The sequence below is a fragment of the Ostrinia furnacalis genome, unplaced genomic scaffold (assembly GCF_004193835.3).
Source record: "Ostrinia furnacalis isolate ACB-3 unplaced genomic scaffold, ASM419383v2 OfSCF4952, whole genome shotgun sequence".
In the NCBI taxonomy this organism is placed as follows: Eukaryota; Metazoa; Arthropoda; class Insecta; order Lepidoptera; family Crambidae; genus Ostrinia; species Ostrinia furnacalis.
The window spans coordinates 1-144179 of record NW_021135191.1 but is presented as its reverse complement, the minus strand read 5'-3'; the positions used below and the strand labels follow the sequence as shown (position 1 = coordinate 144179).

Here is a 144179-nt window from a genome sequence, read left to right as displayed (position 1 = left end):
TAGAGTTTGTAATGTTGTATCGTCTATTCTGTAAAAATAAAAAACAAATGCTGATCAATATCTTAATTTTTATGTAGTTAGTGTGCACCTATACTCGGCGCAAAGACTCAGGAAGGCGGTGTCATAATAAAACAGTGCTTATCACGTTTTCTCTTGCACTCACGCTGGTTATGGGTGACGTCACACAGAGGCAGGCATAGCGTTGTTTATAATACGTAAAAAATTATAAAATATTGGTGAGTGTGCATCTCTGTTTTAAAAATTACTTATGGCCCCGCCTGCCACGAGTCTTTGCGTCGAGTATAATAGAAGGTTATTCGCTCTCAAGTCTCATGTCGCATAAAGGCATTGTTAATAATGAATTTAATAAAATATTCAAAATTATTCGGATAACGGAACAAAACACGGCTGAACTATTTAATTACGGCGAATTTCGAAGAAATGTGTTTGTATTGTGATCATAATTAACAATCAGAAATATCGAAGCCTAGGTTCGGTATTTCATTAATTCAGCTATGGCAAATATTTAATTATTATTAACCGGAATCGCTGTATAAGCAATAAAATTGTCTGTTCATTCGAATAACGTAATTAAAATTTGAAGTCGATCCATTGTTTTAGTTTGGGGAACTCGCGTTAAATATATTTGTTTGCCAATTTATGTGTTGTGGTTCAAAATTGGCATCCGCAATTACCTCAGACGTTCGCGAAAGTTTCTCTTTGCTAACAATCGCAGTGTTTAAAGTTCGCTTCTAACTCGCTCGCTTCGAGTGGAAAATATTTGCGACTGCTTGAAGCCACTCTTCTGTGAGAGAAATATTTCATTTGAAACTGACTTTTTGAGATACGAGTAGTTCTGTACGATAGACAATAGCGACTTGTTTTTTGTGATGTTTATTTTGAATGAAAACCAAAATATAATTCGTATGTATGGTTTGATGTTTTGCTTTAATCTATTCGTAAACAGTATATATCTGCGAGTGTAGATTTAATTTAACACATCTTTTTCTTTTAGTTTTGTGATACCAGCTAAAATACGTACACTTTGCTTTACAAATAATGTTATAAACACGAATTCAGAAATATTATTTACAATCTGATGTGTATTATAAAGAAAATAGCTATACCTAGCAGTTTTTTTACAAAAAGAAAAGTTTGTTCCGTTATCAATTAATTATTGATCAATGTCTTATTTAAACCATTTGGCAAAGGTATATAATGAAACAAACATATTTTAATTAATTTTAATTACAAACAAATACCTTATTAATAGCTAGCAATTCAAATCTATTAAAGTAACTTTAGAAACAATGCGAGTACCTAAACTGACTTTGTACAGCATCTAAATCACAAGTACACCTCTAGACTGAGAGCCACAATTAATTCCTGATTGATTCACAAAGCTAGTTGGAATTCCCTCCCCCTCCCCCCACGTGAGGATCAGACAAAGATACGAAGTTAACGTCAGCTAAGGTTTGTTGTACAAAATTTATATGAAACTTTGCTTCAGAACTGTTCGGAGTCCGGTTCAGCTACGGCGAAGTTTGTTCTGAATTGTATTTCAAAGCGCTTGGTGAATAATAGTTATTGTTTTATGTTTGTTTGATTTTTTTTTGTTATGAAATATTTACTTTTATGATTTTATGATACAAATGACATTACATCACATTTTTGTTGTAAAATAGCTTAAATTTTGATTGATCAATGTAATTGAACTTGATTGAAAGACTTTGACAGAAATAAGAATTAATTTTGACTATAGTCGTTGTGTAATGCAGTGTTTCTTTTGACAGACGACACTACAAGAGTCTATCATTTTTGTTGCAAAATCAACCTCAACTACTTACTACCACATATTTTATAAGATGCCGTATTGGCTTGGCGTCGCGTCGCCTGTAACTTTTTCTTTATGTAACTAAAACTAAGTCGAAGAAAGCAAACTTCACATTCGGCGTAGCCAGCCCTCACCTCCCAAGGTGACGTGATAGCAGCGCAACTGCTAAGATATTCCGAGACGCGAACGTTCGCGGCCGCCGCTGTATTATGCACGAGCCGCTCGTCTCCCGTTTTGTTCGACTAGCATCGTTGATATGCTTTCAATTTTAATTAGCGGGAAAATGTTTTTTAAAACTGAATGTGGAAATTTTAATAAATGATGGCTGTGCAGGTATGTGAATAAAAATGATGCGTGTAAACATTCTGTTCAGTGGCATATTTAATAAAAATCGCTTTGAAAAATTTGTGTTATTTAATTATGTCGAATGTATGCAGTCGTATGTTTACCGTTGATATGCGCACTGAATTTTTAACCATTGAATCCAATGTATTTATGTAGAGTTTACCTAAAAACACAACAACAGTGTATCGCCGAATAACGCAACAATTAAATTCTCAAAGCGCAAATTAACGAAATTGCTCCTAATATCACAGCCTGCCTGTGTATCACAGATTGTTTATGAAATTGACGAAAACAATGTTCTTAAGTCAACCGTCTCAGCTTTCAGGCAGGCGGATTAACCCGTTGAGCGCCTTCTGCCGTCAGAATATTTTATCAGCGACGTCAGGTTAACTTCGTTACTGCCACGCGTCGCCGACTTTTTAACATGATCTAATTTTAACAGCTTCCGACAAACTCCTCGTCTTTTTGCATGTGCTGTGCTGTTTATTAATTAAAATTTTGAAACAAGAAGTGACGATCAACGATTTTGATAAGATTATAAAAACTTTAACTACTACCAAAATTTTACTCGATCTCGCTGATCGAGTTCTAGTAACTTTAATATTATTGAGGAGTCGATCATTTTGGCATTTTCAAACCTGATTCTGAGTAAACAATTTTGTATTTGTATTAGCATACCTAAATAAACTCTCCATTCACTGGCAAGTAGTTAGGCACCACAAAACAAGATCACAAAGCGGACAAAAGTACTGCATTTACGACACAGGTGCTTGAAAAACTCGAGTTTTGTGCAAATGAGGCGGGTAGAACGACACGCATATGGCGGGAGGAAGCGCTGGGCATAAATCTGCGACGGTGGCGCCGCGGCCGGAAGCGGAAGCGCCGGCGTCGTTGGCGCATTGTGCTATCGGCCGCCGGGCCGCGCGGACGTCTCTTGTGAATGGCACTTTATGGCGGCCGTTCGGTAGATACGACCGTATCGCACTTTGAACGCTTTTGTCACGCCACCTTTGCTATCTACTTGATGTGCTTTTCGGGTCGTTTGGGTTGCTAACTGAACAGGTAGTTATGTTGGGACTGTGAATGTTTGGAAGGTAAAAGTACAGACGACTACACATCAAGATAAACACCGCGCCATGTTATAATAAGTGCGACTTTACAACAAAAATATAGAGTCAGATGTGCTCGACTATGCATAGGTGAGAAAACGCATATAAACTGTTTTTATAGGTTTCCTTAACGCGCTTAAGGACATAATACTACAGGCGATATAGATAAAATCATCAATCCTAACTGCAGCCATGAATTTTTAATTTTCTCATACATTACAGTTCAACGCAGTTTCTTACATGGCTTTAACATTTATATCCAACCACGGCCAATTGGCCGACGCCCGCAGCCGTGACTGTGGCGCTTCAAAGGGGAATAATCGCCGCGTGCGGTGCGGTTTGCGCTCGCATTAAAACGCATTTTGGAAAAACGAGAAGCGTTATAATTGAAAATGTTTCTGTTTCCATTGCCGACTTTTTTGCAAGAGCGCGTCAACTGCGTGCAGCAATGGAATTGTTAAACTTTTTGTGCCTGGTATACTCCAATTAAAATGGAGTGTTGCGAAAATATAATACTTAAAATACGTTTTACAAGCTGTCAAAAAGCTCCGCAAGAACCAATGACGTCACATGTTAGCCAACTCAATTTATTATTTCCTTCAAAGCAACTGAAACTAAATAGTGACACATTATTACCATGTACCTAGTGAAATCTAAATAATTTATTATTTACATCGTTAGTCCACTATCACTAATTTTAAATCTCTCTTTTCCAAATGAAAAAAATAACAATGCGATAAATGCTTATGCAAATAAACAGCGGGCTGATGCAGATAACGGGTGATAGCGAACGGCCGACAGGCACGATTCTTGGATTAACACTAATAGCTCAAAATAAATAGTGGCAGACGGGACTAATGACGTCATTACACGTTCGTACTGGCTGGCACAGATTAAAAAGAATACAAGGTTTTACCGCGAGGTGGCGCAAGGGAGTCGAAATTGGAAACAAAAGAAAATCAATGATTTAGAACCGTTGATTTTGAGTGTCAAGGTTAACCCTCTATGTTAACAGTCTATAACTATTATTACATGTCGTATATTGGTGACTGTTATTTCGTATTGGCACGTTGGATGACCTAATCTTACTATCATCATAAGGGTGCTGACTGTTATTAAGTAGGTAAGTATGTATGTATAGCCTGACCAGGAACATAAAAACCCTGGCATAGAGGCGCGTCAATTGCATTTGATAGTGCAACACTGAGTACAGTCGTACCTGTGTTAAATTAATAGGCTAACTTTATGTATCAGGATTGAGGATTACGGGCTAATTTGACATTTTCATAAATTAACGAAAAAATATTATTATAGGTAACCTAGTTTAAATAAATGAAATGAAACCATCGATCGAGCTAGTAGGATTTAGGTATTTTATTATTTAACGATAATCAAATTCAGAACTTGAAATTCCACTGCAATGTTTACTCATGAACGCTTCAAACTCGGTACTTCTTTCCCAATTCCATAAAATTCAACACTTAGAAAGTGACATTTTTTTTTAAATATGTAGTTGAAACAAACCACAGCTAATTTTCATAGTGGACTGTACTATGNGTACTTTGTTGATTTGTGCTAAATATACAACAATCATGTTAATTAATACTTATGAAATAGTAAGTTGAATAATGTATCTTTTATTATATACCATGGACATTAGCAAAAACAAAAGAAAACTATTTGTAAAATGGGATTGAAAAAAACTGGTCCAAATTAGCGGACTCTCCCTTATGTCTAAAATCTACCATTCACTTATTATTATCCAGACAAAATAAAAATATGGTAGCCGTGTGAAATGCTAGACTTAGTTACTAGGTGTACTGCCTAAACTGTATATTAAACGTATTTTTTCATGACGTGGCTTTTGTATACTCGTATTAAGTAGGTAGTACTTATACAAAGTTGTAAGAGTATAAGATAAAGTTAGGTTAAGTAATTTTTATATGATCTGAGGAAAAAAAATAAAGTGCTCTACCTAAAATGACGTCAGGTCAAATCTATTCAACTAACAAAATCTTTACAAATAGTTACATACAATGAAAGGCCTTTAATTTTTCTACACTAGTAAGTAATCTTACTCAAGTGTTTTTTTTTACTCTGCGTAGCGCTTTTTTAGGACATTTTTTTTTCACTTGCTCGTCACACTTCACAGCTGTGTGTACCAGCATACTCGATGGAATATGTGAAGTTCGTCATCCTCCCTGTTTGACGTGGGCTCCGTCTCGTTCGGTAATTGTGGGGTGAGATTAGCCCGCTTTTAACTAGTTTGTGTTATTGCATTCGGTATTGTTTTTCACCATTGCGTTATAACCATTTCTTATTTATTNGTTCCTGGTCGGGCTATAAATAGAATTGGTAAAGAGAGCATTTCAATGTACATTTGCAAGTTATAAGAATAGTAAAGCTGCTACATTTTCCTAAGGTTAACCAAACTTTCTCCAGCCGCAAACTATTGCAGCACGGGGCGTCTCAATATTTATGAAGGAAACTTCGCCCGCCATCAATCACCAAGTTATAAATAAAACAATAAAAGGTAAAAACTCACCAAGTTCCCGGAGGGTCGGCACTCGCAATATTGAGAAAACCCACTTATTGGAATAATATGGAGATTACAATGATATTAGAAATATCGCGAGGGACCTGTCGATACTTTATTACGGACCGCAACTCTTTTGGGGTGTGAATGTTGTTGGGATGTTTTGATATTGTTGCATGGGGTGTGTGGAAATACAAAGGCAGCTCATTCATTAATTGATTAACGCCCGTATTCGCAAACAATGCTTGCTTAAGTGAAGCAGCAAATCGAACGCACAGCGTTGAATAGAGCTCAGTGATTGATAAGTATGTCACCCTGTGCGTCCTCGCGCACTGTGGGACCTCATAGTAAAGTTTGTGAATACGGGCGTAAGCTGTGTGTGTAAGAATACTGAAAATATTTTTATGCCATGCTCTTTCTGAAAATATATTTAAAAAATAATATGGACCAAGATTGTAAGCGAGGATAAAAATATTTGTCCTGAAATAGGCTAACTAAGATTTTTTGCTAAAACCTTCTTGTAAATGATCGAAGAAGAAAGAAAGAAAGAATGTAGAGCAACCAGTAACAATTTGTTGATAATTTATGTTTCAAATAAGTTCTGACAATAGCTTTGAAAAAACTTTTTTCGAGTAAAGTTATATCAAAACCACTCTTAAAATATTTAAGATCCATCTAAACGGTGATTCAAAAACGTAATTTCCTCTCCACAATGAAAAGCGTTACAGACACAATAGTTTCGCAAATGGATACGGCATAAGTTATTTATGTGGAACCGTATAAATCATTTCGCAAGCGCCCCGCGATAAAAGAGCAAGTAAAGTTTGCGTGATTCGCGAACTGATACTGGCAACTAACTTTGTGTTGTGGGTGGAAACTTGTGGATGCGCTATAGAGCGTAAGTTGTGGTTACTAGGAAATGTGGGAAATAATTTCCCACCCGAAAAAATGTACGAGTAATAAGGCAATCATGGTACAGTCGCAGAGAGAGATAAATACAATTAATTACTTATTATTTACTGGCAACTTTGTGTTGTAGATGGAAACTTGTGGATGCGCTCTAGAGCGTAAGCGGTGGTATGTATTAAGGGAAATAATTTCCCATTCGAAAAAAATATAATAAGGCGATCATGGTACAGTAGCACAGCAATAAATACAAATTAATTTATTATACTAAGTATCCTAAAAATGTTGAGAAAACCTCTGGTTGTTTGTAGAGTTTCGAATGTTTTATTCTAGTTCGTACAAAATTAGAGAGTTTATATTTATTTGTAAGTCTGACTAGGGCCAAGTTGTAACTCGTATTAGTAGAGGAAGAAATTGGCTTATAATAATAAAAACAATCATCGAAATCTAAACTGTGTACATAATATGTGTTTTAAAGAAAATATTCACAAAAGTCCACACAATTCTAACTGTTTGGCGCAAATGAAACCGTTCGTTTTTTCTTACCTCATCTTCCGCCTATATGCCACTTGTAACGCGTTTAATATTTCATGATACCGCCGCAGGTTCGTCCGTATCTGCCCGCCCATAAATAACGGCAAAAAGCTAGGGGCGAATCAAAGCTATCAATATAATATTAGGTTGCGATGTCTCTTCGCATGCCCATTGTGTGCTGATCACAGTTTATTACGATGAAGTTATACCTACGCAAGTAAATATGTATTATTAAAAGAATAAAAAAAGTATGTTCAGAAAGTCTATATTTCACAGCTGCTTAGTTTTATGTAAGTATGTTGAGCGTGAATAAGTATCTACTTACTAAGAATATAATTTCTAGTTATATGTTTAGTTATCGTATGTAAAAGTTAGGGTTACATGATACTACCAGTAAGCGTGTGCTTTTGTTGGTTCACTATGCAAACTAGTTGGACCTTGCAGCGCTCTAAATCAAATTACAAACGAATTAGCGGACAAAATTTGAAACAGTTCCTCAATAGAAAACAGCGGTAATTGCAGCTAAGTGCGGCCATTCGGCGGCTGTTCACATTCGAATTCAAAAGCGCTAAACGGCGAACGCGAATTTATCGCGTGTTTCCGATTTAAATCGGCAAATTAACGACGTTGCGGCGCGCGCTGTTTACCGGAGCGCCGATTTATTCGCCGTCCGTTGCACGCTGGTAACTTTTACAAAAATTTCAAAAAAAGATCAAATACGCGTGGAATCAAAATAATGTAGGGCTCATAATTTTTGAAATTTCTGTAAAATAATTTCAATGCCATCATTAATTTCTTAATAACCCACACCAGACCATTCATTTTCTTTTGCTACATTTTTTTATTTATTCGGCCAATGAAAAGCACTTTAGGTACCTATTTTATAATCTAGTCATGTTTTGAATTGAAATATAATATTATGGAAATTCTTTTAACATGAGATACGAGTCTAGGATCGTCTGTAATAATTGTCATGTCATTATTAATTTAAAGATATAGTTAGTTTATATGGAAGATATTAGTCCCCGCAAAGGCGATGTAAAAGTTAAAAATTTTAACCAAAGAGCACCTAGTTAATTTAGTTCAGAAATAAAAGCGTTCTATCTTTGTACTCATAGATAGCAAGTCTTTAAACTAAGAGTACCCTCACAAACATCTTTTTATAACAAAGTCCAACGCAAAGGCGATATTACAGTAAACATTTTGGACCGAGGATCACCTAATTTGTACAAAATAGCACAGAAACAAAAGCTTTCTATCTTTGTACTCAAAGCAAGTCTTAGGTAAAGTACATCTACAAGTACCCTCACAAACAGCTAACTTTATCAGCGCCGAGTTATCGCGCCACCAGACTTGAATGTACCTACCGCGAAGTTTGACGACGTTTTGTGCAGAATTACCGCTTATTAAACTTGCAACTTGTGTGTTATTGCATTAAATGAGTACCCTCTTTTCAAGGAAACTTGAGGGCCGCAATTCCAAGATTTAAAACGACGGTAATTAACGTACGTTTTTAACGAGGACACTAATTGCGGGAAATATGCGTAATGTTTAAGTTTCTAGTTTGCGTTTTGAAATAGTTATTTTGCTTTGCGTGTCTTATTTTTAACTGTTTAAACGATGTGATTTTAGTTAAATGCAAATTTACTTTTATTTTGGACATTACGAGTAGATAAGTGCTCAATGGTAGGAGATGAACAGATACAACCACCGAAATACACTTTTCATATTCTACTTAACAAGGTAAACTACCACTTAAACCATTTAATCATCACTTACAAAATCGATATATAAATTATTATCAACTTAGAAAAAGAAACTACCTATCATTTGAAGTTTTTGCTTTTAGTTGCTTAGAAAGTTTTCAGATCCTGAAAAAATGGTGATTGGTAATACTTTGAAAACGTAAAATAAACTAGGCTAATTTTGAGAGATGCGTCATAAGCCCTAAACAAGTAAAACAAAGGCCCATCTGTGGGCGACGGGCGCTCATCTCGATTTACGCGCACAAATCAAACATTTGCCGCGGTAAATCAGGCTATGCTGGATTTATAGCCGTTCGTAGCTTTGCGTACGTGCGCACAAATACGTTGTTTGGCAATATTTTGGGACCATTAGCGGAAGACAGGTGCTTATTATTGTAATTGAATTTATGATAAGGTCCCGAAAAAGAAAACTTCAGGTGTTAGTTTTCACTCCAAATTGAATTAAAACAGCATACTATGTAGTTATTTACACATTTTACTTATCTCCAAAAATTCGAGGTTTGAAATTGCATACGTGAGGAGTCGAGGATTGAGTAAGAGAAAAAACAAAAGAATATCAATGAGTAGTCGTCGAGAAAAAGAGTACATTTTCTTGGTGGCCGGTGTCGCGAGGACAAAGAAGCGGCCGTATGCGACCGTAACTGTACAGCATGTAACTCATCGTTCTGATACAGCACGGACTCAAAAATAGATTAAAACTAGCCTTAGTTTTCACGAATACATTGTATTTGATTAGTAAGTACTAATTGTTGAAATCTGGTTCTTTCAGAACTTGGTAGATTTTAGTTGAATGAAATGCGACAGTACCTACTAACTGCTTGGTGTAGAGACTGGGTATTTAGTATGTAGAGCTTAGAGCCTTAAGTGATTTAAAAAAGTTAAGTTTAAATTTTAACATTGTCACTGACTGAGCTCTCAAAGTGAATTGCAGAAATGACCGCTTTTGCTCTGTCACAAAGATTGTTTTCATGTTAAGTATAATGAAGTTTACTCACTTCTTTTTGAGCAAAGCATGCAAGGTTTTTCTTTAATCGTAAGCCAGCATTGTTTTCCAACTCGTGAACAATTGGAGTAATATATTTAGCGGTGGCCACTCCAACAATCTAGACGGTTATTCCATTACTGTTACCATACTCTTTTTGTATACAAAAGCGTGTACTTAATGGTTTTTTAAATATCGCAGAGAGCACGGCTTCCACAAGTCGGTGAACAATGGAAAGGGAAGGGGAAAATATAATTTATTTTCGAGTAAATCTTTTGTGGAAATAATATGACATTTCTATTTGAAGTCTGGTGATTTATCGGTGCCTTGTTTCGGTGTCGGCGGTCGGATCGCTGTCGCCCGCAATCGGGTTGTCGGCGATCGATGGGGGCGTGTGAAATGTTTTGAAGGTTTTGACAGCAGTTTATTGATTTTAAATTATACAATTGCACCATACTATTGATGAAGTTGTAGATAAGCGTTATTGAAACAAGAAAGTTGTAGCTATTGTTGATACTCAAGAGTTGTTAAAGCAAAACATACTTTAATTCGTTTTTAAATAACAGTCGCACAAAAATCCGAATTAAATCCTAAACTGAAACAAACTCCTCCAAGCTTTTTGTTTCAAAAACTTCATAAAACTGTGCACATAATTCCTGTAGCGCACATAAAAATAACTTAAAAAATCATCAAACGGCGAGCTCTCAAATGGCAACTCATTCGTGCCGTGTGTGACAATGCGTACTCAGAAATGCGAAACATTTTTCAATTTCTGCTAACTCCAGGCGATACGAACATTTTCAATAGAAAGCTGAACGTTAAAAAACTGCATCGAGTACTTACTGCGACGTTAATTCAAAAAGTTGTTTTCATTAAGCGTTCTCGCGGTGCGATGGTCGCGAGCGGGCCGGATGGAACACCGCAAGCGAGCGAAAGAATTCAAAGTGGAGCTGAGCGAGCAAAAAGAGCGACAGTCGCGGGATAAAGCCAGTGCAACAATTGCTACATTCCAACCTCGGAATGGCTGTGACCGTTGTATGTTGTCCTCGTAAGCGGTTTACAATAGCCACAATAGTTAATTCTGTTGTGCTATGTTTGAAGTTAAGAGGATTGCTTAAAAACTTTTTTTATAATAGTTGGGTTTCAGGACAGTGTATTTGAAAATCTAATTAATAAAATTAATGATTCTTAATAATATTACAATGGAATAGTGTTATGAACATAAGTAGGTACCTATACTTATTACATAATTAGTTTTAAAATACATTTACGGGTACTCAAAATATAATTATGTTGTTACATACGAGTAAAAAGCATTTGTGTGAATTGAGATCACTGTAGAACGATTCCTAAAGTTGGCAAAGGGTTGAACAACTTACTCGCTGTTCTTTTTGTCTGAAGAGTACAGTCGCTTTGGGCAAAATCTTTGTACAAAATATTGACTTTTATTCGACTGATATCTAAATGGTTTTGATGTTATTAAAAGTATCAACCTAAAATATTTCTGATTAAATATCAAAGTATTCTTTAAATATTTCGAACGTATTCGAAAGCAGTTCAAACATTTCGTTAAATATGAAACGGTGTGTGAATACTTTTATAAATTTATAAAATTAAAGGTATGAATCGTGTCATTTTTTTCTCAAAGCGACCCAAAACTGCAGGCGGGCGGGCGTCACGCGGCCGCCCGAAAATTAAAGGATTCCGCGTCCAAAACAAATACGGAATATTTTTATATTTTATTTTTGTTAAATAAAACGTTCCCCGGGAAATGGAGCGGGCTCGCAGGTGGGAATTTAAATAATCTGACAGGGATTAAAAGGAGAAATATCAGCTTTGGACCGTCGTGGACAGCCCCTGATTATACACATTATGTTGCGTTACATTTGTATCTGGGGTTTTGTGATTTGAAATGTGCTTTGAAAAAGTTGTAATTTTTATTTTTAATGCTGGAGTTTGTGTTCTGAGAGATTTTTTTATATTATCTACTTTTACGTAGATCGTATTTCATCATGAGTATTTTATTATCATACATTTATAATATTTTGAAATAAAATTAATATTATTAAAACCATCTTTGCTTACTGTCCCTTGGGTCCTATGTGGAGATAACGCAACCCAATCCGTTTAGTATCATTCTAAATTTTGCATAAGATAATTGTCCAACGATGACTATTTGGGGGCGTCTTAACAAAGCTTAGCTTATCTCGGCCGAATTAAACATCCAAGATGTGAACCTCAGACCTCAGCAAACCAATGCATAAATTGCGGCTTGGAGGTTAGTTAGTACACACACCAAATACAACAGCTTGTTCATTTCAGATTGAACATCACTATCATAGTGTAAAGCAATATTTGGATTTATCAAGATTAGTTTGATAGGAGAGAAGTGGACATTTCCTTATCTTGAAGGTACCTAACGTTTTGTTTAGACTGCTTTCAACATTGTACCAACCCTAAACATTATTTTGCAGGTAGGTATGTAGTGTGTAGGTAGTCTAGGTAGGGAATGTGAAATATTTTTGTGAAAGAAATAGAAGTAGGTGAATGAAACGCGAAGAAAATTGAATGACACACGAAGTGAAGTAACGATAAGTATAATAAGTGTATTCAAAATTGCCTGCTTAAAAATACTATAGATTTTTGTACCCAATTTTCAATTTTTCATCAGATCATAACTGAAGGTTAGGGTGAATCAAGCTCTCCGGATGGACTGGTTTCATTTTTTTGCATGTGGTTAGACGTAGCCAGCCGTCAAGTTGATTAATCGCCGCTTCCCCCACGTTATTAACATGGTAATGGGCCGCGAATCTCTTTCTTAGCGATACTTAATGATACGGGATTTGCGGCATGATTGCGCCGGATAAGCGGGGTGTTAAGGGCTATCTTGTGGTACAGGTAGTCTTTTGCATTATTCAAGGGTTAAAAATGCAGGATTTAACGGATTTGAAACTTGAGTCAGATTCAATAGATTTAAGTCGCTGTGGCACGTTCAAATTCTACGTTTTTACAATTACAAGATTTATAATGTTGTTAGGAAACTGCACACATGGAACAGGAAACAGGAAACAAAACAGGCTGCGTGCTTAAAAGAGGCACATGGTATCAAGTCTGGTCTTTTTCTATCTGGATAGATCTGAAGGTAACACACCTAGTAAGTTAATAATAATTAGTCACTACATACTATGAGTTATCCCGACTAGCTAGTTTTGAATTTGAGACCATCAAGTAGGGATAATCAAATTGGATACCCACTAATAACAGTACTCTCCAAATAACAGAGCGTTAATTGCGTCTACTCCACAGCCGGGTAGCGTTTCAAAGGCGTCACTCAAACGCTAAAAGGTGCTCGACTAGCTAAAATATTTGCTCACCTATCCCGCGTCCCGTAGGACTGTTGTTTCTATGAATAAAATAACAATTATAAGTGATCCCGCACCACCCTCCGCGCGTGCTTAATTCCGTTTGAAACAATATTCATCTGGCGATTTACTTGGGACGTATTGAAGGCGAGTGTGGAGAACTTTACTTACCTACTTATGAATTGGGTTGATGAATATTATTTACTCGTATGATAAACAAATGCTACTATTAATTAAACAAGCTGCAAACTGCAGAAATTAAAGAAATAAGTCGGCCGTTTGGTGTAGTAGTTCAGAACGGACTGCTATGCCGAAAGGTCTCGGGTTCGATTCCTGGTTGGGCAGAAATTTATAATTTTATTTTATTTTTTGTGACAGGTATGGGTGTTACTATGTATAATTTATGTAATTTAAGTAGTATCCGTTATGGTATGCACCCATAACACAAGAATATTTGCTTACTTTGGGGCTACTGGCGCTGTATGAAATTATCCAAAGATTTATTTAAGTACCTATTTATTTTATTTATTATTTTAATGTTGGAGGTATTAGATTACGCGAACGTATCTCTATACTTTAAATATTTCACCGAATAAAGTGTTTCGTACATATACTTAACAACAAAATACTTTTTCTCTCAATTCTCAACTCAACTATTAATTTTTTCACTTTTGAAAACGTGCACTTTTCAAACATTTTCAGTTTCACAAAAAAATCCCTTGCTCGCCATACTTCACAGCTGTGTGTATCAGCATACTCGATGGGATATGTGAAGTTCGTCATCCTCCCTGTTTGACGTGGGCTCCGTCTCGTTCGGTAATTGTGGGGTGAGATTAGCCCGCTCTTAACTAGTTTATGTTATTGCATCCGGTATTGTTTTTCACCATTGCGTTATAACCATTTCTTATTTAATAGATCAACGAAAATAAGTGAAACCTCTTCATCAACTTGTAGAAAACGGAGTACCTAATATGGAATAAGAGAAATATACAATAAAGCAGTGTTCAGGAATTTCTGGACAAAAATTTGCATGTTAATGTATTTTAGCAGAATAGAGCACTTTGTATTTACAATACTATCTGTAACCTTACTGGGGACTCCCATTAGTCAAAATAAGTTTTAAAAGCATACGTGAGAAGAACAAGGCAATTTAGATGTCTTACCGTAGTAACTGTCATATTTTAATTTTTCCTGTTTCGGTTACTTAAAAATGTTATGATGAATATAGAAACTACAACCAACAGCGTTCATTTTGCAGTTTAATTTAACAGATTCCCGAATTAAATTAGCGTTAATTTTTAACGCGGTTCTATTAATAAGGCAGATGATTGATAAAACAATTATGACGCGATGAGCGGTAACAGCCGTAAAATTACGCGCGTTATAAAACCGACCGTAAAACGTGTGTTGTAAAGTTGTTTTTGGTTGAAGTCGTTTTTATTGGCTATAACCGTAAAGCGAAGTTGGTCGAACGATAGGCGATAGCTCAGATAGCTCGAATAGCTCAATCCGCCTTTATCTGAGGCGAGTTAACTGCCAATCGGGCAGTCATACAAACTTCGAACTGAAGGGATCTTGCGAAGTTGGGATTGGCGTTTAATTTTTAGTGTAACTGAAAGTAGATATTACGATTGAAATGGTTTCAATCGGGTAGAACTTTTGAAATTAAGTACGGATGATTAAAAGTTTTGATTCTTCTACCAATGCTAAGTACGTCTTAAAATAATATTGTTATGTCTTAATTCTAGAAATAACTGAGCTATTCAATGTTTTACGTTGAGAAGTCATTGAAGAACTAAATTAATTTATCTAACTTTTTATTATTTCGTAGCTTTTACTGTATTTTTTTTTTGCAATTTGTAAAATTCTTAGCGAAAGATTATTGTGTATTAAAGATTTAAGAATGTCCATTTTTATAAGATATCGCAAGGAGGCGCTTATTTACCAACATACAAATATTAGTACCATTCCTACGCCAGATTTAACGATACACCAGACATTTTCAGGAACTGCAACTCAATACCGGTGTAGCCGGCCTTATTGAATCCCACACGCTATCACCCCGATAAGGGCCCATCAGCGCGGTTCATTTCTTTTCGCGCCAATGACGGGCGTTATTATTTGGCGTGTGCGCAAACATTAGCCTTATCTGGGCTATTAAGCGGCTCCATTACTGCACGAATAGACTCGCATTGTGTACGATGCTCAGATGTTTGCGGTTTGCCGTTTGGGTGGCGAAATACGAGGCAAAAGTAGGTAGGCCTATAATGAAGCGACTGAAATGTAAATATGTTTTTAAAAACGTGCACTCACCCTTGTTCATGTGAATTCGTGTAGGTTAAAGCTGATTTATTTTGACTCAGGATTTTGGCGCTCCAAGTTAAGTCCAAGTCTCAAGCAACTGCGCCTGTAACAATATTAAAGTTGTTTTTAGATACATGAATATTAAATCTTTCATTGCTATGACAAGGAAAATTACTGTAACTATCCATTGATAAAGTTAAATGTTAATCTATGGTTTTTATTTTAAGAATCCCATTTCAGTGGCGTGTTTACCTAACAAGAAAACAGAAACATTAGCAAAATGTAAAGCCGGTCAAATGCAAAACTGTGGTAAAGTAGCAGTCAGTAAAACGTTTGTAAGTGAATGCGTCGTTTTATTTCATTATTTATTGTGCTAAACGGCGGTTTTACGTCATTTTTACGTCCCCACACCGCCATTTAGATAAAAGAGCTGACGCTCATTTCCAGGCGGCATCAAACAGTAATGTTTGTCTTTTTTGGCTTCGGAGTTTCTCTGAACGGTTTGAATTGCGATATTTCCTCATTTAAGTCTTGAAAAAAGGTAATAAAAAGGTGTGTTGCGAAAAAAAGACTTCTAATAACGAATTTAAACGTAAGAAAGTTATGAGGAACTGAAAAATGAGGAACCTTTATTTAAATTACATAAGCATAAATCAGCGAGTTGATTATATTCTACTTAGTTCAGTTATTTTAATAATTAATAATTTTTTATTTGTCATATAAATTGCAATTTGACGATTTTCTGCCCGTCTCATACAAAATGTATCTAAAGATTTCTGAATGGATCTACTAAGATGTCTGGATTTATCTAAGAATACAGGTCTACAAGAATAAAAATTAAATGTAATGTGTCCTAGTCCTAGTCTACTCAAAAGTTGATTGATGTGCTTTCAGAGCCGAAAAACAGGGATTTCCTCGTATTACACAAGGATGACCTAAAATAACCCCTTGCAAATTATTTAAAGGTCGCTGATGACGTATTACCCGCACAAATTTAACCGCAGAGCTCGTCGCTAATTCACCCCGTGGATAAAGGAGTGTACATAATATGTGACGTCATGCGTGGGCTCGGCAAATGAGGCGGAATCTTTCAGATAACGCACACATGGAAACATGCCTTTATGTGTCGCGGGTAGAGTAAGGAATAGACATTTCCTATAAAGACTATTATTAAAGTGGCAAGTTATATAATATGGCAATAATTTGAGAGAGTTAACTTTTGTGTGATTTTTTGTGCAATCATACGTTAATTTAAAAAACCTGGCTTCTTCTTATCGTGTCGACAACAAACCTACACAGTGTCAGCCCAAAACTCCGCTACAAGAGTGGCGGACCTGGCTGTTCGATAAATGAATAGTAAAATACTCATACCTACGTCTTACATTATTTTCCATGACTTTATATTATTTTCTGCATTACGAAGGGCTCAAAACATAAACAAATAAAACATTTTTGTACAATACATATTTTTTAATTTAATTTTTATTTGTTATCACTATGATAAAATATTATATATCATATTTGAAATGTTATGATTATAAGAATTTGATAGCGATATGGTTTCTTCAAAGTTACATTTGATTTAATGTCTGAAATCTATCATTTACTGCTACATCAAAACCGCACTAAGGGAGTTGGTAACGTAGGTGACATCGACATCGATATTCTTAACAACAGCCGTGAGTGCTAAATTGAATGTGCGTATCTCGAGGGCGATCATTGCTTCTGACGTGACCCCTGTGCCATTACAGGTACTAATGATGTTTGATATCAATGTTGATAATTATACTGCTTGGATGGTGTTTGATACCATTATTAAAGCAATTGGTATCATGAAAATGATTAATGCAATATACGAGTGTGTACGTCTTAAAAACTTGAATCGACACCGTTTTAAATAACTGGTCAAGTTATGTATTTTTCTGAAAGCTCTTCAAAAGAGTAATTACTTATTTATTTGAATACTTTGAATTTTCCATGTATTCAACTCTACGTTTAAAATATCAACCCAAAAAATAATAATATACATATTAGTGTGCTTTTATGTAAAAAAATACAGGTAAATAAATAAAGTGGCAGCCCTAAATTAAGGGTGCGTCTTCATCAGTGCGATGAGCACAAAAACCGCTCAATTACACCTCAAAGAAAATGTACTGGAATAGTGTGAGGAGAGCTTTATGCTCTTCTGAGCTTGTTAGAAGATTTTTTCACTAGAAAAGTATGAAATGTGATTTTATATCCACTCCAGAGTATTGTATTTCATTTATTCGACTAGTGCAATAAAAGTAATAAACACTACAAAAATATAATCTGGCAACGGAATTTTTTGATAGTTTCAAAATATGTAATCATAATAAATAATCATACTTACGTGTCTAAACATGATTAATAATACTACGGCAAGTAATAATTTTGAACGTTATATTAACGTTAGTTAATAACTTTATTAGCATTGATTTTATATCCAAGGCAGCGATTAAACAAGAAAGCGACTGATATGTTATAATGAAAGAGTGTTAAACCACACGGAAAACTGTTACATCTTAATCCACACTTTTATATTCACTTACCCTCGCGTTTCATCCATCATTCATCAGGCATCAGTTTCTAATGAGCTCTATGTGAGATAAGGCTCGCTCACTCTATTATGAGCATCATCAATCTTGCGGCCAGTTTCAGAGAGGAGATTTTGTATTGATAGTGCGCGGAAAATAATTATCTTTCGGCTTAGTTGGTGGGCAATGATGAAATTTTATAAATAATAAGAATAATCGTAACTTGCATTTTTCAGTTTTACGAAATAATAAAAACTGGGTCGTTAAAAACTCTATCTCCCCTCTTAAATCGAATTGTCTTTATGTTTGATAGGCTTAATTACTTATTGGAAAGAGTTATCTAGATAACAATATTATAATTCTTATTAGAAGTAGGTACTTTCGAGTGTTGATTTTGATTTAATGTCATCATGGAACTGCGAAGATTACTCGTGCCTGAAACATGACAATTATATTGTTGTAATCAGATATTATTTTGTCCTAACAATGAATTAATCGTCTATAATGTTTATAAATTATTCAGATCTCAACGGCTGATATTTACGGTCTGCGAGACACAAACAAACAAAATCACCTAGACAAAAGAAATAAAATATTTTATCTCAAGCAAAACACCCCATAAAACGGAATTGTCTCGAGAACTTTATAAACGCGATAACGACCAAAGTTGTCCTCCGCTTTGTTCCGTCGCTTACATAAACGTGGCCAGGGTTGTTGGTCTACCCCCCTTCTCTGTTAGGAGTTGTTGGGGGTTCTCGGGGTGTATTTGAAGGAAGTGTGAAAGGTCTTCCTTAGCTGGTCGGTGTGTACCTAGAGAAGCGTTGAGGTAAAAAAGAGGAATCTAAGGAGTGTCCGCCGTCAGCCCCGCCCTCCTGAAGGCACGCCCACTGACTTCGCTGAAGCACTTCTTCAGTTTTCGTATACTACAAATGAAGTTGTGAGCGCCGAGCGGCGTGAATCCGAGCGAGAAACGGCCATGGATACTGTACTCACACATACACTATGTACGAAGGTAAACCGAATAAGCGTAGGAAGGAGTGAAATATCAGATGGATCGATAAGGCTAAGTTTCATGTAGATAGTACATATCATGTACATACATATACATGTTTCTCCCTATTCTAGGAATATCAGGCTGGCAAACATGATCGCTAATATTGAAACATCTACGATGGAAGCAATAAATCTTCAAGGTTTAGAAATTATTTTGTTATTTCTCTAATCTACGCTTTCTCTAAGTTGTCGGTATTGTCGGTAAGATTGAGCTATATCAGAAGCCTAATGTTTCATATAGGTACTCCGACAAGAGGACTGTGACTGTAGTTGCTACAAAATGTTACAACCACGGCACAGTTACAACCCACACAATGAAAGTTTGTTATTTTACAATGATGCAATATTAGAGTGTTAAAATTAATTGATAAATAATTGATTATGATTTACCTACACAAAAATAGAGTTGCACACACTATACCTTCACACAATATCAATAAATTGAATTTCCATCAACGCATATTATACAGATCTATTTTAAGTTTTCAATGAGAGCTCTATCTGAAACGAGCCATTTCCAGAATCATCATCCAATTTTCCGCTTTTTACCATCAAAACTTTCTTCAAACGTTTGTTTACAGCACTGAAATAGGCACAGCAAAGCGGTGCCGGAAACGGATCCTCGTTTAATTTTAATCCGCTTGGCTGCGACGCGGCGCTGTCGTCGGCGTCTTCCTGCTCCGCGCTTCCGGTCGCGGCTACTCCTTTTTTTAACGGTGTATTTCCGGTTCAGCATAGAAGCCGTCGGTGCGACTAAACATGCTGTGCAGTAAAATCTACTTTTGTTATTCTAATTTTACCACGTACCATAAATTTGGATAAGGTAGACACAATGGCACAGGAACGGTATAATGTTTTTGCATAAAACGCTTATTTCAGTTTTTTGCTCTGTAACAGCAGAACAGGCATTGAAAAGTAAAATTTTAAATGTTTGCCAAAATTTGAATGAATCTACGACGAATGTGGTAAAAGGGGTTCATAAATTTTAGTCATTAACCCACCCAATTATTTATCCATTACTGTGTTCATACATGATTAGCTAAACTTTAAAGCATCATTTTTTTCCATATTATGGAACTGATATGGAAAGAAAAGAATTAACAAACTTGCATTTTTACATATTTAACAAAACTAGCAAGAATTGAATTTTTCTCAATCATCGATATTCAGGCAAAATTTCCAACTTTTCATACTGACAATGTAAACACTATAATAACCTTAGCAACTCCACAGCTTCCCTGTGCGACCCGCCGTCATAAATGACTAAGGACTTTCCGCGATTATTTTTCCGCGTTTTTTTCACCGGATGAAAAATCCGGATCAACGGGATATTATCATTAATTATGGATCGGTCGGGCCGCCGCCGTCGCCGTTACAAATTGCGGCAGACAGGCGTGAACGACGCTCTATTGACTTTTCTCTATAATTTTCTTGTAGGGAAATTGATGATACAGTTTTAAAACGCAAAAAATGGTCCTTATCATTTAGCTGATTCAGTTGCTTTTAGGATATCGAAGCTTTAAAATGATATGCAAAATCAAATTACTACTTCATCACCATGTTCAATCAGATACATGGAGCATGACTTTCTTTAATATTTTAGAGGCAATTTGAGGATATGGCTTATTTACACTACTCCCCACTTTGGCCATCGCCAAAAAGGAAACTCCAGAAGTAAAAACTTTTTTTTACTGCTAATAGCAATAACATAAATACTTAGGCTGGGTTGCACTATCTTACTTTAACTTTGACAAACGTCAAAAATCTGTCAAACTTCATACAAAAAAAACACCGGTTATCGTTATAGTTACAGTCAAAGTTAGGTGGTGCAACTCAGCCCTAGTTAAGTAAACAAACAAAATGTTTAAATTGTGATAAGTTTGTTATCCTGTTTGGTCAAAAACGACATCATCATTTTCCTTTTAACAATATTACATCGGATTCAATCTTGGACCAAAATAGCCGCCGGCAATGGATCTTCTCTAGTACCCAACAAATCAAAGCAAGGACAAGGGCCGGTTAATACTCAAGGTGGGATATAGTACCACTATCTATAAGATGAATGGTAAAGGCTTTTAAAACACCATAAAATTAAAATCACAAGTTTCTAGAGATTTGTAGTCTAGAATTATGTTTTCTTAGACGAATCATTTACCTATTTATCAATAGATTATTATCAACGACAACAGTATACCTATGAAGCAAGGACAATACGCCTGTTAGAACTAATTTTAAGAAATAGACAACGATTAGTATTCTCATATAGGTATTAATGTACTCATAAATAACTTGAAAAAATCAATGAGAGTAATCAAATGTACTTCTTACGTCAAAAGCAGACCTTAAAATACAAAGTGCAAAAACACTGTTGCATGAAAATGCTAACAAATAACATTAAAATATAAATTGTAACTAAAGTACTCCTTAGAGCTATCGAAGGAAAATCATTGCGACATGTTCCGTATTTTGGTATTTTGAAATTCAACAATTATTCACTGCTTTACCTACCTACTAGAATTCAATATAATGTTGTTCAAACCGGCACGGTAATATTCCCAGGTACATTTAGTTAAACCTGTATTTATAACGGTCCGTCTCAGATTATCCGGGTGGCCCGAAGACGCCGTGATTTGTGTGCGGCGCAGTCCCCCGGGCAACTCAGGTGACCATGATTGCAGAGGGTATCAGGATAAGCATTAACTTAGTGAGATGGACAAATAAAATGCGGATATCTAGGCGCAGGGGGTTACCGATTACAGAATTGTGATATTGGTGAAAAAGTAGATAGGTAACTATAAGTCAAGAAGCATAATTACATCATGAGTTCATTCACACACTATTTTTGCTAAACAAAAATACTAATAATAATTATCATGTTACGTGAATTCCACGTACCGTGACCATTTGCTCGTATGTGACATTCAGAAAATAATAATAATAATAATAAATACACTTTTTTGCACACCAAACAAATAACATAACAGAAGAAAAGGAACACACAAGGTACAATTAGGCGGTTTTAATTAAATAAATGCAATTTTATCTTTGACTTTGATTTTAAGTATTCTAGATGAGTGATGCATATTCTTGGGCTTGGTGAGTAGCCATAGAAATACATAAGAAACTGTTATTATGTTTTTAGTTTACTTTCCGCCTGAAGCATGGGGACCCTACAGAAGACTCCGGCTCGCCAACAGACTTGCGATTTATACCGGGCTTTCGCTGTCCACTTCAAACAAACATCGGGCTATAATATGAACGAGATCAAGTACAAATGGGGATCTATGCGAAGATCAAGCTGGGTCGGAAGTAATATTGGATGAACTACTAGCGCAAGGACAAAGATGAACGTTAAACTGATATTTTAAAATTGCCCGTTGTAATAGGCCAGATGACAAAATTTCAATTATTTGTCCGTCAGACAGATAATTAGAAAAAATTAGACTCATATTTTTTATTTTCTTTCATTTAAATAAAAACAGTGCTACATCGAGTTGAAATGGCGCGTTACGTCACGCTTGAGTAGATTTTTAAAAATCATGTTAGGTAATAATTAGCCGTTTATAAGGCTGAGTTGCACCACCTAATTTTAACCGTAACTATAACGATAACCGGTGTTTTTGTATGGAGTTTGATAGATTTCTAACGTTTGTAAAAATTTAAGTAAGATGGTGCAACTCAACTTAACTCAAGCCTAATAATTATTTAGCTGTTTGACTTTGACGTATTATGCATGATTTTTTTAGCTAAACATTATTTGAAGAATCCACTAATGAAGAATCTATAATTTAAAGGCATACTGTCAGAGTTTTCAGGGGTAGAATTTTGAAAATATAGACCATTTGGTATAACAAAGTGTAAAGTAACTAGGTATTTAATTATGCATGATAATTAATTGTATTGTGGTTAGGTGATTGAAATAATTACTTAACCAAAGGGATATAATATTATTGGATGGCAACCTATTTACACTAATTAATGAGAAGGGAAGGCGTTTAAAAAAAAATAATGAGAATGTGAGTGTGGTAATCATGACCACGAACTATTACTACTATGTATTAACAGTAAAATATCCACAGAAGCAGTCTCGTGAGGGCGATTAATATCCGTGATCAGAGTCATTAGTCGCCTGCGCAAAACTGCGATCGCATAAATCCCTCCGACACTCCTCGGTTCCCATCGATATGATTAATAGATACTTCGCTACAGAAGAAAAAGTTCCTCTTAGATTAAGATGTTTGTATCTTAGTCTTTGTAATAGATAGATAAACATTTTGATATCTAAATGTAGTTGTAATAAGTTCGATTTTTCAACAATAATGCTTAGTATGGTATGCTGCTAAGTAAATTAATGACCATGGGATTAAGACATGATGGAGTCTCAGATGTGTTAACGATATCCTATTATAGGAGTAGTTAAATAGATACCTATTAAAAATGGTAAAAAAATAAATATTTTTAAAATTGGATAAAAATTAGTAATAACGAATATCACGCAACAATTTATTTTGTTTTTTTAACGCTTGGTAGTGATAGGGTAGCCTAAATTGCGCCGTTTCGATTTAGCATTATCTTTTATTGTGTCTGTTTTGTGTACAATAAGTATATTCTATCCATTGAATTATTATAAGTAGTCAGCATTAATAAAATATGTTTTCACNTATATAATTATGAGTGATGCTATTTTACATAAGAAACTTTCCGCCTGAAGCATGGGGACCCTACAGAAGACTCCGGCTCGCCAACAGACTTGCGATTTATACCGGGCTTTCGCTGTCCACTTCAAACCAACATCGGGCTATAATATGAACGAGATCAAGTACAAATGGGGATCTATGCGAAGATCAAGCTGGGTTCGGAGTAATATTGGATGAACTACTACCGCAAGGACAAAGATCAACGTTAAACTGATATTTTTAAATTGTCTGTTTTTATTGTATTTTTTTTATTGTAAAAAAAGGATTTTAATTATATTGGGCCGCTACCAACCAGGCGATGTGGATATCATTGGGGGAGGCCTATATTCAGCAGTGGACGTCCTGTGGCTGACACGATTATATTAATTTTGTTAATAATTTAGCTGTTTCTAGGACTTCCTTACTACAGCAAAATGAAAATTATTTGAAGATTTCATCAGTGTAGAATTTATAATTTAAAGGCACACTGGTAGAATTTTTAGGGGTAGAATTTAGAAAATATTGACGCCTTGGTATAAAAAAAGTGTAAGGCAACTATTTAATAATGCATGACAATTTATTGTATTATTGTGGTTAGGTAATTATTGAGCAAAGACATATTATTTTATTGGATGGCTAGCTATTCAAACTATTTTATGAGTGAGAGAGTGGTAATAATGACCACGAACTATTACTACTATGTATTAACAGTAAAAATATCCACAGTGGCAGTCTCGTGAGAGCGATTAATATCCGTGATCAGAGTCATTAGTCGCCTGCGCAAAACTGCGATCGCATAAATCCCTCCGACACTCCTCGGTTCCCATCGATATGATTAATAGATGCTTCGCTGCAGAAGAAAAAGTTCCTCTTAGATTAAGATGTTTGTATCTTAGTCTTTGTAATGGATAGATAAACATTTTGATATCTAATGTAGTTGTAATAAGTTCAATTTTGCAACAATAAAGCTTACTAGCTAAGTAAATGACCATGGGATTAAGATATGATGGAGTCTCAGATGTGTTAACGATATCCTATTATAGGGCAGTTAGTAAATGATAAAAATAAAATAAAACGTAATATAAACGACATACGCATTACCTATGTGCTGATGCTTTATTTGGCAAATCGTACTAAAAAGGTACCTATTTTTTTTAACAAATTTTTCTTGCTTCCTAGTGATAGTAGGACCGCTTAAATAGTATTGTGTGCCATAAAGTACCTATACTCATTCTATTCTGGTCTATCTAAAATATATTTTCAATCACCACAAACATAAAAATCCCAGCCCTTCCAGCTTCCCACCTAATGAACGATTCGCGCATCGACATTATCGCCGAACGGACTATAAATAAATATGGCGGCAAAAATGGCCGCCGTTTATCAGCTCCGGAAGTGGACGCTGGGGACCGGAAGCCGAGTAATAAATGTTATTAGATAGCCGCTGGGCTTAGTTCACCCGGTTTATGTGTTTTTTCGGACTTCTTTCGTCCACCGGCGGTTTTTGTTAATGCGTCTGGGTGCTAAAATAAATTGCTTGGGACGGTTTTAAATGAGCGCCGCTGAGGGTTAAATCAGTTTTTACAGGGGTCCGGTAATTAAGTGTTACGCGTGTTTGGGTTGTGGTAGAGTGATAGATTGGAAATTTTGGTACTTTTTTGGAAATAAAAATTCAATCAAGTGTATTTTTGAAAAATTGAGTGAAGTATCGATACTACGATAACATAGATAACGATAAGTTGTTCGGCTATGACATGCATGAATCTTCAAAGCAAATAAAATTGTTGTTACAACCCATATAAAAGTAGTAAGGTATTACGTTTGATTTTAAATAATACTACTTAGGTGTAGATTATAATATACTACTAGATTCCAAGATTATACTTATTTTACTTTAACAAACGTCAAAAGTCTGTTAAGCTATACAAAAAACATTGGTTTTTGTTATACTTATGGTTAAAATAATGTGGTGCAACTCAAGCTTTAGTATAAATCCTCAAGAAAATAGATGCGTAGCGGAAATAAAATCATCCCTGTCTTATTTGTATTTGCAAAACCAACAGCTGCCGTAATAAATCCTTATGAAAATATCATCGCAATAGAAAAAGGCGGGGAACATGAAAATAGTTCGGACAAACACTCGGTGTGTTTGCGCGGCGCTACACTCGAGCGCTGTCAAAAGCATAGGTAAACGGTGCTCGTCGGTTATTTACCTGCGACATGGAGTGAGCTACAAATTGGCAGATGCTGCATCCACAACATTACACACAACTACCCAAATATCCCTATTTTATAAACAAATAAAGTCTAAAATCCACGAGCGAGTGCTATCAGAAACGTTGCCGCGTGAACGCTCGATTTGACTGACCATATGATCGGGTTATGAAGCTAGTTGCAGCTGAATATTTTTGTTACAAATATCTAGTAGCGTATTTTTAGTTTATCCATATCGTTGGACGCGAATAAACTGTTCTAAACGGTTGTGCACACACGAAACTGCGAGTTTTTATCTGAAATTTAGGAAAATGTGCTTGAATTTTCCAAAGCAGTACTTTCTGTTTCCAAATTTGTAATATTTTGCCATTCAATACATGCATGATTATTTGAACGAAAGTTAAGAAAAATAGTTAGGTATTTTGTGTAGTTGCAACTTTCGAAATAAAACTAAAATGGAAAATTATTTTACATCATTTTCTAATCTGAAATCTAAGGTCACTTATTCGTTTATGATTTAAAACAGGAGTCAAATTAATTAAATACTACTCTTGTACCTTAATGTAAAGTGGTTGCACTCATCAAATGACAAGCCTGTGATTATTACCTTAATTTATTTTTCCTAATTCCAGCCAATTAAAATAAATACTACATTTACTGTATGTACAGATTCTCCGCTACCGTAGGTACACGCTGTATTAAACAGATGGCGCGTTGGTCGCCGCTGGCAAAGCGAGCAGCCGACGCGATAGTGTCAATACTGGCAGGACTCCAAATACGCATAAAATACCACTTCCAAGTACCTGGAGCCTCGCTCGATAGCCGTCATAAATGCACGATGGTTACATGTAAACAAATAATCAAATATTGCTTAGCTCGACCAAACGATATTTGAGCTGACATAATCAACGGATGGTTAAAATATTGTTTATACTGCTTCAACCAATCAGTAAAATAAATGTGATTTTTAGAAAATTACTACGTTGTCACTTTCGTTAATTATGATCATTATCTACCAGTTAAACATATCACAGGAAGCCAATGAAAAACGACACTAAAGTCGTAGCCGTAGCATGCTACGAGATTTCGTAGCGGAAAACAGTAAAACATCGCCGCGATTTTTTCGCCCAAGCAACCTCAAGTAAAATCAAAAATTCACACTTCGGTACCCAAGACCCTAAGCTCGTTACGACCGCCACTAATTACACCCACAATTCCGTAGCTTAAAATTTGAAACTGTGGCCCTCTCGTGTCGTCTCTATCCCGCGCGTGGAACAATGTATCGAACGGGTTGAGAGTGTGCGGGTGCGGGCGGCTGTGTGCGTGGGTAAACACAGGGTTAAGCCTAACTGGCCTTAATGAATCGTAATGGCCCCTATAATTCGCGGCGTAACTAACTGGCCATGTGGGGCCGCTCCCCCCTCCCCCCGTGTTTGGAAGCGAGCCATATCGCGTATGAGAGCGGCGATTCTCTTTTTAAAATTTCAGCGCGACCGCGCCACGATTTGCCGTTACGTGCTCAGATTCTGTTGGGAAAGAAAATTGTAGAGAGGCTACAAAGTTGATACCAGTGAGCTTTTTGTATTCTGATTTTAGAGATTTTTAAACTTACGCCTTAACTTCCAAAATTAACTAAATTATTTACTTCATAAACTTTAATTATAAACAACTTAAAAAATGTTTTTTTGGCACAAGGTAGGTACCTTTATCTCTTTTACAATCCAAAACTATTTTAGTATTTTGTGAATAATAAATATTTAGTGAATAATGTACAAAAGTAAGGCTTTCTCTCGCCATATTTAGCAACAATTACTTTAAAATTATAGTATGGTGAGCGCAGACTTATGTTTCGTGTTGCACCGCGCCCCAACTTTAAACTAAGGCCGAAAGAGCCCGTTACTCCTTCTGTAATTTATTTAATTGCTCTGTGGCGGTAATTATTCATGAAATTACGGCAATTACGTCTCGGGAAACAATTATTTATTGTGCAAACTTGACTCTTAACTCACATTTTATTCCATAATGCATCACAAGATAACGAAATGGACGGCGCTGTTCTAGTTCTTATTGTCGTAATTGAGTTTTTAATTGCATATTTTAAGATTCGCCATTCGCTTAAGAATATTTTAGTATCCTATAACTGAGATGAGATTTGTTTGAATGATAACATGGAATGGCCTATACTCGTAATATATTTTTTAAGAGAGCTATTATTTTGAGTCTACACACCATTATTAATGTTAAAAAAAACTCGATAATAGAATTACCTATAAGAAAAATATTTTGGGCCTTAATCCTTCAAGGCCCGCGAATCTAGACACAATAGATAATCAATTGTTATGGCATTAATTAATGCCGTCTGGGACTCAAGCGGTTAAACAAAAATTTAAACGCGTGTTTAACATTTGGTCCTTTACGTGTTAGTATGCGTTAAGTAATTAGTATTTCACACTTGTGTTGTTAAGGCAACCACAGAAATTGCGGTCCATGCCCGGGTGTGGACCGGCCCCTGTCTTTGCCACGTGTTGTCTTAATACACCTACCCAAGTTATGGCCTCTATTGATTAATAACTCAAGTTGGTAACATAAGTCATTGGCCTTCTTCATGGAATTCCAAGAATGTTTTAACTCATTCCTTTATAATGGTGGTTAAAACTAAATGCCAGGTTAAGTTCGCAACAACAAACTGAACAAAATCTTCGCGTAATGCTGGATTTATATTTTTGGCTGACAAGTTGAGTTTTGATCAATATTAGGAACAAAAACGACTATCGACGAGTATGTATCGAGCCGAACGACGTAGTAAGGATATGCCTTCCACTAGGTGGACCTATGATCTGGTGGGGGTCGCGGGAGGTGCCTGGAAACCGGCGGCGTAGAATCGGTCGTGGAAATCTTTGGGGGAGACCTTTGTCTAGCAGTGGACGCTATGTGGCTGAAACGAACGAACGAAATAAAACGACTATGGCTTCAATAATAAGTATCACCAAATCAATTATTATTAATTATACATATTTTATTCATTAATTAAATTATTTATTAATGAAAAAGAAAAATAACGACAAAAATCAAACAATCTCTAATATAATAATATTCCTTATAAAAAAATAACTAACCTTGGTTTGCTCGAGCAGTATTTCCACCAACAAACACTTTAAAACAATTCACAAACTTTCCTCGAGACGTCTGTTCACGACGGAGGTTGGATAGCGACTGACTGTCCGGTGATCGAATTGCAATAAAGTGAACGACCGAGTGAGTAATAGAACTTGAATGAGTGAGTGAATTGACAGAGCGATATCTAATATTATAGAAATTAAATTAATTGAAAATAATGTAATTTTTAATTTTAAATTAATTAAAAAACTAAATTGCATTTAACTAGTTTTATTATTATTGAAATTATTTATTAGTCATTGTAAAATATGAGCAATTTTATTAATTATCCTAACAACTTGTAGGTACTAGGTAGGTACCCTGCCGAACCGTGATGACTTTATTCCTTATAAAAATTTTGATAACTCACCTTTCAAGAACCCAATAATCGCATTCAGCCATTAATACTCAGTCGGCTAATTCCTCACCTACCCGCATAGCTAATAAAGGTGGGTAATCAGTATTCTTGGCAGCGCTGGCGACGATAAGCGTCTCGCGACTGCGACTAATCGCAGGCTTCCCGCCCGTCGCGAGATAATCCGCCCAAATTATAGGGGCGCTTATCCCGACTGTTGCCGATTTAGACCTGCAGCCCAAGTTCTGGTTGAGATTTTGTACCAATAAGTACTTAGCTATACAAGATTGTAAAATTACTTAAATACCGTTTTGTACAAAAGCCAAAATGATTTAAAGAATTACTAGCTTACGGAAATCATCAGGTGTGATTGCGGTCAAATATCTACCTGTCTTTTATAAATAAACTAGCTTTCCGCCCGCGGCTTCGCCCGCGTGGAATTTTGTCTGTCACAGAAAAACTTTATCGCGCGCGTCCCTGTTTCAAAAACCGGGATAAAAACTATCCTATGTTCTTTCCCGGGACTCAAACTATCTCTTTGCAAAATTTCATCAAAATCGGTTGCGAGGTTTCAGCGGGAAAGCGTAACAGACAGACAGACAGACAGACAGACAGAGTTACTTTCGCATTTATAATATTAGTTGGGATGGGATTCAAACAATACATCTGGGAAATTCGTCGAATAGAGCAGAGTATAGAAATAGTTTGTTTGACATTCTAATAAAAGAAATATCGAAAACCACTTACCTCTGGTAGCCAAGGTTGAGTTGAGGATCAGATTGACGGACGCGTTCGGCAATAAAGCCCGCGCTTGTAGTCTTAGTCTTATTATCTCGGATAATTATGGGAATCCGAACACATCAGTCGATGAGACAATTTTTCTGGTGATTCACGGTTGATTTCTGGTGTCTGCGCTGTGATATATGATAGTTTCAGGCGCTGATAGATATACATACTGTAGACTTGACGGCTTTAATGGCTGCATTGATTTTACTTTGTATCAATAGTGCACACATTTAGTATACATTTCTATGACTAATGCTGCAAACCAAACCACCCACTCTGTCAAGCCGATATTAACAGCATCGTTCGCAAACAGCGTCCGGTCCGGCGCACCTCAGACGCGCGCCGCAATTAATTCCCGCGCTTGCGGCTCCGCTGTCCCGGACACGGTCGGAATCCGGACACTTGAGTGAGCGGCCCGGATTACTTGAGGTTGACACTGGAATTCTAAGATGGGTAAGACAAAAACCGAATCAGTTTCAAACTTGCTATAAATTAAAAACTTACTTGACATAGGTACATCGTGCCAAACAAAACATAAAACGTCAAGAATCAAGGAACTACCTACCTAATACTATGATTTTTAACACGCTTTAATTAGGTCAACTTGTTAATAGGTATCATTTAAAATATTGGGAATCAAACCTAATATACTAACCTAAGCCTCGAGATGATTTCTACATTGAGCTACCAAAATTTCTACACTTACATGACCAGGAAATCAACATCATATCTTAGGCTGGGTTGCACCATCTTACTTTAGCTTTGACAAACGTCAAAAATCTGTCAAACTCCATACAAAAAACACACCGTTTATCGTTAAAGTTACGGTCAAAGTTAGGTGGTGCAACTCAGCCTTAAAGTTTAGATTTTATTTAAAGTTCAAGCCTATTACCTACTGACCCTCAATCATTCAATATTACGTGCATGGCACTAACTAGATGCTCATTCAATCAAATGCAAAATCAGTAGCTAACAGATTGATCTTTTTGCGATCTCAAGTTATTGATTGCTCCACGTAATCGCTAATTAAATTAAACTTCACATTTTGTCTTACCTTCATAAATTGGAATCATTTTCACACACTACACGTGCGGTTTCAATTAGGGTCCCTCCGAGCGAAGATATGGCCTCCCTAATGAATTCGTAATCTCGGTAATCTGTTCAATGAGAAATGGCGTTTTATGAATGCGGCAAACAAATTAAACCTTAGCCAAAAATGAATTTATCACGTGGGACTAACGGTCCGCCACTATCCATTTGTAACACGGGACAATGCGTCCCGGGGTGGGCATTTGCGGAAAGCAGCAAAAGATGTTTGGAGGTTTGGCGTCTGTGGGATATTTGAATTGAATTTCGCAAAAGTTAATGCGTTTTGAACATTCTTACAACATTGAATTTCCTCATTGATTTACTTGAGTGAGTACCTACTATGTGCTCAGTTGCACATCTACGGTACCTATTTCTGTCAATAGATAATATTATGTGGTGTGACCTGAAGCTAACCAGGAAACGCAGAATTTTTAGCTTTTTGAATGGATTACAAAACTAGATTTTCAAATGCTTATTTTTTAAAATACCTTACTAAAAATAATAATTAAAAAATAATAGGAAGCACATTTGACCATTAGATAATACAAAACGAGCAGTTAAACTTATTAATATTATAATAGAAGGCGAATTAACAGGGGCCGGACATTAGCAGCAAATGTTGCATGTTTTGGAGTCCCAAATATTTTAATTTAGAGCGGCGACCACCGTCCGGCAGATGGCGCCGCGAGCGGTGATTAATATGCAGGACAGTGCGTCCGGCCGGTGCCGGCGCTCTTGTTGCTCCTTGGCAAACGTAACTGTAATTTATCATAAAAAGCAAACGAAAAGTACAGATTTTGTATTATGAACACAGTTTGGTTTGCCAAAACTAACATCCGATTATTATTATTATCAGTTGTAGTTCTATGGGTTTACAAAATTGAGAATTAGTAGGTACCTACTATAAGTCTTACTTTTTCATAATGATATCTTACCACAGAATTTAACTCCTCAATAGCCCTTGATTAGCATTTTAGGTGCCTGAAAATTTTGAATGAGGCAGTAAATAGAAATTTCATGTAACTAAATCGTTAATTTTCAGCCTCTTGTATAAGTATTCCTATACCTACTAGCAGTCTTTATTATTTCACCACATCTCTGTAGTATTCCCGCTACAAGCCTAGATCATTCACCATCGCTCAACGTTTTACATAAAAGCTAATTCTACCAACTTTAAATATTAACAGCCAGCACTAAAATAAGACTGGATCAATTAAAACTATCCGCCAAAACCAAAGGGTAGTAAAAGGTTCGCGTTCATAAATAAATACGTTGAAAAATGCAAAGGGAAATAAAATAAAAAGAGGAATAATGGCTGGTATAAAAGAGGACAGTTTGCGTCACAAAGCCGCATGCGGGCCTCAGATATTGACAGTAAATTTCATTCATACGGCATTAGTGCCGCGCCATCAGATACAGGGATATCTCCCGCAAACAACGGGCCATGTCGCTATTAGAGCTGACACGGGAATAAATGAAAGAGAAGATTTTTGAAAAGAATAAACAATCGATAATTCCGTTTATTTGACGCAGCAGCAAACGGGTATTCTTGGAGATAATTTAATAAAAGTATGGCACCATAATCTTTACACAAAAATTACATAAAATTACGTATACGAGACTTTGTGAGTATGTACGGATGGATCATGGATATATTATTATGTATTTACTGCCTACTTTATCAAAACATTAACCAAACTTTTCAGAGGCGTAATATGTTTTACACTTTATTAGAAATACTAATAAAATTAATAGACTAATTCATACTAAAATTCTTCAAAACATTCATACTGAAATCAATAACAATGAGTTTCTATTACTCCTACTACGACTTTCAAACTACAACAATTATTTTATTGTTGTAGTTGGTTATCGTATTTACTTCACCTTAGTTTTTGGCAGTCTTTTAAAACTTACTTATTTAACCGCTAGCGTATTTGAACTACGGAGTGTCATGCCGTTGTTAAGTCTACGAACCGTTACGCCGTAGCCGACTACGCCGTCCGCTACGCGACCGCGCTCGTAGACCAATTTCACTCGAACCGCTACAAAGAAAAATAACCTGTTGTTTAGTGAAAAAGGTAAGCCATTTAAAATGATATTTTTTGAGAAAACGTTTTATGTTTAATGTTATAACGTCCAACAAAGGCTATGAGAGGCTTTTTAAAAATATACTTTTTCTACACCAATTGTTAAAGATTTACGAGAAATGAAATCAATTTGATAAAGATCTCAAGTTATGGATCCAGTGATACAGGATGGACTGTCATGTGAACACACACGTCAAATCTCATAAGTTGTTTGTAATTCGAACTGTTCGAACTACAAATTCGAACGGGTTTGGTTTTTACGGGATACTGCAAGCGGGATGTCCGTGTGAACGTTAATATTAAAACACATTAACCTGCTAAAAAAACGGAAATTCTTCGTGAGAACAAGCCCTAAATCTTAAACATTAATAAAACCTTGAATTTGATAATTTATTTCACGTACTAAATACATTATCATCTGTAATCAAAGAGCAAAAAGACATCAGAGCTATTTAATTTGAACCATCACAAAGGCCATTACAATCCCAACATTCATTACAAAGGAAAACATAGTTACACAACATCCCGCTTTTTGTAGCAACACATGTTATTCGCATCAAACCCGGAACGTTGCTCAAGTTAAGCCAATATTTGGACTTCCGAGCGTCGTAATTTATCGCTGGACAAAGTCGACTTTATCGAAAGAAGAAATAACTTTATTATAGTGACCGGAACTTGGGGACGGCTCGGACGCGTGGAGGCGGGGAAAGCGGCGGTTATTGTTGGTATAATTTTATTGGCAACTTGTATCGATTTGAGTTTATCATGAGATTCTAAATTTGATATCCTTACTTACACAATGATATGATTTTCAGTTAACCCCGTTTAGGGGTGGAGTTTTGTGAAATCCGTTCATATGTGAGCACCTATGTTCTAAAAGGAACCCTCATGCAAAATTTGAGACTCCTAGCACTTGTTTCTGAGATTTCGTGATGAGTGAGTCAGTCAATCAGTGACCTTTCGCTTTTATAAAATAGATTACTTTTTGGTGCTATAGTGTCAGTCATCATAATTAATTTTATTGCATCACGGAGACGTCTTTTGTTTGAATTGATCAAAAATTAAATTATATGATAGTTTTGGAATTTTCAAAATAATTAGAAATAATCTAGTAGTAAGCCTTTGTCCAGCAGTGGACGTCTTTCGGCTGAAACGAACGAAGCCTATAAGTCATGACTTGTATTGTAAAAACATTAAACACGAATCATCATTAAAATTAGGTCATACAATGATAAAGAAGAAAAATTTGCAAAGGAGATGCTAAAGAATAAATCTACAAAATTGATAGAATTCCAAATTCTTCCACATCGTTCGTCGTCGACATTCACATCATAAAGTCTTTCAAAGTTAAGGGAATGTCTTGCAAAGTTGGAATATGTCTCGGACGCTATTGTACGCGACATTGCCGGCGTGTCCGGAGTAGTCGGGCGTCCGGAGTCCGGACGACAAAAGTCGCGCGCTTACTGTGAATGCAGTCGCCCGTGCATTGCGCTTTGGAGGTATTTTTGAAGTGTATGACAAACTTATGAAATATGTTGCCTACTAGTGAGCAAAATAATAGTGAACATTTTAAATAGGTATTTGTATTATATTTCAATAGTACCTACCTAACACACCATCAGAAAATTTGATTAACTCTTGTTGTTATCATCCATTTTTATTCAAATTATAGTTACCTATAATTTGAATAAATTTTAATAAGATTACTCTTATCAGCTTTTGCCCGTGAGTTGTGTTACTTATAGTTTCAGAATACACTAAAAGCTTTCGTTATTACAATACAAAGAAATCCAAAATGTAAGTAACAATATGATAGTTGAAAATTGTTGATAGTAGGCCTCTATAGTTGAAAAAGAACAAAAACTGGGATTGTTTCATCTATGGCTGTATTAATTCTTAAAATTTTCTAAAATGTACTGGTTATAATAAAAGCATCTGTCTATGACTCATAATACCACCAAAATAAGTTCCCAAGTATAAAGTGGACACATCCACGAGAAACATCCCGACTACTTTTCTTTGTCAGGCAGTAGGGTCCGTCACAAATGAAAGCCGCCCAATAAAGTTTCATTTGGCCCGCCCTTCGCCTCGCGAGATATGATACTGTCAAGCGCTCACGCTCCACTACACTTATTCACTGAGACTTCTTTAAAGAAGAGACGGAACGGAACAGCCGTAAGACGTTACTGTGCACGTTTGAAATATCAAATTCCAACTTGTACAGTAACCGGAGGGCAGCAGCAAAAAGTAGATGGATTTATGTCACTCTACTTTTTTCTTCAATCTTACCCTAACTACATTGATACTCAATCCCAACTAATATTATAAATGCGAAAGTAACTCTGTCTGTCTGTCTGTCTGTTACGCTTTCCCGCTTAAACCTCGCAACCGATTTTGATGAAATTTGGCATAGAGATAGTTTGAGTCCCGGGAAAGAACATAGGATAGTTTTTATCCCGGTTTTTGAAACAGGGACGCGCGCGATAAAGTTTTTCTGTGACAGACAAAATTCCACGCGGGCGAAGCCGCGGGCGGAAAGCTAGTTATTTAATAAGAGTCACTCACTTTCCGTTAATTTAATTAATGCTATAGGTGAATAGGCATTAAAATTAAAAAAAAGAACAATAATTTTAATTTATGTTAGCCTGAAACATGAACGTATCACATGAAATGGAATTGAAAAATGTTGAGTTTCAGTGCAAAATATTAATCAAAAAGTTATTTCTAAACAACGTATATTTTTAATGAAGCAATAAGCATCAAAAGAATATAATAACACAAACCGTAGGTCACAATGTGATAATTTTAGTTCGAGAATTTTCATATCAAAATACACTCACAGTAACGTTCTCAGTCCCTTTCTCGTCCAGTGGCAGGCGAGTCCGTCCCTGGCCCGTTTAATGCTACAAAGTGGTCTCAAGTGCGGCCCGCTGTCGCCCCGGGCGACGCTTTACCTCTCCTATGAAAATTTTGTCAAGAGCCGACGCTACATGCCTCCTTTGTGACTAACATCAGAATTTAGTTCTTTGTTACATGTTTATAAAGTATCCACTGAAACTTTGAAGAGGGTTGCAGTAATACAATTTACGTTACTTTGTCTTTATTGTGGAACGCAATTCGGTTCGTTAGTCTGAACTCAAAATAAATGAATGAATATCACAAAGATTTCTTAACTTTTCGTCAAAAGTCAACTTAATTCAAATGGAGTCAAGAAAACAACAATTGAAACTAAGTTAAAGAGAGCAGAATTAAGAAGAAACCAGCAAAATTAATATGCCACGTAAATTAGTTTATATTGTTAAAAATAAAAATGTAAGAAGATGCAACCATTAATTAGATTACCAATTTTCCCGCCAAACACACGCGCGCCATCTATCCAAGTGTCGCGCGCAAGCAGTTGATAAACCATAGACAACTTTATTTTTTCGCGACGGCGTAAATACGTTTTGGCGCGCATCCGAGCTTAACGGAAAATATTGGTGCTTCTTTTTCATTTTTGGCCATTACGTTGGAGATTTTCGGATACTTCTACGTCATTTGTACTTTCCGGGGTTTTGTCAGCAGTAAATTGTGATTAGCTTTGTGAACATGAGAACACATTTTGATCTCAATACTGCCTTACCTTTCAGATATTTTAAATATATTTTATTATTACATACTTCAGAAACATACTTCTCTCGTCTGTTGTAGGTGTAGTTATTATTTTTACGTTGAAATAAAGGTAAAACCTATATATTTTCATACCACCAAGAATTTCCCGCTTCACACTTTCCCCATGATTTAGTTAGACGAGCTGAAACAATATAGAGCGCGAGCACGTGTTAACAGCGCCATAACGCGGCTAACTGCCGAACTTGCACATGAAATATGGCAGTGAGGAATCACCCTTATAGCGCTATTATTTCATTCGCGTTAAGGAATTTTAGGTCATTTTGAATAGTATTTATAGTATCAATAACGGATTGAGATCATCAATTAATAGTACCAACCTACAATGAAATGGCTGATTTTGTCATAAATTTTGTTACATTAGGTAATCAAATATGATAATCTTAGATATTATTAGGTAGTGTAGCTCAGTCTACTACAGCTGGACTCAGACTAATCTTACTCGGGCTTGTCTATTGAACCTTGCTTAAACTTTTCCACCAACTATCAATGCGTTTATCATAGTTCCACTGAATCGTGCTCAATAACTTATATTTTATGGGCAGTCAGTTGAAAGATTATTTAGTACTTATAATTCAAATACAAGTGTACCTTTTCGTTTCAAAAAACTCAATATGGAGCTACATAAGCTGAAATCGACTGGCCCATAATTTTATAAGAAGCAGGTGTGTCGAAATGTTCACAATATTTTATGGGTTTTCTTACAAAAAGGGTGCGATAAAAAAGCACGGTCGTAAGTCGTTACCATCGACGTAGTACTAACCGTTCGAAAGGGTGCAACATACTTGTAACTTTAGCTCAAATAGGTGCTTAAATTTATGAGCTTATGCAATAGCCAGTAGTTATTTTTGTAGCAAAGTTGTGGTTGTTGTGCAACACTTCAAGGGTGTTGAAAAGTTTTTTTTCTTATAAAGCGAAAAACTAAAATACTTATTGGACAGGTGAACTAATAAATTAATAACAAGTGTAGGTTTAGTATTTTACTGACTCGGTTTTCAAAACTCTATAATCGGAAGTAGGTAGATAAAAACAAAAATAAAAGCCAAGTTTAAGAAAAATAAAACATTTTTGCTCCTAAAAATAACTCCCGGTCTCCAAGAAGCCAACCATTTCTGTTTTGATTTACCGCGGAGTTTTAATTACTTATTTCATGGCTAAAAAAGAACGCGATTTAAAAAAAATATTTCAAAATTCGAACGTCATGTCTCGAATAACGTTCTTTTCTTGTATTATAATTAGCCGGGTCACACCTGCGGGGCTTCTCTTGAACTTTGACCAGCGAATCCGTTGGAGTGCCTATTGTGTAACACGACCCTGCTGCTGAGCAACTCTGCTAATTCTGAGAGGTTTCCTAGTCCGCAAACAAACGATAAGCTTGTGTTGTGTTAATTGAACACTTGGCTGTTTAATTTTGAAGTTATTGGTGTTGCTGTGTTAGGAAATGAGGGAACAATCTTCGGAGACTTACACCTACATACATAATATTAGATATAGATAGACTACTTACACATTTTTGGAGCAAAGAATTGCTATTCCAACCACTTAAGATGCTATAGAATAGATGGTATTTACGTACCTTGATGCGCACATCCTGACGTAGAAGATTGTTTACAGTTGGGTATACATACATTGAAATGTAGCTACGCTAATTTCCATTTATGGAAGATAAAAAAAGAACACTTTTCTCAGACATTTTACTATCGTACTAAAATAGTGACGTCCCCTAAACAACACAAATTCAAACATGATATAGGTATGTAGTAAATAGTCAATAAAGCCATAACAGCAGGGACGTACGAACCATAACTTTAATCACCGTACATAAATCGCTGCATTAATTTTACAACACAAATGTAACAATTTAGTTGTAGGCGAGTAAGCACTTAGTTATACGCCGAAGGCGCTGCCCGAACTTTGAGCCTCCCTCACCGCTAAACAAATTTGACAGTTTCAAGTTATACCAAGTTTGTGTATGTTAACAACGTTACACATACAGCCCCTTTATTGTTTCACGACCTTAGCCCGATCGAAATAACGCTCACTTTTGAATAAATTAAAATGCGCGAATGCATTTATTACATTTGTGGTTCGGTATTAAAGTTTCCACGGACTAGTTAGCATTGTGCCCACGTTGAAACAAGTTGTCATGATTATTAAGGTATTTAGCGTTAGCCGAACTTGCCTTTACTTACGAAACTGCTAAGGCGCGGCAAACTCAAGTGCGTTAGCTTTTGATCCATATTATATTCTCCATACGTTACAGTTGCCATTTTTAATGCCACTGTCTTAGCTTGATGTGCAGTCCAATCTATCATCAGATCTACACGTATATGAACGTATACAGTAGAGAACAAAATGTACGATGGTGAGTTCTGGAAAGATTAATGATTGTAATATGAGAATTGGTAAGCCAGATGAGCAATAAGTATAAGATGTCTAATCACATCTCTAATTTAATTTTGATCTGTTCTTTCTGAAGGTAAATCGATTACCTGCAGTTGCATGTACACATTTGTTTTATTTTTAGTATCCCGCATCGACGGCTATCTCATGCCTCACCATTACCAGAAAGCCAGCGCATCTTTATTAATATTCAATCGATTTATTAAAAAGCAGATAGCATTTCGAAAAGGGCACGCGAAAAACGCCCGGTTAATTCCGGTTTAAACGGCCCGGCTTTTAAACCCCGTAAATACTGCATGTCACGGGCGTCCTTTATCAATTACGCGCGTAAATGTAAAGCTAAAAACGGTTACACGATCGTTTAATATTTACTCGTGCGCGAACGTGCGCGGACGTACAAGTATCATCGTTTTATGACAGTCGCATTTTGTAGCGCGGTTTTATTTCGCTGAAAACTTTCTTTTACCTCTATAATTTCATCTTTCTTTTTTCCCGCATATTAATTATGATTTTAAAACAATTGAACGATGATAGAAAAATTAAAGAATTAAGAAATAGCTCAATCCAATATTATAAATAACAAAAAAAATAATACACATTTAGGCTACAACTTACGCCCACACTTAAATTAGGTTCTTAGTTAAAAATCGAGTACCTAATTTGTTAATCAATAATATCAATCAAAGCTCTTAATAGTTGTTTTGAAAGCGATATTCCCATTAATAATTCCCAGTAAATCGATCTCCTAACAATTTCATGAAGATCATATTTCAAGTGGCGACGAGTTTACGCTTCAGCAATTCTGTTCAGGGCACTTGAAGCGACGCGATAGTGCTCGAGCCGAGTGGACCCGTGTACCGGTGCGTTTTATTAAATGTTGCAGCGCTACGTTTTATGCTAGTACTTTAAAAAATATGTAACAGCTTTATTACAGCCATGAAAGGTTGTTTATTGATTGATTGAAAAGGTAAGGAGCGGTTGCTAATGACGTCATCCTTTCAAAGTTACCCTTATTGATGTAAAATAGTGGTCTAATAGTGCGTAACGAGCGAAGAGGATTCGAATTCATCGTCGTTCACTTGTTATAAACTCATTTATTCTTTTGTTTTAGTTGCTCGTCTGTAAACTTTTTGTTGTCTAATCTGGCTTTGTTTTTAAAACTGCTCCCATGTATTTCCAACGTTACTCAGTTATTCTGTTACAAACTGAAAGTTCAGACTGTTGCAAAACCGAAACGGAAATTTGATTATAATAAAATCGGATAGTCAACCGCAGTTTGAATGTTGCCATATTATATTAATTACAAGTGGCTTAACAAACGAAAAATATTTGCTCATTTGCCGGCGAGCGTGATAAATTGTAAATTACTTGGAAACGCGTTTTGGGTGGTCGCTTTAAAATTTAAAATGGTGGAACAACAGTGGGAATGAAATTCACGGGCAAATAATGAGGGTCGAATTAAAAATGCAAAAATTGATTAATGGGCCGTTGTCGGGCAAATATGTGCTCAATAAGTACGAGGCATTGTACTGGAACTGTCGCCGCAATTGACCATCGTGAGTTTTCAGGCCTGAAATCGAATGCCTTGCGCTTTTTAACGAGTGCTCCATACCATATTATGAACTTACATTATAAAATGTTAAGGTTTCAACTCTACTCTGAAGGTAAAGGTAGGTATGTAAGTTAAGTGCCCAACGTACTTACTAAGGCCAAAGTGTCAGCTCCTGTATAATATAGTAAAAGGTGAGACTTTGTAGACAAAACCTCTAATATTAATAAACAAGATTACTGGTATTGTTTTGATAAAAGCATGATGCAGAAGATTGAAAATACCTATATTCTATAACACTGAACTGTAACGGAGCTGAATCTAGAAAATTGAGAAGTAAAGTAAGTAAATGCTAGATCATCCTGGAGTTTTAGGTAAAGGTCAAAAAGTAATGTAATGGTTTATATAAAAGTAATGCAGTAGTTACACAGTTGTGCACAGTAAAAAATGTTGTCCATTCTTCCATTGACACAGTACGCGTTATAAATGTATTCGTGTTTAACAGGTACTCATACGAGCCGTCATTACACCCTCCAGCCGTCGCCCCCGGCCGTTTGTCGGCCGCGGTACTAACAAGTTTTTCATTTGTTCCAAACTAATTAACACATGCATGTTTTTACGTTTTTTGCTAAAGTCAAAAGGTGTGTTTGCTACTTATGCAGATTTGTTATTCGGCCTGGGGATGCAAATTAGCTTTGGAACGGATGACAAACTTAAACAGAATGAAGTAACTATTTATAATGATGTCAATTAGTTAGTTGTTCCTACTTGTACAAGTATGTAGAGCGAGTACACCAAACTAACTAGACTAGATGATATTTCGGGAACCATCTATGGTTCATAAAGGTATCACTAGTTTCATAGCGCAAATTATACAAAGTAGAGCAGGATAGAGGTTCCAAGAGCACCTGAGAGAACGCTTCAATTGTTCAAATAGCAGAAAAATATTGTTTAATCAGACACAATGTCACATGAATGACTCCTAGATAAAGTTGAATGTGGACGTATTGCATGCAGTAAAAATGTTGAGTAGCAATTTCAATCAGCCGTCAATGTTATAATGACGATTTCATCAGCGCACTTTATCGGGGAATCGGGCTTTAACGGCGCTAACTGGTTGCAGCCCATTAGTGGTGCGCCGCGTCGCGTGCCCGACGCATATTAGGTGTCACATGGTGCCGCCGGCGCGTAGATGCATTTGCACGCAGAACCACAGCGTAGGTAGAACAGCTAGTACTTATATCTACCGAACTAAAAGTACAATTCCTGAGACCTTAAAAGGCAAGAACGAACTGGTATCATTCTCCACCGTGCATCGTGATGACATCTGAACCCCGCGTAGATACATTTACACTCGGGACCGGGAGTACTGCCAGTGTTTCTCAATTGATACAGCACTATGGCCTTCAAGGCACGAGTAAACTGGCATCTTACTGCACCATACTTACCGACATCTGATCCCAGCGTAGATGCACATTCAAGCGGGAACGCAGCACACGGAGTATAGCCAGCATGTCACTATGTTCCCGAACTAAAACGTCTCCATCACCTTCAAGGCACAGGTGAATAGGCATATTTAGGACAACCTCGCTCGACCACAGATAACACCTGCATGCATCCTGAACTCCGCGTAAACTGATAAGAATCTATCACTGGTTTTACAATTGCGTTATTATTTACCAATAAAAGCTGCGAAATAATAATTTCAGCGGTTCTTGGTTATTTATTATTTATTTAGTTGTGCTGATTTAATTGTCCTGTGGCGAGATCTAACGATAAGCAGCGCATGCAACTGAGCTAAACACCGTAAACTTGTGAATTATTAATCTTATCGAGCCCCGACATGACCAGCTTATGAAAAATTTAATAAATCGCGCTTTTGATTTAAGGCCGATTCGCAATGGATCTGATTGTTTTTAGGCAGGGTATACTCAAATTTGATTGACTTTGACTTTTTAATTATTGAAACTTAAGTGGAATATTTACATAAACTATCAACTAAAACTGATGGGTATGAATGGATAAGATCGTTTATCAGATAAACATTTTTAATCGATTAGAATCTTACTCTTATATTTGCAATCGGATATTATATTATATCACTTTTAACTTTTAATACAAAGAGTATCACAGTCGTAAAGTGATAATTTACAATTCCAATAAAAGACGACCGTTTTCGTGATAAATCAGAATAAAGAGTTAAACCAAGCCTTTCCCAAATAGAGAAGAAAAAGAACGTAAATTCTTCCAAACACCATTTCTGCAAGCATGCAGAAACCCTAGACACATCACTTTTATCTTCAATGTCGTAGAGTTTAAATTCGAATGACAAACACGACTTTCCCAATCCAACCCCTGTTGGATGTTGTATTCAAAAGTATAATTTTATCCAGAGAGCTCCACAGAATAAAGATATATTAGCGGTCCGAATAAGATAAAGGAATAAATTGTGGACGCGATAAATCAGTAAAGGATGGTTTTAATTACACTTCCTACGGAACCACTGTCTGGGGTTGTGGTGTACTGAGGCTTGCTTTACTTAAAATAAAACAAAAAAAAATATTACCCTTCAAAATTAAGGTACACAAAGACAATACAAATTAGGCCAAGGTTTTCTAACCTGAAGTGTGAGGGACTGGTGCCTGAAATAGGTTTCAAGAGAGAGAAACCTGTGCTACGGTAAAATGAAGGTAATTTTTTTTTCTGTTTAGTATTTTACTCTATGAAATATTGAAACAGTTTCATAAAACCAATTTTACATCTTAGTTAATATTTTTACATTTGAACTATATTATTACATTTTTGGAAAATTTGGTTACTACCGTCTTTAATATATTTAGTAGGCTCTCAGTGTGCTNACCTATTCAACAAAATAGTAATCGTTCTAATTGGTTTATAATCGGCGGAGATATTGCGTATAAAAAAGTTCATCCCCAATTTTCCACCCTTGGGGGTTGTTTTTTTTATTATTAAATTTAAATGGGACCACCCTTGAGATATTACCTATACGCTGAAAAAAGATTTGTTCAAATCGGTTCATAATTGGCGGAGCTATCGCGTAACAAACATAGAAAAAAAAAAAAAACATACGGGTCGAATTGAGAACCTCCTCCTTTTTTGAAGTCGGTTGAAAATGTATTTTTGTTTTTATGTTATCGAAACAGTCCCATGTATGAAACTAATCAAATGAAAACATTTATTTCTTAGAATGTGGTAACAAGATATTAAATACAAACAGATTCAGCACCTTTCTCTCTTCTGTAACCCATTTCATATCATAGTTTGTATTTAAACTATGTATTTAGTGATACATTTTTGTAGTAGCGACTTTTTAAATTTAATGTGCTCTCAGTGTGCCCCATTCTTTAAAAGGGGTACAGCATTTGCCTGGCGGCGAAATGTAAATAAAGTTAATTATTGCTAGTAAAGTGATTTCTGACTAAATGACTTTACTTCGAGTTTGCTTCTCGCTTGCTAAAAAGCTTCGTTCATAATATTAGACTGCATTTTGCTACGAAGCCAGTTAATAAGAAGCCAGTAATTAAGTAATTGTCTTGTGTATGCTGTGTGAATTATGAACAGTTTAAATTAAATTAGTTATGTTCATGTAAAACTTAAATATTTTTATGTTAGCCCACAAATGTCGAGGAATCACTGACACTGAAAATACAGTATTTTTTTACTAGTTTCGGTGTCAGGGTTCACCCCTTGTTAGATCCAAATGTTTAATTGAATAAATTTATTTATTATTTATTTATTTAGATGTGTAGGTTAAGTTATTTAGGTAGTATTCGTTACTTTATGCCATCTCAACCACTACTTCTATATTAATAATTATCTAACTCTTGTTATTATGGCATGTCATAAAACGTACTCCTAGTGCTTCATGATATCAAAATTCCAAATAACTTTATTTCGTAAAAAAAAACATGAATACTTATTAATTTTTAGATCCGTATTTCAGAATTGGAAGAGAAAAAAATATGGTAGCCGTTCTCCTTAATCCCATCTAGATCCATCTTTAGTCATGAAAACGTAATAGATCTAGAGTAAATTTTGCAAAGACGACGCCTAATCAACTTACACACTGACGCTGTTAATTAGAACACTCACAGCCCCACCGTTTTGGCTCTTCATAAAAAAAAGGTTATATTCCACAGTCAAAACGGCAACCCTACAGGAAGATACGTTAAACGAAAAAAATATCTCACAAACTGAAGTGGTCTTTACACGCATCAGCTATTCGGAATCTCGCTTTGAGCTGAGAGGTACGAGTGTTATTTTAATTATAAACATTATTTACCTTAATTAGAGTTTTTGTGAGTGCGCTCTGCAAATTGGCGGCCCTCTTTGAAGGCAGGATAATTAGGGTGCAGTTTCTGTGGAGAGCTCGTGTGTGCTAAACTGTATGCTGATGCTTGAAACCCTCATGAGGCAATTAAATCGCGGAATAAATGCAGGAGCGCCATTGAGGATGAGGAGCAGATTAATGACGTAATTAGCTCACGAATGTGACGTATAACGTATTTGTGCATCGGGAAATGTGCAGCCACTTTTCGTGCATGCATAGCATGCATAGCTAACTTTAGTGTACTATGAACTGTAGCATGGAGATTGGAGATATTCTGAATTTCAAGACTTAGGCTGAGTTGAACTTACTTTAACCGTAACTATAACAATAACCGGTGTTTTTTGTTTGGAGTTTGACTGATTTCTGACGTTTGTCAAAGTTAAAGTAAGATGGTGCAACTCCGCCTTAATTATTCCTAACTGTACTTAACTGTTTTGAAAAAAGGAGACTTGTAGAGATACAGACAACGCTTTGATAGAAATTTTGTTCATGAATGACCAATGAAGTAGAAACATTCTTACCTGATATAATATCTGTTATTAGGACTTAATTAATTGCAATCCAATGGTAGTCATCACTAGCGATATTAACAGTCAGCGTAATTGGTGTGCATCCTGCAATATGCTGATAAGATGTCACTAATGCGTAAATTATTAGATTCTAATAGCGATAATTAGAGACAGCCGTGAACATGAATAATGATCAAATAGTAATGAGAAACCCTTTATCAAAGTTTATTTATATTAAATAAATGTCATTTATTTAGACGCCGTTGGTAGGCATTTACAATCGCGATAGCAAAATTTACAAAAGTACACAGAACACACAGTTATGAATTTTCCAACTCACTTCTTTCCTTTCTTTTTTCAATGTTACGGACACAGTGTCTCACTCTAGCTAGAAGATACGGTCATATAACAACTCTACCACTTCTGTGCTCATAAAAATCCAGAAACTGTTCATTACAGCCCATGAATTATGTTTAACCAAACATAAAAATTGGCTCATATGAAAACCTACTTTATCATTCATCCCCCTAAATAAATACACCACACCCCACCGAATAGTGCTGGAGGCATCGAACGAACTGCCAATACAGAAATAACGGGCAAGTGCAGCGCTAATTTCATAATGAGGGCACTGTTTGCTAATTAAATGTTGCTGTATTAGCATTTTCATCATCGTGATTGCACGGCCTGTCAATACCTGATCCGGCGAGCGGTTATTAAAATTGGAACTGTTCTTTTTATTGTTGGAACATAATTTAATGAGGGTGATTATTTAAAGCAGGATTTCTGAATCTGGGATTGAAAGACTTGGCAGTTACTAAAGTTAATGTAATTGTTTAGGCATTGTGGCATAATACTTTTTTGTAATTTGGAGCGGAAATGCTGATGTAAGGCTAATATTAACTAAAAGATAATGTGTAGTGCCGCAAGTGTCGCTATCAATATTTGGAACACCTTTTCATTTCTTTACATATTCATTCAGCATAATGAATATTGCAAATGAAACATTGTTATGGCTATGGCAAGCTCGTATTAGAACATACATAGTTACTAATTTTATTTTTACATACTAAAATAGAAAGACACGGGTCTTAACGCGATGTTTTTTATTTCGGCTGCTATACTGCAGCCGTGGTCACAAGCAGACTGGTGGCTCGCGGCGTCGTCCGTTCGCGAAAGTTTAAAATCTTATTTTTGCATATTTCTATAGCTAAAAGTTGGTTAAATATATAAATCTGCTATTCTAAAAGCACATGTCTATCGATATTAAGAATAAACCATCTCATAAACCTTATTATTACCGAGATAAGAGCAAGGTGCTCGTATAATAGGCCCGGGGCGATAACAGTGAGTGAGGTGCGTCCCGGCCGACCTTATATCGTAGCCATTCACTCACAGCCGCCGATTTATTGAGGGAAGCTATCGGGAACCACTAAATTGAACTAGAAGTATTTAGAGGTTGAGAAAAGTTTGTGTGCCAAAGGAATTTACTCAAATATTCTCTGCAACGCTCATTCTCAATAAGTACCTAGTCAATACTTTTTTGCAAGTCAATTAAAAAATAAACTGAGAAAAAATTTATAAACACACATTCGTCATAACTTTTATTCAAATATTTAATCTATTTAAGTTAATTTTCCGTGATTACAATCAAGCAACGACAAAGAAATAAATATTATATCCATGATCCGTCGATCGAACTACGATGCTACGAATTGCTACGGCGTAGCATCGAGTAAAACATTCAATTGTTGTAATTTTTAATTTTAAAATCACATTGCAATTTTTTTTATTGCGATATTAATTAATTCGCGTATAAATTTAAAACACAGACACTCAGCCGAATAAATCACGAATGATTAAGCACTCAAGGAAAAAAGTTTCAAAGTACATTTTCCCATCAATTAAGTGCATTTTAATGAAGGTGTTAAAAGGCCCATTATCTCGGTGTACGTGCCGCGGACATAAATCAACGCGAGACAATGCTAATGCCGGAATTAAAAAATACTTGGTTGCGGAGAGCCGCGTAGCTAAAAGAGAACCGTAAACTTAGTCATCACAAAAAACTTTTTTTTATCCACAACGAGGAAGCTCTTGGCCTATATCTCACCTGATGGTAAGTGATGATCAGGCCGAAGGTGGAAGCGAGCTTCACCCGGAATCCTCAACCACAGAGGAACTGGCTATCTTACCTCTAACTGCCGGAACACAACAATGCTGTTAACATTGTTCTTATGGCGACAAACTTAGGTAAGATGGTGGACTTCCTTAAGAAACAGATGCCTCTCAATCACAAAATTAAAAAAATAATGATAGATTAAGATGATAACCAAAGAATATTACAAGCTCTATGATAATATTACAGCAATTTCACTTTATTAATTAGCCCACGATATTTAAATATAATTAAATTGCCTTGCCTACTAAGATACATGTTTGGGCATGGCTGCTTTCTACTTGGCTGTGTGGTCGGCTCAGCACAATCTTTGCGGGCAGTTAATGAATTACTTTTGCTAATTTTTCACAACCAAGGGGCGCATTTAGGCGCTCTTTTAACAGTTTATTTTTCATTTTCTGTTTTGTTCAATCAATATTATGATATTTTATTAGAATAATTTACAATTTATGATTTTTTATCTAAATAGTCACTTAATAATAACTATTTTTCTTTTAATCAGTATTCATTTATTTTAAAACCCGCTGTCTATATTAAAATAGGACTACGATTGTGTTATGTGTTGACTAACGTCAATAAAATAGGAATGTTTTATAGCATTTTATTGTATTATTTGTTTTGGTTTGTTTGAAAATTAAATGTAATTTTAACTAAATTTTGAAGTAAACCTAATCCGCCCCAGTCCACATAAACCATCTAAGACAATATTATGATGAACTCGCGGGCGGCGCGCCCTCGGGCGATGTCTTAATTAATCACCAGATTAGAGGTGAAATACTGCCGAGATAGCCCACGACTTTAAATAAAACACACAAATGCTAATGTAGTTTTTGCTGGGCTTAAAATTTCATTCAGAATCTCGGCTCTTAGTCTAGAAATGTACACTCAATTAAAGACGCAGCAAACGGACATTTGAAAATGGTCAATTATTGAGACTGACCAATATTATTGTGTTTATAAAACTCATTTATTTTTGCAAATAGGCTTTTAAAACACTTTTACACGTATCAGTATTAACCTACCACTGATTCGGGACAATAAATGGGCCAGAGCTGAGAAGAAGCAGCGCAAGAAACTCTGTCACTATTGTCAGCCTCCTTTTCAAGGGTTTAAAATATACAAAGTCATAAGTATTGGTGCGAGCCATTTTTATCTTTTATATTATAATCATCAACTTTATAATAATAGCCCTTTTTCAACCTTTTGGTAACAACAACCATTGTACACGATAAAATATGTATAGTACTCATCAATAAATGTTACATCTTTATTCTGAAGAAGCGTCAGTATAGCTTTTTATGTGTTTCCTGTGTATTAAGAACTGTGAGACGACAATGTTTGTACTTGGGCCCATTTTGAAATTGAACAACACTTTACTTTTAATATTATGTGATCAAATCATAGGGAATAATTTATTATGTAAGGTTTTTTACTTCTCACATTTCCTTGGTATTATCAAATCAATGAGTGTTTTTCTTTCCTATTAAATTTTCCTAAACCTACTCATTCTCCCGTAATACTTTCAGTTATAAATAAAATAATCGATTCAGTCAATAAATGAAAACACGAATAGCACCCGCGGCCATAGCATGCTGACCGCAGACGAGCGTATTAAATTAATTACAAGTGCGAAACGAAATCGCGGTGTCGAGCCTACATTTTAGTGAAATGGATGCCAAATTATACGCATATTTAATTATGTTAATAGTACCAGTGTAATAAAGGTTTGTTTTAGTACAAAAATTATTATTGTATAATTTATTAGAAGATTTGCGCCGACGCTGTGTAGGTTTGTTATCGACACGACGAGAAGAAGAAGTAGAAAAAAATTTTCAACTAGAAAGTACTGCATATACAGTATTGGTAGGACAGACAAAAACCCAAACACATTGTTTTTTCAGGACTAAAATTAAAATTAACTTCAAATATTCGTACATTATTTTAAGACTTTTAGCCTTGTCGAAAAGTTTATCTCTCATGAAAGCCTTGTTTTTTCGTACACTACCATAGTGAATACTTATTAGCTATTTGTATGAGAAACAAGAAATCATGAAAAATTTTACTCGTCTCGTCAAATGATACAAATGTTGAAAAGTTGGGTTAGTTTTTAAGTCTCCTTTATTCTACTGAACAAAAACTTGCGTCACATAGTTAATTTCAGGCTATTAATTACCAAAAATGTCCTAATATCATATTCAAATATTCTAGACCCTATTTAATAATTAAACTAAATTGACCCTAATAGGACTCGAACCTAACAATGGTCTAGTGTTCAAAGCAAAAAATTCTGTTGGTTTGGAATAATATTTGGTATATGGTACACTGTACAGTGATCAGATAGATTATGAAGCCTAACAGTTCCAGTCGAGAGGATCACTCCATCCGAGGCTCTGATGCCAACTGACAGACCAGCGAGAGGGCGTGGTCTCCAGGTGGGCGTGTCCCCCTCCCACCGCAGACCCCTCCCACCCCGCTGATCCGCCTCATCTGCTGCAAAATCGTGACAGGTGGGCGTGGTCTACAAAGTATCGTTAAGGACACTTTATCAAGTAATTTGTTGCCATCCAAGTTTACTCTCTCCCCAAATAGCTGTCGATGGAAACTAATAAAAGCTAACGATTTTACTTGTCTAGCTTTGATAACATTTTAATTTAATTCTGCCATTTCTGAATCATGTTAAAATAATGTTAGCATCATTATTAATAATCATGATAACGACTACAGAAACAGACACTTCATCAACAACACTATGTTTTAATGTCACATTTTTTTTAGAATTTAGACTTCTTACACAGACAGGGTGTTTGGCGGAAGGTTAGACAAGCTTCGTGGGTTTTTTCTCGTGTGATTTCAACCGATTTTTTGATTTGGTATGAATATCGAATATATTTTAGTCAACTAAAATAAATTTCAGATCCAGATAAAGATTGAATAGCTAGTTACGAGCCGCCAAAGTTTAACAAAAGTACAAACCACGATAAAAAAATCAAATTAGAATTCGATTTAGAACAAAAATATGGTGATAATGGATTGCCAATGATCTTAAAAACATCTCTAGCTTCTCTTCTTTCCAATGATATATCACATGTAGTAATTAAATATTTCAATTGCTCAAAAATTCAAAGTTTAGGGAAGAAAATGGAATAATAATACAAAAATTATCCATACTTTACATTAATCCATTTTGATTTTTTTTTACTCTTTTCTTCATCATGTGGCTGTTATTTTTGATTTATGAAAAGTTTAAGGATTATAGCAGACAATTAGAAATGTTTGAACAAACTTGATGTGACCTTACCTATACACCCACGAAGTTTGTCTAACCTTCCGCCAAACATCCTGTATAATGAACATTTAAAAAAATGGTATGATGACGTTTAAGCAATAATATTATTGTCCTTCATAAGATATCTTTTATCCCTGACCATTATCATTGCCTTAACTGTTCGGAGTTATCTCTGTCTAATCTGTAGAGGTCAATTCTGTACATGAAATATATTTTCAAAATAACTATCAGGGGGTGATTAGTGATCGATACTGATGCCAAAAATGCAATCAGTAAAATTTTTGTCTGTCTGTATGTCCGTCTGTATGTTCCTTATAGAAACAAAAACTACTCGACGGATTTTAACGAAACTTGGTACAATTATTCTTCATACTCCTGGGCAGGTTATAGTATACTTAGGAATTCCCACGGGAAAAGGAATTAGCGGGAAAATCCTTTTGTATGAAAAATCTAAACCGCTTAAGTTAGACGCTTGTAATTTGGCATGTAGGTACCTTAGTAAACTTAAAGCTTAGTTACAACAGGATATTGCAAAATTCCCACGGGAATTAGCAGGAAAATCCTTTTGTATGAAAAAATCTAAACCGCGTAAGATAGATGAAAGGGGTAAAACGGGATCCACGTGTACGAAGTCGCGGGCGGCCGCTAGTATATTATAAAATTATTGCTTACAACTGTCATTTATATTTTTAGATTACTATCAAGGATATAATTATATTTTTATTAATTACTTGTTTTTGTGCATGAAATATTGATATGAGTGATAATTAAAAAAACATTACAATTCTAAATTAAAAAAGTAGTTAGTCAAATAATGCGATACTATGTAAGTATCGCATTATTTGAAAATATATTTTGGAATATTTTATGTTTAAAATAGGTAGGTACGTAACAATTACAAATTTTTATTTATTTAACCCTAAGAAAATGTTAATTTATCCTCATTTACGAATTAATTCAGAATTTGCGAGCAAAAATTTGAGCCATCTTGAAGAGTTATCAAAGCTTCACAAAGCTGCTCTATGGCAGGAATCTCTTTGAGAAATTGTTAGTATAACGCGCATCTCGCATACTTTAACTAATGCCAGAGGAATACGGTAAGTCGTTGCCTGAATGAAGGACCGAAGGTTAGAAGTTATCAAATATTGAGACACACAATACAAAGATCAAAAAAAATTTTATTTTTATCTTCAAAATATGCTAACTATTGAGTATTGCAGGAGTAAATTAATAATAAGCACATCGGACTACGAATCACCTAACCTTTTTTCTAACTAGCACTTTTTGTCCCTTTAATTTTTTTAGACCTACCACTAACATTTTAGTAGTTAGCTATTCTCCGGGACTATTCAACCTTCATTGGTTTTGTTTCGTTCGAGGCCAGGCTGTAGATCCTAGCTACACAGGTGTTGCGGTGGTGGGAAAGTGTAGTGAGTTAAGTCCCGTTCCTTTCATCACTGAAAATCATTCTACTCGATTATAAAATTAACCAAACAACAATGGAAACAACCAGACAAGCACTTACCACATTGCAACCGGGTGTCGCGTACCAAAGTGGCATGCCAACCCTTTGCAAGACTGGCAATTGAGACCTGTCCTTTGATGTAGGTGAGATCACGGCGATGCTTCGGCTGGAATTTTCCAAAATGACGACAAACCCTGGCTGGGACCTGGAATTATTTTGGAAGACAATTTTAGCACATTTTACTCTAAGCTAATTTACATAATATTAAATAATTAAAATTTACCTGTAAACTTAATGTTTTTATGAGATAATAGAAGTTATCATAAGAGATAACCATTCAAGGGTAAAACAATGATCCAGAATATTTAAAAACGCTGAAAGATTTTTCGGTACATTCGGTTTGATCCGATATGCCTTTATAAGGTCGTATTACTTCAACTATGTACCTAGTCGTTTTTTGTTAGCAACATTTTTTTAATAAACTCATTATGAAGAGCGTATTCTCATCAAATACTAATCATAATTAAAGTGCTTAATCTACACTTGATTTTAATTAACTAATGCTCACGCTTGTTAATTTGGTCTTGAGAAATTCGAGCATTAGTATCCCGCAATTGCACAGATGATTAATCAGCACTCGAAACCTCCATATATGTATATCGGTTATATATCGGGACAACGGTTGAGCCTAATTTTCTATATTTACATTATGTTGTTAAGAGAAAATATACTTTTACAGCCTTTTACTGATCCTGAAAACTTTTTTTCTTAGGAGTAAGATTTGAAGACTGTTTATTATAGTGGCTTGTTTGGTCCGGTATGTACCAGTGTACCTTCATCTTCATTAAAGACAAAAAATCTTTAAGCTCCAAGTACTTAGTGACAAGTTTTCAAGTCATCTTAAAATGTAAAGAGCAAAACGACAAACTCATAACCTGATTCAATAACTATAATTAAAGTGCTTAATCTACACTTGATTTTAATTATCTAATGCCTGCCTGTTAATTTGGTCTTGAGACATTCGAGCCTAGTATCCCGCAATTGCACAGATGATTAATCAGCACTCAAGCCTCTATGACGGTTAATCCTAATTAGTTGGTTACGCGCAAATCAATGGCTACTCGACCGACGTAATGTCAATTAAATCGACCTGATTTGTGGGAATTTCGTAATAAGCGAGATAGGATTACTTAATTATTACATACCAAGACAGTAGAGCTTATTCATATTAATTAAATTTTTAGATGAGTTAAGTGAAAAACGCTTCTTAAGGAGTTGTTTTCCTGAGCAACAGTATTTCAGTTTTTAAAACGCCTGTATTCGTCGAAATTCTTATAAAACATTTAATTAAACATTTACTCAATTTAAAGTTTATGGCACAATTATCTTTTAAAATTCGTGGTGCCTAAAAAACTTTTTATATAATTTTAATTTTTTCTAACTTATATCTGGAAGATGTTCCATATGAAGGAAATTTTCACTAGTACTACAGAAGACTACGGTACTTCAGGTTCTAAGAAAAGGAAGTAAGGAGTTGTTATTCAAAATCAAAAATCCAAAATGTTTTAGAGCCCTAAAATGGCCGTTTAGATGGTCATAACAATTACATTCTATCACATAATAATAAGGAGATTTCTTGCCAGTAGGTAACGATTATTATCTATAGCCGCATATTATTTGCTGAGACACGATATTGTTTGACAGTACCTAATTAAACATGACCTGATGAATGAGTAGTACCTACTTAATGCATGTAACGGCCTCCTATTTAAGTGAAATATCTATGTCCTATCTGTGGGAGACTACACACTGGTTTCATCAAAAGCCATTTTCAATTCGGTTGAAGAAAAGGAAAAGCGTGAAGAGAGGCACTAAAATCCTACTGTGTCAAAGTTTTCCGTCATGCTTAGACACTAAAAAATGGTCCCTAAAATGATCATGATAATGATTGTATCATATCATTGTATACACAAGAATAACAACAGTTTTCTTCACAGTCACGAATTAGCTAACACCCTATGGCCGCGTCCTATCTGCTGAAACTTGAAGCGCGATATTGTTTGATGGTAATTAAACATGCCCATAATACTAGATGGCGCTGTCACGGCAAGCGAGCAGCAATGCATGTAACGGCGTCCATTACCGTCACAGCGATTAAGCTAATGAGCGCTGATTGATTGATTTACCCGTCCTGCTTTACGCTAACTACGTATCTGATGTTCATTTCATTACATGAAAGCCTCAAATGACAAATCAAATTAATAATTAAGTGCATTATTTTTTAAATATGTAGGTATGTCATGCATTGGGAACATAGAGTTAACAATGACGCTCGAACAAAATAGATAAATGCTTAGGCTGAGTTGCACCAACTTACGAGTACAGTAGGCGCGCGAATTCATGTCCATCGGGGCCTTACTTACTTACTTATTTACTTATACTTATACTTACTTATAAGTTGCAAAATATATGGAATAAGTAGATAAGGTTGACCTACTTAATTGGTAATAATTATCGATATCGACATTAGCATAATTAGTTAGGTAACAGCACTACCGCATTCCTCAGGATGGACATGAACTCGCGCGCCTACTGTACTTTGACCGTAACTAGTAACATTAACTGGTGTTTTTTGTATGGAGTTTGACAGATTTCTGACGTTTGTTAAAGTTAAAGTAAAATGGTGCAACTCAGTCATACGACTAATTGGCAAAAATTTAAGCTTTAAGGGATCAATTACTCACCAAATTAATATTAAGTATTTTATATTTGACTAATAGTCTATAGAAACTAAATAAGTACCTACTTTTATGTAGATGAGAAGACTTCATAATTTTTCATGCAGAAACAGTTAGTGTTGTGTGCTAAAGTATAAATCTAAATAACATGTTGGCACTAGCCAATAGTCATAGCCTACCGTACCGTCTATTTTTATAAATTTTTTCAGCTGTAGTAAAGAGAGAGTCAAATTTACCAACTGAAAAAAGCTCAAGTTGAAATCGCCTACCACACTGGGCGCTGGCACTAGAAAACCGCCTACCTAAAATCCAATAGACAGCCAACCACTAACTTATCCATCGGTGTTTAGACAGGTGATACCCGATCAAGTAGGCCATGCATAATGACGTCACGCGCCGTGATTAGCGGCTGCTTAACGCACAATTAGCCCGTGATCGCTGATAACAGATGCAGGATGGAGTTATGCGGGATGTATTGATCTCGCTGGTTTCGTGTTTGGTGATATGGTATGGTAAAACTTTTGTAATATTGAAGACTAGCTTTTGTCAGTGGTTTCTCCTGCATGAAATTTAGTTTTTCATTAAAAAGGCTTCAGAGATCAGTGAATTTCNAGCATGCATAGCTAACTTTAGTGTACTATGAACTGTAGCATGGAGATGTTCTGAATTTCAAGACTTAGGCTGAGTTGAACTTACTTTAACCGTAACTATAACAATAACCGGTGTTTTTTGTTTGGAGTTTGACTGATTTCTGACGTTTGTCAAAGTTAAAGTAAGATGGTGCAACTCCGCCTTAATTATTCCTAACTGTACTTAACTGTTACGTAACTCTTTGCAAAAAGGAGACTTGTAGAGATACAGACAACGCTTTGATAGAAATTTTTTTCATGACCAATGAAGTAGAAACATTCTTACCTGTATATCTGTTATTAGGACTTAATTAATTGCAATCCAATGTTGGTAGTCATCACTAGCGACATTAACAGTCAGCGTAATTGGTGTGCATCGTGCAATATGCTGATAAGATGTCACTAATGCGTAAATTATTAGATTCTAATAGCGATAATTAGAGACAGCCGTGGACATGAATAATGATCAAGTAGTAATGAGAAACCCTATATCAAAGTTTATTTATTATTTATATTAAGTACCTTAATGTTATGTATTTAAACGCCGTTGGTATCAAAGACATTTAAAATCGCGATATTAAAAGTTACAAAAGATATAATATAAATATAGAACAAATAGTCTGTTATGAATTTCCCGACCAATTCTTTCTTCTCTAGTGTCTGTAATCAATCTAGAAGATACGGTCATAACAATTCTACCATCACCTGTGTGCTCATAAAAAACCAAAAACTCTGCTCATTACAGTCCATGAATTATGTTAACCAAACATAAAAAGTGGCTCATATGAAAGCCTACTTTATCATTCATCCCCCTAAATAAATACACCACACCCCACCGAATAGTGCTGGAGGCATCGAACGAACTACCAATACAGAAATAACGGGCAAGTGCAGCGCTAATTTCATAATGAGGGCACTGTTTGCTAATTAAATGTTGCTGTATTAGCATTTTCATCGTCGTGATTGCACGGCCAGTCAATACCTGACCCGGCGAGCGGATATTAAAATTTGAATTGTTCTTTTTGTGCTTGTTGGAACATAATTTAATGAGGGTGATTATTTAAAGCAGGATTTCTGAATCTGGGACTTATTGCTGTTCTCAGTTAATTTAATTGCTTAGGCATTCTGGCATAATAAAACTTTTTTGTAATTTGGAACGAAAAGGCTGGTGTAAGGCTGATATTAACTAAAATAAAAGATAATGTGTATTGCCGCAAGTGTCGCTATCAATATTTAGAACACCTTTTCATTTCTTTACATATTCATTCAGCATAATAAATATTGCAAATGAAACATTGTTATGGCTATGGCAAGCTCGTATTAGAACATACATAGTTACTAATATTATTTTTACCCGACTACGGCAAAGCCAAAGGAGGGTTATGATTTTGACAGGCTATGTATGTATGTATGTATGTATGTATGTATGTATGTATGTATGTANACCTTAAGTAGCTGGGAGCGCGTCAGTATGAAAAGTGCGTCCGTTGCGGGCGCGTCCCATTTAATGTGAAATAACTCCGTTTACTGGTTATTTACGAACACTAACTTTAATCGTTTTGATAGTCAATAAAAATATCTAGATATTTTTTAAGTAACGTGTTTTCTGGAACCTGTTATTATGTCTTTTATGAAAGAAAGAAAAATAGGGCGGTAATAGGATACAAATTTTGGGGGGTCGTTAATAGGCGCACTTACGTTATACCGAACTCTCCCCTATTATTTTTTAAGTGCATGGTCCGTAAAAAAAGCTCGATTTTTCATTTTCTTTTATAGGTTTCACTTGGTGGTAGATGTTCCATATCAATGAGATATTCACTATTAGATACTGAAAAATACTACGGCTCTTCAGGTTCTAAGAAAAGGAAGAGTATACTTAAAACCAAAAATCCAAAACGTTTTTGAGCTTTAAAATAGCCGTTTAGATGGTCATAACAATGACATTCTATCACATAATAAATAAAGAGTTTTTTCCAAGTAACGATTACCTATCGCGCCCTATAGCCGCATCCTATTTGCCGAAACGCGATATTGTTTGATACATAGAAATTAAACATGGCCATGCAATGACCAGTAAGTAAAGCATGTAACGGCCTCCTACGTACCATGGGAGACTACAGAGTATTTCATCATTAAAATAAAAGTTAAAGTTTGAAGAGAGGCACTAAAATCCTACTGTGTTAAAGTTTTCCGTCATACTTAAGACTCTAAAATGCCCCCTAGAATGATCATGATAATGAAAACTAAAACAAACTCATAAAACTCATAAAATATATTTTTTAAAATAGGCTTTCAAAAAGCACTTTTACTGTTTAATTACTATCAATTATCATGATTGTATAATCACACAAGAATAACAACAGTTTTCTTCACAGTAACGAATTAGCCAACACCCTACGTCCTATCTGCTGAAACTTGAAGCGCGATATTGTTTGATGGTAATTAAACATGCCCATAATACTAGATGGCGCTGTCACGGCAAGCGAGCAGCAATGCATGTAACGGCGTCCATTACCGTCACAGCGATTAAGCTAATGAGCGCTGATTGATTGATTTACCCGTCCTGCTTTACGCTAACTACGTATCTGATGTTCATTTCATTACATGAAAGCCTCAAATGACAAATCAAATTAATAATTAAGTTCATTATTTTTTAAATATTTATAGTCCAGTCAATGAATGCTTTAACGACGGTGTAGAGAGAAATCCGTGGAACACAATTTCTGACCTCGGGACTTTATTTAGACTAGTTAGGAGGTGAACATAGCAAAAGTCCCCACCCTTATCCCTTGAGCCGGCGGGGAGAAGGGGGTTTAAATGTACCACTTTTCGTTTTTTTGCTTAATCCTCGGGAATTAGGCGTTCTAGTGACATGACTACTATGTACCAAAAAAAGCTTATTCAATTTGCTACAGGTGAGATAGTCAAGTCATGTCTAGAATGTTTGCTCAATGTTGATTTAGTCGATTTTCTCCTGATGGGAACATGTAAAACAATATTACAGACCTTCTAGAGCAGATGCCGGTGGGCAGGCCTCCTACTAGGTGGACCGACGATCTGGTAAAGGTCGCGGGAAGAGCCTGGATGCGGGCAGCGCAGGACCGTTCATTGTGGAAAACCTTGGGAGAGGCCTTTGTCCAGCAGTGGACGTCATTTGGCTGAAAAGAAGAAGAAGAAAGAAGAGAGCAGATGCCGCGAAAACTATACAAGATATAGAAAAACTTGACTATCTCACCTGTAGCAAATTGAATAAGCTTTTTTTGGTTCATAGTAGTCATGTCACTAGGACGCATAGTTTCCGAGGATTAAGCAAAAACCGAAAAGAGGTACCTTTAAACCCCCCTCACCCCCCCTCCCCGCCGGCTCAAGGGCTAAGGGCGGGGTCTTTTGCTATGTTCACCTCCTAACTGGTCTAAATAAAGTCCCGAAGTCAGAAATTGTGTTCCACGGATTTCCATCTACAATGCTTTATATTGACTGGACTATTATGTCATGGATTGGTAACGTGGTGTTAACAATGACGCTCGAACAAAATAGTTAAATGCTTAGGCTGAGTTGCACCAACTCACGAGTACTTTGACCGTAACTAGTAACATTAACTGGTGTTTTTGTATGGAATTTGGCAGATTTCTGACGTTTGTTGAAGTTAAAGTAAGATGGTGCAACTCAGCCATACGACTAATTGGCAAAAATGTAAGTTTTAAGGGCTCAATTACTCACCAAATAAATATAAGTATTTTATATTTGACTAATACACTATAGAAACTAAATACGTAGGTACCTACTTTGTAGATGAAGACTTCATAATTTTTCATGCAGCAACAGTGTTGTGTGCTAAGTAGGTATAAATCTAAACAACATGTTGGCACTAGCCAATAGTCATAGCCTACCGTACCATCTGCTTTTCATCAATTTTTTCAGCTGTAGTAAAGAGAGAGTGGAGAATAATAAAGCAATTTAATCTACCAACTGAAAAAAGCCCAAATTGAAATCACCTACCGCACTGGGAGCACTGAAAAACCGCCTATCCAAAATCCAATAGACAGCCAACCACTAACTTCGCTCCATCGGTGTTTAGACAGGTGATACCCGATCAAGTAGGCCATGCATAATGACGTCACGCGCCGTGATTAGCGGCTGCTTAACGCACAATTAGCCCGTGATCGCTGATAACAGATGCAGGATGGAGTTATGCGGGATGTATTGATCTTGCTGGTTTCGTGTTTGGTGATATGGTATGGTTAAACTTTTTAAATATTGAAGACTAGCTTTTGTCAGTGGATTCTCCTGCATGAAATTCAGTTTTTCATTAAAAAGGCTGCAGAGATCAGTGAATTTCTATGGAAATCTAATTAATGCATTGAGAATTCAAATTTTCAATAAATTGAGAATTAATTTAAAAGTATAAGTTTAAAGTCTACCAGGCTTGTGATCTTACCATAAAATCAGATCAAATATTGCTTAATGACGTCACGTTTTGATTGACGCACAGTTAACCCGCGATCGCTGATAGATGAGGACTAAGCACGCAGTAGGTTAGTAGTATTTTCTTGATGAGGAGAGACTGATGTTTTTTGCAGTCTATGCAGGACCAAAGCACGTGACTTCACACTATGTGACGTCAATTTTGTTAAGTCTTTGCATCAAGTATTTTCGGCATAGGCGACATCTTGAGCAAGATTGAATCTGCTACTCTGACAGCCCCGAGCCACGACCCATTGGCCACAAATCACAGATAGTAAAACGTGCAAGTTTCCAAACAGTAACTAAAGTGTTATTGGTAACCATTTGTATTTAGACAGGTGACAAATCAGTGTGAGTAGCGCGGCGTGCATAATGACGTCACAGTTCGCCCGCGATCCCGATAACCGATGCAGGACCGCGTTATGCGGGGTCTACGTTTGTGGATTTTGCCAATATGCGCTTAACCGATTTGGAATTGAAATTAGGCATTGCTTGGTTATTAGATGCGCGTGTAACGTTGCGGAGCTACATTAAGGCTGAGTACCACCGCTGGCTCCTAACTTTAACCGTAACTTTAACGATAACCGGTGTTTTTGTATGGATTTTACAGAATTTTGACGTTTGTCAAAGTTAAGGAAAGATGGTGCAACCCAGCCTAAAAAATTAAGCGTAGCTATTATGAGAAAAATATTTTGTTTTCTTATTTATTTACTTAAATTATTCAGTGTCTATGTATTTACTGCTAAAACGTTAAAAAATTATAATAACACCAAACAGTTAATTTAAAGCTCATTAAATGCACACACAATACAATAAAGATCACCGACGCGTAGCACTGCTGGCGTGAGATATACGACTAGAGAATAATCCCTTCCTCTAAATGGAACTTAATTGTATGCTTTTGATTCAATATTTAATTTTTCAGGTACCTACCTATGTAAAATAAATTAATATAGCAAAATATTTTTGGTTGAACGTAAGTATCCTCTAGTATCTCAGACTAGGTACCATCACAGTAAAGTTTTTCCTTTTATTACAGAAAAATATTCTTCCGAGAAACTCTTTACAGTCAAAAAAACATTCTTTTCAGAAGATTTTTCAAAAACCTTTTTTTTACTTAGTACTGATTTGATATTTCAGGCGTTCTTAAAGTTAGTACCTAATTTTGATAATTCTGTTATTTACATAAATAAAAATTACTTTAAATCAACGCAAGATATTAGAATCAAGGGAATCCGACTCTACATATAATTACCATATCACCAACGCATAGAGCCCCGGTAAATTTTAACAGGCTCACGTCAGATCGCGTATATTCCTTCCACCCTTGAATAACTGGATATTTTACAGCCAATGTCAATTTGATTTTAAATTGCAGGGCCAGATATTCTCGCCGTCCCGTCGCCGCGCCGGATCAGTGTCGGACCGGCGAGTTCTGCCGTTAATCACCGGGTTACTCTGAAAAACGTTATCCGAAGTTTCGAATGTTGCCATCCCTCTCACGCAAAGGAAGATGCCAACATAAGCGACGGTGACAGATAGACCCGAAACCACGTAAACAGCGTTTAGGAATAGCCCTGCTGCCAACCGACGTGCGCCTAAATAATTGCCGTGACGGCTCGCCGGTGGGATAGATAACTGAAAAATAACCCTTTTTCGCTGCGGAATAAGTAATCATAATGCTTGCTGTCTGAGCTTCGCGAAAACATTGCCTAGAAATAGTGTAAATAAAATAGTAGGTATGTTATTATTATACTACCAAAAAACAGCGTTTCTATAACTAAGTTTACGCAGCTAAACCTTGTGCACAACAAAATACTTATTAATTATTCTTTTAAAAAACTGTTATTTCAAAACCAAGAAGGTATATTTTAACTTAACAGTATTTGAAATGCCACTTTTACACAACAACTGAAACATGGGATTCATATCTTCAAAGTTAACCCTCGCGCGCTTTGGTCACATTGACCGCACGGATTAATTAAACGCGTCATAAGCGTCACATTGCGTCACGAACTCCGCGTGCGTCACTTGTGACGGACGTCGATCGGTGATTAGCGCCGTGATTGCGCATTGATCGCTCGTTACCGGCTGTTTGCCATGCATAGCGGTCTTATCCCATGCACCAAACGAGTTATCTGTCTAAACACACTACTCGAATGTCGCGTTTTGATTAGCTAAGATACTATGGTGCATTTTGAACTTGTGGACCCTGTACTTTTTGTCTTTAAAACAAGACAGCTCAAGTTATTATGAGAGTATTTGCACAATTTGCGGTAGGTATTTGTCTATTTTCTAAACCAACAAAATCTTGTCGTAATATTCCGTGTGTTTGGAACTTTTATAGCCAAAAACCTAGCACCAGTATTGCAGCTAACTTGCCAATAAAACTAGATCGTTCGCGACCAGTATATTCGTTTTCATTAATCTCAATCTTTTAATCCCTTAACCCTGCCAAAATATGAACTAGTGCCCCCATAAAAAACTGTCATAAAGGCATTACACGGGCGGAACGCGCGAATAAACGGCGCGGCGTTGCCGTAAAACTGTCGAAACGAATGGCCGGTCCAATTGACCGGCTGCGAGCGCTCGCCTGATAAACACACATCTGCAAACACAGGGTTTAGTTTTCTTTTTCTTAACGATGCAATTTTAAATTCGCAGAACTTGTTTGTGGATGACTAATGGGTTTTCACGACAATAGGGTTTCATTGTTTTTAGAATATTGAGCATACAAGAGTTTTCAGCGGTATCATCTGAATAATGTGCATGTTGTTACTCATTTATAAGTACATACAGAGTTATTATAACAGCTAACACTAGCGTAATAATACTTTTAAAACAGTCCAATTATCAATTATAATTTTAAATAAAACAACAAGAATTCAACGTTTCCATGAGGCCGTGCCCTTAAGATTGTGTGGGTACGTATTTATAGTATTAACCGTCAGGAAATACGGGTCCCAATCACGCCATCAGTGTTGCGCGTGCATTATACCGGAGTGCAAATGGTTTTTATTTAATTAACTGCCCACTTCTGAACGTTGCGAATGTATGCCGTCGCGTGAATGGTTAATAGGCGGCTGAAAACAATACGACATTACTTGGTAGTTAACATTGATTTTAAAAATAACCACTCTTACGTTGGGGCAAGATGATGCTTGATAAATTGCATAGTTGGCATCAATTAAAATTAGTAAATGATTAAAATTTTCTTGAAAACCAGTTGTCTCGCATCTATACTAATATTATAAAGCTGAAGAGTTTGTTTGTTTGTTTGTTTGTTTGTTTGTTTGTTTACTTGAACGCGCTAATCTCCGGAACTACTGGTCCGATTTTAAAAAATATTTCAGTGTTAGATAGCCCATTTATCGAGGAAGGCTATAACAACAACATCACGTAACGATGAACAATGAAAAATGTTGCGAAACCGGGTTTTCACGCGTACGAAGTCGCGGGCACAGCTAGTGTTTTAATATAAGTAAATCATGAGATAGATGCCCTTAAAATGAAACGTAATATGTAGGTATTCTGTAATCCATATCCTTCAGATTGCAACCGCACATTGCTAGCCGCCATAACCCCATCCTACCATAAAACCAGGTGCGGGATCATATAGGCATTAATAATGATAAATTCGTGTCATTAATTTGCGCGGATTAGTCTTGGGGCCGAGTGCGCGGGCCCGATAACCAAATATTAACTCAATTAGTGCGGAGACGCGTCGGCCCCGCATTCAAATGTAGCTAATCCCGGGAATGCTCTACACCCATCTGCAGGAATTAGGAATGGACGCGGGGAGTTTAGATAGCAGACTTGTCGGTCCGGCTATTGTTGCACAGCTTTTTGATTTGGAACTGCCTAACTGGATTGTCTGGATGGACAATGACTTTTTAGCCTTTGGACAATTTTATTATAGCTACGTTATTTCTAATTACAATACTTATCTATTTTTTTTTATCATCGGCATGTAAGATCCTGGCTATTGGTACAGGAATAATAATTGCAGTGCCCTACCACTAAAAGAGGAGATTTGCTGCGTAATAAGGCGATAGGACGGCAAGTAAATATATTATTGGATTGAGTGCGTTAACTATCCTAGGTACATGCTCGTAGATATGAAATTTTTTTCCTTCAAAAATCTTTTTTTTACAATAATTTGTACAAACTGCAGTACCAGACTGTAAATAAAATAATAAAATCATTTTCCGCGAAGTAGTTTTTCTTTAAAAAAGATTTTATTTGTTTTTTTTTATGAGGCTTCAAAAGTACAGTCACGGAATGAAAAGGTTCGTCAGTTTTCAAATTGATTCCTTCAACGAATCGCGAGCACATAATTACCCTTTGAAACTATGTTACAGAATAATCTCGAGTTAGAGAAAATAATCTTTAACTGTTCCCTAGTAAAGTTCAAAATTATTCAGATCGAAGTTGTTTGACGATTTATCTTGTCAAGAAGATTATTATGATTGATAAACTAAAACCTTCTAGTTGGTTCAACCTGCCAGTATTATTTCTATAAAAAAAAACTACATTTTGTAACATTGCACTGATGGGATAGAAAAATAAACAAGCAAAACCTTATTCGTTAGCAAACGTCATATTTATTTAAATGTTAGCAGCACTGTTTCTTGCACTGTAATGTTGGCAGGTTTGACTCTTACAGTACCTAGTACAAGCGAAAACCGACACTAAGGTGACGAACCTTTTCATTCCGCGACTGTACATAGCACTTTTGTTTGTCACCCTAAACTGAATTGGCTTTTCTGTTCAGGCTGCGCATATTTGATGGATGCGTCCGTCAGAGCGCTAGCGTCGCGTCACCGTCAGCGCGTGCGATCTGTCATTGCTAACAATGCATTAGTCACTGCAATTGGCTACTATTAATTGGATTAACGCAATTAGCCTACCCTTCACTCCGAACTAATACGATCTTCCTATTAGCCGGGCGTTATCGGTGATTACTGGTTGGTTGTTGTGTAGGATTTTAATTAGGCTCTAAATGATTAGGTGGCGCTAATTAAAGTGGACATTTAGGTAGAAGTTTAGGCCAAACATCACAGTATGGCTAGATATTTAGATTCTGTAATAAACGAAAAGTTATTCTGCAGATTCCTGAAGTGACCTGTGATTCGTGAACCTCACGATTAAAAATCGACCCATAATAAAATATTATGATCTTAATAGCTTAAAATTGTATTTGATCACTTAGAACCTAAGCTTAGAACCTAAAAAAAAACTTTATTTCATTTAAAGTCTGCGATTTCATTAACCACTAATTAGTCGATTCTGAAGAAAGCATACTATCTCAGGTGGGTATTGTTTGTTCATTCAATAATTAATTAAGAAACAAAGCGTGCTAATTACCTGTCTTCTTACGAATTAATAACGTAAACAATGAATAAATAAAGCTTACTTAGAAACATTAGAAAATAATAACAAACGAACATCTAAGCGTTCCCCAACTTCACAATTCAGTCTATATTTAATCGTTTTTACAAACCCAGTCTTTCAAAATTACCAAAATTCAATAAAACAAAAATTCGCAACTCAATCCGCGAGAACAAGACGGTTCAAGCGAGTTATTTGACATAATATCGTTAATTAAAAACCCTCTTTGTGGGGGAGGTAATTAGGTTCGGATGCTCTGAATGGGCCCTTTTTCTGCTCGTTACGGTGAAACAAAAGAGAAGAAGTAAACAGACTATTCACCGAGGATTTGCATAGAACGACGACTTGGAGTTGGTGAGATTTACGAATTTCGTACAATTGCAAGAATCCATCAATTATGTATCGCGGAAGGGTGAAATGTCCTTTAGGGTTTGTAAATAAAATGGGATGGAAAATTACTCACAGAAACAATTTCTACTTTGCTTAGCTTTGTTTTCGGGATTTTCCAATTGTAGATTGTTTTTTGATAATGATTTCTTTTTGAAATCTCCTCTAAAGCAAGAATATTCTGCTAGCCGAAAAAAACTGCTAGCTAAATTAAAGTGAAAGGAAAACTTTTTCAAAAGTTTTCCTTCCACCTTCACTGCAAAGAAAATAAAATATTTTGTGCATTTCATCGAAAGAGACAAACTAAAAATCATTCAATTGTGTTTTTTACACATAAACAATTTTTTTATGTACATTTTCAGTTGTCACGGTTAATTTTTTTATTTTTTATAAAATTTGAGCCCGCTTCAGCGCCCGTCGCGACGGTCTCAAGACATCCCCCTCTTTAATTGCGGCATTGTTCCGGCTGATTTGATTCTGTATCTCTCTATAGGGCACAATCATAATAACGAGCTTAGCGGCCGCAACTAAGCTCGCATGCCGCGTAACTGAACTTTGAGATTGGCTTTTTAAAGAAAATATTTTAGGTTACTTAAAAAAAAAGAATCAGCAATATTTTTTTTTATTGCATGTAGCAATAAATTATACCTTTTATAAATTTTTAGGATCATTTTAAAAAATGAGAAAACATAAACCCAACTGCCATCTGACAATATGTGCCTCGCCAAAAATAAATAATTAACTCCCGAGACACAAAAATAAATAATATTCAGATTTTTATAATAGTTCACATAACTTTTTTTGCTACTTCTTGTCGTTTAGTCTACTCTACTATAAGTAAAAGTACTTAATATTATTCTGTGGTAAAAACCGAGAAGCATCAGTTGTTTTATTTACTTAAGTATGTACAAATTAGTTAATTGTATGTCATTTGATATTTAGACCTCACTGACCACCTATGAGATCTTCCCGGTGATCAGTTACTACCGACTGCGTGCGGTGCGACGTGTCACGAACACTCTTTCCCTGACAATTTCGACAAACAAGAACTTGCCTCTAATTGTGTTTGCGATTCCTTTAGAAGGCCCTTTTGACTCCGCTCCAATTGTGAAAACTCGTTTAGAAACGACGTTAAATACGACTGAATTTCAGATAATTAACTAAGATTACGGTCTTTCTCAGTATAATTCGCTTTTATTACTCAAATTTGAGGGAAAGCTAACACAGTTTTGATATTACAATTTGAGTAAAGCCTAAAAGAATTAAATTAGTCTTTAGTAATTTTTTTTTCTATGCATAACAAGGCAGGTATTTGACCGCAATCACACCTATTGTTAAAGTCTATGTATCCAGACTATGGCTATGTAGAAAGACCTGTATTAGTAATTCTAAATTAATAACGAGATCTAAATTCCTATCAGTTGAGTAGTAATGCTAATACCTCAAAATAAATTAATTATTATTGTGAAATCGGATATGGTTCAGCCAATAATAAATCGGATTCATTTACCGTTGGCATTGTTATAAAAACAATAGTTCAACCACCGTGCGAATATCGAATATCCAGTACTGAAAGCCTGATGCAAATTCGGAAAACCCTATTATAATCTGCATTGCACACCACTGGACGCTCTTTTCATTCGATGCCTTTTGTTAGCGGATTCAATTAAGTTTACAACGGCGTCGAGGTCAGTAAATAAAAACCGAAGCCTCCAAAAATTGGCACGTAAGTAAATCAAATTCAATAAAGTGCATCACAATGGGAGGGCCAGCGCGAAATGACGATTCGACGCGTCCGGCGCGCCAATCAGAGTACCTACCATGAGTTTACGTTAGGTGTGCTCGCTAGCGAGTACGTCAATAATCTCTATGAAGATTTTGTTTCTTGAAAGTAGCCACTAGGGGCGCTGCACAATATGTCATACAATTAATGTCATTTTTTTACGCAGTCGCTAGCGAGCACACCTAACGTAAACTCATGGTAAGCGCACAGTTCGGGGACTTGTTAACTTTACACCTTTAGAGTAGGCGCACACCGTTGATTTTTCGTCGGCCGATAGTTTAGTCGGGCAGTTGATCAGTATGGGCATGTATGGGAGTGCGCACATTACGCCGATTCGATTTGGCCGATTCTTCATACAATTTGAAATCGGGCACAACTATCGGCCAACTAAAAATCAACGGTGTGCGCCTACTCTTATACTGCTTCGGACACGTGGTAATTCAGTCGACCAAAACCTCTTACTCAAAATTATGGCACTGCATGTATTGGAGGGGTTAATTATAAGGTTTTAATTTACATCTCTTGACCGAAATAAATGCCTAAGATTTCAAGATTTGTAGATACGAAGTAGAGGTACTTAGACATCTATACTAATATTATAAACTAGCGGCCGCCCGCGACTTCGTACGCGTGGATCCCGTTTTACCCCCTTCGTCTATCTTACGCGGTTTAGATTTTTTCATACAAATGTTTTTTCCCGCTAACTCCCGTTCCCGTTGGAATTTCGCAATATCCTGTTGTAACTAAGCTTTAAGTTTACTAAGAGACTTGCATGTCAAATTTCAAGCGTCTAACTTAAGCGGTTTAGATTTTTCATACAAAAGGATTTTCCCGGTAATTCCTGTTCCTGTGAGAATTTCGGGAATTCCTTTCTTAGTGCACCTCTACGGTACCTAAGCTACGTCCCTTATAAATTTCAAGTGCCTACGTTTAGCCGTTTAGGCTGTGCGTGGGTATGTCAGTGAGTCAGTCATACAAAAGGAATTTCCCGCTAATTCCAGTTCCCGTGGGAATTTTGCAATATCCTGTTGCAACTAAGCTTTACGTTTACTAAGGTACCTGCATGCCAAATTTTAAGCGTCTAACTTACGCGGTTTAGATTTTTTCATACAAATGTTTTTTCCCGCTAACTCCCGTTCCCGTGAGAATTTTGCAATATCCTGTTGTAACTAAGCTTTAAATTTACTAAGGTACCTGCATGCCNAAGTGCATCACAATGGGAGGGCAGCGCGAAATGACGATTCGACGCGTCCGACGCGCCAATCAGTTCGGGGACTTGTTAACTTTACACCTTTATACTGCTTTGGACACGTGGAAATTCAGTCGACCAAAACCTCTTACTCAAAATTATGGCACTGCATGCATTGGAGGGTTTAATTACAAAGTTTTAATTTACATCTCTTGACCGAATTAAATGCCTAAGCTTTCAAGATTTGTAGATACGAAGAAGGTAGGTACTTAGACATCTATACTAATACTAGCTTTTGCCTGCGGCTTCACCAGCGTGAAATTTAGTTTGTCACAAATCGTCATAAATTATATGTTATTCTGGGTTATAAATAATAATACTGTAAAGTTGTATCAAAATCCGTTCATTAGTTTTTGCGTGAAAGAGTAATAAACATCCAGACATCCACACAAACTTTCGCAATTATAATATTAGTAGGATTATAAATGAAACTAACGCCCGTATTCACAAATGATAGGTACTTATTGCTTTTAAGTGACGCAGCAAATGGAACGTACAGCGTTGAATAGAGCTCTGTGATTAATTCGTGTGTCACCCTGTGCGCCCACGCGCACAGTGAGACCTCATAGTAATGTTTGTGAATACGGGCGTAAACTTGCTCGGAAGTTCTCCAGTACATGTCACTAACATAAGTTACACATTGAAAAATATTTATCGAACTTTCAGGGACTGAAATTAAGTGAAGGCAACAAAATATTTCTTGAAACATTTTTTTAGTCAATGCATGATTACAATAAACACGCAATCTAAGTTACGTAAGTATTTATTTATTCTCAGACGTTACTCTTGTTCAATAGCAATACCTTGAAAAGACATTATTAGTTAACCCTCAAATGTTATTTGATATAAATTATAGTCGTAATTTTCTAGAACAAAGGGGTCGTAAGTATCCATACACATCTATAGCGTTGTAGGTTGTATCCAACTGCAATAGCAATCTGATTGAGCGTACCCCTTCTTATTAAGAATTCCCGTCCACCTTCCACGTCTCGGAATTAATCGCCCGAGACTCTCTCTATTAAAGTTTCTTTGCGAGTTGTTTAAGAGCTCCCTAAAACTCAGATAATGTTAAACATTCATTTAAGTGCGCAGTCCAACTTTCAAATCGCCGTAAATCTTATAATACTTTGGACGTTTAATATTCATATCACTGACGCGGCCCAGGAGAAGCTTGAAAGTGTAGGACTTTGTAGAAAATTACGTATTATACAATACACGTTTAAACTAATAAGCACTATATTTTTTGATATTTGTAGCTAATTGTGATTTGAAATACAAAAAATAATGCTAAACATTAGTACATACCATAATCTTTAAAATATTTAATTAACCTGTTCTTGAAAATAGTCTTTGATTACTACTGCTACAACCATCCCAACTTCCCAACTAATATTATAAATGCGAAAGTAACTCTGTCTGTCTGTCTGTCTGTTACGCTTTCCCGCTTAAACCTCGCAACCGATTTTGATGAAATTTGGCATAGAGATAGTTTGAGTCCCGGGAAAGAACATAGGATAGTTTTTATCCCGGTTTTTGAAACAGGGACGCGCGCGATAAAGTTTTTCTGTGACAGACAAAATTCCACGCGGGCGAAGCCGCGGGCGGAAAGCTAGTAAAACCCATAAAATAACTGAATAGAATCTAAAACTAACCAAAACAAAGCTATCAGACATTACAAGTCGCTAATTCCAGCTGAGTTCCGCAGCGGTATCTAAAGGCCGGGCGCTGAGCAGCCAATGTTCATATTAGGTGCGCGATAAAATAAAATTTGAATGGCATAGCTGCCCCATTACCATTCCGGCGCGATAGGCCCCGGGGGCACTGGCGGGTTAACTTGCTACGGCCCGCCCGCTGATGCCTGCAAACCTCGTTGATGCAGCATTTACAGGTTAAGTCGTTTTTTTGAGAATAGAATAGTTTTTATGTAACATTTAAATCTTTGTGTTTAAAATAACGAAAAGAAACGAATGATATTGTAAAAATAAATCAGCATTTTATTGTTTGCGTTGGCTTTACATTTATGAAAGTTTTCCTATAAATAATACGAACTGTTGTACATTCGTTTACGCACTGCATAAAATTAACTACTGGCGTTTTATATCCCTATGAATACCGTTTGATTGTTTTCCAACGACCTAGCCAGTGTCACTCTATATTGTCTGACAAAACAATAAAATCGGGCGCCGTAACCGATAGCCATAAAAGGCTCGATGGCCCGTCCATAAACTCATAAAATGGATGTAAAAAAGTAGGCGAAAGCTAAAAAATTTCCACATAATCGAATATGTGGTGCTGTAGAGGCTACTCATAGGAAGTATAAAGCAATTGCGGGAAGCCGCCAAAACACGTAGCTCGTTCATTCGAGTCGTTATGTTAAGGCCAGAGCTTGTGGATCTTTGGCACCCCAACCTTTGTACGTCTTGTTGAAGTTCGCGGAGTAATCGAAGGGTCTTAATAAACTGGCCGGGTTAGCTGTCTGAGCAAGTCGTTCTGACGTCGCCGCATCAGCGGTTTGGATACAATCTCTCCTCTCATTTGTGGGCTATCACGACGTTAGTGTTCTTTCGAGAGGTGCTGAACACTAATCGTAAATGTTACATAGTAATCATTATGCGGCTGCAACCAGACGCTGGCTTTAAGGCACCTAATCAGAGATGAAGAAGACAATGTAGAACAACATTGTATCAAGTTCCGTTTTGAGATATGAGAAAAAGAAGTATGTTTGGCTGCTTTACTGCACCCATTTTACTGTACAATTGGATCTATTTTAAATACTAACTAGATGACTAACTGAACTATATTTTATCACTAGCTTCGCTATATCAACAAAATACTTCGAACCGAAAGAAAATTTAGTCCACTCCATATATTATTCATTCATCTGATTTTAAACAGCAAAGACGCAAGTCTCGTGGCCAGCCGCCCGCCCAAATCGTGTTCCCGTCCGTATTTAAAATAAACGACTTTTATACACTTCGCATATTTTCAAAAGTCGGCGCTCCGGGCGTATTATCACAAACTCTGATCCCCTTACATGAATAATTAGGTGTTTCCCGGATTTATCCCTGTCGTTATCGGCGGAACACGCGTTTAAAATTCGCGAAGTCATTCTTTTCGCTTTATTGAGGATAATATGTCTCGGCTTGGATGCGATTCTGATTAATGCGTTTAGCCCGAACCAGTGCAACTTTGTCAGAGATAGCGGAGAAAAATAAAGGGACGTGACTCGACTAATTCACCTTTTACGAGAGGTAAAGAGTGATGGCACTTCTTTCCTTATTTTTTCTGCCAAAGAGTTAGCACGATTATGCATCCACCTCCTTTTAAAAATGTGGTTTATATGAAGAAATTTTTAAGACATTCTTCTTTTGAAATTTAGCCTGACAGAAGAGATAGTAAACTAGCACGTCACTCAGATAATTTTCTAATTATTTTATTGTTGTTTTCTTGAAAATATGAAAAGTAGACTTCTTTTAGCATTGTGTTTTGGTAAGTTACAATTTAATAAAACTAATTTAATTTGCGCATTATCAAAATATTTCTGAGTCTATCATTGTATTTCAGTTTTACTATTGAGTGACGGTGCATTGTCGGAAGGTGAACATGATATCAAGAGGGGCGTTTATCCCTTCATGGTAAGTCTACGTATCGTCATAATGTGCACGAGAAGTTCTGTATCTGTGTGTGAAGCTTGGGGATTCCCCTCATTGAAAGATCATTGACAGATTTCTTAAATCTATAGCTGACAAGACTGTCCTGAACTGCTCATACTATGTTAAAAATATTTAGTCGATTGCGAGTGAACGAGAAAAGCAGATATTTCGTGAATTTTGTAGTCGACAAACTAACTTTGTTTCTTTGATTCAAAGTTATTTTAGCCTATGTAACCACCACCATACGCACGCTTAAGTAGTAGGTACTAATGCTACTTAGCAGTCTGATCTATTAGAGTTAAAGTTCCTTTTATTTTCATACATTAATTTAGGATAATTAAGCTATTTTTTGTTTATTGTCCTAGGCCTTCCTATACTATCCTGACGAGAACGTGGTAGAAGCAACAGGCGAGCGGTTCCTCCGCGGGGCCGTGTTAGTCAAGCCAGAGTGGCTGGTTTCCTCTACCGTGGGGTCCATGGTGGTTAACGGGGTCCCACTCGGCTTCCCCCGCAAGACTTTGATGGCGAGACTTGGCACAGTGTCCATTGACACTAACTTCACTTTGAATGAAGACGAAGATGAGCAAGAAAGAGAGGTCAGTTTAGGATTTTGATTAGTTTATTGTATTTTCAATTTTATGTTACTTTTTATTGCAAATGTAATTAAATTTGGGCGTCGCTTGTTTTATGTTATGTGGACATAGTAGCTTGGCAAAGATCAAGTGGAAATAAGATTATAATTACAAAATCTGTAAGTTTTTATATCTTTTAGGTGATACAAATCGTTCGACCACATAACCACAGCGCGACACAGTGGTGGCAAGACGACATCAGCCTGCTGAAGACATTGTTGCCTTTCAACGTGACCACCGCCGTGGCCATCGCCACCATACGCTCGAAGCCTGTCGATGTCAGCAGCACCTGCTTTATCTTAGTGTTTGCTGTAAGTGTATTTTAGTACTTTGGTATTGTGTCACCTTCACTGGATGGGTTTTTATTGGCGGTTAAGCTGTAGATCCTGGCTACACAGGAGTTGCAGTGGTGGGAATAGTCCCCTGCTGTCAGGATTTACTTAAAATTCTGCTAATTCATAAATATCAAAAGAAACATAATTTGTATTTCTTTCCAGAAAAGATATAGCAACTCCACTGAAGAGAAGCTTCTAATGCAACTCTACGTTGACCCACTACCAGCCTCCATCGAAAACTGTGGCCAGCACTTCTCTGAGGCAACCATGCTGTGCGCCAATGATAGCGATGAAAACAAAAATGCAGTTTACGACCCTGAGTTTTGCCAAGTAAGTTTTAAGAGCGTTTACGCCGTTTGGCGCAAAAACAGTACTTTTTCAACTCGTTACAATCATTAACCAGTAATATTACAAATATGTTATAGGCATGAATAGTTAGGCAATTTCGTCGTCTAAATAGTTAATTGAGAAAATATTGCGATTAGTTTAGTATTTAAGAATTCTATCAAGATAAGTCCACACATGTTTTGTAAATTTCCACTTAAGCGTCAGTTTACAAGCTGAAATTTGTATAAAAATACTGTGAAAACGATTTAACAAACATTTATATCCTATAGCATAGATCCTTNAACGTCGACTACGAGCGAAGAAACAGAGGAGGTCTCATGGCCTAAAGAGAAATATCCCGAACGCATGAAAGGTTTTGAAGAGGAAGAAAATAAAATTGAAAGAAAGACCAGCGTGGAAGCTCAGCGCCAGGACGTAAAGGTTAAAGCGAAGCGGAACGGCGCTGCTGAGAGAAACTTGTGCTTATTCCAAAGTGTATTTAGTCTGTTCATTTTGGCTAGCTTGATGTAATTTTTTATTTGAAAATAAACAGTTGTTTTAAAAAAAAAAGTATTATTTTAATTTGTTCCAATTCATAGATGGGTAATTAATCATTTAAGGCCGAGTTACACTATCCTACTTTAACTTTAACAAACGTCAAAAGTCTGCCAAAATCCATACAACGAAAGCACTGGTTATAGTTACTGTTAGTTAGCTGGTGCAACTCAGCCTTAGCAGCCTTAGTGCAATCTGTTACTAACGAACTACATATGAGCAGATAGAGGTAAAAGTAAGGATCACTCACACGGCATATTGGAGGAAAGAATAAAGGTTAATTTCTTCCTTCAGCTTTTAAGTTTTGTCACAATAATTTTTTAACAAATTCGCTCGTCAGTTTGCACACATTTCCCAACAGAAATAAAACGTACCTATTTATTAATAAATAGTTATGATTTTGAAGAGCACTCATACGGCCCGTGTGCGGTGTGAGTGATCCTAAATAATCGTCATAACTTTGGAACGGGACGTGCAAGGGATTTCGGAATTTGTTAATAGTTTTAACATATTCTTAACAATTTTTCAATACTATAAAAAGAAGTGGAAAGGCTTTATTTTCTGAAATAAACATTTTGACGTTTTCTTGAAGCGTGCGGTATGAGTGCTCCTATTTATTGGCCATAACACTTTTATCTTAGGTTTAACAAATTTTTAAACGTCATCGCAATGTTTTAACATATTTTAAGTAAAACTTCCTCGATTTTTGTTAAGATTGAAGCAAGGATCACTCCCCCCTGACTCATTTAGGAATCTAGAGACCTTTTAGAATCTATATACTGGTCTGACTGGTCATCACAAAAATCGACCCACCTACAGTTTTACAGGAAAACTCGTTTCTACTGACACAATCATGGTGCCCCAACAATATTGGTATATTTGAAAGCCCAATAAATATCCTTAAAGAAAAACACATTTAATTTCTTAATAAACAATTAACATAAACGCGATACACAATAAATGTGACTTGAAAAAAGGCCTCACTTTGGGCTCACCTCTGGGATCAATTAGACCAATTTTTATGGTTATAAAACCAAATAATGATCTCACGTGTCCTCTTTAACAGATGGATAGCGATTAATCCCAACTTAACAGTTTTATAGCCATAAATGTTGGCTCAAGCGTAACTACCTATTTTTTGAAGAAGTGACTCTGAATTCTTCTACAGACACATTTTTGGGGTAAAAACCTTTCCTTTAATGAAATGAAGTTTAGAACTAGGCTTTTAAATGGTGCCAATATTGGTGGGAAGTGGGGATGAATACGTTTGAAAGTGCTTGTCGCGGGTGGGTCGATTTTTGTGATGACCAGTGTATTTTGGAGAAGGGGTCTTTGAGCCTGACAGCCCCTCCGCTAAAACTCGAATGTATCGAGAAATAGTATAAACAGATTTATTTTTAAGCGTCTCTTAAAATCACTGTTTTACTTAAGGAATATCTGATGCGCACAAGACGGAGTGAGTATGGCAAAGTTTCAAGAATAAGTACAATTAAGTAAGGTTGCAGGCTTAACGCCTCCGCTGCTCTAATAGCATTAACAAGTTTCCAGACCGTATTGAGCGAATATTTGTACATGCCGCTACTTAGGGTACTTTCGGTGGGAATTTAAGTTTAGTGAAGATGGTGCATTGTTAGTAAGAAAAAATGGTAGGTATTAAGAATGTTGGCCAGATCTGGGTTTTATGAAGTAAATATAAATAGTGAAGAGGATAGTTTTCCTCTGAAAACTGGTGAGGGAGGGACTATTTTTACCGTGACTTGTTCAAGGTAGGTGCAGCTTTACAAATAGTGTGTCAGTCAGATTACCTTTGAATAGGGCTCTCTCGCTGTGAATAATCAACTTCTCGATGGACTGATGATCTCAAGAAAAACTGTCAGAATCGTTAACAACACACACACACGTCAAGAGACATTCCAAGAATCATTCTCGAATTTGAAATTGTAAAAGCTTTTTTCTATAATATTGACAGATTGTATTGGTTCGAACTTGTAAATTAGTATTTAATTTTAAATACAGCATAGATTATAAACTTCAGTCTTAGGTGTAATGTTACTAGTGAGCCAGGACTATGACTGCTACCTATCGAGAGCTATTATAATATCTGTTACAAATTCGCGGCGCTGGTAGGACCACAATTAGCATATCGGGTGACGGCGAGTAATCCGCCGCAGCACGGTACAGGACGAAGTTAGGGTTGCCAGGCTTATAAAACTTAACCCTTTTACTGCCCACATAGGAGAGTCACAATAGTTATACAATCNAACGCTCTTAACATGTTTTAAATTCAACAATTCGATTTATGTTACCCAAGTTATTATTTTAATTAGTGATACTTTAGTAATGGCTGCTGAATTTCTTTTATGTCTCTATCTACAGGGAAACAGCGGGGGCCCTCTGGTATGCGAGAACGAAGTTGCTGGAATTCAAACTTACATCGAAAATAACTGCAAGCAACCACATCTCTATCAACTGCTGTCTACTCGGGACAATTTCATCACGTGCGGTATCGAAGACAAATGCAACGAAGAGAACTGTGGAAACATGTGCATGCTCATCAACAAAGACGACCCAATCGTAGACGAGCCAACGACTCCAGCCGTAATGAACTTAGTCTCGGCAGAAGTAACGACGGTGACCGAAGAAATAACAATCCCTGTTCATACTTCTTCAGAGAGCACTGATGATGATGAAGTTTCTACACAGTTGCCTACACTGACAGCTGCGACTCTAAAGAGAATAACGGTAGATACTACTACTACCACAGCTGCTACTACTATAGTCACAACAACGACGACTACTACTAGTGAACCTTCAACGTCGATCACGAGCGAAGAAACAGAGGAGGTCTCATGGCCGAAAGAGAAATATCCCGAACGCATGAAAGGTTTCGAAGAGGAAGAAAATAAAATTGAAAGAAAGACCAGCGTGGAAGCTCAGCGCCAGGACGTAAAGGTTAAAGCGAAGCGGAGCGGCGCTGCTGAGAGAAACTTGTGCTTATTCCAAAGTGTATTTAGTCTGTTGATTTTGGCTAATTTGATGTAATTTTTTATTTGAAAATAAACAGTTGTTTGAAAGAAGAGTAATGATTTAATTTGTTCCTATTCATAGATAGGTAATTAATTCATTTAAGGCTGAGTTGCACTATATTGCTTTAACTTTAAGAAACGTTAAAATCAAAAGCCACAAACATCGGGGCGGAGTTGCACCACCTAACTTTGACCGTAACTTTAACGATAACCCGTGTTTTTGTATGGAATTTGACAGATTTTTGATGTATGTCAAAGTTAATGTTAAGTGGTGCTACTCTAAGTAGGTACCTAACCCTATACACACACGGTAACACTATCTATACAGTATTCCAACTCGGCCATATTTTTGAAAAAAATGTCAACAGCCCCCGCGGTACGTCACGGTATGACAACATGCGATAGGGCTGCTTACCTACAGTACCCATTCTAATAAAATTACATCTGTCTACTTAGAATTTCTATCTAGTTTTGTGATTGTATTTTTTATTTATTTACAAAACACTTTCTGAATGGAATAGGATAAAAATGCGTGTTGTTTTGTGATTAGTAGATTTAATTTAAAAAAATATAATAAAATAATTTTGAATCTACTAATCATAATGAGTACTTAATGACCTGTTACTTTAATTTCAGGCGGGCGAAATCGTTGGCAAAAGCTGGTTTTATACAATATATAATTTTCATTTCAAATCAAACTGACTGAAAATGACAGTTTCTGACAGTTAATGACTAGTTTTTGACAAAGATCGTAAATGACGGTCAGCCAAATTCAATCACCTTAGTCATTTTCAACACTAGGCCATCGACATCCATTCGGCACATTCGAGACACCCCTAACTTTTGGATTTCGACCACGTCCCGAGATTTGAAATTCGAAGGAAAGCTCGCGTTTCGTCGGTGTATATGAAGTTACAATACTGTATGATATTATTACCGTGCCCTATAGTTTAACTTAGTGGAATCTGTCACTAGTCATGACTCATTTAGGAATCTAGAGACCTTTTACAATTTATTTTGGAGGAGGGATCTTTGGGCCTGAAAGCCCCTCCGCGCCCATACGCAAACGCATGTATCGCTTTATTTTTAAGCGTCTCTTAAAATCACTGTTTTACTTAAGGAATATCTGATGCGCACAAGACGGAGTGAGTATGGCAAAGTTTCTCGAATAAGTACAATTAAGTAAGGTTGCAGGCTTAACGCCTCCGCTGCTCTAATAGCATTAACAAGTTTCCAGACCGTATTGAGCGAATATTTGTACACGCCGCTACTTAGGGTACTTTCGCTAGGAATTTAAGTTTAGTGAAGATGGTGCATTGTTTGTGAGAAAAAATGGTTTTAAGAATGTTGGCCAGATCAGAGTTTCTGAAAATATTATAAATAATAAAGAGGATAGTTTTCCTCTGAAAACTGGTAGAGGAACTTTTTTTACCAAGTTTAAGGTGGGTGCAGCTTTACAAACAGTGTGTCAGTCCGTTACCTATTAATAGAGCCTGCTCTTGCTATATAATCAGCAACTTCTCGATGGACTGATGATCTCAAGAAAAGCTGTCAGAATCTTTAAGTTAGGTAACCTTGTAAATTAGTATTTAATTTTATAAAATACAGTGGATTATAAATTTCAGTCTCAGGTGTAATGTTAACGAGTCAGGACTCTGACTGCTACCTATCGAGAGCTATTATAATATCTGTTACAAATTCGCGGCGCTGGTAGGACCACAATTAGCATATCGGGTGACGGCGGGTAATCCCCGGCCGCCGCAGCACGGTACAGGACGAAGTTAGGGTTGCCTTGCCAGGCTTATAAAACTTAACCCTTTTACTGCCCACATAGGAGATTCACAATAGTTATACAATGGGGCGCGAATATGTAAGAAGTACTTAGATTGTCTAACTGCTAAGATTAATAAAGAGCTAATTATGTAGACAATTATTCGATCAATCAAAATAAGTATTTCTTAAAATGAAATGCAGAAAATCTTGTCTTTGGTACTCTAAATATAATAATACTACAGTCCTACTCCAATCTACTGTTTAGTCTATGGTTTAGTCTGACGATTTATGCTGACTGATCTTTGATGGAGGTAAAAGTCTAGCACAGTTAATGTCCAGTAAATAAACTGCTAAATATCATAAAGGTAAGCTTACACCCTTACATGTTGTATTTGATCAGACAATTATTCAATGAGCTACCTATGTTTGGCATTATCCAGACGTGTGGTAACCCTACACGTAACAATTTAAATTTTCACCCGCGCTACGGGACGGGACAATTTACATTTTCACAAGTCGCGGTTAAGTACACTTAACTTGGAAGTCTACGGACCAGTAATTTGTAGCAAAGTTTTAATCTTGGGGAATGTGTTTAATTTATGCATTGAATTAATATGAAGATTTATAAATTAGTGGGCTTATCATAATACTGTAATTTTGTTCAGGCAGCCTTTGTAGGCAAATTAGTTTCAACTTAATCTCCAATCAAGTACATAATATTGTTTTAAGTTAGTACTTAGTACTCGTATAAATAAGAGAATATAATTATATTAAAGTTCTAATTTGACGACTCCTTGGTCTGATGGTTCTCTTGCTTGAATCACACGATGCATGGACGAATTATTATCAGCCATTGAGTTAGAGCATTGCTTTTTCTAATTTTATTATAATGTTTATTTTAAAGCAGCCATACTAGCTAATATTAACGTACAATCTCTGATTAGTTAAAAGTTACATAATTTAGATACTTATTTAACTTTCAACTAGAACTAATAATGACAGTCTTAATTGGACTATAAACGCTTCAAATTAAATTAGAAGAAAAAAATCAAGTTACCATCATGAAAACAATAAAACAACTAAAATTGATGCATGAAAACTTCAGCAACCCATAACAGGAAGCTTATAAACTAAGCCATACAAAAGTCCTGGTAAATACTTAAGCAAATTTGCAAGTTACCAACTTTGAACACCTCCGGTGTTCGCTTCGGCGGTCGACGATTTCGTATCGACGCGCTTAAAATATCAAAAAGTTTTAAGAACCTTCGGCATCAAGATGTGAGTATGCTGGGCGGCAAAATGCAGATAAATAGTCGACAAGTTTTAAGAATAGTTCGCCCGCATCCTCAAAAAAAACTTTAATGTTGGTATAATTTCGTTTCGTTTTCAGCCAAATGACGTCCACTGCTGGACAAAGGCCTCCCCCAAGGTTTTCCACAATGAACGGTCCTGCGCTGCCCGCATCCAGGCTCTTCCCGCGACCTTCACCAGATCGTCGGTCCACCTAGTAGGAGGCCTGCCCACGCTACGTCTTCCAGCCCGTGGTCGCCACTCGAGAACTTTCCTGCCCCAACGGCCATCGTCTCTACGAGCTATGTGCCCTATAATTTCAGATCTAATATAAAACGAGTTTGGCTTGATAAAATAAAAAAAAAACAAAAAAGCTTGAAATCTGTAAAATGTAAGAATTACTTATCTAATGTATAATTTTATTATTTTCATGATAAGCGTACTAAAAACTTTCTGATCACCATTTGTTTTAGTTAATCTCATGAAAACTCTAATGTAGGACTAGTAGCGTAAAAAGAATTAATAAATAGGATGAAAGAAAGAATTGATGAAAGAAATGAATGGACGTTTACAGTTAAGGTATTTTAATTAATTTAACCTTTATGCCAATAATATCTATCGCCGATATTATCTTAAAAGCGAAGTGGGGTTTCTTCCCGACACTCAAAGTGCACTGAATCGGAATGTATCTTAATACGACTCGATGTGTTTAAATTCCGAATAGGGAGCGCATCGGAAAACTGTTATGCATATTTTAAAATAGTGGTGTCCAGCAATCGCTCTCTGGAGTTATCGATAAGTCAATAATCAACACATGTTATGAATGCTGTGAATAGGTACTTTCTATTGATAAATAAGTACTACTATTCATAGTACAGTCGTCTACAAATCAGACATTTTGTTGAAGATTTGCACCAATGACAACCAAATAATTACGATAAGTACATGGTGTTCGAATATTGTTAACATCAAAGCTCGCACACGAAGTATTGATAGATATAATTTTAAGACTCATTCATAAAATAATTATAGATTAAATAGTAAGTTTGTAATTGATAGTAAGTAGAGTAATAATCTTCCAAGAGAAAATTTTAAGAGAAACTTAGTAAGTATCGATAACATCAGGTGGTCGATATTCAAACTTTAGAAAATTACCGCATCTCTCAAAGTTAAATTTACTTACAGCGGATCCAGGAATGAGAATTCCATGCCAATATCTCTTTGGGAACTTTAAAATGTTTTATGATATTCTTGAGACGTGATAACGGCGATTCTTGAATACCCGCTCGATTGAAATGAATATAAAGAGGCTGCATTTGAATTTATTTGAGGTGTAAGAAGGAGTAAGTTGTCCGAACAAAATGAAATACGCCTGGTGGCTGCTCAGCGGCAAGCGCCGTGAACGGTTTGCTTGCTATTGAGTTAAACCGTGCCACTTATAAAATGGAAGAATATCAGGTAAAGTGCCCAAATATTTGGGAGATTTATAGAATGCCTACTTAAAATCTATCTATATAAAATCGAAAGGTCAGTGANGTCACTAACTGACTCACTCATCACGAAATCTCAGAATCTACAAGTGCGAGGAGTCTCAAATGTTGCATAGGGGTTCCTTTTAGAAAGTAGGTGCTCACTAAGACGGGATTTTGCAAAATTCAACCCCTAAAGGGTATAAATGGATCCACGCGTGTGAAGTCGCGGGCGGCCACTAGTGTACCTACAAATATAGGGGTTCTTAATACGTGAGACTTTACTTTTGTATGTAGGACTACAAATTATTAACAATGTTATCTTAGTAGATATTCTTTGGACTATTTACTTTGGTTTAATGAAATACTCACCTAGACATAAAGGATCCCCAATAAGGTTAATGAAATAAAAAAATGTAAGTTGAAAAAACAAACATCGTTTTCCCAGATGAGTTTACTTTTCATGAATCCTACTTTCCAATTAAAAACAAACAGTGTCTTCATTTAGAAATCCGTAAGAACTCTTGTTTATATCCTTTCTACTAATTAACTTTGCCTTAAGCAATTGCAGTCATTAGAGTTAACAAACAAAAGGAATTAATTCAACAATCTCGTAAAAAGAAATAAGCAGTTCATAAAACTTTTAATAATTAAAACTCGAATAAAAATACGTGGCTCGTGGGTGTTGGTGGCCAGTGTAAATAGGTCTTTATTGTTTTGACGCGTGTTAGCAAACTTGTAGGGTTGTGTTGGAGGAGGGTTTTTTCAGGGCTCTCGAAATAGTGGTCGGGGTGTAGGAGTCATTTTCCTGGATGGATCCCCCGCCGGAGGATAGAAGAACTGACAACTGTCGTTAACTCATCCTGACCGGGCATTAAGGAGTGTAAACAGGGAGTTGATCATAAAAATAATAGCTTGCCTATTTATTAAAATAGCTTTAAAAGAGGGCACCGTTTTTTGTTTTTGATTTTTTTTTTCAGGAATATTTTGGGATTTCAATAACAATTAATTCTAAATGTAGTAATACCTAGGAAAATGCATATCACATCTAGATGTAGATTCCATTATCTAAGTTTTACAATATTTATTTACAAATACAATTTTATTCGGTACTTATCAAAGTATTTTTTTCAAAATTTCGCTTGAGGTTTTCTTTTATGTAAAAGTAGAAACTTGTGTTAGAAAACCCCGCTCTCCATACAATAGCTTACATGATTTCAGCATTTCGACTATTTAAATTCAAGGCAAACAGAAAGCTTAGTTGTAGATAGGAAGTGGACGGAAAGCTTTACATAAAGGTTGTACCGAAATCTTAAACACGTAATTTCTCATGAAGCTCAATCGAGCAATTTTACGATTGGTTCTGTTCATAATGAAAAAGGAAATCGATCGTGCACACAACAAAAAACTTATCTGAGAATAACCGATCATCAAATCCGCCGACACCGTCTGTCTGTAGGCAATTTTCAATCTCTTTCCTATTTGTGACAGTAATAAAGCGCCCGGGAAAAGTCAACAATCAATTTTGTATTTCAATTTATTCCCAACCATCCTAGTTCGTGCGGTGATAAGAAAAAGAAAAACGCGTTCATTGAAAACGGAAATTATTGCAAGAAGCCATCAGTGGTGTGCGCCGGCTTCCTACGCTGTTTTCTTTTTTATTTTCATTTTTTGCCGAACGGTTGCCAGTTTTGATTTGTGGCCCGTCGCGTCGGTCGCCCGCCATTTTTCACGCGTCTCATTGTGTAGTTCTCGCTTGAGGAGACCGGCTGTGAAGTTTGTTCGCGCGACTCACACCTTTATTTTGATGCTATTTGAATACCGGTTCAATAAACTGTTGTTTACTCATAAGTCATACAGCAGTTATAACATCGATTTATTTACAGAAATGTAGCTTTATAAGGGTTCTTAAATAGGTTACGATTTCTTATATGTATAGGTAGGTAATTAGGCTTGCTTACCTACCTTCAGACTTACAGAAAATTTTGTCACTTACTTTGGGAAATTTCTGTTCATAAACAGCTAAATTGCATATTAATCTATGTTTTAATAGAATAGTTTAAAAAATAGAAATTATAAATCTATGTACTTACCCCTTGCTCGATGGACCGATGTCATCAAGAAGATAGCTGGCAGTTGACTGGATGTTAAAGCAATCTTTGTTGTGCTCCTCTCTTATAACCTTCTTAGCTTACGTCCGCAATGAAAATGGATCTTCATTTCTACCACATGATAATGACCACTTACTTTTGTCAACAAAATATCCTTCGGGGGTTTGTGTAGGGTAGACAGTAGTTTATCAAATCAAACCACAGATTTAAAAAAGCACTGATTGAGAAATACCTGTCTGTAACTCTCTTCTAAGAATCGCACGACCCTGAAAGCACCTTGATGGAAGGTATTACCTACTGACTTATGAGCAAAACCGTAACTTTATAATTCCTTGTTTACTTGCAATTACACACACAAAAACCGCGAAAATCGAAAGAAAACGATCACTTGAGTATTTCCACAAATCGTTGTTATTGTGACTGTGTTTGCAGACGAAATTAAAGATGGCCTCGATAACAGTTCTATCAGTTGCGCGACAATGAGGCCGTGGTGGGAAATTGGGGTGATTTTTCTCCTCTGTGCACGTCCGGAGCGTCAGCATAGAAAGTGGTGTCAAATGTCAATATTGTGACAGCTGATATCAAAGGTCAGGTTCGGTTTTGTGTTTACTTCCACAGTGTAGATACTTGCTGTACTTACTCGTATCTTTAACATTTAGTTGTTGAGCTGGTAAATGTACCTACCTACTGACGAAATTAAAGATGGCTTCGTTGTTAATAAAAAGATGATGGTAGACGATAAACGGCTGCGATGAATGTTGCCCTACTTTCTTTAAATAACTAATAATTAAAATTAAATAGATAATTAACTGGTGTTTAACTTTTAAAATACTTAAACAGTTGTTGTGAATGTGAGGGTTTACAATGCAGACAGTACAATCGATTTTATTCCTGAATCGCTCGTAAAATAAGTTACGACCAATGGGAAAACCAAATGTGGACTTTCATACATTAAGATCCGTGAGAATCCAATAAGAAGCGCATAGTCGTATATGAGTCTTGTAAGTAAACGTATTAACGACTATCTTTGTAACTATGAGGTTAATCATACTGGAGCACTGCTTTTTACCATTATTGGAACTATAACAGGTGTTTAGTAAAGCTTTCCCAGGTATCACGTGAGCTAATTTGATCTGTTTAAATACTCGACATTAACTAATCGAAAATAGTGTTTCAAATACGCACCACTTCATTATTGAGGCTATTTAAAAATTAAAAAATAATTATTAAACTTTTAATTAAATGAATTTACCTTTTACTTAAATGGAGACGGTTAAGTAAATAAAAGAATGATAACAGTACCTTTCACGGATTTCATTTTTTTTAATCTGATTTAATTTCCCATGAAGATTTGAATTCTCTGTTTGGCCTAGCTTTTTGGTTAGCTGGAAGAGAATGCCGCATGGCATTAAGCTCGCCTGTTGTACCTATATTTATTATGTGTGTGCAAAGAAGATTTTAAATAAATAAGATACCTTCATTAACTCACACGGGTGTTTGGTAAAAAAAAAGTAATTTTAATAGACTTTGCTTGCCAACGGTACCACAGAGCGGCGCAAGGTGAACTCCTGAGGTGCTATCAGTGTGTTCGCGGTCGACATTTTATGCCCGATACGACCTCTCTGGTCTCCATAATGGTGCTCTCAGAACGAGGACCTTTTCAAATTTCCGCTCACCTCCAAACATGATAGCGGTTTTTCTTTCATTGACTATTTTATTGTCACATTTTGTTGTAATCGGATACTAAGATAGGTACTTTATCGCGTATAAAATGTGATTTATAACTGAATAGGGTGGCAATAACGTAACACTCATTCAGTCACAGTCCTGGACTAATTAGATATCACTAGTTTTCCTTGGATCAAAAAGGTCAAAAGTTTTTATAACTACTTTTTTCTTTTCAATGCTCAACCCTACTACAAAATTCAATTATTTACTTAATTTTGAGTTTTAAGCTTCAAAATGAATTAAAAAAGACAATTATAATTTTCTGTTGGTAATCTTGCAGTGCTTTATTTTACAGGGATTTGCTTTATAATATTCAGTCCAAAAAATATTGAGATATTGAGATTCGTTAACTTTCTCTTAGGTTCCTGAAATAAAAACGCATTTTTCCGTCTTGATTCATACTAATTATGAAATTACTATGCTTAGATTTAGTTTTAGATTGCACATGAGATATTGAAATAAAAATCTTCATAAGTTTTGAACAAGGCTTTAATGTACTACATCTTTGGTTGTTATCATTGGTTAAAAGAGAACCTGACATAATGAGTGGTCTTCATGCTAACAGGAATGCCAAGATACAGCCGACACTGAGTTTCATTACAGTTTATACATCTAAGGGAGAGGACACACTGTAACATCATTATTATAGTTAAATGTACTGTAATATACACCAATATCGCTTTACCCAATAATCGTCCTTAATCCAGATGAAAATACTGGTCAATCTTCAATATGCTCACTCCCTTTCTAATACACATATTATTATAACAGTTCAGATTTAACATACATGATTAAACGACAAGGTCATGTTGACAACTGTACCTATAAATGCAGAAAAATAGAAAATCCATAGACAATACACGGATGCCTTCAAATATCGCTAAAGAAAATTAGAATTTTCATTTCGAGTCAGTATTTTGACGTTTCAATCTTAAATGACAGTTCTAAGAATCCGTCGCACAGAAACTTGCCAGTATAGTAGATCAACTTGATAAAATACTGACTAGAAATAAAAATACAAGTTTAATTTGAACTATTTGAATATAAACACTTATCCACATTTCGCTATTTAATTGAATATTTATTAGATACAATATTCTACTTAAAGTGAGAGTTTTATTTACATAAATAATACAAACATTATAACAATGTTTATAGTAAACTTAACAATTAATATACAATATAGATACAAAACGAAATAACAAATGAGTTTTAAGAATGAAATAAATATCATTTCTTCGAAACGGCTTAGCCAAAAGTTTTAAAATAATTAATGTAAAAGCACATAAGGAGTATAATTATAATATACAAGTTTTTTAAATCAATTTAAGATTAAATTGGATAAATAAGTACTTTTAGAAATCCATAATATTTGACTTCCAATTAAAAAAGGTATAAATAAACAACATTATGTAGTCCACATAAATATTTGTACAACATAAAAATCATACAATAAACCTAAATTACAAAATAAAATAACCGAATTTTATGTGTCAAGAAGTCCTAAACATTAAAAAGAATGCTTGTACTATAATACATTACATCGATAATAATAGTGAATGTCTTAATAATATTTACACATAACATTTATTATTACATACTAGGATACATTTCATCGCTCGTGAAAGTAATAAATCAGGCAGTCTTATAACCCGCGCTTGCCTTGATTGCGGTAAAACTTAGGACACACAAGAAATGTAAGCCCAAAAATGCTGCAACATAGAAATACACATCTAGTTGACTCGATTTTTTTAACAGTTTCTCGATCACATTCCATTTCAGCAGCTTCCAAAACACTGCGTGTGTTCCCAGCTTAACACCATCAACCAGAAATTTAATTTTAAACACCATTCTTCGCACATCGCTCTTACACTATACAGCAAATTGCCTGTTCTGAGATCAAGGTATGAGATTTTACAACTAAACATAGGTCCGTAATGGAACTAGATTTACGCATTTTGAACAATCACGAAGCTAGTTTCATTGCTGACAGTACATTTTCCTAATTACATTCTCGAGGGTTGGATCAAAAGTGTGGATATGCCACGTAGGTATAATAAATGTGAACTAACTACAGTTTGGCATTTGCAATTATTCTACACAGAAGCACTTTGTCTCCGTAATGTCTGTTTCTGACCGTTCGCGTCACTAGATGGCGTTTTCGGTTAGTTACCACGCGCACGCTTAGTTTTGGTACTTAGCGTACGGGTGGGCCGCGTCTCAGGCGCGATAGTCAGATCAGCTGGACGCAGAAAGGCCAAGGGGCTTGAGGTGCGGGGGGGCGGCGAAGGGCGCGGGAGAAGCACCTGACATGTTGTTGTTGAGGTCGCCGGCGCGGCCCGAGCCGTTGATCATGCCGCCCATCGCGCTGCTTGTCTGTGGAAGAAAGTTTCTGTCAGCATACAATGATCCCATGAAAGCTGAAAATCTCTTCATAACAGTCTCATCATTCAGCCTCATGGCTGTATTGGCTGATAATTTATTTGATAGGCAAGCAAAAAAGCACGATCTCCTGCTTTTTTAATCCGGTCGTCAATAAAATCCTTGTCTATCGGTTTTTCTTATTTATCGAATATACATAGGTATAGGGCATGGCTTTATTACGTGAATTCCAATAAATACTATTGCACAACTCTTTCAATTGAATCCACTGTATTCCAGGTAACCTCTGATATTTGTAAATACTCGAGCTTTTTGTTTGTGATTTTCCAGAATCGAACAACAAACGATTGGGAAAAACTAATAAGTAGCGATAAATAAAGCTTCAATATTCAAACGGGGCCTTGGGCTAAACTTCTAAGAAGTACCTAATACATAATTATTGCTTCCTGACTAGGGATGTTATGGATATATATTTTCGGTTATGGATATGGTTACGGATATAGGAATTATATTATACCGGTTTCGGTTACGGTTACGGATATTTCTTTATTTCTGATATCCGAAAGTTTAGGTTACGATTACGGATATCTGTGCTTTAGAATGCAATTTGCAATAGTTGTCCAACACGGTTCATTCATGGCCGCATACTTCACATCGAATAAAAAGTAATAAAAAATAACTGATACTAGATGGCATTACAACGTTTGTCGCACTCACGTTAACCCGCGGCTGTTATGCCTTTACATGTATAATGCTATACAAAAAAAAAACTGCCTACATAATTTCGGATATCTGAAAGTTCGATAACGGTTACGGATGTCCATAACATCCCTGTTTCGACTAATTAGTTATTCGATGAAATCTGACTCAGAGGATTTCTAGAGAATTGTTTATCTGTCTCTTATTTTTGCGAAAAGGATGACATCCGGAACAATTTAATTAGTAACTAACGTCAATAAATAAGGGTAGGCCATGTTGGCGAAAATGAGGCGCTCCTCGTAGTCGTACTCGTAGAGAACCTTACTCTCGCACAGGTAAAACTATAGTTTCCTAGGTTATCCATAGCCAGGATTAAGACAAGTTGGGAATAATACACACCGGTGCGCGCGGTGGAGAAGGATGGTCTACCGCTTCAGATGCGAGCCTTACGGATCTAGGTCATGTTTGCCAACTCGAGGCGCTCCTCGTAGTCGAATCTTGTTCTCAAGTAGAACTAGTTTCCTAGGCTGGATTAAGGCAAGTTAGGAATAATACACACCGGTGGAGGAGGGAGGTGCGTGGTCTGCCGCTTGAGATGCGATAGCGGAGGCGGGTTGTAGGCCATGTTGGCGAACACGAGGCGCTCCTCATAGTCGTACTCGCAAAGGATCTTGTTCTCGCACAGGTAGAAACGGTCGCCGACGCAGAATCTGCAACAATTAGGCCAGTTATAGGAGGCATACAAGTGGGTTAAATAAACATACCATTCTTACATAAATTATAATAATGTTACAAGTACAACAACAGACAAGACCGAACTAGAATTCAATCTTAAAAGATAAGTAACTTAATAAGTAAATATCTTGTTGCATAGCATAATCATCTATCCACCATAATATTTAATTAAAACTGACATGGAGAAATACTAAAGAGGGAAATGAGTGGGCTAATAAGAATAGAAATGTTGCGATAAAAACAACCTAATTACTCACGTAAGCTCCATATTGAATTCATATTTATAACAATGCATTTCATGCGTCATTTTTCTAGCTAATTGGGTCACTCATACGCCATTGTAACAGAATTCTAAATGGCCATGCAGACAACGCAATATCCTATTACACCCGATGCACAAGTCTGATTCAGTTACAGAGTGGGCTGGATCCAGAAAGATCCAATTAACGATTCTTCATGGAACTCATGGCTAGCACTAACAACCCACACGCATTATACCATCGAGGCCGGCTCTGCGTTAATCAAATTACTATACCCCATTTACGTGCGCTGTCTACAGTGAGCAAGCCGTATTGATAATCTGCGACGGTGCGATTTAATCGGGCGAGGAAACCAGTGAAATGTCTGAAAAGTAAAATTTACTATCGCGAGTTGAAAGGTCAGCGTGAGCCAGGAGGCGCGATAACGTCACGCGAGCGCGCATCCCTCAATGTGGCAAAACAAAAGGTATCGCCTTCGACTCGCCGGCAGTCGCCAGTGGCCGCCCGCCGTGATAAGGCGACCTTATCTCCCCCAGCCCCCGTCTTCCGCCCCTAGCTTCGGCCACCCTGCCAACTCTTTTGTTTCACTTGTCACAAAAATTAAGCGCAATAGCTCTGCTACAAATGTCTCTTTTTTAAGGGGCCAATTTCCACCGCAACTCAGTCGATTTCGCCGCTCTTAATTAACTTTATTTCCTGTTCTCTCCGTTCCCGACTTTTGTTTTTTGGGAGTTGTCCTTTTTATTTTGCTATTTTTTGTCTGCAACCGCGTAATGGAAAAGATGTAGAACGAAATTTTAATGACTGCGCAAGTAAAGCTTTGTGAGGATGGCTATTGTTTCGCGCGATAGCGTCGCCGAGTTTGACGGTTTACGTGTCTATTGACTGCCCCTCCGCGTTGAGACAATAGCGTTTAGATGCAAGCTTTTCGAGATTTCACAATCATTAACGTCTATACTTTTGTGTAGATAGACGTGTTATCTTTTCATTGCTATTTACGTGTTTTAACAAACAGAGTTCCAGCTCTCTTTACTTATGTATATCTTGGCTATGGCAGAATAACAGGGTTTGTGGGTCTCCTGCAATCACTGAGTCATAGAACTTTTTGTCTCTTATGATTTTTGTATCTGTGAAATACTGTAAATGAAACCTGTTTTGAGACAAATAAATACTTTCTATTCTATTCTATTCCCTTAACGCTTAAAATTAGAGACGAATTATACAAACAAACCTTTCTATTGAAATTATGTCAGTGCGATGCGATGATAACATTAAAACCTACCGCTTTAAAACTTGACAAGTCAAAGACTTTTACCAATTTACATATTATAACTATTAGCAAATCAAAACTTTAATAGCACCACACACGATTTATCAAACGTACCTAATTTAAGTTCTTTTTCTACGTTTCCTCAAATCAGTCATATCCAATGTTACAAAGCTCAGCTCTAGTCTCGCAGCTAGGGGACAGTTAGCTCCAGTCGGAGTGATTTCATTAATTCCTAGCGTTCCGAGTGGCATTTCCCCATCGATCTCCACATTTCCATGCACAACAAAGTTATGAGCGTGGCTCGGCTGAGAAATATCGTGTGCGTCAAATTTTCCGCTGGTGGCGCAGCGCGACGCACGTCTGACGGCACACGCACAGCTCAGTGAGAACAGTTTCTTCATTTTGCTTATTCTATACAATTTGCGTCTAGGTAAATTATATTTTTGATAATATTATTATATCATTCTACTAGTACAATTGGTATTCGAATAGCATACTATACAATCAATTTACGAAAGTTAAGTGTTGTTAATTATAACGGTACTTACAACTTAAGCTAGTAGGTGTGGCAGTAAGTATGTAATAGACAGATTTTTACTGTTTTGCCTCTTATCAAAGGGGACGATTTTCGTTACCATTATAACTTGAGCCTTGAGCGTTGTTAGAAGCCTAGTAGCGTAAAAGCTCTCAAAAATCTGCCCCTAAAGATGCCACAGAGTACAATACGTAACCAACTCTTCAAATCGGCTAGGCTGTCCTTTCTCCATTAGCTATGGACAAATTGGACAATGGTCTGTCTTTTCTCCCTCAGCTGCGGCTCTCGGTAGGGCCACAGCGGGTCGGCGCGGAAGCCGCGGGCGCCACAGATTGCCACTAAATTATTTAGCCGTTTAGCGATATTCGCCCGTGATATCTGCTCGCCGCCACCATCGGACAGCCTGCAAATTGGATTCAGATTTCTGGCGGCATGGAAATTGATTTGTACGTGATATTTAATAGTTGAACTGCGCGGTATTTAGCCGTCACGAGTGTGTTGGACAAATACTACGTGTGATTGCTGATGTCAATTGTTAAAATGGATAAATATATACGACGTAAGTAGATACCTACACTTGTAAAGTATCTAACTCGTACTTTCTCCCAACGAACGTCTCTTTCTCTCTATGTACACCACATTATAATTAAAGACCTCTCTTCACTGAGGTGTAAACAGGTGTAGGTTTGTCAGCTGTGACAAACGAATTTAAATAACAATATTGGGACATAGCAGACTTCGATAAAATTCCATCTGACTGAACCATATTTTCGTACTGACTCATGGAGTCACTAGAGTTGTAACCCTTGTTGTTGCAAAGCACACGATTCTTGAAATTTGAATCTGACAGACAAACATTTCACCTTCACTTGATAACCGAAACCATTTCCTACCTATCCAGGCCACCTCAACTTATCAGAACTGAAATCTCCAAACCACTAGAAATAGACCCACCCTTATCAGATATTCAAACAATTGCTGTAACAAGAGAAGCAGTGTCTAAAGCGTTTACTCAACAGTTGAATCTGGATCGGAGGGGTCGTCGAATGAATATATAATTGAGCGTCGCGGGTCAGGACCTTTCGCCTGGTGTATAAACCATCCGGCGCGCGCCAATCTTCGCGCCTCTTTATTATTTAAGCGGACGCAGGTTGGAAGATTGTCCTCGCGTGGGAACCGGCCTATTCTGAAAGAACGCCTTGGCTGATGCTCACCTTTATTGCAACTTATAATAACAGCATGTAGCTCACAAAAATCAACCGTTTATGGAAGGAGATTGCTACGAACTTGGTAGAGAAAACGGAGAAGCTCTTGGCCTGCATCTCACCTGATGATAAGTGCTGATTAGAGCGACATCAAATCACGAAATGCACTAAAAATGGAAGTTAGAGTTTTTAGACAAATGAAAAATCATATCATATCAAATGATGATTGTCATTGAATTAACACAGTTTTCTACACGATAGAGCTATAAATTAGTGTATCTTACTTTCTTGGTCATTATTGATATTACGAAGCTAATTGGTTTTATGAACATCAACTAATCTAAACGAATCCTTTTGGATATGTGCTGCAATATAAAATGTTCAATCCTTTAAATTAATCCATACAACCCGAATTTCAGGAACAAGATCCTGACAACGAAATAAACAAAAATAATTCTTACAGCGAAAATTCACTTTTGTGTCACACACCTGCTGAGTCCGACATTTCCGATTCTACAGAATAAGGCCGCACGTGTGATTCGGTGACAATTGCCCTGCACTCTACAATTGGATTGAATAAAATAGTAATCAATCCGTTCCAAAATTATGGAAACGGGGACTGGTCCGGACGTTTTATATTGTACGGACCTGATTAAACGAAGATAAAGAAATAAATAAAGAAAGGCAGATTTTTTAAGTTCAATAAAAGAAGATTGAATAAAAAAGTGACTAAAAATATTCGTAAACTATAGTTTCACATTTTAATATGTATAGTGGACTTTTTATCGATTTTACTTTTTAGATATCGTAATAATTGTTGCAACATAGGAAATTATACCAAATACTAGTTAAGCCTTCGTGTGCTTTTATTTAAAACTTCATTGCACACAATATTGAAGTAATGTATTACGGTGAAAGCGAACCTCATACCATATGGCATTCTCTTCCAGGTAACCCTTTGTCTTTGTACCAGTTATTTAACATTATCTTTTTAACCAAATTAGCTATCGATAAGTCTAAATTCATCCAAGTTAAACAATCAAAATGATTCATGACCTAATCAAAAATTTATCGCGCGTGAAGTTAAAGCAAAAAGGGTATAAACCTTAATCTGAACTGCTAAGAGCATTTTAAATTCTAATACCTTTCTTCCTTACGTGTGCCTTTATTATGTAGCGGAAAATTTAATCGCACTCTTTGTTTGTCGTCCGTGAGATGAATAAACAATACAAATTCTTGCTACACGTATCGTCTGTCCTTTTCTCATTTGGTGAATTTTGTATGTTGTGTCTTGCTCTTTCGGATAGAGTCCCCTGTTGGATTGTATTCAATATACGCGGGCCCGGTTTCGTTTCCAGAGGCGCAACCACGTTTGACGTATGAGATTACTGGTGAAAATAATGTCGAGATTAAATCGCATACTGGATTTTATTACTTCACACATCAAAACAGTTCAGACACAGTATACTTGTACAACACTGAACCGTCCCAGCTATGACATTGATAGATTCCGATTTTTGCCTCGTTGGACAACCATACAGGGTGTCCCAAAATTTGCACGTCACACTGACACTGGAGGTAGCTGAGTCTAAGACGCATCGAACAAGCAAGGGACACCCTGTATAATTATGATATTTACAGGAGGGTGCTGCTACCTGTGGTGCTACTATCAATACTGGGTTATTAGTTCTTACTTTTGCCACATGATTCTTCAGAATCGTTAGAATATAAAATACTCTATCTATGGTATTGAATGCATCGACTACATTAAAGGAAAATGAATGAGTTGATGCGTTAAAAATACCAAAATGACTTCATTATTCATAAGAAACTGTTATAAATGATGTCACAAAATTAGATTAATATTTTAATTCGCTGCCCATAACACACTGTTACTGTTCACATAACAATGGCACCACAAATACCTACATCGTGGGCCAAAGCTGAATGAATTGATTTATGAATGATTCATTGAGAACTATACTGTGTTGATATGACTCACAGTACAATGGTTTAGATAGGATGGACGCCTAAATGTTATACAATGATGACTACCTAAATTAAATGTCATCAATGATTAACATTAGATAACTATCAGAATTATATCTACTGAATAAATAAGTCTACACCTATATCGATTTATCTGGCCTTTTTAAGGTTTAGTACGTTACTGTGTATTTCTCGTGAATTGCGTATTTCCGGAATGAGTCTTGCTAAAGTAGCGTGGAAATGAATCAGAATTTGATCAGCATTTCAGAGATTACCTCTCACTTATATCCTACAAACATTAATGTCAACTGATAATATACCTACGTAACTTTTCTAGTAAGTAATGTTAGTAATGTGAAATCTTCAAAAGTAATCGTCGTCTTTATTTAAATACAACTAGCACTCCCTTAGTTTTAAGAGCATAATCGATAACATAAAATAATGGTTTTTCTTTGCCTAACTAGGCACCTCCACAGATGTTATGACTTAAATCTAGTGTCATCATCATTTAGTATCCACAGCAGGAGGACGACTCTCGAAGGCAAATCGAGAAATTAGCCTACCCTACACTGGTCGGAAGACATCCACGGGAAGACTGACAAAGTATGAAACGAAGTCTAATAAAAAAAACAAAGAAATGTGACTAAGACTCACCGATGGTTGCACTGCTGGCACGCGAAACACTCCAGATGGTAGACGTTGCTGCGCGCACGCATCACCATTTCGAACGCGGGGATCACCTTGTTGCAGGCCGCGCAGTAGCCGGTGTTGCCGAACAACCTAAAAACAACGGCATTGAAGAAAATTTCCATTTTAAGTGACAAAAAGTGTAATCCTAAAAAGGTTAAGTTTACTAGAGCAGGTTTCGTAAGGTTTAAATATCTCTACAGTCCCAAACAAAAGAAGTAAATAAGTAATTTCAGCTTTATGACTTTACTGTATGTCGGTGTACTAAATCAGTGCAGTTATAGAGCGACACGTCCAGTATTCAAATTCTGGGTAGCAAATATTATAATGTACTAGCGAAAATCTAAGCTACTTTTTATGCAAAACATTGTGGTTACAAATTGAATGAATCTTCAAACGAACCTAGTATCTTAGAGCATTTGAAAACTGAAAGCTTGCGTTATAAATTAATAAATAGTGATTTTACACATGACACGTCTCGGTCTAACTTTTAACATTAACTGTAGGTATCTACTTCGGGATAATAGTGTAGAACAGTGTTGACAAGAACCAACTAGATAATAAAAAAAGTAAAAGCACACTAACCGTAGGTAGTCCCGCTTGCACAGGATCAGATTGGCGCGGGTGTACAGGGTGTGCCCGACCTCCCCAAGCCGGCAGTCGCAGCAGCCGCATTTGAGGCAGTCCTCGTGCCAGAGCTGGTCCAACGCCTTCAGGAGGTACCGCTCGGTGATCACCTTGCTGCAGCCGGCGCAGATCTGCAAGACAATGGAAGAGTTAAAGAGTACTCACAATGTAACAGTCGACAAAGTAAGTATACCAATACTTTTATAGAAAAATACCATCTATTACAACAACTGTATGATATTCCACTATTATTTCTGATGTGCCGTGTCCACTGCCAGTTCATTTAGTCTCATCATCATCATCATCATCATCGACGTTGTTTTAACTTAAGACGACTGACTTGAAATTGGAAATTGAAAAGTGGAAATTCTTGTTCTTTTCCTTTATCCACAGCGGACGTCTTTTGGTTAAAAATGAACGAACTGCTTGTCTGACAACATCAGTAGGTATAGAGATATTGGTTGTTAAATCATTCTTAGCACCAGGAGTAAGACTAGGAAGTATTTTCTTCTTAGTCGTTACACTTTTGATAGTGTGGGCGTGCTCGTAGTTGTCATGAGTTGTGGTCGTTTCTTAAGTGGTTCAATTTTACTGCTAAATTATTTATTTATTAGTAACTCACCTGAGGTTGCGGTGGCTGCTGTCCAGAAGCCGAAGCTGGCTGCTGCGCGGACGCCGGTAGCGGCGACGCGCGCGCCTCCTTCGTCACGTCCATGGCCAGCATATGCGAGCCTAGCCCGGGGCTACCGCCGCTTCCTTGCTGCGGCGTTCGCCTCTCGCACTGTAACAAAGGAAAGATATTTGAATTGATATGTTTCGAGGACTTCATCTCATCATCAGATTATTTATAATTATAATATCCAAGATTTACAGGAGCAAGATCCTTTCTTATTTAAGTGGGTACTAGAGGAAAATAAAGAACTCCTCAATATTATGCCTTAGTCACCTTTTATATTTAGGTAGTTGCCTAAGATGCGCGCCGCGATAAGCGGTTATCACGCCATTTTCTCGATTTTGCCCATACATTTTGACGTCGATAAAAGTTATCACGGCGCGCATCTTAGGCCTACAGGAAGAGTGTGGAGGATCCTGTTTTACTCTGAGGCCACACGGCTGAGAGAGCGCGCTTACATCCTAAAAATAAACATGTTGAAAGGAAAAAAGGATCTACAGTAGCCCTTAAAACCTACAGTGTACTCAGTCAAGCTTAACCTTTTCACTACTTAGTATAACTTAGCCATGGACTACTTTAATCCAATTAGCAAGATCATTGGCCAATACGCAACGAAAAACATTCGCAAATGTGGCAAGACCAATCAGCAAAATATCCATAACTTACAGCAACCGACCGGGAACACTGCGACAATTCATAGGCTGTATTATGTTACGGCATAAAATCCAGTACCATGAAATTTATCGGCTGTAATATTACTCGAAAAAATTAGCACAACTACTCAACCGATTAATGAGAACGTGAAACACGAGTCGCTTTCCGAACTATAGCAAATTATGTGCCTTAAATATCGAATGCAAAGAAAAAAGTTTGTAATTGAGATCGTGTCGCTGAAAAAACGACAGTAAGCAATAAAGTCAAGCACGGAGCGCTGTCGTCACGGTTAATTAATATTTTAAATGCGAACATTTTCAATTAATTTCAGCAATCGAGGCGCCCTCTGCACGCCTATCATTTTATCAAACAAGTCACTTTAGTTTAACAACTTTTTTATGTTACCGTGTTTGATTGAAGTAACCTTATAATCAACCAACATAATTAAGTAAGGTCGGTATACGCAAAAGGAATGGTTTATGAAGGGAAGTCATAAATCTTAACATAACCAAATAAAGCTTAGGTGTTTTAATATGAAACGTGATAACTACAATTTCTCAATAGAAGTATGAATATAATCTTCTATATTAACTAATAACTAAAAGTTTCCCATTTGTGATACTTTTNGGCGACGCGTGCGCCTCCTTCGTCACGTCCATGGCCAGCATGTGCGAGAGAGACCTAGGTCTCTTTGCCTATTCAATAGCCAACTACTTGGCTATAGAGTTGCGAGACAGAAACCTGATTAGTTGCCTATTAGTGTCTCACCTGAGGCTGCGGGGGCTGTTGTCCAGAAGCCGAAGCTGGCTGCTGCGCGGACGCCGGTAGCGGCGACGCGCGCGCCTCCTTCGTCACGTCCATGGCCAGCATGTGTGAGAGAGACCTCGGTCTCTTTGTCTATTCAATAGCCAACTACTTGGCTATAGAGTTGTGAGACAGAAACCCGTTTAGTTTCCTATTAGTGTCTCACCTGAGGCTGCGGGGGCTGCTGCCCTGAAGCCGAGGCGGGCTGCTGCGCGGACGCCGGTAGCGGCGACGCGCGCGCCTCCTTCGTCACATCCATGGCCAGCATGTGCGAGAGAGACCTAGGTCTCTTTGCCTATTCAGTAGCCTACTACTTGGATATAGTATCGTGAGACAGAAACCTGTTTAGTTGCTTAATGTCTCACCTGAGGCTGCGGGGGCTGCTGCCCTGAAGCCGAGGCGGGCTGCTGCGCGGACGCCGGTAGCGGCGACGCGCGCGCCTCCTTCGTCACATCCATGGCCAGCATGTGCGAGAGAGACCTAGGTCTCTTTGCCTATTCAGTAGCCTACTACTTGGATATAGTATCGTGAGACAGAAACCTGTTTAGTTGCTTAATGTCTCACCTGAGGCTGCGGGGGCTGCTGTCCCGAAGCCGAAGCTGGATGCTGCGCAGACGCCGGTAGAGGCGACGCGTGCGCCTCCTTCGTCACGTCCATGGCCAGCATGTGCGAGAGAGACCTAGGTCTCTTTGCCTATTCAATAGCCAACTACTTGGCTATAGAGTTGCGAGACAGAAACCTGATTAGTTGCCTATTAGTGTCTCACCTGAGGCTGCGGGGGCTGTTGTCCAGAAGCCGAAGCTGGCTGCTGCGCGGACGCCGGTAGCGGCGACGCGCGCGCCTCCTTCGTCACGTCCATGGCCAGCATGTGTGAGAGAGACCTCGGTCTCTTTGTCTATTCAATAGCCAACTACTTGGCTATAGAGTTGTGAGACAGAAACCCGTTTAGTTTCCTATTAGTGTCTCACCTGAGGCTGCGGGGGCTGCTGCCCTGAAGCCGAGGCGGGCTGCTGCGCGGACGCCGGTAGCGGCGACGCGCGCGCCTCCTTCGTCACATCCATGGCCAGCATGTGCGAGAGAGACCTAGGTCTCTTTGCCTATTCAGTAGCCTACTACTTGGATATAGTATCGTGAGACAGAAACCTGTTTAGTTGCTTAATGTCTCACCTGAGGCTGCGGGGGCTGCTGTCCCGAAGCCGAAGCTGGCTGCTGCGCAGACGCCGGTAGAGGCGACGCGCGTGCCTCCTTCGTCACGTCCATGGTCAGCATGTGCGAGAGAGACCTAGGTCTTTTTGCCTATTCAGTAGCCTACTACTTGGCTATATTATAGTGTTGTGAGACAGAAACCCGTTTAGTTTCATATTAGCGTCTCACCTGAAGCTGCGGGGGCTGCTGTCCAGAAGCTGAAGCTGGCTGCTGCGCGGACGCCGGTAGCGGCGACGCGCGCGCCTCCTTCGTCACGTCCTTGGTCAGCATGTGCGAGAGAGACCTAGGTCTCTTTGCCTATTCAATAGCTAACTACTTGGCTGTAGTGTTGTGAGTTGTGAGACAGAAACCCATTTAGTTGCTTAGTGTCTTACCTGAGGCTGCGGTGGCTGCTGCCCTGAAGCCGAAGCTGGCTGCTGCGCGGACGACGGCAGCGGCGACACGCGCGTCTCCTTCGTCACATCCATGGCCAGCATGTGCTAGAGAGACCTAGGACTCTTTGTCTATTCAATAGCCTACTACTTGGCTATATTGTTATGAGACAGAAACCTGTTTAGTTTCTTAGTGTCTCACCTGAGGCTGCGGGGGCTGCTGTCCCGAAGCCGAAGCTGGCTGCTGCGCAGACGCCGGTAGCGGCAAAGCGCGCGCCTCCTTCGTCACGTCCATATTCAGCATGTGCGAGAGAGACCCAGGTCTCTTTGCATATTCAGTAGCCTACTACTAGGCTATAGTGTTGTGAGACAGAAACCCATTTAGTTTTTTTCTAATAGTGTCTCACCTAAGGCTGCGAGGGCTGCTGTCCCGAAGCCGAGGCGGGATCCTTCGTCACGTCCATGGTCAACATGTGCGGGAGAGACCCAGGTCTCTTTGCCTATTCAGTAGCCTACTACTTGACTAAAGTGTCGTGAGACAGAAACCTGTTTAGTTGTCTATTAGTGTCTTACCTGAGGCTGCGGGGGTTGCTGTCCAGAAGCCGAAGCTGGCTGCTGCGCGGACGCCGGTAGCGGCGAAGCGCGCGCCTCCTTCGTCACGTCCATGGTCAGCATGTGCGAGAGAGACCTAGGTCTCTTTGCCTTTTCAGTAGCCTACTACTTGACTAAGTGTCGTGAGATAGAAAAAAACCCGTTAAGATTCCTATTAGCGTCTCACCTGAGGCTGCGGGGACTGCTGCGGCGACGCACGCGCCACCTTCGTCACGTCCATGGCCAGCATGTGCGAGAGAGCTAGGTCTCTTTGCCTATTTAATAGCCAACTACTTGGCTATAGTGTTGTGAGACAGAAACCCGTTTAGTCGCTTAATAGTGTCTTACATGAGGCTGCGGGGGCGCGCCTCCTTCGTCACGTCCATGGCTAGCATGTTCGAGAGAGACCTAGGTCTCTTTGCCTATTCAATAGCTACTTGGCTATAGTATTGTGAGTTGTGAGACAGAAACCTGTTTAGTCGTTTACCTGAGGCTGCGGGGGCTGCTGTCCCGAAGCCGAAGCTGGCTGCTGCGCGGACGCCGGTAGCGGCGACGCGCGCGCCTCCTTCGTCACGTCCATGGCCAGCATATGCGAGCCTAGCCCGGGGCTACCGCCGCTTCCTTGCTGCGGCGTTCGCCTCTCGCACTGTAACAAAGGAAAGATATTTGAATTGATATGTTCCGAGGAATTAATCTCATCATCAATATCCAAGATTTACAGGAGCAAGATCCTTTCTTATTTAAGTGGGTACTAGAGGAAAATAAAGAAGTTGGCCCATACTCCTCACGTTGGCTAGACGTGTTTGTGAGGCCTAATTTTCGAATATGCCTTAGTCACCTTTATATTTAGTCGTGCAGGAAGAGTGTGGAGGATCCTATTTTACTCTGAGGCCACACGGCTGAGAGAGCGCGCTTACATCCTAAAAATGAACATGTTGAAAGGAAAAAAAGGATCTACAGTAGCCAGTAAAACCCACAGTGTACTCAGTCAAGCATAACCTTTTCAATACTAAGTATAACTTAGCCATGGACTACTTTAATCCAATTAGCAAGATCATTGGCCAATACGCAACGAAAAACATTCTTTAATGTGGCAAGACCAATCAGCAAAATATCCATAAGTTACAGCAACCGACCGGGAACACTGCGACAATTCATAGGCCGTATTATGTTACGGCATAAAATCCAGTACCATGAAATTTATCGGCTGTAATATTACTCGAAAAAATTAGCACAACTACTCAACCGATTAATGAGAACGTGAAACACGAGTCGCTTTCCGAACTATAGCAAATTATGTGCCTTAAATATCGAATGCAAAGAAAAAAGTTTGTAATTGAGATCGTGTCGCTGAAAAAACGACAGTAAGCAATAAAGTCAAGCACGGAGCGCTGTCGTCACGGTTAATTAATATTTTTAATGCGAACATTTTCAATTAATTTCAGCAATCGAGGCGCCCTCTGCATGCCTATCATTTTATCAAACAAGTCACTTTAGTTTAACAACTTTTTTATGTTACCACGTTTGGTTGAAGTAACCTTACGGTATACGCAATAAGAATGGTTTATGAAGGGAAGTCATAAATCTTAACATAACCAAATAAAGCTTAGGTTTTTTAATATGAAACGTGATAACTACAATTTCTCAATAAAAGTATGAAAATAATCTTCTATATTAACTAATAAGTAGCTAAAAGTTTCCCATTTGTGACNTTTGTGATACTTTTAAACCAATCCTAATCTGTAGAATAGAAAGTTTTATGACTAGTTAGAACAATGATCGCCATTGTTCGCCGCGTGACGAATGCTCGGTTTGATTTTTGTGTGTTTTGAGCGTGAGTCAGAATAATGGCGGCGGATATTGGACGGAACCATGCACTTCACGGAACCGTGCCACTGTTTGTTTACAGCGGATGTAATTAACTGCACTCGGGTTTAAACCCAAGGATAATCTTACGGTTAAACAGGCCTAAAGAGGTTACAAATAATGTTCAAGTTTACGCAAGTCTCTATTACAATGATAGAACTTATTTTAAAGCTAGTTACTTAACTCTAACGATGATCTACTCAATTTACGTCTTTCCTAGTTTCAATCACTATGAAAAGTTTTTAAAGGTTGCCAAATAAGTCTTAGCATTTTCAATATAAAATTATTACAGTTCTACAATTCATATCCTCATTAACACTGTTTATTTTATTTTAAATCAAGCTCTTGACTTGTTAAGAGCAAAAAAATTTAAGTATTTATTTATTTAATAGCACTCAAAGCAAAGCCTAATTGGCAATAATCAATTAATGTTGTAATTAGTTCCAGGGAGTAAATATAGCGAAGGGCGAAAGAGTTAAACCGGCGCTTATTTTTCGCTCTACAAAAACAAAGTGCATACACACCGGAGCACATATTTCACTGCGACGCGTGCACCCAACTGCTAATTAGCGGTAATAATACTTTAATGAGTGATAATAAATCATAGCCGAGCCAACCTTTGTGTAATTATATTTCATACGAAACACAATTGGAAATAGTAACTATTTGAATATCTGCCATTCCAGAGCCTGCAAACATTCGGGGCATTTAATTAGTGCACATACTCGTGTCTAATTGAACACAGAACGTAAGTGTGCCGTTTCGGTATAATTATAATTGACCAATTTATTCTCGCTCCGGCTTTGGCTAGTGAAACCACTAATTTGACGCATTCCCTATGCTATTTTTATTCAAACACGTTTATTCAATTTGTAATAAGTATTGCCTATTCAACTACATTGTTTAAGTTTTAGGTTGTGTAAGGCTGAGTTGCACGTCAAAAATCTGTCAAACTCCATACAAAAAGCATCTGTTATTGTTATGGTTAAAGTAGGTGGTGCAAATCAGTCTGTTTGTTAGGTTTAAAAAAATTATTTTTAAAACATAACGAAAATGATGTTAACGCTGTAAATGTTCAAACGCATGCTGAAAATAGTATATTTTTAATAGCGTTTAATTTAAAATTAGTATAGTTCCGAAATATAGAGAAAAAGTCATTTTTACCTTTCAAGAAAAATACGCTAACCATGAATGAGTACTGCTAACGCAGACTTTATATTCCAACGTGTCAAAGTAATCCTCTTACAGAACAACAGACGAAATGACTGTCGCATAGTTTTATTTGGTCCGTCTGTCGAGGCCTAATTCGTGCGTATTGACATTTGGAAAGTCAACGTTAATGGAGGCGTGATCTTTTTTGCTCGGCGTCTAATCTCGGCTGCATTGGCCACGGCTGTTTGCCGAGTGGCGTGGCGTGTCGCTGTCACCGATCGGTAATTATTCACGAAGGTTCGTTGCGAGTGAGGTGTGAGTGAGAGCGGATTTAGGTTTTGTTCAGAAACTTTTCACAGAGGTATTTCCCGAGAGAAAAAGCTTTGTAAGCTCTCTTATTGACAAAAAATACTAAAATCTTAAAACCTTGTTTCATGATAAATTAATCGATACAAATTAACCCCGAGTCAGATTTATTGATTTACGAGCTTTTTCAGTGAATCACAAAATCTCATTGTAAAAAATTAAGATATATCTTTTTTATTAAACTATGAGAGTGACCAGCAACTTTAAAGTACTCTTTTTTGATAATTCAAACTATTAATTGAATTATTTGCAGTAAAACATTTAGAGCTTCCAAGTCTTGTATTTAATCGAGAAACGGGAATCGTTCCGCTATCCACAAACCACCGGAAACGTTTACTACAAATGAACAGTCCAATTCTTTGTTCTCTAATCCTGACCGGTCGACTGACCATTATTCGCTCCGCTCGTGACCGAGCCGCGGCCGCAAGGGCGGCCATTTAGAAAAAAAGTCGCGCCAAAAGTGCGAACGTGCGGTGCCGTACTATTGACTCCGGACTCTTTTACTTTTTGCCGCTCATTTAACTGTATTTGGCTGCGATTTTAACTCTTACTTGAGGTCATTTCGTAAAAATATGATTGAGTTAGATACAAATTCTGGCACCGAGATACTCTTCTAGTAGATTACGATGTAAGTAATACTTTCTATTCTAATAATTATTTTGTAAGAAAAAAAGTTAGAAACTGAAAAAAGTATTTCAGTATTGAAAATCCTCTAAAATTTTTGGATATATTAATATCAAGGGACACACGATTTTATGTAGTTGGAATAGAACTTACGTGAGCTTTTTAACAAAGCTTAATAATTTCAAATCAAGATTATGTTCGAATCAGTTCCTTGTAAATGGAACTGTATTACAGCTGATAACGACTCTTAAATTATTTCCTAAAAGCTAAAGTCGGCAAATCGAATTAATATCAATCAAGATGCACTTGCAGACGACGTAAGGAACTCATGCGGGAATCGCCATCGAAGCATTAACGATTAATCCATCCAGACCGAGGACAATTCAGTGCTGCCAGCGCCCAAATTAGAAACTATTTTCGCCCATTAAGACCAACTTCATAATCAATTACACGTTAAAATTTCACAACGCTGTTTCGGGTGCTCTGTGTTTGGGTAATCGGAGTTTGTGGTCCCGCGGCGAGCTATTACGTGGCTGTACGCCCATAAAGGTTTTTGTCGGACAGTCGGAAAATTTTAATGCACGTTCCGAATGCATTTCGGTTGAGGTAAGTTTATTAAGGTAAATTAGTTGTACGAATAATTCCCGGCGGTACACTAGTTTGGGAATGGAGATGGCCAAATACGGTTTAGTGCAGTCTGGAACAGACATCCTTTTTTACACTAATTACAGCGCGAGCCAATTTTTTGCTATTCACGACCGCTTTATAATTAAACGCAACGCAAAAACAAAAAAATAAACAATATCGAGAGCTCAAGGTTCCCGTGTTAGCTAATTCGATTAACTTTTTACTAAATTCAATTAACCTTATTTCACTTCAACTTTGCCACGTTTCAAACATAGAACTTTATAATTAACTCGTAATGCGGTGTGAAGGGATTAATACGTGTTTTTTTAAGCTGGCACTAAAACCGCGCAGTGCATTAAAAGATTCCAATAATAACCAGCGCAGAATATAAGCAAAGCAATCCCATTTGACTAATAAAGCTGACTAATTATCCGGGCAACTCCATCATAACGAAGCAAATCTTCGTAACGCTTAGAGCAGACAACACTAATAGGATTGAGTGCACTCCGCTAATCATAATTCATCAGCGAGATTAAAGAATGCGCGGGACGGGACGCGCGGGACGGGACGCGCGGGACGGGACGGCGCGGGACAATGATCGCCACACCTGCGGAAACGCGGAAAGTAACGAGAAGAGAGGCTAAATAATTCACACCACTGTAATCGCGCTGAATACTGCTCTACATGAGATTTTTCAACTTTCATTAAATAAAAATTCACGAAAACATTTAACTTAATTCAAAAACATACAATTAGTGTGAAATATTAAAAACTAAAATCATAATTACTTACAAATACACAAACAAAATCGGAACGGGAAGCTTCAAAGCAAAAGCTTGACTCAACATCTGCGGAAATTCACGCGACTGATAGGTTTATTATTTTGTACACCACTGTAATAATAATAATAATAACAACATGCCCAGTACGATAACGTAAATGCCGACCTAACACAATTTATGGACACCCTTAAACAGAAGTTAAGTACCACGGCTAGTAGACTGAAAAGATACCTCACTTGCACTAAAAGAAAAAACCAGAATAAGTTATTCAGAAGCAACGAAAAATCATTCTATAGAAACTTAGGACAACCACAAACCGTAAATCCTACTACTGAAACCCCTACTACCCAATCGCTACATCATTTTTGGGCACAAATATGGGAAAACCCTGTTTCTCATAATACCGAAGCAGAATGGATCCAGAAAATCGATAACACAAAAATAACCGACATGACATTTGAACACATATCAGTTGACACATTTATCAAAGTTATTAGTAGAACACATAACTGGAAAGCTCCCGGAACCGACAAAATTCACAATTTCTGGTACAAAAAACTAACATACATANGGGCAGCGCAGGACCGATCATTGTGGAAAACCTTGGGGGAGGCCTTTGTCCAGCAGTGGACGTCATTTGGCTTAAACGAAGACGAACGAAGACACAAACACAATCGGGACGGAAAGCTCCAAACCAAAAGCTGGACTCTACATCTGCGGAAATTCGCGCGACTGATAGGTTTATTATTTTGTACACCAATGTGATCATTTGAATGGTGCTTTACAAATATAATATTTAAAAAAATGACATCTAAATTTTCAATTGAAAAATTACTTAATTAGTGCTAATTTATTGTGATTTGCGAATGTTTTTAATGAAAAATGTTATTTAGAATGGTTACTTTCAAATAATTAAACTTGAAATTAAATGACGTTCATATTAATTTCATACATAGTTTTTAAAATGTGTAGTAATAAACGTTTTCTGTCAATTTAATGGTCTTATGAGGCGTAAGTAGAGTACCCATGCCTGCGATTCAGTGAGAGGCACTTATTTAGCAGATTGCTTTCCTTTAAGTTGTTCTTTAATCTAGCGATGGTCGCGGGCTCGGTGCGGCGCGGCTTTGCATCGCACCCTCGTGTCGTCTCAGGGTTGTCACCGCATAGTTGTTTTGTTAAGATTTTTTCCAGTTTCATGGCATTGTTAACTCCTTCAAGTCCACCAATTGTATACAATCGTTTTTAAGGACTCATTTATATGATAATTTCTGTACTAAAATAACGAAAAAACAAAGCTTTTTTTCGTAGCGCATAACTTTGTGGCACTAAAGAGTAATTATAACATTTGTTAAAATTGCATTTAAGACTAAACTTGTGTCTAAATAGTTTTAAATTCCCATTTGAGGCAGCGTCCACTTATTCAAGTTATGATTTTCTGTACTAATTATTACAAAAATTGTATTAAAGCAAGGTTCACTTATCATCAATCAAATAAAAAACCAAAAGACCTTAAATACGTAGATTTTTCAAGTGGATTTTCACTTTTCGTTTGCCAATCCTTAGCCGTGCCCTTGGGGAGAGCCACCCCGCGAGCATTCTTCCCACGAGTCAGGTGTCTGACGCACATCGGACGAATTGAAACTTCAATAAAAACAACCCTGGCTCAAAGGCATAGTACTTTACAGGTTGTAGTAGACTTAGATAGTTTCAACTTATGTTTCACTTAGCTCATAAAGAAACACATCATCCAAAAATGTTGAATCAAATCTTATGTTTGATAACCTTAAAGATTATACTCGTATGTAAAAAATAATGGTATTGAATCATAGTAATTTAATTTTTAAGTGTGCATTTTAATTGTTATAATCATATGGAAAAAATCCGTCTTGCCGATAAGAGATGCCGGAGCATTATCTAGATTAGATCTAGAAAAAACGCTATTCTGAAATACACTATATTTTTTACTTTCTTTTCATACATATTAAAATTAAAATACTAAAATTATTACTTAAAAGTTGCATCATTAAAAACACTAGCCAATTTAGAGCATTATTAACATTTAAAGTGCAGATTTAATTGTGATTAACTGATAACGCACCTAGATAATGCGTACTCATAACCAAATTAATTGGACATTACACTAATTAGATGTAGATGAAATAATCCTCCGCGGTAAATTTATACTGATATTGTTAAATTAGTTTAAGTAGAATTAGTAGCAGCTACCTACTGAACTTTTAATTAATATCAACAAAAATATAAAAAAATGCATTATAATAATTAAATTAATATTGTGTTGAATATAGCGTACACTATATTCGACAGGTAAGCCTCTGAACGCCATTCGTTCTCGGCGCACGTGAAAATTTCGTTAATACTGACCCATATTGGATTACTCCCAGCACCAACTCGCCGCAATAATATAACGAAATTCAAACATTAATAGGCTGAAACACAATCACGGATGGCCGCGTAATCGAGTTAGCTGCTGTTCAGTTAAGCCCCTATCGCGTAATCTGCCCCATTGTCTGACAGTCGTTCCACTGATCACCACGGCCGATTATTGTGGCAATTTCGTGTATATTGTTTTCAGGTGTCCCTGTCTGAGCGTCCTGAAGGAGGCACAATGCGCTCCCGGCCTTATCTGGAGGAACCGTCGCGTAAAATGCTACTGAGAACGTTTATGGCACCTCAAATCATGCGGTTGATTGTTGGAAGAACAATTGAGGTCATCTTCCTCGGCAATAATCGTTTGATATCGAAATCTGACTCGAATAGGGGACGGCGTCGTTGTCTAAAACATTGTCTATTGGCTATTCAAAATTATTTCCCAATAAAAACATAGTGCCGTTCGCTCTACACCTCTATCAACCTCAAATATGAGAAATTCTCAAACTTTTATTTGTGTTCCAGAATTTCCAGATCTAATATAACTTTATTATCAGGAAACGTATGAGAAAACTGCCAATAAACTGACCACCTACAATAGAAACGGAGTGCAGTGGCGGATAATAAACAAAGTCCGCCGTCCAAAGTAAGTGATTCTCAGGTGGAATGCGCGTCGGGGATGTTGAGAGTTCCTCGGTTAGACGCAGCTCAAGGAACAAATAAGTAGATAGAAGCAGTGTCAAAACTGCCAAAAACAAAACTATAAAGTTTGCTTTATAACGGGCGCATACCGCTTTATCTGTTTGAGATGTCCGACTCAATTTGGACTCTCCTTTTATAACTTCCAGCTCGCTCTCGTAACTTTACATGTTATTGCTTTCCAATCGGCCACTCCGTTTTGAATGAGAAGTTAATAACCGAGACCATTCTATATTTTCCGGTCTAATGGGACATTTAATTAAAACTAGCAAAGTAGTGGCGCAGTAATTACTTAGAAATTCATTGACATTCATTAAAAGTTGTCTCCTAATTGCTTTGACCAAGATACGGCATCAAATTAAATGTTTAATTCTATTAGCGGGTAGATACATAACCAGTTACGTCTACTTTGTATCGAGAAGTAATAAAATCGAGAGCGTTTTATGATTACTAAAAGATATGCGTGTTAGCGTTATGCGCAGTAACGTTACATCGTTACTCGTTACCTATAGCGTTTGTGCTGATGTTTTATTACATTATAAAACAAACGTCTCGTATTAATTATGAGTCGCGATGCAGTCACATCCCTATTGATCGTAAAGATTCTTTGATAGCAGTTGTAAAATGTTCCAAATCGTTGTCGTGATAATTTATGAAGCATGTTTATGGGTGGATTTATAACCATATCAGTATGTTCTGCGCAGTCAATGCATGGTGCTATGAGCAGGCACACTGTCATCGGATCATATAACGAGACATGCTGATATGGAGAGCATCAGTTTGTTTTCATTTGTTTTAGTACTTATCTCATCGTAACAAATGTTAAAAGAAGAAATTTTAAAACAATTAGTGAATGATCGTAAATTATACTATAATAGGCTAGTTGTCTAAAAAAATTTTTTTAGTCCGTAATGTTTAATATCAAAAAATATTGGACACATATATTTTTATTTGTCAATCTAACAAATAATTACATAGTTATGGTGCGTTGAAGTTGCGCACGACGTCACAACGTGCGGCATTTTTAAGCAAGCGTTGACGTCACGGGCCTCTTCTTATGAACTTTGGGGCGCTTTATCTCTTAAAATTTTCATTAGTTTGAAAAAGTGAAAAATACGTGTAGAGTATTTTTTGATAAGTTAACTGACGGACTAATTAAAACTCTTGCTTTTTGACCCAGGCAACATCCCCATTGATGATCATAAAAACGAAACCGAATAAAAACAATTATGAAAATGCGGATGATGTTATTATTAGAACACAACGAAATTAGCAAACGGATCCCACGACGAGGGGCAAAAGTGAATTAGCCAGGGCCTATTACGTGAAGTGAGTTATAAAATAAAGCCGGGGCGAGCAACTTCATACATTACACGCCGATAACCAGCCGAGACTTGTGAGACACAAACCAGTCCCTTTTAGTGAAATTGAAAACTTTTTCTGTTACTCATACTGCGGCCGCGACACCGCTCCTTTTAAATCAATTGCCTTTTATAATTAACTTAGCCCGTTATTGGAGTGCACTCGCTCGTTGACTCGATTAAAATTCAATCGAGGTGTAAATCTATTGAGGAACGAGTTTTTCTGGCAGATGTAATCGAGTGAAATTGTTCTAGGACGAGTGTGCCGGACGCTGGCCGAGATATAATTAAGTGGGACTTTTTGTGATATCTCTATTACACTGTTCAATTTATCGAAATGTCTGTCGTTAATTTTTATGAGACGCAAGATTATGAACGGTATACTAAGATTGGGGCGACAGTAAATAACTGAATTTAAATTAACTGCTTACTAGCTTACGTTTATATGCTATTTCCAGTAGTGTGAATTTAATTTACGTGGATGTATTTTATTGTTACTGCATTAGGATAGTAAATTTTGTCTGAGATAACGACTATTGCTTCAAATATATACGGCCTTATTCACAAAATTTTACACGCATTTAATTTAATTAAAATACTGTTTAGTCCATTCATTGAAATTAACATTTGACTTACGTGGCATAGAATTTATTAGATAACGGTGTTCCTCACCAATAACGTTTATTTTTAATGAATTAACGGATAATTAGAAGGTTAATTCATCAAAAATCAAGTGACGTAATCACCTCTAATAACTCACAGAGACTTATTTTAAGGACCAAATAACAAATGCTATCTCAATTTCCAAAACAATATCTTTTTCATCCATTAAACAAATGACTCGCGCCCGCCGTATGTCAATTGTGACGTTGTGCAGCCCCCGCTAGCTCGCCGCCCGGGCTTCCCCGCCTTGGGAGTGCCACTTTTACCTAATTTCTATTAAACATTTATTACATTAGGCTCGAGCTATCGGAGGTATCGGTCATGTTTTATTTATTACCACTCGTGGGATTGTTTCTATCTGTGGTATTAGACAATCTGTGAAGTGTTCGTATTATTAGAATCGGCGGGACGGTAGCGGTTAAGCGCGAAGCGGTATTAAGTTGAGCGAGTTTTGAAATTCTTTAAGGACTTTCACATAAAAATGTTGTTAGTTTACGAATATCACGGAAATTCACACTGCTGCATACCTATTATACAATTTTGTATAAAATAGGCACAATTTTACAACAAAAGTCTGAAGATGATTTTTACATAACGTAAAGTTTTAAAAGAAAATTATACTGAGCTAAAACTAAAATCGTAAATAATATTATTCTAAGTTAATTTTAATAGCTTATGTATCAAATCAATCAGTTTCTTTTACAGTTAGTAAGCTACATTTACAAATTATGAAACGTGATGAAAACATACGGAGAACCTCTACATGCGAGTATACTCGTAGTTACTTATAACTAACTCTTCATTAGACCTTTTTAGTTTTAATTGTCTCTACCTTTCTTCTACTCATTTCCGCGGAATGATCTCAAAATGAGTTCGAAGACGTTCGCTCTGATCGCATTGTTCGCGGCCGACCAAAATAGTTTAATCAGAGTTATGCGAACCATTAATTAAATTACGTTTGCCATGGGGCGGCTATTATATAAGAATATTGCTTTTATTTGTGGGGAGTCATTCAATTAAACATTCATTCATTTGCAGCCATCGGCGTCCATTACATTTCATTATAATTTAGGCCTATTTAATGATCGATCCACGTGAAACTTCCTCGGGCCAATTTATTGGTGATTAATGGGAAGTGACGTCATTACGAATTGACCATGTAATGATATTAGGAAAGTTATTGCTCTATATTGTAATAGGAAAAGTGTTTGTATGTTGTAACCCTCCCGAAACGCAGATAAATGCAGCAATGTAAGATACATTTTAAGGTAGAGGCTAGAGGAGAGAAATATTTGAATGAAAAAGCAATTTACTTATTTACGACACATTCAGATTTTATTAATTCACTCACTGACTTAACACCAAATCTCGTAAACATCTTGATCGTATATTTGGCTACTTGATTAGCTGAGGACTACCTGCTACATTAAATAGCAGTAAAGTAAATAGTTTATGTTTGAATTAAATTAATATCGACGTGAAATATTCACATGTCGAGTTATAGTTATGAGTTTAAAAATATAATAATGAAACCTATAAACAAAACCTAACCAGGAATTTGGTTTCCTGTGTGATAAAATAGTACTTGAGATAGCAAACAACGTGCAACGCTTTGAAAATAAATTAATTTGAATTCCCTAAAATAACTCGGTGCCTTCTAATTGGGTAGCTCCAGCAATGGTCTATTCAAAGCAAATATTGTTTTTACTTGAGTAATGCACACTCTATCTGCGTAATTAAATCCGACAATTAGGTTTATTAAAAACTCCAACTAAGCGAACGTAGGCAAATTAATTACGCTTGCTTTACGAACTAATCTAGTCTGCTTTATTAAATTATTCCACGTGTTAATATTACAGGAGGCCATAATAAGCTATTACACAAATTAAGTTTTAAAACTTGTTAATTTTTAATGGTCGATAACTTTTAATGGGCCCGGCCTGTTTGATGTGCCCGATTTCGTGAAAGGTGTTAGTTAATTCTTAATTTAATTAATTAATCTTCATTTAAATGAAGAATTGTGTATAGTTTTAGAGCAACGGCCACACAGAAGCGGCTTGTTTAGATAACACGTAATCTCATTTAACAATTAAAGTATTTTTATTAGCCAGAGGCCCTCTGAAATTAAGACCACACAACCAAGTTTTCTACTGATTAACATTTAGATTACATATCTTGACAGATTAATGTTGTATTTATGCTATTTATTTAAATACGCAGATGACTGATTCGTCATTTTCTTGTTATTTAATAACGATGTAGGTTTATCCGATTTCTTACATTAATATGTACATTTCCTCGATTTGAAACTGGCTTATTTTACATGATGTTTAAAATAATAATATTTTTTAATTACTGCTAATTGTTTTTGATGTTTACCGACATTTTTACTTATTAGATATCTATCAAATGTCGGAGATATAAAAAAATATTTGTGTGTAGAAATATGAAAACAAAATTTTTAATTGCTTGATTTATTATAAGCACTTCCTTTCTGTTGAACTTTTGACTAATAGTATGAACTAATTTCCCTTCAGATATTTTAAAATTCTTGTCGTTCAAAATGTCTAGGCATTGGATTAAAACGAACCATGAAAATAATAAGGCCTTACCGTATTTTTTAACGAGGAACTAAAAATTATTCCGTAAAATAATACAATTATGTGATTCAATCATGTGGGCGTACGCCGACATCAATTACTATTTACCGTACCAACACACAATTAAAATATTCTTACCGAAATAACTTCAATCCACCNCATAAAATATTTGTTTAATAATTATAAACTTACTACCTACCCTTTTTCACATGAACGCGTAGAGATATTAAAGTTGAAATTCATATCAAACACTTCTTAAATCTAATTGCCTCTAAACTGTGAGAAATTTTAAATCAACGCAAAAATTCAAAACGCTGAGGTAGGTAAATATAGGAAAAATAAATAAATAAAAAATAATCATACCGCATATTTTGAAATTCGCCACTACTCGCAACGGAATCAAGTAAGTAATTTGATTTAATACGTCATAAATTGTAAACCGCTACGTTTGTACGGCGGAACCCTCAGTGTGCGAGCCCGACTCGCACTTGGCCGGTTTTTACTTATTAGATGTCAATCAAATGTCGGAGATATAAAAAAATATTTGTGTGTAGAAATATGAAAACAAAATTTTTAATTGCTTGATTTATTATAACCACTTCCTTTCTGTTGAACTTTTGACTAATTACTCGTAGTATGAACTAATTTCCCTTCAGGTATTTAAAAATTATTTTCGTTCAAAATGTCTAAGCATTGGGTTAAAACCAACCATGAAAATAATTAGGCCTTACCGTATTTTTTCACGAGGAACTAAAAAATATTCCGTAAAATAATATTTATGTGATTCAAACATGTGGGCGTACACCGACATCAATTACTATTTACCGTACCAACACACAATTAAAATATTCTTACCGAAATAACTTCAATCCACTGCGAATTCGGAGTCACATAATGGCCGAAAATATTTTAATTAGCTTTATTCTCGGTAACTTAGAAAACAAAACAACGCGATTAATTAGAGATTTGGGAACGCTGCGGCGCGGGCGCGGGGCGCGTGTTTACAAAACGCTCTCCTTACAAAAACTGAATGAATGAACGGGTGTTCGGAGTATCGCGGCTTCCTGCCTGATATGATAACACCCTCGCTAATGAGCACTATCACTAGCTGCGCCCCCGGCGGTGCTCGTTAATGACCAATTTCCATTTAATTGATATCATAATCACTCTTTACGTTAATGCGTACTGGGTGGTAGAGATTTTAAAATTAATATTAAAGCTCTACAGTAGGCCTATTTTTACAGCGTTCGAATGCAATTCACATACGGATTTATGCTGTTTTGAATGTAACTTCAAAAATATCTCAAAAACATGAAATTATGCTCGCACACTGTCGCACCCTTGACTTTGCAGTAACGTAAAAAATATATGATTTGTATCTAATTAATGTCCTAATTTACATTGTAGGATACAAATAGCAATTAATACTTTCCGTTAGTATGTATTTATTTAACATAATACGAGTATCTACACACTTTATCAATCAATTTAATTATGAAGAACGACGTATCCTGCTAATTAAAGTAACTTGCCGATTTCCTGTTCGTTTAATTTTATGCTGTCTTCTGAAAATCCTAAATATAAATGCTACGTATCTACATGTGTGCATAACGTTATTATTTTATGTAAAATTAATACCTTTATCTTGGGTTTTCCTGAGGAATTAATTATTTTGAAATTAAATGTTGTTGCTTTTCAACTGACATCAATAGTAGATACCACACTTACAGTGTACAGCTATGTACCTGCAAATTCCTTGGTAACAAATAGGCTCTTTTCAAAGCACTTATGTTACACGTACTAAAATACCAAGCTTGGCAACTTAAAAAGTGCAATGTAAACTTTTAACAGGAAGGCAGTGCACAGTCTGACACAAAAATTAGTGTATTTAACATTTGGACACATTATTACAGGTTAGTTTATCTATTTTTTGCTATTTTTTTCTGTTTTTGGTTACCTGTAGTTACCAAGAGGATGTATCTATATTTTATCAAGTCACCCTGTTTACAGAACGTCTAAAATTGGATCGCGTCTAAAAATCTAAATGAGAATCGAGGAATCATAGTTTATTTTCGAGATTGTACACGTGCAGTGGTAGGAAAAAAGAGTAATATTATTTTTCAATTCCCATACAAAGGTGGTCGGTGCGGCGCGCAAATTGGTTGTATTGTCAATTTGGCCAGTGCGTGCCGGGCGGGAACCAATGTTTATTTTCAATTTCCACCATTTTCGGTACGCCCCGCACTGGATTAGGACGAACAAACTATTTTGAACAATAGTTTTTGGTGTTCAACGCATTTTTAAATACTGAACACAACAATAAAGTACGAGTATTCGAAGCAACTTCGCTTCTATTTTTTAACAGACAATAAAATCAAGTAGATAAGTACCTAATTTATTGTTGTTTTTAACGTTCTCGTGAAACGTTCTCGTCTCTTCGTGTTCTCGTGAAAACTCGAAGAAATCTAGATACACTAGAGGCATCTAGCGTGTGGCCAAGTTAAGCTGGCTGGTTTAACCTGGATGTGGTGCGTTGCAATTTCCAATATCTACGCTGGAGACTTTTAGCGTACGGCCAAGTTAAGCTGGCTGCTATCACCTGGATGTGGTACATTGCAATTTGCAGCGACGACGACGGGCGCGACTAATCGCATAATAACAAACGCGAATAAATCCGTCGGCGGGTCCGTCATTAACATTGTGCAACTTAAATTATTACTTATTAAACGCGTGTAATGGCCGCACACCGCCAACAGTTCACGGTGACACGTGAAATTATATATTTATACCCGCACATAATGCGCCAGGTGCGATAGCTGCCAGTGCTATGAAAATATGCATAAAATTAACTGAATATAAGTACAATAACTTTTTCCCGCGGCGACTAACTTCAATCTACTACACGTATAGCGTCAGGAATAATGTAGCATTATAGAATTTTTGAAATCGGTCCAACAGTTTTTGAATTTATTCGTTATAAACATACAAAGAACAATCAGTATGATTTTGAGTGTAAGTAGTACTAATCAATTAATAAATCAATCGCCACTAATGTTCAGACGAAAATAATGCTTATTATTTTCAGAACAAAGCTGACATTAGTTTCACCCAACCCTCTAAATGCATCGGTGACCTTTCCCGTTGCGGGTAAAGTAGGGATTGGCTGGAAAAAGTGTAATTGCGCTAAACCACCGAATGATGGCCGTTACACGTTTTCAATTGCCCGTAACTTTTTAAGCGCCCACTTTATGTGAAGGCTTCTTCTAGTACTATCTCAAAATGAGAATTAACTTAGTAAAAATGTTTACCAGAAAAATTTAACTTTTTTTACCAATAAACCCCAAGCCATCGCATAAGGCCGCGTAACAATTTGATTTCTATTGTAGGTACCTATCTCGATTCGTGGGGCTTCCGAAAGCTACAAGTGATAAGTTAATTTAAAGATAAAACTGGTATAAACGATACTTATGTCCAAATGCTATTCTAATTATATTAATCTACATGTTTAAAATAAAGTAAGTTTTCCTCTTTGCAAAGGTGGTTTATAATTCGAAACTTTGTATATTGACCCAGAACGCAAAATTACTACTGAAAAAACATTATCTAAGAATATTGATACGTATGCATGAATGAAAATAAAACACTTCTTAAACTACACAAAAAATAAAAATATGAATTACAAGTATCTTACCTCATTTGTTCCCCGCTTCATGGCTTGCCCTCACAGACCTCCCGTCGTGAGGAGCACCTTGTGTGAGAAATTCGTAATTGCCCTTAATTGCCACTGATGACCGTATTACACATTTTCAATTGTAAACCTCGCTGTCGACGGCTTTCATTTAATATGCAACCTTACAGACCTTTAATTAGATTTAAATCAAGCAATAATAAAAGATTAATGTTTACAGCTTTTATAATGAGCATTAAAGCTCAATTTTATTTAAGACCTCTAAAGCTCTGGCGACGAAGCCTTTTATTTTTAGAAAGAAAATAAATTCTGGAGTTTGGAATGTAATAATATCTGTTTATTTAAAAAATAAACCTAACAGAACGCTTTAATCTTTAAAAGAATTTAATAAACGGAAGAATTGGACTTTGCTTTTAGTACCTTTCTGAATCAATTTTTCATAATATCTTCGAATATGGTTTGTCGTATTTTTTTTAAATATTCATTTGTGTAACAACAAATAACTAATAGTCCCGTTAGCCCCTCGTACTAAGCTAAAATGCTTGTATCACGAGTGAGCTCACCACAATAGTCGAGCGGCGGCGGGGACCGAACCCGCGTTCCCTAGATCACGAGTCAGCCAGTCCGACCCCTTCACCGTTCGGCTATCGCGGCTTCACATCTGTATTGTACAATCATTTCATTATAGGGTTGTATACATCGTACCAACCCAAGACGTAATACTATCAAGTGACGTCATTAAAATGATTCCCTATGACGTCAGACGTTACTGGTACAGCCTGAAGCTAGATTGTGTTATGTTTATATCAAATATCAAGCTGCATTATAATAGGTACGGTACAGCCCGTACAGCTCAGCCTCGAGTGCTTGCGTGCTCCATAATAATGCAATTCGATACTAATAGCTCATTCGAGTGCTCAACTGCTCACCTTCGTTAGTACTTCTGTCTAATTATTTCTCAGAAAATTGCGAACGAACGTTAGTCGTATTTATATTTTCTACGTTGCGATATTATTTCGCGTCGGCGTTTCTCGCTGTGATTTTAATAAAATGTTAGGGCAAGTTGGGAATGTTTTGGAATTTATCATGTTACTAATTAGCTTGTTTTCGTATTCAAATTGCGTATCAAGTTAAGTATATACTTGTACCTGCTTTAAATTTTATCATTAGAGACACGTGTAGGAAATGCACCTACATTACTATCTGATCAAACTGCCTGTATGAAATGATGGATCAAAAGGGTTGAGGAGCGCTCTGGTTAAAAAAAACGATCACTGGAGAAGAACTTTAACAGCAATGTTGTAAAAAATTATAATACACACTGTACATTCAATGTTCAGACGACTGCAAATCAAGACTAAGAAACTAATCTTAATCAGTTATATTAGTTGCGATTTTGAACAAAATGTAGAGTCTGAAGTGCTATTGACTGTACTTTAATGAGAACATTTTCTTTAAGTACTCGTACCTTTTTGTACTATACAAAGAACACCCTACTCAATGTCAAGGTTAACATTTATCCAACAGGAAGCGTTAAACTTATTGTTTTAAGGCTTAATTTGTGGGCGATCCGGCGGGAAGCTCAAATATTGGCGCGTTTTATTACCCGCTGTTTGCCGAGCTTCCTGAGCTTCCTTTGAGACGAAGGGTTATCTTGAGTATCTATCGGGTTACTTGCTTAACTGAGAGTTGGGAAGTTTTATAAGATTCACCGCGGATAAAGTTGTTTAGACTTTTATCTGGCAAACTTGCATAAATAGCACTTAAAACACCATTGATGCAAATCTAGCGTTAAGAGTCGCATCTCAAACTATTTTGAATAACTTGAAAAAGTCGAATGCCTCTAAACCGAACCTTCATTCGATTATTTCAAGTTATTTAGAACTTAAAATACTTATTTGGATAAAGCACTAATTGTCATTGTATCCAAAGCAAGCCGTGAAAAGATGTAGTTCCAGTTTTCATGAAATAGGTACCTTAGATGCTGTATTGTAAACAGATACCTATGGGAAAAAGTTATTTTTATATTAAGTACTGTGTAAGTAATGTGGGTGTATTATCCTAATAAGCTCAAATATAAGCAGGTATTATTGTTCGCCGTACCGAGCTTCCTTTACAGCGCGAAGGCGTCTATCGTCTCAATTTACTCCGAGTAAGAAACTTCGCTCGTAGTTCGATACTTTCGACAGGTTTCACCGCGGATAATAAAGTTATCTAGACTTAACTGACAGATACGTAGGTACGCACCTTTTTCAGTGACTCGGTTTCCACGTTTAAGTTAGTTATATTTAAGAAACCACTCGATATTGGCAGAAATAAACCTCCCAAAAGAGGTATGTTTGGGAGGTATTTTTTGAGCGATCACCTCTAAAATTACTGATAGGTATTATTTTGAAATATGCATAATTATAAAGAAACACTGAGCTTAGATATTATAAAAGAAGATGATAAATTATCTTTATCTACCTAACACTCTTTATTTATCGAAATACGCCAGCAAAAATAAAGTACCTACCTACTAAAAACTTTGAAATAAACGATTCTTAAAACTAAACACAAAGGACAGTACAAATAAAAGTTATTATGTCAATCAAGTTACCTGCATATTAGTATCACTTGTCATTGCTATCGTCTGGAACCGTTGAATTACCTGCAACAATTGACATAAACTGTTTTGTATTGAACCGCTTGTTATGGACACATTTCCCCCGCCTTGGAGTCGTGTAAAATATTCACGAAGACAATACTACAAACTGCAATTCACTTGACATTCTGTTAAAGGGCCCTCGACAATTGTGTGTCATTTGCGAGTAAGGAAAAGGTCTTCGATCATAATACCGGCGATTATTGTGCGGTGGTTTGAATGGAATATCGCATTGGTAATATAAAAATAAATGACATAATGTCCTCTGTTTAGGGCAATTTGCATAGGACAATTTGCATTCAATAATAATCTTTGGACACTTGATTTGAATGAGGCGATAGATACACGGTATTGTGATTTATGTGTCAGTCTACTTAGTCTTTTTTTTTTTCTTTTTTTTTATCCACAACGAGGAAGCTCTTGGCCTGTATCTCACCTGATGGTAAGTGACAATCAGGCCGATTTCTGTTATAAAAAAAATATGATGACATAATCGCCCGACATTCCACCATGCAGTTACCACATAGGTTAATATTAATGAATAGCATTAATCATGCTCATCATTACATAATTACTTTATTTACAAAACTATTTTACATGGGTTTATGTCGCAAACAACGAAAAGTTTTACTGAAGTGGGCTCATCGCAAATACGTAAACAATTTTAATTAGGTAGCTAAATAAATTCTCAGGAGATTAACGGATTAATTATTTATTTCCAAAATTGTTTATCTCTTTACTTCCCAAAATAAATCTTAAGAAGGATCAATTAAGGTTAAATCCGTAATAATAGCTTTGTCCACAAAAAATGTTTTTGCGACTAGATCTTTTAATGAGATTTATACATAATAATAACAGTTATCAGAATCGGCAAATTGAAGTCTGAAACCCATTCCGCCATGGATAATAAGGAAACGTGTTATAATAAAGTTGTCATTATACTCGCATAACGGCACCACATCAAATTATACAGTGTCTCGGCACCGCTCGGTATGTGCGAACGCCACGGTACGGGAATACCATGAGCGGGCTTATTAACTCCCTACATTAATTAAATTATTAGAAATCTCGAGCCGGACTAATTAACGAAGAATTCCAACATTTCGGTCCACCTATCGGGCTTAATTAAAATTGACAAAGCCGCGAGCGAACGAGAGCTCGCCAAATATCGCCTCTATTAACGAAATGATCACTCAAAACTAATTAAATTATGGAGGTAATGGTGCGTGAAGTGATACCGGCTTTGGCGGATTCGGCGAGCCCGGTCACACCTGCACACGAGCAATTACGAGCGCTCGAAATGCTTTATTTGTCAACTTTTTTAAAATTTATATCATTTTTTCGGTGCACCATCTGTGGCGAAACAAAACACAATCATTATGCTCTACTTTTCAATCTCTCTAACTCTCATTTAAAAACATCCTAGAGCCAAAGCTATTGACAACAATCTACAAGTCAATAAATAGAAATAAGTAACACATTTCACAGTTTCACTATAGAACTCTATTTTTTTCTCACAAAAATGTAACTTGCCATTTTTTCAATCGTGTGATGTAACAACCCTAGTGTTATTATTAGACTTTATAAACACAGTTCCTATATCCAGACTATTACCTATCTGCAGCGCAGGAAAATGTAAAAGAATCCCCAATACCGTAATGGGTACATTCATTACGGCAACATTGTAGGCAATGCTAGGCGCAGCGACATTAAAATGAGTAATTATAATAAAGCTGATATGTCCTCATAATTAACTAAGCCTGATGAAGAGTGCTTTGACGAGTTGGCTGGCGCGCAGCCGCTTCAGCGCTTTACGGTTTGGAACTTTAAATTATTTTAACACCTGGCACATTGATGGTTTACAGTTTAGAGTTTTCATAGATAAGGGATTAGGGACTAGCCTTTTTATAAATTAGGGCAAATTAGAAAACTAATAAAATGAAACTTATCAACTAATTAGGTAGAGTTATTTAAGAACGCTAATCAATGGAGTCCAATTTTAAGGACTTTCATTCAAGTATACTCAAATTCCTCCAAAAATAAAACAATGCCAGTAATAGCATACATAATAACTGTGTAGATGTATATTATCTTGAAAATGGATTCAACAGAATTAGTACTGCAAATCCTAATCTAACCGAACCACTAGACTGGAAGACAAACTTGGTTTAACAAAGACGTTATCATTCACCCAAAAGATACATCCCAGATTCAGGTAGCCGAGTGCATGCAGCGCTACAGCGCTTTATTCCCGCTCGTTCCCAGCAGCACTAGTGCTAATTAGACGGAGTGACAACCCACTCCTGCCATAAAGCGCTGCAGATTTATCGCCGCAGATTATTTATATTATGTTTATTAGGCCCCGCCCTCCGCGCCCTCCCTGCTTTCCCACTAATTGAATTGCTGGGATTTTTATACGTAACAACACCTGAGGAGTTCATTATGGCCCGCTGTTATGATGACCTTTGCGCAGACTTCATTATGTTAATAATAAATACACTTTATCGCTCTTTTTTTGTTACTATGGTAATAACGTTATCAGTCTTCTTAAATGTTACCGTTTAATTTTTAAGACAGTTTTATTTCAGGTCAAATCTGTCATATTGCACATTTCAATAAAATCAATGCGGAACTAAATGTAGAGCTTATAAGTAGGTTAAAATGTATGGGAACAGACCAATTAACATTACAAAGAGACATTCACGAGAGCCCATAATCTGCAAAGCGCGGCATTTGTCCTCGGCATTAAGAGAGTGAACTTTGTCAACATTGTCCCAAACCCAAATAGCTGCTAGGACACGCGATATTTATAGCAGGACAAGACGCTAAATCGATGCTCTATTTTGCCAGCTTCAAAATAAATACAAGGCATTCCAATTTCGCAGATGGCGACGGCAACCGCGGAACTTATTCCGAAAACGATCCAGATTTCCAAGCCTCTTTTCGGCCATTAAAAATATCTCATCACATTCCCTGCAAAATACGTAGTGTAATTTCATGCACTTAATTGGACGTTTTGCAGTCAGATATTTTAATAAATACGCATGAATACGCGAACGCAGAGGTGCAAACTTTTAGAAGTGACAACGATAAATGTTTGATGTAACGAGCATCCTAGACTTGTCGAAGATGGCACCAATTAACTGTACGTGTGGAAATAGATAAATGGGTTCTGACAAATAAACAAGGTTCAATTAAAGTGACAGACAGTACGGAGCGGTTCTGTGAATTCGAACTTAAGGCCAACATGGAGACCGCCCAAGCAAGTGGACAGAAGGACGTGCCTGGGGAACATGTGACATAAATCATCTCTGACTAGAGTACAAGAAGTTATTTTGGCAATCGCCCGGTCGTGATTAACAGCGGCTCCTCCCCGCGGCGGTGATAAATTGACATCTAAAATAGCCTCCATTTTATACGGTTCCCAATACACAGAAACTAGTCATTAGACGGTTTGTATGAATATTTTGTCACCGCGGAGCGTGAGCTGTCAATTAGCTGGAGGCGCAATTAAAACGCTCCATTCTCTTCCAATGCGCAGCCTTTGCTATCTGTGTCGCATGTTTTTAATGTTTTGCTGTGGTTTTCTGAACAAAGAAAAATAAAATAAAATCTTAATATTGAGCGTTACTCAAATTAAATTCTATTTTAAAAAGCTGTTTTCAATTATTTTTGTTATTTCGGCAGATCAAGCTAGACATAATGATCTTTTTGTGTCGTAATAAATACGATTTTGACAAAATAAAAGACTGATGTACACCTGTCTGTCGAATATACAAAAAAAAGGAAAACTAAAAATGTCTAATCTCTGTTACTAATTTTGTTAGCAATAAGTAAAAGCTATCTTCTATCTTTAGTAGCCTAGTTTTTCATAGCTAATAAGGTAGTTTCTAGCTAGAACACCAACTCATTCTATCGACTTTAAAAATAGAGTCATTAATAAAATTCATAGTAAAAGTGCATCTGCACCAATCTAGAAATAATAACTTCGTCTTAGAGAACGGCAAGAATACGATTGATTTGCGACCTTATTAGAAGTGTGTAAGATTTTATTTGCTGGATTTAGAATCTGGTTCCATAGTCCTTATCCAGGCTGCTATCCGAGGTTGTATCTCGTTGATTTGTTGCTTCGGTCTACGGTGTGTTCCGAAGCTAATTAATTAATTTTAATTGGACCGGATTGCAAACCGTCTATTGTAAGAGACTTTTGGCCCTTGCGACTGGGGCACACTGGACGACATGCTATTATTTTTTGCTTGCAATTATGTTATTTAAATTAATTATATTTCTATTTAAAATATTTTTTGAACAACCATTCAAATTTCAATTAATAAGGTATTATTTCTACATAAGAAGTTTACTATTCTTGAAATTGGGTAAAACGCAATCTCTAAAGGTTTCCATTTTTATAGCCTCGGCTATTAGAAGAATAGAAGCTATAGAAGCTCGAAAATAAAGCTCAATACAACAGGCCTAACACAGGTACACAAAACAGTGTGAAAACTATAATCCTTTTTAACCCTTAAATAATTGTAACACTTTAATAAGTTGCATTNGTTGCATTTCAATCCATCACGTTATAATCCCAAAAGTCACTCAACCCACACAATGAAGTCAATGTACAAGTTTCAATTACAAATCACACATCAATCCCAAATCCAATTCTAGTGCCGTCTAATCCATACAAAGTTAGGGTTGCCACTCGTAGTAACACTTACACAATCGTTTAATTTTCCGCTCGTGCGCACTCCATAGCTTATCCGCGATCACGTTATTCTAATTGAAATGCATACGAATATAGTCTAGGGAATATAGTGCGAATTAAAGCCTATAATGTACAGTTGACCGCACATCATACATTTTTGGTGCAAAATAGCGCTGCAATATGTTACAACTGCTAAATGCCTCAATGTTTTCCAACCTTTAATAGACGTACAAGCATCTTTTATAAAAGGGCTGTTTTTCCACCTACATGTAAACAAACACTACAACCATTTACAATATTTATGAGTGAATGATGGAGTGGTAGCCCGTTCCTATCGCCATAACTTGCGCTCCCACGTTTATAGATATGTAGAGTTTATTTTTAGATCTCTATTGATTTCTGTTACTGCAATTCCGTTTTCCACGAAACTCTTTTGTACAGTTCAAGTGTCTATGACACACTTTCCCTTCGAAGAAATCAATATCTGGTTCATTTTTAGACTCTGTAGTAATTAGCTGTAATTATTACTGCACTGACAATTATCTATAAACTCATTCTGCACCTTCATACATTAGCTAAAGTAAACCCAACCAAAAGACGAACAAACAAAAGACGATCGCAAAGTTAAAAACACGTTCAACCTCTGAGATAAAAACTGTGAAAAACTGTGTAACTATCTCCGTTTTCTTCTCATGGCTGTCATATTCATAACTGTCATACGCGCACGCTCTACTGGCCGCTTTGAATAGTCCGGGCCAAATGCTGTTTGCAAAAAAAAAACAATAAATACAGCTTGTTTAATCTCATGAGCAGGCTAATTGTCCACGGCAGTGATGATGACAGTTGCACCCCCTCTTGGGAGGGGCACGTGACCCGTCACTCGCAGGGAAATTAAAACATTCCGTTATTATTTTCATTTCGCTAGTACGGACGCAGGGCTGTCGGCGAAATAAAAATGCGCAATGAAATGTCAAGTAGATCGCCCGGATCTCGCGGGATAGCAATAAGTGGGGACATCGTAGTTTAGAGTTTGGAATTTTTCATAAATCGGACGTGTACACAATGCGTTTTTGTTATTTGAGAACTGTCCGCCTATCGTCAAACGATATTGAAGTTAACGAAGTTACGCGGATGTCATCTAAAATTCTGTTTGTGGAAGGTATAATGGTCTGTCAGTTTGCCACGGTTGAATTGGACTGCATCTTTATAAATTTACCAATTATACAGCCATCATAAACAACGTCCCCTGAATCNTGAATCATAATTCACGCAAGCAGCGAGCGGTGACTAGTTATCATATTCTTTAATAAAACTGCAACACATGTACCTATACGAAACGTGAAGACAGACCGTCTGAGTGAAGTTTTACTCTTATTTCCAATAACAGGCAGATGCCCGCTGACAAAAAGGATTAAGTTGCACGCACCGCACACTCAATATCGCGAACAAGCAAATCAAAGCGATATGCGCACGTAATAGGCAGCAATATCTCGCGGCCCCATATCAAAGTAATATCGGCGAACCCGCCGTCGGCGTAGAAATTTTAATAATTAAAAATCGCCCCTGCTCCGAAGGGGTCTACACACTGCACATTACACGTTATCATTTTTAATTAAAATTCTCTCGGCATAACCTACTATCTATTGCGATAAACTATTTCCACTTTAGCTGGGTTACTCGTATGTAATGAATATTACGGCTTCTGGAGTCTTATTGGAAATTAGACAAGTTACGCTAGTTAATTTCTCGTAGGATAACGGTAAAGTAAGACTATCAACTACAACAACAAGTTAGTTTATTTTTACATGTTGATGCTCTACATCTTATGGTACTGAATTTATTTACATTCTTGTAGCTCTATTAACTAGACTACCTATTAAAATTAGTACTAGGTATAAATACGAGTACATTAGCTTGACAACTGGTTGCTTCTTCTTGTCAACTACATTATTTTTCCACAGAAATAAGCTTTAACAAAAACTGTTTAATCCGCTCACTCGTTATTGAATCGCTGTGTTTCAATGTGAGCCAAGTGACCTATCCTGTAATTATGTACCTGGTCTTTACCCCGTAAATGTACCCTAAGGGTGGGTTACACCATCTTACTTTAACATTGACAAACGTCAAAAATCTGTCTAACTCCATACAAAAAACATCGGTTATCGTTATAGTTACGGTCAAAGTTAGGTGGTGCAACTGAGCCTTAGTCTAGTCTCGTTTACGCTTATTATGTTAACATGACAACAAACACACAATTTTACCAATTACGTTGTGGAATCTGCGAACTTCATCTACTGTCGCGTCTTCACATTCCACATGAGATGAAATTAAATTTTCTACTCAAACGTGTGTTGGGGCAATATCGAAAAAATAGCAAACATTCACAGCGATTCCAATAGGCTAATCGCGAGTTATTAAACCCCTAGCGGCCCACCTGATCGCCGCCCAGATATTATAATAGAAATACCAGGGACTTATTATTAAAATTGCTGGTAAATTGCTCCCCTCGTCCCTCGGATTTCGACGGTCGGAGCTGACTTATCGAAGGCATATTGTACTCGTAATAATATTAATTTGCCATTGTAATGCTGCAGATCAATTTGGGAGAGCGTGCATTGTGCACGTAATGATGTTTTATTTCGTACGGCACTCTAGTGACTTTACAGCATCCAATTTTGACAAATGGACTTTAGGTAGCTTTATGTTTTAAAGAAAAAAACTAGAACATACACATAACATAAAAAAAACGGCAAGCAAAAGGTGGGTTTGATTCCCACCTTAGACAATTAGATTTTATCAAGTTATTAAAAAAAAGTAGAAAGTAGAAACACTACCTCTTTTTCTATTGAAACAGATATAGCTTAATTGAAGCGCTAATTTTAACGGCTCTACTTACCTACGAGTATATTTGGAATAAAACCATTAAGCTCAAACAAAGCGAAACCTAAACAAAAACTGGATTACCGCAGCTGCAACAACTATTCAGGTATTTGCCTCTTCGACATCTAATTAAATTACGCATGCATTAGGCCTCATTGTTTGCAGGTAACCCAATCAGTGGCAGTTAGTGGCACCAACAACAAGAGTATTGTCCGTCGACATTAATTAGGTAAGTACTGAACACGTCAAGCCAATTAATAGGCCGTATTATTGGTGCAGCTAACCGCTGTAATACAGCGCTGACTCAGGGAAACAATGAGGTCATGTCTTGAGATGTTGTGAGTTGTGCGAGTTAATTAAAACGCCAATTTGTGGATTTGTAAAGATTGAACGTTGAGATTTACTATTTTTTACGACTTATGGACATGTTATGCTAAGAACTGGCAGCGTATGTAGTTGGGTTAGATGCGATTTTGCAACGAAAAGGTACCTTTATTGCATGATGTTAGGAGTAATATGATATATTTTTACATAATCATGAATAAAGGTATTAATAGTTACATGTACCTGAACTAGAATAATCAAATTATCAACCAGATCAACTGAATGTGGATTTTGTAACAAAATAATTTTCCAATTAGATAACTACTGTTCCCGCTAAACAAAACCATGACCAGTGTAATATTGGTATTACTCGTTGATATGTATAATTAATTAATAATGGTAAATTGATGAGCCTGTTCGATCATATTATCAATTTTCCAACCGTTAAACCGCAATAATGTAACGCAGTAAGTACTCTAAAATGGAACGTATCGAATGTATTCTGGCCACAGATGCTCAACGTGTTGCAAATATTTAACCGTATTAATTAAGGCTTGGTATTTCTGCTAAAGTAGGTATTTCGCGCTGTCAAAATCTGCGCGCGCAATACTTCGCCGAAGACAGCGCGCCAAAGAGCTCTCGCGGCTACACAGTATAGAAATACGCAGTTCGTTAGGTTAGGTTGACTTCCTTCCGTTCAAGCGTCACACTAACACTCCGTCTAGAATACAAAACCTTTATTAGCTTTCAATATTATAATCCTAGAGTATAATGCTGAGTTGCACCATCTTACTTTAACTTTAGCAAACGTCAAAAATCTGTCAAACTCCTTACAAAAAACACCGGTTATCGTTATAGCTACGATCAACGGTACGGTAAGTTTGGTGGTGCAACTCAGCCTAAAACTCATATACGACTTTAAGGCTGAGGTGCATCATCTTATTTTAACCGTAACTTTATAACCAAAACCGGTGTTTTAAACATGGAGTTTGACAGACTTGACGTTGGTTATAGTTGAAGTAAGATGGATGGTCTTGTAACATTTTACTCATACATCTCTTTTCTTTACTGTGCCTAAACTTGTATAAGCTTCTAATCCAAATAATGTCCAAAATTATTACACAATCTAATATTGTCGTAACTAATTAATCAACAATGCTGAAATAGCGTATTATTTCGCTGATTAACGGCGTAGCACGAGCCCACTAAACATGTTAAATTAAACGAATCGCATCGGCCTAATCTCCAATGAGTTTAGTCTGTTTAGGGATGCCACTACTAATTTGGGCATGATTGGACGTGTCCTGTTTAGTTAGCATCTGATAAACAGCCCGTACCTACTTGTGTTTGATTTATGTGGATTTTTACTTATGGATTTAGCAGTTGATTTAAATTTTTCCAGGTGTTTGTAACTGATTTACTTTAAAATAACTAGATTTTGCTTTATCGTTGAAAGTGTTTCAGCAGCAAATTTTGGCGCTCTATCTATACTAGTTTTAAGACCCAAAATTGTGCAAATAAAGATTTGAATTTGAAAATATATAATTCCTGGATAGCACCTACTAGCTGTTACTGACTGTACTTAAGCGACCATGATGTTGCCTTCAACATCTCAAATATTGCTTATTTATTTAATTATTTTAAGACACAACTGCACAGAAGCGTCCACTAGAACGCTCAGAATAATTGAACATTTTTGTGCCTAACTTACGTTGACCGCTAAGACGATTCAAAAACCTCCCATATCGATACAGAGGTTCACAACTTGGTAGCTGCTCATAAGACAACCGAAAACCACTCCAACACAGAGGTCCAAGGGTATATTATCGCACACCCCTGCCCGCATCCGCGACACTGATTAATTGAGTGCATAACATGCATTACGGCGGCTAATCGCACTGTAATGCGATCGTTTGTTGCCGCCCAACTGATGCTTATTGATTGCTGGCCGCAGTAGAGACTAGTGTTCGGCAGTTATGCAAGACCTAGAGATGGAATCGAGTCAATCGATACAAGTGTCTAATGAGTTAATCCAGCTCAAGTTACTACCCGTTCGCGCTAAGTTTGCCGGTCCGTGGAATGCGCGTCCCCTCTCCCAACTGCGATTAAACGCAATTAGTTAGTGATTAAACGCAATTAATGTGTCTTATTTTACGCAAATACAACAATTTTTATCAATAATAATAAATAAAAAATATTTTAAATATATGTAGTTTGATAAAGTTATAGACGCTTCCCTTCGAGTGACGTCATATCGTCAGCGGCAAACTTAAAGCGAACGGATAGTATACAGGGTAACATTGCAATCATTATCCAATTTTTTAGAAACGACTCAGAATCTGTAACTTAATCAATTTACATAAAGAAAACAATTGTTTTTTTACCGCCCAACTGATGCTTATTGATTGCTGGCCGCAGTGAATGCAGTGTTCGGCAGTTATTCAAGACCTAAAGTTGGAATTAAGTCAATCGATAAGTCAATAATGAGTTAATATCGAGCTCAAGTTATAGTACAGTCAGCCTCAAATAGTTCGTGAGATTCAAAGTGGGCAAAAAGTTCACAACACAATCTTATTCGAAATAACATTGATTTTTTGCGAATGATGTTGCGATCTTTTTGGCTACTTTGGGTGTCAGGAACTATTTGCCACTGACTGTACAGTCTGACAACTACTAGATCTAGGGCTAGAATCGAATCAATCGATACGAGTATCTAATGGAGTTAATATCTAACTCAAGTTATAGAATGCGACTAAGTATTTACTTAGTTTTTTCACGGTTTTTTTTTATGCATATTGTATTTGGTACACAGCAATTACTAGTTATATTCGATGAACAAGAGACTGTTTAAGATCTAGAGTTAGTGTAGAGTTAATCGATACGAATCTCTAATGAGTTAATATCGAGCTTAAGTTATAGAACGCTATTTACTTAGTTTTTTCACTGTACTCGTATATTGTGAGCGGCATTGTTTAATTTTATTTGGTACACAGCAATTTATTAGTTGTATTCGATGAACAGAAGCCTGTTTAATTAATTATGTATTGTGTACTATTTATTATAACGTATTAATTATGTTATATTTTTGGTAAACTCACGATAATGGTATTATGTGATTTATTAATATTGCTATGTTACTATACGGTTAAACGGTTATGTATACCTATCATAATAGGCACCAAACCAAGATACCTGTATCTAAAGAATTAATGTGCATACTTACTCCTAAGAAAACATAGGTAATTATTTATGTATAAAATGTCTTTGCTTTTAGTTTATTTCTATTCTACAATGAAAAAAGTACTCATTAAAAATAAATAATGACTATCTAGAAATAAATTTTAAAATTAATACTTAAACAAATAACAATTTCGTTTCATTGCAACATTGATCGCCACGATTCACTAGCTTCCAATAATTAAATAATTGGTATGAATTTAATTAAATCAAAAAGCACATAATTCAATACGTCAAAAGCAACAACGAGTGTTTATTACATTTTGTTATCGATATCATAGACTCATGTACCTAATTAATAATTCGTTCCGTTCGCTGATTAATTAAATACCAATTGCAATTACTAATAATTTATTAATTATCCAATTGGACTGAAAAGGTATTGATTTTCTCTTACATTGTAATTAAAATTGATGTTTTTGATAGGTAATGAGAACGAACTGGTTTCATCAAAATGTTCTAAGCAGTAAAATGAATAAATAACTGGAATCGTATATTAATTCTACTGGGTAATCCTTTAATTATCAATTTCCATGTACCTATATTGTTCACATTATGTTCAATTATTCTCTAATAACTTGTACTTACTTACATAAAAAGTTGTTGAAAATAAGAATTACTTAAAAAAGTGCCTTTGTATCATAAATAGAGTCATTTAGGTAAAGTTTTGAACAGATACACATAGATCATTTGTGTGTTAGTCTATCACAGGCACTTTTCTTAGAAACTACTACATCACATGTCTTGAAATTCAATAACTTTAAAGACACAAAAATGTAGTTTCATCATCATCATCATCATTTTAGCCATAGGACGTCCTCTGCTGAACATTAGGGGTGGCCCAATGATTTCCACAATGGCCGGTTGGTAGCAGCCTTCGGAAAATGTGGTTTGGTAACAAGAAATATGGACTTCACTCTCAAAAATTATAAATGTCTTGCTTGACTTGACTGCACTTGGCTGGTTTTTTCAGTAAGTAATTAGCTCTACGAGAGAATCAATCAACGGATCGTGTAACACAAAGGGCCCGCCTAGCAGACTAAGTGGATTACCTAATTACCTGGATAGGACCCTGGGTATTACAGGCACTGCTAAGTCATCCCTACAACTCTAACTTAGCACCTTTGAGAAATCTTGTTTTCAATGTTTTGAATTTAAAAAATGTCTTACTTTTTCTAAAAATGTTGCTTGGAAGTACAGTTAGCGTAGTGTGATGGATGTTGTACCTGAAAAAAGAAAGAAATAAAATTTAATTTCTCGCCATTATAGCTCAAGACATTTTGCAAAAAAAAACCTGCTTAAATTCTTCACAAAAAGGTGTAAGGCTGCATGGTCCATTGCAACATTTACCTACAGAGGTATATTGTCATATCTTAAAAAAATACCTGTTGCTACAATTTTTAGTCTTATTTCGTAGACGTATGTGTTCTTTTTGAACTGCACTCTGGTACTGACACAAAAACCAAATTAATGCTTAATTCACCATACAAATTTAACAAGCTCTCAATTAAGTGCAACTCAAACAAACAACCAGCTGCACAAACAGTCTACCGGCCAGCTGCGGTGAACAATCTAAACAAATATTAGGCCATCATTGAACATATTCGTGAGCAATTGCTCGGAAAAACTGTGGACAGGGCTCATAGGCCCGGAGGCTGGAGACCAATTTTATTTATTTAGAAACTAAACAGCTTATTTTACAATTATTTATTGTGTCATTTAAGTAATGAAATTAAACATTTATTCGTTTCACAGTCGTCTACTAAATAATGAAATTGAATATTTATCGCTTGCTTTCTTGTATCATACATGAGTATGATACACCAAAGTTTTCAGGTTAATTCTTAGTCCCTATTTTAATTATGTCTGATTTCTCAAATATCAGATCATAATGCTTTAAACGTGTCCATATTCCATACTAACATAAAGACTTTTGTAACAGACCGCAATGGAACGAGGGAGAAGCCGTTAGCAATCCAATGAGACATAAAATTATACGTAATACAAATTGGTGAACATGAAATACGTGACACTTTAATTACGACTCTACCAGTACTGAAAATGCAATGATATAGCTCTCCATTAGTCTATTAATCTTTTGTAATGTTCTCTAACTCAATAGAGTCACATTTTTGGTCCATGTCGCCCGGTCTACGCCAACCACTCGCGCTAACCGGTCCCGCGCGGAAAGTCACACGAATATTTTTCACGGTAATTAATTCAGACAAGTTTATTTTGTAAGTGCCATTCGATGAATTCTTTGCTGTTTTGATAATAACTGTATAACTGTGTGAAAAATTAAAACGCACTACCTTTTTCCATTTTTATTTCAGTTGGCTTACTGAATGAATAATGCTCTCACTCTCTCAGTATACTTCGGTACTTACGAGTATAGTTCTCATACTGACTTTTCCAAATCACATTTGTTCCATAACAACTAATCATAACGAACCCCGCATAATATCTTCATTTGAAAATCACAATACCAACACAGACCAAATTGGCTACTAAATATTCAAAATCAATAGTCTGTACGAAACATACGTGGGTAATTCGACAATGGTGGTCTAATTCAATTTGAATCACGTACAATATTCTATTAATAGTGATGGACAGGTGTAATCAATCCGCATAGGCGCTAGTGATGTTCCGTGTCACATTAAAATCGAAGGCAATTATAGTGATTGTGGTATATGAGGGAATTAATAGAAGAACGGGCAAATTGATGTAGCACTAATTTTAATGGACGTACCTGTTTTTCATTTACAGGACGTAAGGCACATATTACCGTTTCACATACTGTTTGTTTCTTGATCATACGTAAATACAGTAAATAAATAGTATGGAAAACTTATTTAATGTGCCTCAATTAATGTATATTCCAGTTAATCGTTATAATAAAACTCACCGTTTAATTATAAGTAAATCACTGACTGAGAGAGACTATTAAAAATAATAAAAGAACAAAAAATAATCAAATAGCCCTAATTAAGGTCCTGAAGTCACGATATAACAATTAGTCATCCCAGAAGCTTTCACAAATACCTACCACTAATGAATAAATAATCGAAACAAACAGATAACAAGAGATGCCAATTAAACAATACACTAATTAATTCCAAACATCGGTGTAGTGGACTTAATTAGAGCGGGCAACATTATCAAACGAGTATTGAACAGTGGGTACGGACAGCAATACCTGATTTCACGTTTAAGATCATTGACATAAGGAATAAATTAGAGCTACTTGTGTTGCTAACTGTACAGTATGATTGGAAATGTGTGGGCTAATATAACCTTTTTTGATTATTCAATAATAATTCTTTTGTGAACACAATGACTTGTGGCTGTTAAGTCGAACATGGGACTATTGTGATGCAGATTATAATGTGGGTTTTGACAAGTGACGTGAAGAGTGATGGTGTTGAAATACCCTGATTGATTCCCACTTACTTAGATACTTATAATAAAACTATCTGAAACTAACTTAAGTGTCTTTGTCCTGAATCAACTAACTCGTATTTTTGTTACAAATACTTCTAAGTATTGAGTAAATAAGAATTTAGGTAATGGCACAAAAAAGAAAAAAAATGAAATTCCTTTGTAAGTGACGCACAATAAAATGTTATAAGTACTTCTACACGGCCACAATAATTCAGTTACAAATATCAATTGAATAACAACAAAAATCCAATAAAATAGTGTCGTAACTCAAACACTAAGCAGACAAACATCCTAACCCACGCAACGTAAACCACTTTACGACAATCTCATAAAAGAAGCCGCAGTAAGTAGAAGCGGCTTTTTAATATCGAGGCGAGAGCCACCCGCACTGTCCCACGAAACATTTTCCATTAATAAAACGCGAAAAAGGAATATTACATATGAAAAAGACATATATCCGTATCGGCGGACCCGCCGCTATCTCCTTGGAAGGTAATAACTTCTTTACAAGTCCAAAGTCCGAGGGATTGAAAAGCAATTTCAGGACACCCCGCCCTCGTGCGGCCGGACTCACCATATTTCTTTTTCGCCGCTACTGTAATTCGCCTTTGATTTAATCTCGAGAAACAAATCTTTGAATGTGAAACTTTAGTGATAGGCATCAGTGGAACTAGTTTCCTTGATTGGATTCCATCCCCCGCTGTAGCCGGGCCGTTCCTACAATTTGAATTGGTCACTGCAGATACCCTATTTGTCTGATTCTACTAGAAGATTGCATTTCTTATTTTCGGAGGCGAGTTTTTGCGAGATAGCTTACATTGTTAGCGAGGAACTACTGTTTTACATCCTCAAATATGATTTGCTTTTGACTACGAAACTTTTCGATTTCAAATTAAATGAAAACATACAATAAAACTTTAAGCTGAAATTTAATGACTGCAAAATTTCCAATAATCTGCGTTTCAATAAAATTCCGTTTAATTTCAGCGTAATTTTTACCTTCTTCGAATCGCTCAAATATCAAGTGACGCGTTTACGTTCCGAGTATCAATTTCTGTAGTCCAAACAGTGGATTGAAACACAACCTGTTGGCGATACGTTCCGCTCGGCGAACGCGTCGAGTGTCGACGGATCAATTTGTAACGTATCGAGCGTCGAGTAACGTTACACCGTGCACGCTAATCTAGACACTGTGGCCACAAATCACGGTTTACTCATCACTGTGATATGTGATGATCATGTGACAATAACATCATACATCACTAGTTATTAGTCTAAAATTTTGATTTATTTTTAACGCACGGAAAAAGTAGCGTCTATCTGTGGCGACAAATCATGGTTTACTTACGTATATCACCATACACGATGAATGAGCTGATCATGTTTACTTGTCAAGTTATTTTTAAACAGTCAAATATACGAGTACAAACCACCATCTTTCATGCGAGTCTCATTCAAGTGCAAGCGTTGTAAAAATTAAAACAAATAGGTAGGTACTATTCGGNCTATTCGATGAAAATTCGGTTAACATTGAAGCTTAACTCGCATATGTAGCCTTTGTACGTAGGTATTTATTGCTTAAACATGTTCTATTTCAAGTAATTCAAGCAGGAATAAGCGCAAATCTCATATTTTACATACACATTCGTACAATTCGGTTGGAATTGCGTGGAGCGTCGTGAAAATCTTAGTAAACCCAACTCAATTTGAGACGCGGTCCGGCCTCAGATCGGTATCGCGTAAACTATTACGGCAGCCTTATTTATATAATCTAACTATTTGTGAGGGACCAACACCCCTATGATGTTTTTCCCTTTTTCTCTGTTCATGGGGAAATTGCAGGCTTTTTGTTGGGGTGTTTGGGGTTGGGTAAATGTGCTAAAGTGCATGGTGACAGTTGTTTCTGGGTTTAAGATTTGTATTATGAAACGGCACTTAAGATTTTAAGGCCTCAAGAATGTTTAAAACTTTATTTGATTTCAGTGACTATTTTAAAACCACAGAATTCAAGCCAAAACCAAAGCATGCTGCTTTGGTTTTGAGTGTTCCTCTGGAAACAATAATAAAAGAGAATTCAAATTAATTATGTGCTAGAGACATCCACGTAACATGACATGAAACTTGGCCACTTGGAATATTAGACGAGTACCTACTACTGCCTCCTACTAGGTGGACCGACGATCTCGTAAAGGTCGCGGGAAGAGCCTGGATGCGGGCAGCGCAGGGTGCATTGTGGAAAACCTTGGAGGAGGCCTTTGTCCAGCAGTGGACGTCATTTGGCTGAAACGAACCTACTACGAACGAACAATGTCATCTCGTTCTGGAACTACAAGATGTTTTATTTTATGAACATTTGGATGGCATAAGATTTATTTTTCATATAGGTACTCTCGGAAATTCACATAGAATACATGTTGCTACAATTGCGTACTTGAAAATATTCAAGTACTCATACTTGAATACTTGAAAATATTCAAGTACTCATACTTGAATATTTTCAAGTACTATTCGTAGCAAATACGGCAGCGGAGGTCCCGCGCCATTTGGCGGCGTTTCCAATTTGTCGCCGCGGCCATTCGTCAGTGCGCGGCTCAGCCCGCCCGCTATAATACACTTACAGGGCTGTCACCATACATGTATGGAGGCAGCTGCCTTAACTCCTTGAAATAGTACTGCCAACATACCTACCTTATATCNTATTTGTGAGGGACCAACACCCCTATGATGTTTTTCCCTTTTTCTCTGTTCATGGGGAAATTGCAGGCTTTTTGTTGGGGTGTTTGGGGTTGGGTAAACGTGCTAAAGTGCATGGTGACAGTTGTTTCTGTTTAAGATTTGTATTATGAAACGGCACTTAAGTTATGAAGAACATTTAAATTAAAGCATTTGATTTGATAGCTGTAACTATTTAATAAAACAAGCATGTTTTGTTATAAACTTTCCTCCGGAAGCAATAAATATGTAGAGAATACTTTAATATGATGTATTAGTGACTGCATAGTGTAAATATGAAAATTTGCCGGAGCAAAATAAAAAANTATTGGTGCAGCTAACCGCTGTAATACAGCGCTGACTCAGGGAAACAATGAGGTCATGTCTTGAGATGTTGTGAGTTGTGCGAGTTAATTAAAACGCCGATTTGTAAAGATTGAACGTTATGATTTACGATTTTTACTTATGGACATGTTATGCTAAGAACTTGCAGCGTATGTAGTTGGGTTATATGCGATTTTGCAACGAAAAGGTACCTTTATTGCATGATGTTAGGAGTAATATAGTATTTTTTACATAATTATGAATAAAGGTATTAATAGTTACATGTACCTGAACTAGAATAATCAAATCATCAACCAGATCAACTGAATGTGGATTTTGTAAGAAAATAATTTTCCAATTAGGTAACTACTGTGCCCGCTAAACAAACCCATGACCAGTGTAATATTGTATTACTCGTTGATATGTATAATTAATTAATAATGATAAATTGATGAGCCTGTTCGATCATATTATCAATTTTCCAACCGTAAAACCGCAATAATGTAACGCAGTAAGTACTCTAAAATGGAACGTATCGAATGTATTCTGGCCACAGATAGGTACTCAACGTGTTGCAAATATTTAACCGTAATAATTAAACTAAGTACGTAGTAATATAACACTCCGACTAGAATACAAAACCTTTATTAGCTTGACCTACATCTTTCGATATATTTAGACGACTTGAAGGCTGAGATGCACCATCTTATTTTAAGCGTAACTGTAACCAAAACCGATGATTTTTGTATGGAATTTGACAGACTTTTGACGTATGTCAGTTAAAGTGACATGGTGCAACCCAGCATTAGAGTTTTATACGACTTTAAGGTGAGTTACACCATCTTATTTAAACCGTAACTGTAACCAAAACCAGTGATTTTTGTATGAAGTTTGACAGACTTTTGACGTAAAATTAATTATACAACCCAGTCTTAGATGTCCTGTAACATTACGTTAAACATCTCTTTACTGTGCCTAAACTTGTATAAGCTTCTAATCCAAATAATGTCCAAAATTATTAAACAATGTAATATTGTCGTAACTAATTAATCAACAATGCTGAAATAGCGTATTATTTCGCTGATTAACGGCGTAGCACGAGCCCACTAAACATGTTAAATTAAACGAATCGCATCGGCCTAATCTCCAATGAGTTTAGTATGTTTAGGGATGCCACTACTAATTTGGGCATGATTGGGACGTGTCCTGTTTAGTTAGCATCTGATTAAACAGCCTGTGCATGTGTTTGATATGTGGATTTTTACTTATGGATTTAGCAGTTGATTTGGATTTTTCCAGGTGTTTAGTAACTGTTTTTTTATATATTTTTTATGTGACAGGAGGCAAACGAGCAGACGGATTACTTGATGGTAAGTAATTACCGTGGCCCATGTACCGCAGTCCCAGGGGCTATTTTAAAATAAATAGATTTTCCTTATTGTTTAAAAGTTTAAAGTGTAAATTATACCGAAGTAATATTGCATTAGTTTCTGGATAGTGTCTATTACTGACTGTACTAAACGGCCATAAGGTGCCTTCAACATCTTAAATACTTATTGCTTTTTTATTTAATTATTTTAAGACACAGAACGGTCCACTAGCAGTGGCGGCGTAGCATGGGTTGGCACCCGGGGCGATCCCCCCCCGTCATAAGCCCTAAGGCACCCCCTGGTACCCCCAGGATTTTGGGGGTTACCTACCGATTCGAAGATTGAAAGACAATCGCACCCCCTCCCCCCGTATCATGACACAGACCACAGACTTGCCATGCAGATTTGCCCCAGTGAGTACTAATCTGCGCGACTTGTGTCACCCCCTGATGCTTGGCACCCGGGGCGGACCGCCCCCACCGCCCCCCCCTTACGCCGCTACNACTGCGCACTTTGTAATATGTGACCTTACGGTTCGTTGGAATGTTTGTTTGTGGAAATCGGTAAGTATTCAATCTCGCCAAAAAAAAGTGTTACAATAGCATGACATGAAAATGGCACGAAACAATGTCCTCTCATTCTGAAACTACCATGTTTTATCAAACAATGTCCTCTCATTCTGAAACTACCATGTTTTATCAATTTATATTGAACATTTGGATGGCATAAGATTAATTTTTCGTAAGGTAGATTCCACATAGCGTTCATGTTGCTACAATTGCGTGAGTACTTGAATATTTTCAAGCACTATTCGTAGCAAATACGGCAGCGGAGGTCCCGCGCCATTTGGCGGCGTTTCCAATTTGTCGCCGCGGCCATTCGTCAGTGCGCGGCTCAGTCCGCCGGCTATAATACACTTACAGGGCTGTCACCATACATGTATGGGGGCAGCTGCCTTAACCCCTTGAAATAGTACTCCCTACATACCTACCTTATATGNCTTATATCTCATCCTTAGGTCTAAGCTCAAAAGACCCAGATCCTGCCTAAAAATATCTTATCCACTGGACCAGACCAGACTAAAACCTGTCCAGCTCAGAAGCAAGGTACGCCCATGGCTAGGCTGTCACTGTCAGTTAGCCTTCAGAAACGGTAAGCTAGCTAGCTTTTAGCTTGTGTACATATCACCGTAATACAAATCAACGCTGGCCAATGCGTCGATAATCCAATAAACAGCCGCCACTGCATCCGGATTTTGAAATTAAAAGCCTATTTTTACTTCCTCCATCGGATGACTAGAACCATAACAACGCTTGCGCCAGCCCTAGCGACGGCTGACATTTTTCCGCCCATTATGCATTCTACGTTCAACTAAACCAGTGCTGTTAATATCGGGAATTTCGATTGTGATTCCAGTTTCTTAGAAATACGAATACGAATGCTATGGTTGATTCACATTTTTATTATGCACGCATTATGTTGTCATTGGTCTATAATAGCTCTAATCACTATTGGAATAACAGTTATTATTGAAAAGCGAAGTGTGTATTGCATCATTTGAAAGTATAAAAAGTCTAATAATTTAACTGAAGCCCTTGTATGGAAATAATATTGATATTATTTCCATACCCTTGTATGGAAATAATATTGATATTATTTCCATACAACTCGGATATAGACCCATAATTCTCTGTAATTGCAGATTTTGCACTAAAAACCATAAAGCTCAACTTCTCGCTTAATTTTAAAATGAAATTCGTTTTAACAGTGGATGTACTAATCTAAATCATTTATCGGTTCACTGAATTCCCAGGAAATTAATAAATCGTGTTGCGAGATTTGTCGCGGCGTTAATACACCGGCTAATGTGCCGAGTAGACTCGCTCTTATTGTGGTCAGTTATCAACAACTACGTCTCAATCATAAGATTAAGCGAAACCATTCATATTTGAACCTTCACATCCCTCACTTCGTCTCAGCACCAGCTGATATGTTATCCGATTTTGATGGTAGAGCAAGCTATGTCTATACTGGGCCGTTTACTTAACCCCTGAAAAGAGCCTGCCTACATACTAATAAAGAATTGAATTTGAACCAAAGATTTTGACCTATGATTGGCAATTGATAGCCAATTCAAAGACAAAATCTTTAGTTCAAATTCAACCAATTAAAGTATAGCTCTATGTTTATGATTGAATCAAGCTTCGTAATATGAGTGTAATGCTTGTATAATATGACCGTATCACAGAACTTGATTCAGGCAGAATCAAGCTTGTTATTGGTTGTATTTCAACACCAGTCGCAATCATCAAAGCCGCTAAACTACGTGATATAATTGCGAACCTACACTGAAAGCCACCACAAAATGAATTCTAAGAATCTACCTATGGAAATTCATTCATGAAAAGATGCAAGTTCAGAATTTAATCAAAGAAAAACCAAGAGTTAATACAAAATAATTATAGTCAAAGAGATATACGAGTACTTATTTGGAACTACAATTTCTGAGAAACAGAAAATTTAATTAAATGCAATATTACTCTGAAACGGGTCAACAGGTAACTGAAAGTTATCAGAAATGCTTGTTAGTTCTAAAAACTTTCAATTGAACCAAACATTTATTTAGCTTCATTTGTCCGTGATTGTGTTTAGTTGGTAATAAAATCAAAAACAAAAATATGTATAATACGTTTTGTGAATCCTGTACAAAGAGCATGCTCGTGAAGTTAAGAATGCTGATCTAAAATAAGTAATACAGAATTTATGATATCAAAACATGCATTCACAAACAGAACAAAATAATAAATTATTATATTCAAATAAACCAGTACTTACGCTAACAAGCCAACAATTAATTCTAATAAAATTCATTTTCCTCGTACCAGAATATACCAAGAAACAATAACAAAAGCATCTTCAAACGTAGACCAATTAGCGTAGAGCTAATTAATATGAGCAATATTAGACTTAGGGCTTAAAGTCGGAGTATGCGGGCGCAACAAAAGGTCTTAGCTTCGAAATGTAGATCAATTAGTGGCTTGCTAATTAATATCTGTAATAATTAGAGGAGCGGAGAAGCGATACGCTCAGCGTAGCTCAGTAATTGGCCGGTCCAGTCTGTTTGAAGAACCAGGTTGACAAACATGGACCGACTGATATTTCGGCTCCGTTTTGTACAGCTTTGGGAATGGTGAGACATTGTTTAGATAGGGACATCTATTAATGATGCAAGAAAAGGTATGCAGGTTGCAGGTTTCTTTTAAAAACATCAATCAGCATCTCGCTAGATTCTAAGATAATATTGTTAGAAATATATTGGGAATTAATAAAAAGCAACTACCAAGTTTGTGAGCTGACAATATTTTTGGTAAGTAAGTTGACGTACTAATTTAAAAATGTTCCAATAAAGTATTTTACTAAACATCTAGTTTATTAAACAAGTTAATTATTAATTGATTTGATGAAATCATTAATGTTAATTGGAGACAACTTAAATTCAATGAAATTACTGAAATAATTTCAGCCTAGTTAGGTACAATGCTTTTCAATGTGCTTTCCATATGATTGCACCCTAAGGTACGGCCAGCAAGAAAGCGCTACAGTTATTATATGCAGTTTCTCGGAATTTCTCTGTCAGATCTTCAATCAAGAAGTCCTATCAAATATATCTCAGAACAGATAAGTGGGTTGTTTCTCATTTCAATTCAATTTTCAGTACAATTTAAATATTTTAGATAGTAAGCTCAATTTAAAAAAAATGTACTTAGTTAGTTAAAAGCATGGGATAATAGACATGCCTATTACTCGTATGTACCCAAGTCGAGTAATATTGTATAGAAAATAAGTGTCAGTTTTTATCTACATGATGTTTTTTTTTATTATTTTTTTATTTGGTCATTTTTAAGGAACATTTTTTTGGAACACCAAAAAACAGCGACTATTCGTAGAATCAGATCACATTCAAGCACATTCAACCAAATATCCATTTATGTTCATCGCAGTTGGTTGTCAGCTCTCTTTAATTAATGCCATTTATTCAGGACCAGTGATTTGACTGATATTGTATATCAAATTAGGTCACCTATTCTGTTAACCATGTCCGAGAAAACTTAGTTGCTCTATTAATACACGCTAAATGAACAAAGGTACGCCTACGTACAGTAGCGGCGTAAGGGGGGGGCGGTGGGGGCGGTCCGCCCCGGGTGCCAAGCATCAGGGGGTGACACAAGTCGCGCAGATTAGTACTCACTAGCACATCTGCAGTGCAAATCTGCCNTTTTTTTTAACAAACACACTCACTTCTAATATATAAAGGCATGGTAGGGTCAGTATTTGAAGCGATTTGAAATATGTCAAACAAGATATATCAGGTGCTATATTACATATAGCCCTGATGCATCGTTTTTGGGCGATGAATAGTTTTTTTATGTTAGTT

At 36.7% G+C, this 144179-nt stretch overlaps 2 protein-coding genes across 3 annotated transcripts; one reads left to right on the top strand and one right to left on the bottom strand.

The window, feature by feature from the left end:
• Positions 1-73093: 73093 nt before the first annotated feature.
• Positions 73094-78245, top strand: LOC114360340 (uncharacterized). Its single transcript, XM_028315025.1, has 6 exons — positions 73094-73190; positions 73266-73336; positions 73720-73950; positions 74127-74297; positions 74484-74651; positions 77580-78245. Exons 1-6 carry the CDS (start codon positions 73157-73159, stop codon positions 78243-78245), a joined length of 1341 nt encoding a protein of 446 aa, XP_028170826.1. The 5' UTR covers positions 73094-73156.
• A 9648-nt stretch (positions 78246-87893) lies between these two features.
• On the bottom strand, positions 87894-133089 carry Bx (LIM domain-containing protein Beadex). 2 transcript variants are annotated; one of them, XM_028315026.1, is made up of 7 exons: positions 133065-133089; positions 120704-120754; positions 101776-101934; positions 96948-97120; positions 96330-96455; positions 90241-90391; positions 87894-88976 (listed from the first exon to the last, which is right to left on the bottom strand). In XM_028315026.1, exons 2-7 carry the CDS (start codon positions 120725-120727, stop codon positions 88839-88841), a joined length of 771 nt encoding a protein of 256 aa, XP_028170827.1. In that variant the 5' UTR covers positions 120728-120754; positions 133065-133089; the 3' UTR covers positions 87894-88838. The 2 variants fall into 2 exon arrangements, with proteins under 2 accessions (XP_028170827.1, XP_028170828.1); XM_028315027.1 differs by lacking the exons at positions 120704-120754; positions 133065-133089 and adding an exon at positions 115272-115441.
• Positions 133090-144179: the final 11090 nt, after the last annotated feature.

What these genes read in the sequence shown, in the direction of transcription:
- LOC114360340 (XM_028315025.1), top strand. Translation starts at nt 73,157, where the DNA reads ATGAAAAGTAGACTTCTTTTAGCATTGTGTTTTG. An exon ending in TCTTTTAGCATTGTGTTTTG is followed by an intron (nt 73,191 to 73,265) that starts GTAAGTTACAAT and finishes ATTGTATTTCAG; the next exon opens with TTTTACTATTGAGTGACGGT. An exon ending in ACGACCCTGAGTTTTGCCAA is followed by an intron (nt 74,652 to 77,579) that starts GTAAGTTTTAAG and finishes CTCTATCTACAG; the next exon opens with GGAAACAGCGGGGGCCCTCT.
- Bx (XM_028315026.1), bottom strand. Translation starts at nt 120,727, where the DNA reads ATGACAAGTGATACTAATATGCAG. An exon ending in CAAGTGATACTAATATGCAG is followed by an intron (nt 101,935 to 120,703) that starts GTAACTTGATTG and finishes CCTTTGTTACAG; the next exon opens with TGCGAGAGGCGAACGCCGCA. An exon ending in AGCAGCCCCCGCAGCCTCAG is followed by an intron (nt 97,121 to 101,775) that starts GTAAACGACTAA and finishes ATTGTCTTGCAG; the next exon opens with ATCTGCGCCGGCTGCAGCAA.